The 144,179-nt window shown below is 37.2% G+C and overlaps 2 protein-coding genes across 2 annotated transcripts in view; both read right to left on the reverse strand.

The window, feature by feature from the left end:
• Positions 1-2,508: 2,508 nt before the first annotated feature.
• On the reverse strand, positions 2,509-79,268 carry LOC128641826 (uromodulin-like). Its single transcript, XM_053694373.1, has 16 exons — positions 79,249-79,268; positions 70,730-70,885; positions 62,478-62,716; positions 61,003-61,125; positions 46,911-47,088; positions 46,184-46,321; positions 44,647-44,661; positions 41,921-42,712; positions 39,686-39,790; positions 27,635-27,843; positions 26,647-26,804; positions 20,365-20,610; positions 13,882-14,044; positions 8,227-8,305; positions 7,056-7,079; positions 2,509-2,728 (listed from the first exon to the last, which is right to left on the reverse strand). Exons 2-16 carry the CDS (start codon positions 70,842-70,844, stop codon positions 2,658-2,660), a joined length of 2,655 nt encoding a protein of 884 aa, XP_053550348.1. The 5' UTR covers positions 70,845-70,885; positions 79,249-79,268; the 3' UTR covers positions 2,509-2,657.
• Positions 79,269-101,711: 22,443 nt separating this feature from the next.
• PDILT (protein disulfide isomerase like, testis expressed) overlaps positions 101,712-144,179 on the reverse strand; it is a 52,667-nt gene continuing 10,199 nt past the window's right edge. Inside the window, exons 2-11 of the mRNA XM_053695297.1 lie at positions 143,348-143,551; positions 137,858-137,991; positions 123,784-123,918; positions 119,890-120,000; positions 118,624-118,749; positions 113,152-113,349; positions 112,872-112,992; positions 111,840-112,021; positions 109,038-109,127; positions 101,712-101,874 (exon numbers count right to left, since the gene is read on the reverse strand). Coding sequence (XP_053551272.1) covers positions 101,806-101,874; positions 109,038-109,127; positions 111,840-112,021; positions 112,872-112,992; positions 113,152-113,349; positions 118,624-118,749; positions 119,890-120,000; positions 123,784-123,918; positions 137,858-137,991; positions 143,348-143,551 — 1,370 coding nt within the window. The 3' untranslated portion in view covers positions 101,712-101,805. The remainder of the gene's footprint in view (positions 101,875-109,037; positions 109,128-111,839; positions 112,022-112,871; positions 112,993-113,151; positions 113,350-118,623; positions 118,750-119,889; positions 120,001-123,783; positions 123,919-137,857; positions 137,992-143,347; positions 143,552-144,179) is intronic.

The raw sequence follows: 144,179 nt of genomic DNA on the forward strand, positions 1-144,179 counted from the left end.
CACTTATGAGTTACGCATGCTGCAGGGTGAGCAGGGGGAAACATGTTTTGAGCCTATGGGCATCACATGAATAGCGCTGATGAACAGCACAATGCATGTTCATCCCTGAACACCCTGCAGCATGTGTAACTCATAAGTGTCCAGCAAAATATGGCCGAAGTGACAACCCTAGTTTCAGCTAACTGCTCTTCCTTATCACCATATTTCTCCTGTCTAAAAAATTGTGCTTTTAATGACAAGCTAGATGCTACTGCAGAAATTGCTCTTTTGTGCTTATCACTGCTTATGTGAATTTTAACATGACCACATCCACCATCGTAGCGGGATGCAATAACTAGATGCAAATGCACCTCATATCAGAGTCTTTGTAATGAAAGGAAATTCCTTTCGTAGAATTTCATTAAAGGTATACTCGCTTCTTTGGTGCCATTTTTATATAAAAATTTGAAACAACTGTATTTTTATACTATTTTTTAATACTATTTTTATATTATTAAACAATATGGTAGGAACTGCTTACAAGTATTTTCTAATAATTAAAATAGAAATATAAAATGACTCTGTATATTTTTATTAAATGCTAAGGCAGGAAGGCACACAAATCCTTTTAAAAACAGACAAATATGAAATGAATCTTTATGGATTTATATATACTGTATATATATATTAATTAGTATTAACCCTTATGATATGGAGCCATGAATATTTTACCAAAGGCACTTTGAAGTAAATTATGAAACCTTAAAGTGATGGTAAATTTCAGACTATAAGCATGTTGCAATGAAAAATATATTTGTTTGAAAGTAAAACATATTTTCTTTTAAAGTTTATATATATTTTATAATTAAAGATTGGTATTGTTTGTTGCTCCACTCCCTTAATTTCCTCTTTTGGCTGGGCTGTGATGTATAAAGCAGTCACATTCACTCTCTGTATAGGCTTTCTAAGGGCTCTAAAGGGGCTGGACTTCAAGATTGTCATATGACACACAAGCTGATTGGATGTTCACTAGAATTGTCATTAAAAAAAAAAAAGAGTTAATCCAAGTGGGCCAGCATAACATTGCAATAGAAGCATTACTTTATGCACTAATTTAACCCTTTAACAGATGGATTAAAAGCAGAAAAGGTACACATATACTTTTTGAATGGCAAAGATTAAATATATGGCATTTGATTAGTTAAAGGGACAGTAAACACCAGAATTTTTGTTGTTTAAAAAGATAGATAATCCCTTTATTACCCATTCCCCAGTTTTGCATAACCAACACAGTTATATTAATATACTTTTTACCTCTGTGATTACCTTGTATCTAAGCCTCTGCAAACTGCCCCCTTATTTCAGTTCTTTTGACAGACTTGCATTTTTAGCCAATCAGTGCTGACTCCTATGAGCTTCACGTGCCTGAGCTCAATGTTATCTATATGAAACACACGAACTAACGCCCTCTAGTGGTGAAAAAATGTCAAAATGCTTTCAGATTTGAGGTGGCCTTCAAGGTCTAAGAAATTAGCATATGAACCTCCTAGATTTAGCTATCAACTAAGAATACCAAGAGAACAAAGCAAAATTGGTAATACAAGTAAATTGGAAAGTTGGTTAAAATTACATGCCCTATTTAAATCATGAAAGGTTTTTTTTTACTTGACTGTCCCTTTAAAGTTTACCATCACTTTAAGTTGTTAACCCCTAGGGTAATAACCCAGAGATACCAAATGGACTTTATAAAAAAATGATGAAGGTTTAAGTTGTTAACTCCTAATGAGCCAGAAATATTTTTAGCACTTCAGTCTACTACCCTGATTTCCTTGCTGATAAATCAGGGTCAAGTTTGAGACACCAGAGCAAAATTTGAGTGTCCTCACTTGTCTCATGAAAATTACGGAAAGAAGCTCAAAATCTGGGACTATCCCAGAAAATTTGGGATGCTGGGTAACCTTAATTACACTTATTTTAAATTTACTGTGAGCAGTTAAACACAATGTAAAAAAGAAAATATTTTTTTAACTATTTATTTTCCAGATTTTAACACCAACATCAAAAAAGAACATTCAAATCAAGAGAGTAATGAAAATCTATGTACTTATGTATTAGCAAGTTAAGGCTTTTCTTTGAGAAAGTGAGGTTTAAAGTTGAGTTTAACAGGACACAAAAGTCAAAATTACATTTTCAGGGTTTAAAGAGAACATAGAATTTACAAAAAAAAAGTTTCCATTTTTTTTTCTATTGTCAAATGTACTTTATTCTATGCATTCTTAATGAAACGTAGCTCATTCCTGTGGGAGCATACTGAGGTAGGTTTAAGAGCGTGCATGTTGGTATAAAGATTGTTACAAACACTGCTGTCATATAGTGCTTGTTATGTGCACACTCCTGAGTCTTCCCCAGGATGTTTAAATTTGACCTTTGACTTTTATGTTCCGCTTAACTGATCTGAGAAACAAATGATCTTTCAATAAATATTAAGAAAAATAAAAACTCAAACTGTATTAATCATATTTTTATAATTATAAAACTGTATTAATTCATGTAACAGTTGTTTTAGTTCAAAATAGATTATATGTTCAGCACACAGAATTAGGGCTAGAAAATGCAGAAATAAAATACATCATTTCATTGTCATTATCATAACAAACCCCTTTAATGCCCTTTGAGTCTCAGATATTAAACAGAATTGTGGTTAAAAACAAAAGCGGAAATGCAAAGAGGGTCCAAGGGTAATGTGTGCCTGAAAAAAAAAACCAAATCATTAATGGCAGGGGATCAGGTAGTATATGAATGAATAAAAAAGTAAGTATAAGCATATAATTACTGCCTACTGATATTTCCACGTGCTTAAAGGGACATGAAACTCATGATTTACATAGACCATGTGATTTTAAACAACTTTTCAGTTTACTTCTATTCTTAGATTTGCTTTATTCTCTTGCTCTGCTTTGTTGAAGGAACAACTATGCATTACTGGGAGCTAGCCAAACACATCAGGTGAGCCAATGAAAAGGGGCATATATATGCAGCCACCAATCAGCAGCTAGATACCAGTGGTGCATTGCTGCTTCAGAGCCTACCTAGCTATGCTTTCACTAAGGATACCAAGAGAATGAAGAAAAGGGAATTGAAGTAAACATTTTAAAACGTTGTATAAAATCACATGTTCTGTCTGAATCATGGAAAAGAAATATAGGTTTCATGTCTCTTTCAAGGGACAGTAAACTCTTTGAGAGTTTCATATAAAGTGTTTAATTTTGTGTATTGAAGCAATGTTGCAGTATATGTTTATTATTTATTTTGCCCACTTTTCCTGAAATTTAAAGGGACATGAAACCCGAAATATTTCTTTCATCATCCAATAGAGAATACAATTTAAAAAAAAGTTTCCAATTTACTTCTATTATCAAATTTGCATTAGTCTCATGTTATTCTTTGTTAAAGAGATATATAGATAGGTAACGTGTACATGCCTGGAGCACTACATGACAGTAAATAGTGCTGCCATCTAGTGCTCTTGCTAATGTATAACATTATTATAAAACTGCTGCCATCTAGTGTTCTAGCTAATGTATAACATTATTATAAAACTGCTGCCATCTAGTGTTCTAGCTAATGTATAACATTATTATAAAACTGCTGCCATCTAGTGCTCTTGCTAATGTATAACATTATTATAAAACTGCTGCCATCTAGTGCTCTTGCTAATGTATAACATTGTTATAAAACTGCTGCCATCTAGTGCTCTTGCTAATGTATAACATTGTTATAAAACTGCTGCCATCTAGTGCTCTTGCTAATGTATAACATTGTTATAAAACTGCTGCCATCTAGTGCTCCTGCTAATGTATAACATTGTTATAAAACTGCTGCCATCTAGTGCTCTTGCTAATGTATAACATTTATGCAAAACTGCTGTCATATAGTGATGCAGACACGTGCACACTCCTGAATTTACCCTCCTGCTTTTCAACAAAGGATAACAAGAAAATAAAGAACATTTGATAATAGAAGTACATTGGAAAGTTGTTTAAAATTCTGAATCATGAAAGAAAATTTTTGAGTTTTATGTCCCTTTAAGTCTGAAAAAGTTCCAATTTTGAGAACTGTAAGTGCACATAGCAGGACTCACAAGCATAACCCTGCCACATACAGTATTGTGCAACAGAAGAAAAATCTAAATCAAATCAATATTTTGTGTGACCACCCTTTGCCTTTAAAACAGCATCAATTTTTTTAGGTACACTTGCAGAGATTGTGTAGGCATATGGTCAGATCCATGATTAAACAATTATACCAAACAGGTGCTAAAGATCATCAATTTAATATGTAGGTTAAAACACAATAATTAACTGAAACAAATACAGCTGTGTAGGAGGAATAACACTGGGGCCCTGATATTCAAAGGTTCTCCAGCTTGGAGAGAAACTGCAGTTGAGACTTCACAGGGGCTGAACTTACTAAGGGCCAGATTATAAGTGGAGCGCAAAATATCGCTTTTGCTACAACAATATTGGCGCTCCACTTTGTAATACCAGCTCACGCAAATGTGCGCTGGTATTACAAGTGATGTGCAATGTGACTGCAACCTTGTGTTTGCATTGCACAGAAGATATCTGACCTTTGTTTAATTTTCAGAACGCTAATTGCTACCACGAGCTTGCGGTAGGAATAACCAGCCACTTGTAATGGCTGATTATTTATTACACTTGCAATCTATAATAAAAGAGCACACGCTCATTTCTATATATGAAGGAGAGATAATCCCAGTGCAATACAGCACTGCATGATGAGAGTTTTGTTACACTTACACTTTGTGCTTTGTATTTTATATTACTATATATTTCAGATTGGGTCCTTTCAATATTATAGCATTTAAGTTGGAGGAGAAACAGCCAAACTGTGCTAACAAGCTGAGGTTGCTGAAAACAGTTCAACGTCATTTACCATGGCAAGACTGAGCACAACAACAAGACACAATGGGGTAGATTTATTAATAGGCGAGCTGTAGCGAATCATGTCTGCTCGACCTCATTAAATACCGACAGCATATGCTGGCTGTCTGCATTTATCATTGCACATGCATTCCTGGTGAAATGCTTGTGCAATGTCGCCTGCTCACTGGCGTCTAGCAGGGTCCGTCAATCATCCCGATCGGATCAGGATGATTTCAGTCCGCCACCTAAAAGGTGGCAGAGAAGATAAGGAGCAGCGGTCTTACGATTGCTGCTTCTTAACTTACGTTTTAGGCGAACCTGAAATGATGGCGCCCATTGTAGTTATGCTGCATCAGCTTGGTCTCTCCCAGGCGGAGACTTTAAGGCAGACAGGGGTTTTCGGATGTGCTTTCCAAGCTCTTCTGAAGAAGCACAAAGATATGGGTAATGCTGCATGAGTTCTCACATTCTGGGCATGTTTCTTTTTAAAGGGGTAGCCTGGAATTGCACATGATCTGAAATTTCACATTCTGGGCAGATTATTACTTAAAGGGACATAAAACCCCAAAATATTATGTCATTAGTTAGATAGAACATACAATTTTATACAACTCACATTTTATAACAATGTTCTTGTTATCCTTTGTTGAAAAGCAGGAAGGTAAATTTGGGAGTGTCACGTGTCTGCAGTACTATATGGCATCAGTTTTGCAATAATGTTATACATTATCAAGAGCACTAGATGGCAGCAGTTTTATAACAATGTTATACATTAGCAAGAGCACTAGATGGCAGCAGTTTTATAACAATGTTATACATTAGCAAGAGCGCTAGATGGCAGCAGTTTTATAACAATGTTATACATTAGCAAGAGCTCTAGATGGCAGCAGTTTTATAACAATGTTATACATTAGCAAGAGCACTAGATGGCAGCAGTTTAATAACAATGTTATACATTAGCAAGAGCACTAGATGGCAGCAGTTTTATAACAATGTTATACATGAGCAAGAGCACTAGATGGCAGCAGTTTTGTAAGAATGTTATACATTAGCAAGAGCACTAGATGGCAGCAGTTTTATAACAATGTTATACATTAGCAAGAGCACTAGATGGCAGCAGTTTTATAACAATGTTATACATTAGCAAGAGCGCTAGATGGCAGCAGTTTTATAACAATGTTATGCATTAGCAAGAGCGCTAGATGGCAGCAGTTTTATAACAATGTTATGCATTAGCAAGAGCGCTAGATGGCAGTACTATTTCCTGTCATGTAGTTCTTTCGAAATGTGCACCCTACCTATCAAGATATCTCCTCAACAAAGAACAACAAGTACATTGGAAACTTTTTAAAAATTGTATTCTCTATTTGAATCATAAAAGAATAAAATGTGGGTTTCATGTCCCTTTAAAGAGGTTGCTGGGCAGTTCTAGATTGTCTGAAATCTGTGGGTGATGTGTAAGTGGTTTTAGGGGGTGTATTGGTCTAGGGCAGGGGTAAAGCCTAGCTGCCCCACAATTTTCATTACATAATGAACTGCCACTGTCTTTACCAGAATTGTTATTGTTTTAAAAGATAGATAATCCCTTTATTACCCATTCCCCAGTTTTACATAACCAACACTGTTATATTAATACACTTTTTACCTCTGTGGTTACCTTGTATCAAAGCCTCTACAAACTGCCCCTCTATTTCAGTTCTTTTAACAGATTTGCATTTTAGCCAATCAGTGCTGACTCCTAGGTAACACCACATACATGAGCACGGTGTTATCTATATGACACACATGAACCAACACCCTCTAGTGGTGAAAAACTGTCAAAATGCATTCAGGTAAGAGGCCGTCTTCAAGGTCTAAGAAATTAGCATATGAACCTCCTAGGTTTAGCTTTCAACTAAGAATACCAAGAGAACAAAGCAAAATTGGTGCTAAAAGAAAATTGGAACATTGTTTAAAAATACATTCCCTATCTGAATCATGAAAGTTTATTTTGGACTAGACTGTCCCTTTAAGACTGTATTATCTGAATCATGAAAAACATACCTAAGTTACATAATTATTGCCTCTTTTCTTTACAAAATGTGTTTTCAACAAGCCTTCTAATAAAAATTTTTTGAAGAAGTTACTTACCAGAAGCACTGGATAAACTGACATCTGTGAAATAAAAAAAAAGAATTAAAAAATTATTGAAAAACCTAGAAAACTAGCTGTAAGTGGTCTGAATTGTATATTTTTTTACCTTTTTGAAATATAAAGGGACAAAAAAATTAACCCATTTTAAAAATGCACAGATATAGATCTTCTAGGAAAGACATTTATTTTTGTATATACTCAAATTAACCCCTTAATGACCAGCAGTACATAATGGTCATTAAGGAGTTAAAAGACATATGTACAGACAAAAAAAAAGTTTTCTTTTGTTTTGACCATTATTTGCTGATGGAGTCTTTCAGAATTTGTTGGTTAACAAAAATCCAGCTGCCACAGGGCAGAATTTTTTTTAAGGCCCCCCAACAATTGTTGTTCAAGACCCCCCAGTCCTTAACTTTTCTCTAACCCCCCCCCCCCCTGGCCTGGTCTGCAGTGTAGCGGCCTTGCAACATGCGCTGTGTGCACAGGTTGCTCTGTGGCCTCCCTCTGCTCCCTGTCACCAGTCCCCAGCAGGTAATGCAGCAGCAGTCTACCGGCTGTGTATTTCAGAGTCTGCAGGGACAAGGTTTCCACCACTGACCTGTCATTTCCAATATGGAATATCTTCAGGAAAGCAGAGATACCACTAGGTATATTGATCCATAGCTTGCTGGCACTGCAGTGTCCAATTGGTTGTGTAATGGGTCTTTTCATATGCAGGGGAGGGGAATGTCTGCCATTACTGCTTTTCCCAGCCACTTTCAGTGGGTGTCTCAGCCTAACATCATTAACAGTGCAAAACTTAGAGCTTCTAAGTAAGTTTTTAATAGGTTTTATATTGAATTTTTAGATCATTATCTGTGCATAATATTCTTTATAGTAGTGTCTATTACATGCAGTTATATGAAAATTGGGGTATACTGTCCCTTTAATGTACATATTGAAGGTTTAACCCCTTAATGAACAGCAACATACCTTGTACGTCGCTGGTCTCTCTTTATGGGTGCAATTTTCAATAGCACAGTCTCACCTTCAGGGGGGAGGGAGGGTCTAATAATGCTATTATAGCCAGACAATCCCTTAATGGCCAGCGACATACAGGGTACGTTGCGGTCTTTGAGGGGTTCATATGTTTTTGTTAGTGATCTTATTTTCTACACTTTGAACCTACCTCCCCGAACTACTGGTCCCACATTCAAAACAAAGCTTTGTTCATTAGAATCACTGGCTGCCCGGCTTCCAGAGCAGGTCTGCAAAGAGAAATCATTAACAATTAATATTTGTATTTACTTGTTGTGTCATTAATTCAGTCCAAGTTTAACTGCCAATCAGCTCTTTAGTATTCTTTTAGCTACTACATAAAGCTACAACTCTCAGCTTAGCAAACAGAGAAGACCAACTCTAACCACTAAGAAACTGCATATCCCAGCAAGCACTTGTGCATTTCACTTAAACTCAATATATAGCATTTCCTCCTCTGTTTCAGGCCCAGTCTGTAATAATGTATCTCAAGGTTCCAATGGCACAGGGAAGTCATTTAACACAGCCTGCATCAATTTCACCTTGTAGAGGACAGACTATACCTCCCAATGTGTGTAGCTGGGTATCAAGGACTCAAGGAATCGAGGAGGTTGATGGAGGCCTATCTCAATTTTGTGGGTGGAGCTGTGCTGGGAGGGTTGGGATCATGGGTGGTTAGTGGGTGAGGTTGTGGTGTGTGTCTAGCTAATCAGTGGGTGTGTCTCTGCAGTATGTGGGCGTGTGTGTTCCATGGGTGAGACTAAGTAAAATGACACAATAAGGGGCGTATGACTATCTAAGAGGGACAGCAAGACAGAGCTCAGAATCAGTGACTTTCCCTCTCAAAAAGGCACAGTTGTCAGGTCTCGGCCAGACTGATGCAAAATGAAAAGCATTCCATATAGGACCATCAGAAAGTTTATGGCCCAGATTACAAGTGGAGTGCTATTGATAGCGCAAGGTGTGTTAACAATATTACTGCCCATGCTCAGAATAGTGCAAATCTGGTATGAAAAGTCAACGATAAAAAAGATTTACCTGAGAATGTTTAGCGCTGCCAACATCTTGCCTAGATGTGCACAATAATTCTATGTCTCTTTCTCTCTCAACATATATATACATTCATATACATATAACTATAGATATAGATAGATATCTATAGATGTCAATTGTATATATATATATATATATATATATCAATGACAATAAGGCTAATATTTTTGTGCTCCACTAGTAATCTAGGTCTATATGTATAAGGTCCTTTTAATTCAATAATTCTGAGAGGTGACGTAAGTTTCTGTTCTCCTTTTCGTAAAAGGACAGTAAAGTCAAAATTAAACTTTTATGATTGAAGTAGAGCTTGCAATTTAAATCACTTCGTAATTTAATTGTATTATCTAATTTGCTTAGTTCTGCTAGGTAGGATAAGTAGCAGCAAGGCATTACTGGGAGCTAGCTACTGATTGGTGACTGGACATATATGCATCTTGTCACTGGCTCACCTGTGTTCAACTATCTCGCAGTAGTGCATTGCTGCTCCCTTCAACCAAGGATCTTAAGAGAACGAAGCGAATTGGATCATATAAGTAAATTGGAAAGTTGTTTAAAATGACATGCTCTATCTGAATAAAGAAAGCAACGTTTTCACCTTACTGTCCCTTTAAATGTGGTGACTATGTTTATAGAAGTATATTAGAAAGTTGTTTAAAATTGTATGTTCTATCTGAATCATGAAAGTAGCTATTGAATATTTCCTTTCATACTCAGTGAGTGTTCTTGAAGCAAATAAAGCCGTCCTTTCTCTATTATCTTCATGAAGCTGGCTGAGCACAGCTACCAGTCCGTACTAAGGGGACGATTTATCATGGCCCAAATGGGGCCAAACACCCCAAGAGTTAAAGGGACAGTCAACACCAGAATTTTTGTTGTTTAAAAATATAGATAATCCCTTAATTACCCATTCCCCAGTTTTGCATAACCAACACAGTTATAATTATACACTTTTACCTCTGTTATTACTATATATCTAAACCTCAGCAGAGCTGTCTCCATGGTAAATTCACGTGCATGAGCTCAATGTTATCTATATGAAACACGTGAACTAATGCCCTCTAGTGGAAAAAAACTATTGAAATGCATTTAGATTAGAGGCGGCCTTCAAGGTCTAAGAAATTAGCATATGAACCTCCTAGGTTTAGCTTTCAACTAAGAATACCAAGAGAACAAAGCAAAATTGGTGATAAAAGTAAATTGGAAAGTTGTTTAAAATTGCATGCCCTATGTGAATCATGACAGGTTTTTTTTGGACTTTACTGTCCCTTTAAGAAGCAGCGGTCTTAAGACCACTGCTCCTTAATTTGTCCGCTGCCTCTGAGGTTGCGGACATCAATCCGCCTGATCGCATATGATCGGGTTGATTGACACCGCCTGCTAGCGGCTGATTGGCCGTGAATCTGCAGGGGGCGGCATTGCACAAGCAGTTCACCAGAACTGCTTGTGCAATTATAAATGCAGACAACGTATGCTGTCTGCATTTATCGATGACGGGCGGACATGATCGCTGCAGCAGATCATGTACGCCAGAAAAATGATAAATCGGCCCCTAAGAACCATCAGCTGTCATGATTGAGGGTAATGTAGGATTAAAGGGAAAGTAAAGTCAAAATTAAATTTCATGATTCAGATAGGCCATGCAATTTTAAACAACTTTTAGTTTACTTCTATTATGAAATTTTCTTTGTTCACTTTGCATCCTTTGTTAAAGAGTAAAGCTAGATAGGCTGATAGGAGCTTTAGAGCATGCACTTGTCTTTAGCATTCTATGGCTGCAGTGCTTGCAACTATGTATTATATTGCTATAAACATTGTCACAGACACTGCTGCCATATGCCTTAAGAGACGTGCACAATCCTGAGTTTAGCTAGAATTACTCTTCAACAAAGGATAGCAAGAGAGCAACAAAATTGATAATAGATGTAAATTGGAAAGTTGATTAAAATCTCATGCTTCATCCAATCCATTTAAGTTTAATTTTTACTTTACTGTCCCTTTAAATTTCTGGCAAGTTTTTGATGCAGTTTTAAACAGATTGCAAATTAATCTCAAGGTTTCAGGATTGCTTCTAAACACAATAATATCATCCAAATAGCCCTGAACATCTTGCTGGTTCTTAAGAATTAAAGACATCATCTTTTGGAAAGCACTAGGAGCTGTAGCTGAGTCTTAGGGAGTCTGCTTAAAATGAAATAATCCATCATGTGTAATAAATAATGAGATCTCTGCTATCCTCATGCGGGTGATATACACTCTGTAAATCAAGGGTAGACAACATTTTTGTTCAAATACTGTGAATATAATGTGAAGGAGGGGGGGCTGTCAATCACAATAGCTTTCCTTGGTTCTCCACATAAAGGCAAACATCTGTCTTCTGTACTATAGGAGAAACTCATTCAGTTGAGGTAAGTTGGTCAATTACACCTTTATGTACTAGTTTTTAAGGTCTAATACAGTCTCCCTGACTGTGAATGAAAGTGCTGGAACTTCTGTAGAATAGGTGTTGCATTTTGCTGCAGTTGAAAGCGATATGAACCCCCACATTTTTCTTTAGTGATTCAGACAGAACATACCATTTTAAAAAGGTTTCCAATTTACTTCTATTAAAACATTTTCCTTATTCCCATGATATTCTGTGTTGAAGAGATACCTAAGTAGGCATCTGAGCACTATATGGCAGGAAATAGCGCTGCCATCTAGTGCTCTTGAGAATGGATAAGATTCTTGAAAAACTGCTGCTATATAGTGCTCCATTAATGGGGCGGCTCCTAAGTATATGTCCCCGCTTTTCAACAAAAGATAACAGAAGGACAAAGAAAAATTGTATAATCTATTTGAATCATGAATGAAAGTTGTTGGGTTTCATATCCCTTTAATCGTGCAAACAAACCATCTTGCACAACCAAGTTATTCTTCAGAATTATCCTCTGTCACTACTTAGACAGGTGTTGGTAATATAGTACTATATGCAGAGGCCTATTTTTACCTAGGCAAACAAGGTACTTGCCTAGGGCGGCAGATTTGGGGGAGGGGCAGCATTTTTTTATTCTCACTACACATACACCATAAACACACACTCACTCACTACACACGTACACACACACACACATACTTGAACATTTACTTTCAAACTGGCATGAAAAAAGCCACTTTAAACCCTGACCAAAAAATATTATTGCCAAAAAAGGCCTAAAACCTGGGGGTAGGGGGCAACAGAAATTTGAGTGCAGCACAAAACCTAAATGCACCACTGAGTATATGGCTAAGAAGTTATAACGTCTATCAGTTACCTTAAGATTAAATGCAGCAAGCAAATAAATCCCTGCCAAGGATAGGTTTGCTGTTGCTGTAGCTGGACACACACAGATACACAGGGGCTATATGAGTTAAATTAAAACCATACTCAAAAAGGCCTACAGTGCAAAGAAGAAAATGCTCTATTTTGTTGGATCTTTTTATTTTTAAACAAATTCTTATGTGTTTACCCCTGTTTTGTTTTTTATTTTGTATTGTTTTTGCTTTTTTTGTTTGTTTCAACACAGGACCACTGATTTCAGAAAAACAAAGAACTGAAATAGAGTTTTAAATGTCGTCTTGTAGATGTAAGAAACTAAAAATGACTTTAAAGGGATACTAAACCCAATGTTTTTCTTTCATGATTCAGAGCATACTATTTTAAGCAACTTTCTAATTTTCTCCTATTATCAATTTGTCTTTGTTCTCTTGCGATCTTTATTTGAAAAAACAGGAATTTAAGCTAAGGAGCTGGCCTATTTTTGGTTCAGCACCTGGGTTGCGCTTGCTGATTGGTGGCTAAATGTAGCATATATTCCTGCTTTTCAAATAAGATACCAAGCAAACAAAGAAAATGTGATAATAGGAGTAAATTAGAAATTTGCTTAAAGGGACACTAAACCCAAATTTTTTCTTTCGTGATTCAGATAGAGCATGCAAATTTAAGCAACGTTCTAATTTACTGCTATTATCAATTTTTCTTCGTTCACTTGCTATCTCTATTTGAAAAAGAAGGCATCTAAGCTTCTTTTTTGGTTTAGACCTCTGGACAGCACTTTTTATTGGTGGATTCATTTATCCACCAATCAGCAAGAACAACCCAGGTTATTCACTAAAAATGGGCCGGTATCTAAACTTACATTCTTGCATTTCAAATAAAGATACCAAGAGAATGAAGAAAATTTGATAATAGGAGTAATATAGATAGTTGCTTAAAATTTCATGCTCTATCTGAATCACAAAAGAAAAAATTTGGGTTCAGTGTCCCTTTAAAATTGGTACTCTATCTGAATCATAAAAGAAAATATCTGGGTTTAGTATCCCTTTAATGCTCCCTTTTTCTTAAAGGGACATTCAGATGGTGCATGTGATTTTAAACAACTTTCCAATTAAATTCTATTTTCAAATTTGCTTTATTCTCCTAGTATCCTTTGTTGGGGCAGATATGCACTACTGGGCGCTAGCTGAACACATCTAATTATTCAATAAAAAAGGAGCATTTGTATGTAGCCACCAACCAGCAGCTAGCTCCCAGTAATGCATTGCTGCTCCTGAGTCCATCTATGTAAGATTTCAGCTAAGGATATCAAGAGAATGAAGCAAACTAGGTAATTGATGAGTGAATTAGAAAGTGTTTTAAAATCACATAATCTGTCTGAATCATGAAATAAAAATGTGGGCTGCATATCCCTTTAATTAATTGCCATTTGTAAGCCCACGCATGTTAGCTTCTACTCACCGGAGTGCAGGCAGAGGCGCTGGGATCACAAAGCTTTATCTCACAATGCAGGAAGATGAGATTATAATCTCCTATAAATTTAAATATCTGCACAGAAAATCGCCCTTTATCTGAGACTCCATTTTCCATTACTTTGATAGTTTTGTCTTGTCTGTTTGGGCAACTGTGAAATACATAAATACATAAATATAAAATCATTCTAAGTAAATATTCAATATAATGCTAACATTATTTTCTATTTTATTATGTATAACACAGATAGGACCACATTACAAGTGGAACGTTATAAATTGCTACCGCTCATGCACTAACTCCGCTAGAAGTAAGCTTTTTGCACGTGTCGGGAAGCACTCGTATTAGAAGCTGAAAGTAAACAGTTTTCGCTTGCACACTAACCCAATGCGTGCAAAAGGCCGAACTTAAAATATCAAGCGCGCAATAGCATATTCCCCCATAAAAGTCAACAGAGCAAAAGAGTGGGAAAAAAACCTAACATGTGAGGTCCATTCTATTGGCTGATCCAATGAGCCAATTGAATTGAACTTCAATCTGATTGGCTGATTCCATCAGCCAATCAGATTTTTCCTACCTTAATTCCAATTGGCTGATAGAATCCTATCAGCCAATCGGAATTCAAGGGACGCCATTTTGGATGACGTCCCTTAAAGGAACCTTCATTCGTCGGGTAGTCGTCGTGCTGGAAGGATGCTCCGCGCCGGAGGTCTTGAAGATGGAGCCGCTCCTCGTCTGATGGATGAAGATAGAAGATGCTGCTTGGATGAAGATGTCTGCCGGTCTGGATGTCCTCTTCTGCCCCATCGGATGAAGACTTTGGCTCGGCTGAGTGATGACGACTCCAGGTAGGGAGATCTTCAGGGGGTTAGTGTTAGGTTTATTTAAGGGGGGATTGGGTGGGTTAGAGTAGGGGTATGTGGGTGGTGGGTTTTAATGTCGGGGGGGTTGTATTTTTATTTACAGGTAAAAGAGCTGATTACTTTGGGGCAATGCCCCACAAAAGGCCCTTTTAAGGGCTGGTAATAGAGCTGATTGCTGTTTGTAATTTAGATTAGGGTAGGGACATTTTTTTATTTTGGGGGGCTTTGTTATTTTATTAGGGGGCTTAGATTAGGTGTAATTAGCTTAAAATTCTTGTAATCTTTTTTTATTTTTTGTAATTTAGTGTTTGTTTTTGTAATTTATTTTAGTGTATTTAATTGTATTTTAGTTTAGATAATTGTAGTTTATTTAATTTATTGATAGTGTAGGTGTTTTTGTAACTTAGGTTATTATTTATTTTACAGGTAATTTTGTAGTTATTTTAACTAGGTAGCTATTAATTAGTTATTAACTATTTAATAGCTATTGTACCTAGTTAAAATAAATACAAAGTTGCCTGTAAAATAAATATAAACCCTAAAATAGCTACAATGTAATTATTATTTATATTGTAGCTATCTTATGGTTTATTTTATAGGTAAGTATTTAGTTTTAAATAGGAATAATTTATTTAATGATAGTAAATTTATTTAGTTTAATTTAAATTATATTTATGTTAGGGGGTGTTAGGGTTAGGGTTAGACTTAGGTTTAGGGGTTAATACATTTATTATAGTAGCGGCGACGTTGGGGGCGGGAGATTAGGGGTTAATAATTGTAGGTAGGTGGCGGCGATGTTAGGGAGGGCAGATTAGGGGTTAATAAAATGTATTATAGTGTTTGCGAGGCGGGAGGGCGGCGGTTTAGGGGTTAATACATTTATTATAGAGGCGGCGATGTCCGGTCGGCAGATTAGGTTTAATAAGTGTTGGTAGGTGGCGGCGATGTTGGGGGGGGGCAGATTAGGGGTTAATAAATATAATATAGGTGTCAGCGATGTTAGGGACAGCAGATTAGGGGTTCATAGGGATAATGTAGGTGGCGGCGGTGTCCGGTCGGAAGATTAGGGGTTAAATAAATTTATTTTAGTGTTTGCGATGTGGGGGGCCTCGTTTTAGGGGTTCATAGGTAGTTTATGGGTTTTAGTGTACTTTATAGCACAGTAGTTAAGAGCTTTATGTTCCGACGTTAGCCCATAAAACTCTTAACTACTGACTTTTTTTTGCGGCTGGAGTCTTGGAGGTAGAGGCTCTACCGCTCACTTTCTCCAAGACTCGTAATACCGGCGTTAGGCAAATCCCATAGGAAAGATAGGATACGCAATTGACGTAAGGGGATTTGCGGTAGCCTCGAGTCGTGGAAGAAAAGTGAGCGGTGAGCCTCTACCTGTCAGACTTGTAATACCAGCGGGCGTTAAAAAGCAGCGTTGGGACCTCTCAACGCTGCTTTTTAAGGCTAACGCAAAACTCGTAATCTGGCAGTTTATTTTTTAATAAAATATACTAGACTGTATTTTGGAGCATTTGGGGCACATTTATAAAATGAACCAGAGATCGGATCTCTGGTTAATGTTATATGCACTAATTGCTACTGTGAGCTTGCGGTAGCAATAACCAGCCAATTGTAATGGTTGATTAATTATTGCACGCCCGCAGGCAAATTTTCCTGTTTGCAGGCGCACAATAATTTAGCGCTCTACTTGTCATCTAGCCCTGTGTGTAGTAATAGTAAGTGAAGATTGAGCTGTAAGAGTTCCCTGCTGTCACTCATAGTATGACTTCATAGAATTTAGGAGCTAAATTTCAACCAATTTAATATTGACTTTAATGTTAAAGAATCTTAAAATGTTATGAATTGATATTACTGGTTAAGTGGGAAAAATCATTCAATCTTTAGCAGTCATCATTAAACTGACATTAAACACTTTGAGATGGTAATATAAAATGATAAATTGTACATAATAAAACAACTCTGCAATATACTTTCATTATTTATTTTGTCCTCTTTGCCTGTAATTCCATTCTGAAATTGTGAGCTTTTCAGTTCCTGTTAGAAATGGAAGTGCAGAACACTGTTAAATCCAGCACAACCATTGGCTGCACACTCTAGTGACCTATGTATAACTGTCCCTAATTGGCCACAGCAGAGAAGGTAACACAAGTTACAACATGGCCGCTCCCAGTATTTTATAGACACTAACGCCTAGATTTGGAGTTTTGCGGCCAAGGGGGTGCGTTAGCTACGCGGGCTTTTTTCTGGCCGCACCTTTTAAATACCACTGGTATTTAGAGTTAACAGAATGGCAGGGTTTTCAGTGCGTTAGGCTCCAAAAAGGGAGCGTAGAGCATAATTTAACGCCACTGCAACTCTCGATACCAGCGGTGCTTACAGACGCGGCCAGCCTCAAAAACGTGCTCGTGCACGATTCCCCCATAGGAAACAATGGGGCTGTTTGAGCTGAAAAAAAACCTAACACCTGCAAAAAAGCCGCGTTCAGCTCCTAACGCAGCCCCATTGTTTCCTATGGGGAAACACTTCCTATGTCTGCACCTAACACCCTAACATGTACCCCGAGTCTAAACACCCCTAACCTTACACTTATTAACCCCTAATCTGCCGCCCCCACTATCGCTGACCCCTGCATTTTATTTTTAACCCCTAATCTGCCGCTCCGTACACCGCCGCAACCTACATTATACCTATGTACCCCTAATCTGCTGCCCCTAACACCGCCGACCCCTATATTATATTTATTAACCCCTAATCTGCCGCCCCCAACGTCGCCTCCACCTAACTACACTTATTAACCCCTAATCTGCCGACCGGACCGCACCGCTACTATAATAAAGTTATTAACCCCTAATCCGCCTCACTCCCGCCTCACTAACCCTATAATAAATAGTATTAACCCCTAATCTGCCCTCCCTAACATCGCCAACACCTAACTTCAAGTATTAACCCCTAATCTGCCGATCGGAGCTCACCGCTACTCTAATACATTTTTTAACCCCTAAAGCTAATTCTAACCCTAACCCTAACACCCCCCTAAGTTAAATATAATTTTATTCTAACGAAATAAATTAACTCTTATTAAATAACTTATTCCTATTTAAAGCTAATTACTTACCTGTAAAATAAACCCTAATATAGCTACAATATAAATTATAATTACATTGTAGCTATTTTAGGATTAATATTTATTTTACAGGCAACTTTGTAATTATTTTAACCAGGTACAATAGCTATTAAATAGTTAAGAACTATTTAATAGTTACCTAGTTAAAATAATAACAAATTTACCTGTAAAATAAATCCTAACCTAAGTTGCAATTAAACCTAACACTACACTATCAATAAATTAATTAAATACAATACCTACAATTATCTACAATTAAACCTAACACTACACTATCAATAAATAAATTAAATACAATTCCTACAAATAAATAAAAATAAAAATAAAGCTGAATTTTTAGGGGCATGCCCCGCAAAGGGCCCTTTTAAGGGCTGGTAAGGTAAAAGAGCTTTGAACTTTTGTAATTTAGAATAGGGTAGGGGATTTTTTTATTTTGGGGGTCTTTGTTATTTTATTAGGGGGCTTAGAGTAGGTGTAATTAGTTTAAAATTGTTGTAATATTTTTCTAATGTTTGTAAATATTTTTTTTTTTTTGTAACTTAGTTCTTTTTTATTTTTTTGTACTTTAGTTAGTTTATTTCATTGTATTTATTTGTAGGAATTGTATTTAATTTATTTATTGATAGTGTAGTGTTAGGTTTAATTGTAGGTAATTGTAGGTAGTTTATTTAATTATTTTATTGATAGGGTAGTGTTAGGTTTAATTGTAGGTAATTGTAGGTATTGTATTTAATTAATTTATTGATAGTGTAGTGTTAGGTTTAATTGTAGGTAATTGTAGGTATTGTATTTAATTTATTTATTGATAGTGTAGTGTTAGGTTTAATTGTAGATAATTGTAGGTATTGTATTTAATTTATTTATTGATAGTATAGTGTTAGGTTTAATTGTAACTTAGGTTAGGATTTATTTTACAGGTAATGTTGTTATTATTTTAACTAGGTAACTATTAAATAGTTATTAACTATTTAATAGCTATTGTACCTGGTTAAAATAATTACAAAGTTGCCTGTAAAATAAATATTAATCCTAAAATAGCTACAATGTAATTATAATTTATATTGTAGCTATATTAGGGTTTATTTTACAGGTAAGTATTTAGCCTTAAATAGGAATAATTTATATAATAAGAGTTAATTTATTTCGTTAGATTTAAATTATATTTAACTTAGGGGGGGTGTTAGTGTTAGGGTTAGACTTAGCTTTAGGGGTTAAAAAATGTATTAGAATAGCGGTGAGCTCCGGTCGGCAGATTAGGGGTTAATGTTTGAAGTTAGGTGTCGGCGATGTTAGGGAGGGCAGATTAGGGGTTAATACTATTTATTATAGGGTTATTGAGGCGGGAGTGAGGCGGATTAGGGGTTAATAACTTTATTATAGTAGCGTTGCGGTCCGCTCGGCAGATTAGGGGTTAATAAGTGTAGGTAGGTGGCGGCGACGTTGTGGGGGGCAGATTAGGGGTTAATAAATATAATATAGGGGTCGGCGGTGTTAGGGGCAGCAGATTAGGGGTTCATAGGGATAACGTAGGTGGCGGCGTTTTGCGGTCGGCAGATTAGGGGTTAATTATTGTAGGTAGCTGGTGGCGACGTTGTGGGGGGCAGATTAGAGGTTAATAAATATAATATAGGGGTCGGCGGTGTTAGGGGCAGCAGATTAGGGGTACATAAGGATAACGTAGGTGGCGGTCGGCAGATTAGGGGTTAAAAAAAATTATTAGAGTGGCGGCGATGTGGGGGGACCTCGGTTTAGGGGTACATAGGTAGTTTATGGGTGTTAGTGTACTTTAGAGCACAGTAGTTAAGAGCTTTATAAACCGGCGTTAGCCCAAAAAGCTCTTAACTACTGACTTTTTTCTGCGGCTGGAGTTTGGTCGTTAGATTTCTAACGCTCAATCCAGACACGACTCTAAATACCGGAGTTAGAAAGATCCCATTGAAAAGATAGGATACGCAATTGACGTAAGGGGATCTGCGGTATGGAAAAGTCGCGGCTGGAAAGTGAGCGTTAGACCCTTTAATCACTGACTCCAAATACCTGAGGGCGGTAAAAAACAGCGTTAGTAGCCTCTAACGCTGGTTTTCACAGCTACCGCCAAACTCCAAATCTAGGCGTAAAACTTTACACTTATTTTGTCACTATTTAAATAACTAATGAAACTTTAAAAAATACATCTACATGTTAGTCATGGACTAATCTTTTCTTTGAATGCATCATTCTATCTAGCATGTATTTAGTGTTTAATGTCCCTTTAATATTAAATTACTAATTTATTGGTTGCATATCATTTGTCTCAATTAGGGCCACTAAAAAGGCATTAGAACCCACTTAAAAAGTTTTGGAGACACCTGATTTTTATATATTTTTTCTGTATATTTAACTATAATTTCCTTACATAAATCAGCTAGTTCTATGATTGGAAAAGCCGCTATAAGTTGGGATGAGTTAGAAAAGACAAAGACAAAAATTTACCTGTTTTTGATAATATAATATTTGATAGAATCATTAGCGTTTTGTGTAGGTGTAGCGTAACAGTTTTTCATCACTACAGTATACTCTGAAGAATCCACTCCATCAACAATGACCCCAATGTAGAGTGTAGATTTAGATGATAACACAACCTCTGACCCCTCGTAAGGTGAAAGGTAACTGCTGTCTTGGTAAAGGGCAATGTGGGCTGTGAATTGTCCAGTGCCGTCAACGCTGATATTTGTGGAGCTACAACAGTAATGAAAGATAAATATGTGAAGGTCAGTCAACTAGCTTGAATTCAATGATCAGATTCTAATATTTGTCAATCTACATTATGTTAAGACATGAAAGGGACATTTTTAAGGGACACTGTATTCAGAAATGTTCCATCATCCAAGTAAAATATAAGCATTTAAATACATTGACACTTTTAATATCTGAATAAAAGCTGTTTTAAATTAAAACAAACAAAACAGTATCAGCTGTGAGCTTTCTTCTAATGTTCGTTGGCTTATAGGTACATCCTAATAATGCTCAATGAGATCAAGGGGCCGATTTATTGTGATGCGGGCGGACATGATCCGCTAAATGCTGACAGCATACGCTGTTGGCCTTTAACATTGCACTGGCATTTCTAGTGAAAACGTGTGCAATGCCTCCCCCTGCAACTTCGCGGCCAATCGGCTGCTAGCAGGGGGTGTCAATCATCCCGATCGTATCCTATCGGGATGATTGCTGTCTGCCGTCTCAGAGGTGGCCATCGAGTTAAGGAGCAGCAGTCTTAAGACTGCTGCTTCTTAACTTATGTTTCAGGAGAACCTGAAACTACGGGGGTAGATTACAGCATCCACTGCTTGTTAAATTTACCCCTTAGTAGGAAGTGCACTCCAGCCAATCAACATTAGTAGGAACTGCATACCAGCCAATGAGCATTAGTAGGAATAGAATATCAGCCAATGAGTATTAGTAGGAAGTGAATACCAGCCAATGAGCATTAAAAAGAAGTGCATATCAGCCAATAAAAATTAGTAGCAAGTGCATTGGGTTGAAGTACGTATTACAATGAGTGCATATCAGCCAATGAACATTAGTAGGGAGTGCCAACCATACAATGAGCATTAGTAGAAAGGTCATGTGATTGTGTCAATCCTAGGATTACCCGGGTAAAACGGACATTACCCAAGTGGCTGTGGGTAAAGCCTGATGTACATTAATTTATCTATCTACGCTATTTCTTTTGCCTCCGCCTGTGGGGGGGGGGTCAAGAAGGGCGCCCGCCGATCCTCTGGCATTCCCCCAAGTGAACCTTGGGGAATGAGGTTTAAAAAGGGGTCTTCGCCCCCTTAGACCCCCCAGGTGGAGGCAAAAAAAGATAGTGAAGATGGGGGAATTACAGTGCATGCTATATATGTTTTATGCGGTGACTCCGCACTCTGACGGGATTTAAGATCATACATCAGGCTTTGCCCACACCCGCTTGGGTAATGTCGGTTTTACCCAGGTAATCTTAGGATTACTCAATATCTGACTTTACCCATAACATATGTATATGCAAAGACATGAATGCTGAGTTTGGAGAAACAGCCACCAACTGAGATGAGTTGTAGTAGTTCCACCAAGTGAACTAACTTATTATGACAAGATAATAAATAATTACTATTATCCAACATAATGGTACATAGTCTGTTAACCTCAAAGAAAGATTAAAATGGTCAACTTCTAGTCCTGGGTGTCTTTATTAAATATTCCAGCTAACAGAAATATTGGTAGATTTACAGATATTTTCAGACAGTGTTTTTGTAGCTGATTGTATTTAGTTAAAAAAATAGTTATTTACTGAAAGTTTTTAGCTGATAAAGAGCTGATAACAGCTTTGCAGTGCAAAATTATAATTAATTTATGCTTTAACAATCTTTTAAATGGCAACAAATTGGGACTGCACATTTTAAACCCACATTAGCTCATAAGAAGCTGTATAAAAAAAAAAGAACAAAAAGCTGCTCTTAATAGAATAGTCAAATCTGGGGAAAAATGCACACAAAAATGGTGTTCCTAAAAAAACGCTATTGGCTGCTCCATAAATGGGTTTCTCGATGGATCTTCAATAGAAATATTTCAAAAGAAAATGAAATACACACAAAGGGCACCCCATACCCTGCAAAGGTATAAGATAGAAAAAGATAGAAAAAGGACACTAAGAGGACACTAAGGACACTAAGAGCCGCAGGGGACGCATCTCTAGGTGCCATAAACTCACGTTCTGGTCTCCAGATTAGATGTTGGTCTTTATAATATCGCTACAGGGACTCAACCCATAAAATAGCAGCAACGTTGGATAATATAAACTAAAATGAACAGTAAAAATGTATTTTTAATAAATTATTTAAGTTTAAAATATTCAGCTTTGCCTTTGGATTACACGCTCCCTGTGATACTATTACAAAGACCTGCCAGCAACTTCTCATGAGTTTCTGAGCCGTTGATTTCAGTCAATAGAGGGACTGCGAGACTCCAATCTGTTTTTAGGTCATGCATCTCCATAGTGAGTTCATTATATATATATATGAGAGAGAGAGAGAGAGAGAGAGAGAGAGAGAGAGAGAGAGAGAGAGAAGCACAGATTGGGCAGAAAGAGGCTGCACCCTGGGTGGGAACCATCCCATAGGTTGGGCTAATAAGCACCATCCGTTTCCAGTATGAGCTCCTCTCTTTCTGTTTTTAGTCTCTCTAAGTGTAATGGGGCAAACAGACGTGGACTTCCTGCTCACTGTGCCTAGGGGGATATAGTTGCACCTCCACTGACAAGGTCCATATAGGCTGAAATGTATGTCTGGAGTTAGCCGTACTAATCCTTTGTTCAGATGAGAATTGCCTTGTATTTCGGGGCAGGACTGCCCTTTTGGATGGGGTCAGACTGATATGCTACCATTCCGTAGGGTGGGCTATTAAGCATCATCTGATCCCAGTTGTGTGAGAGTGCCGAGCCAATATTAATTTTTGCATATGCATATATTTATATATGTGTGTGTATGTTTATATATATATATATATATATATACTGTATATATATATATATATAAATAAGGGAGGCTCCATTGTAGTTCAAAATTATTCTAACTATAGAGAGGAAGCCTATAGACAGCTGACTGATACTCGCATCTATTGTAAACTTAGAGGGAATCCAATGAATACATTTAAGAAGGAATTAGATCTTATACTGAAATGTGGGCTGGAATCCGGTATGATTGATGAAAATGAATTTGAATATATGACTACTACATTTCCGGTTATTCCGGTACTATATCTGTTGCCCAAAGTACACAAGACTCTGGTAAAACCGCCTGGCAGACCTATTGTGTCTGCCCGGGATTCTTTGTGTTCTAATGTGGCCATTTTTATAGATCACTACCTGCAGCCAGTTGTAAAAGAATCATATTCCTTTATACTTGATTCCCCCTCACTCATTCGTAGGTTACTTGCTTGGAATGACCTTGGTCCAGATGATCTACTTGTCACAATGGATGTTGATAGCCTGTACACCGTCATCACACATGATGGTGGTGTACAGGCAGTCAGATCCATGTTAAGTGAATCATTGGCGTATGCGGGACCACCCATTGAGTTCCTACTGGAACTACTGAAGTTTTGTTTGGAAAAAAACTTTTTCAAATTTGAAAAGGAGTTCTTTTTACAAGTGTCAGGAACTGCAATGGGTTCAAATATGGCTCCCGCATACGCCAATCTATATATGTCCTGGTATGAGACTATGGTTATGCGAATTCGTGCATATGATAACATTAAATTGTATGTCAGATATATTGACGATGTGTTTATGGTATGGCGAGGGTCGGAGGAATCTTTAGAACAGTGGGTTGATAGCCTGAATCAGATTGAGTCGACTATTCGGTTTAAGGTTGCCCATAACAGAGTGAGCATACCATTTTTAGATCTAAATATATCTGTCTATACTGATGAGGATTGCTATAAATTTTCTACCGCTCTATATTCAAAACCGACGGATAGAAATTCATTATTGCTATCCACAAGTTTTCACCCTGAGCATCAGAAAAAGAGTGTTGTCTCCTCTCAACTCAGGCGAGTGGCCCGCAATAACACGTTAAGAGAGACGAGAAGAGCACAGGAGGATGAAATGATTATGAAATTGGAACAGCGAGGCTACACAAAGAAATTGATAACACAGGTACATACCAACTTGGCACAAGATGATCAGATGACCCTGTTACAACCACGTGGTCTGATTGACAAGGTGGAAAACAAAGGTGATATCATTAATTTTTTAACCACTTTCAACCCCATATCCAAGACACTGTCTGAGTCTGTCAAGAAAAATTGGGACATTATTAGCACTGATAAAACACTACCATTCTTGCATACAACTGCCCCACGGATGGCTTATAAAAGAGCACCCAATCTGAAGGATCTCTTGGTCCATAATGATCCTGTAAAGTGCTACGAAAAAAGCACATGGCTGGACACCAAGAGGAAAGTTGGTTGCTACAGATGTGGGGACTGCACGACGTGCAATAGTATGCTAACAGGGATGTTTTTTCACCACCCACATACTGGGAGAAAGTACAAGATCTTGCACAGATTATCATGTATGAGTACCTACGTGGTTTACATACTAATGTGTCCATGTTCGCTAGTATGCGTGGGTAAGACCTCTACTACATTTCGCGAGAGGATGGCTAATCATCGCCATGCGATTAGACAGGCGATAGAAAAGAAATCAGCTGACCAACCAGTGGCCCGACATTTTCTCCAGGCAGGACATACAGTGGCTAGTTTGAGAACTATGCTCATTGACCATGTGCCCCCCCTACGGAGGGGAGGTGATAGAAATACGAAATTACTACAGGTTGAGACCTCCTGGATCTACCACCTGGATACGGTGGCTCCTAAGGGACTAAATATGCAATTGGACTTTAATGTCTTTCTCTGAATGAGATGTCCATGATTAATCGGTCTAGGTCATCAATATCTAAAAAGATGGACTTGTCCATACTACATATATTTACAAAGTCTCTGAATGAACTGTGTTCAGTGTATTGCTGTGGCCTTAATAATGTTTCCTACTATACTCCATTAGACATGAAAGACTGATACGAGTTACTGATGATTGTAACTTGATACATTTACTTAGAAAATTTGACACTAATGGATATTATTGTTCTAGCCATTAATGGGTTATCGAGTAATATATCTGATAGTATAATGTTGTTTGAATATTATTGCAGCTTTGATGATACAGGTACAAGATCTGATTGAGACCTCAAGTAGTGTGATGTTTTAACATTTTTCTAATATGCTTATGGTATTTTGGTTTTTTTTCACTATGGTGATTATAATAGTAGTACTTGTATTAGTTAGTCCGATGTTATCGGAACTTCCGCCACCCAGACATGCGCAGTTGCTAGAGTTGTTATGCGCAATAGAAGCGCAAACGTCATTACGTGTGTTGATTATGCAAATTAGCCATGTGGCTAGTGAGAGGCTGGACGCATGCACGTGGGGGCGGCTTCCGATACACCGGAAGTGACAGAGACACATTACGGGTACTTATAGGTGAGTGGTTTTGGGTTAGATTAGGGACCTTCTTTTGGGATAAATATGCTTTGATTGCCCATTGACAAAGATACCAACTGGTATCGAAACGTTTGGGGGATTTTCTGATTGATGCTGGATATTTAATAAAGGAACTTTGCCAAGACCAGAGAGTGAAGCGTCTTCTCTTCCTTTTGGGGTTGATCGATATCACTATATATATATATATATACTGTATATATATATATATATATATATATATATATATATATATATATATTTGTAGAAATAAGCACTCACTGGTCTTCTGTCATCTATGACAAAAAGGATTTATTAAGTGTGACGTTTTGGGACTAGATGCTGTCCCTTCCTCTGACAGCATCTAGTCCCGTAACGTCACACTTAATAAAGCCTTTTTGTCACGGATGACAGAAGACCAGTGAGTGCTTATTTCTACAAATCTACATTTAATTAACATGTCAGCACCCTGACGGATGTTGTTTGATGGTGGGAGTGCATACACATTATCAGTCTCTTGTATATATATATATATATATATATATATATATATATATATATATATAATATACTGTGTGTGTGTGTATATATATATATATATATATATGTATATATGTCTATAAATGTATATGTGTGTGTATAATTGTAGTTTAATTATTATATTGTTATATAATAGGCACATATAAAAATATACTGCACCTCATAATGGGTCGCACAGCTGTTTCTAGACTGACCATCATATTGAGCGGGTAGGCACAAGATAGTGTTATGCTCAGTTGCTCCTCTCTAATCACGGTGTCTTCATAATCCAGTGAAAAGTCGAGTGTATTTACGTATATGGCATGGGTTGCATTTTTCTGTAATGTAAATATCAAAAATTTAAAAAAAAAACTATTACAAGATAAAATCAAGAAAGCTATAATCACTTTTTCAACCAATTATTTATTTAAAACAATGGCCTATATTTAACAGTTACATGGGATCCCAACAATAAAGACTATCTGTAATATTTTTGGACCCTATGCTACTATTTAATAAAGGTCATTTTTTTAAAATATTTTTTTTATATGATAAATGGATTTAGCAAACCAATTTTCAATATTTTCAAAGAGAATGTGGTTTGTTGTTGTTTCATACAGTTAAATGGATATGTCCCCATTTCATGAAGAAATGTTAAAGGGACAGTTAAGTCAAAATTAAACTTTCATGATTCAGAATCAGATAGGTGAAGTTAGATTTCCCACTGTGTAGCTCTTATTTGAGCAATTAAACTGGGTCATTAAATCACAAAATAGGTCATTCTTTATGTATTGCTGCCCCCTACTAGATCAGGCCACAAGCTGAACGTAGCCAGCAATTATTGAGGTTGTATGACTGCCGCTACCAATTAGATCACCTGCTATATCCTGCCAGGACCATCAGTTTTCTGCAGCTCCCAAGTGTGACTTTATCTATGGGTTTAACTCCTTTTCATGGTTAAACACACAGAGTTTCAAGGTAAGTAGTGCAAAAATGAAATGTTTTAACACTTTTTGGAAAATAACTACAATATCTCTTTAAGCCTATAGGGACCATAAACCAGTTATAGTAATTACTTAAATAGCACCTAATAGTTGGAAGACTAAATACATATAAAATATAACATGATTCAGTATTAATCATAATATCCTAGAAAAGTTACACTTACACGTAATCGAACTCCACATATTCCATCTTGAAGTGGTGACAAGACTGAAAACTCATTTGTAATGTTATCATTCTGGAATCCAAAGCATTCGCTGCCCCTGAACCGTATATTCCTAATATCAAGTTTTAGGCTTTTCAGTTGACATTTATGAAATTTAGCTCTCATACTGTGCGCTTCACAAACCAGCTCGGGGCGTAAGTCTTCAACGCCTTGGGACACAAAAGGTGTATTTAGTATTATTAGGTTTTCTATTCAGACATAAATGTGCAAAAAAAGGACACTGAACTATTTTCTGTATCATAATAAGCAATGTCCTACAGGACTTAATGTAATAAAGATCTGAACAACCGTATTCCGATATTGATACCGTTTGAAAGCTTTCACCTGCTGTAACTACAACAGCTTTCCCTTTCCTATAAATGTTCTAGTTTTCTAAATAGAAACCAGGGACCCACCCCCAGAACACCTGCAATTCCGCCTAGTCAGTAAGGTTCCCGCCCACACAAAACACCCTTGACTCCGCCCACAACTCTTTCGTTCTCAAACTAGGTCCTAGTCCCAGAAGGAATCCCGCTAATGCTGGCAGTTATTCTATTACAACATAGGAATCTTGGTAAATTATAACTTTCTAATTTACCCCTATTATTAATTTTTCTTCGTTCTCTTGTTATCTTTATTTGAAAATGCAAGAATGTAAGGTTAGAAGCCGGCCCATATTTGGTTCAGCACCTAGATAGATCTTGCTGATTGGTTTGCTACATTTAGCCATCAATCAGCAAGTGCTACCCACGTCTGAACTAAAAATGGGCCGGCTTTTTAGCTTATATTCCTACTTTTTTAAATAAAGATACTAAGAGAACAAAGAAAAAATGATAATAGGAGTAAATTAGAAAGTTGCTTAAAATGGCATGCTCTATCTGAATCAAGAAAGAAAAAATTTGGGTTTAGTGTCACTTTAAAGTCTCTAAGCAGTTTACATGATTTCTTTTTTCTCACTTAGCGCTTCCTAAATATCTGTAGCGTCTTACTATTATTGTCTTATCGAAATCAATAGGATCTTCAGAACGATAATTTGCACCTTGTTTACACTGCACAAATGATCATTTTACCACTGCCAAACTATGGCCAAAACGTATGTCTCACAAAAGGAGACGGTAAGGCATAAAGATGGGCAAAATAAAATAAAAAAAGTTAGAAAAAATATTATAAACATTGTGGTGCTTGAATGGATCCCTTTGTACAGTGTCTAAGGAAAATAATAATTTACATGTGTAACATTAACCATCCTGAGAAATGTTAAAACATCTTAATATCTCTATATGTGCATTATGGGTGTACTAGGCAAGTGTGCCCAAAGATTGAGAAAACACTGTTTTCTGATTTGGTTTGATTTGATGAGATTTTCATCTGAAGTTAAGAACAGTGCGGGGAATTATAAGTAGTAAGTTGCGCACTGAATATTGTGAAACCACTAAATTATGACTAATACAATATCACCAAAATGTTCCAAACAGAACAAGATTTGTCTTTGCTGAATATTATTCCAATTACTGTAACAAGATGTCAACACAATGTTCTAGTTCTATCTATTGTTATTAAATATTATTATACATGGTGTAAAAAATATAGATATATTTGTATGGGTTATTTAGAATAGTCTGCGGTATGTAAAATACATTTTTATAATTTTTATTAATATTTTTAAAAATGTATATTTAATATTTCAATAAAGCACAATGAATTTAGCAATTCTTCATGTGTGATAACCCGACCGCGTTAGACTTAAAGGGATACTGAACCCAATTTTTTTCTTTCATGATTCAGATAGAGCATGCAATTTTAAGCTACTTTCTATTTTACTCCTATTATTAATTTTTCTTCGTTCTCTTGCTATCTTTATTTAAAAAGCAGGAATGTAATGTATAGGAGCCGGCCTATTTATGGTTGAGAAACTGGGTTATGCTTGCTTATTGGTGGGTAATTGTAAGCCTCCAATAAGCAAGCACTAGCCATGGTGCTGAACCTAAAATGGACTGGCTGCTAAGATTTACATTCCTGCTTTTAAAATAAAGTTAGCAAAAGAATAAAGAAAAATTGATAATAGGAGTAAATTAGAAAGTTGATTAAAATTGCATGCTCTATCTGAATCATGAAAGAAAAAATTGGGGTTCAGTGTCCCTTTAAAACACAAATCGTGTTATGCATATTTTAAATTCCTACGTTCTTCACATAGAATTTTTTTTACTTTTTTATATGAAATATATATATATTATATATATATTTATATATGTGATCTTTTTATTGTTAAATAGATATCTATACCTAAATATCTATAGGAATAGCAATTTATTTGCTATAGATAGATACAGGCATACCTCAGAGATATTGTGGGTTCGGTTCCAGACTACTGCAATAAATTGAGTTCCACTAATGTTGTTTCCCAGTGCATATAAAAGCTATATTTAAACTATACTGTAGTCTGTTAAGTGTGCAATACCATTATGTCTGAACAAAATAATGTACATACCTTAATTAAAAACCATCATCTGAGCTTTGAGTGAGTCATAATCTATTTGCTGGTGGTGTGTATATATAGGTGTGTACATATGTGTACTTGTGTATTTATGTCTTTATATCTGTATTTAAGTTGGAAAAATGGCTCCAATAGACTTGCTAGACACAGGGTTTCCATAAACCTTTAATTTATAAAAAAAAAAAGAGCAATATCTACAAAGCCCAATAAAGCGAAGCACAATAAAACTATATATGCCTATAGAAATATGTATTTACAATACAAATTACATTATCCTGTAAGTAAAGAATATTGAAATATTAAATATACAGTAAACACAAAAATACTTAAATACATCTGTGCACACATCTATACATAAATATAAATATATATGCATACATACACATATTTAGACATATCTATGTATGCAGCACCATACATAGACAGTTAGCGCACCACTCGTATTCTAGCCCTCAATCAGGAGACAGTCATGTTAATTAAAGGACCACTAAACCCAAAATCTTTCTTTCATGATTCAGATAGAGAATAGAAATTTAAACAACATTACAATTTACTTCTATTATTTATTTTGCTTCATTTTTTAGATATCCTTAGTTGAAGAAAAAGCAATGCACATGGTGAGCCAATCACACGAGGCTTCTATGTGCAGCAACCAATCAGCAGCTACTGAGCATATCTAGATATGCTTTTCAGCAAAGAATATCAAGAGAATAAAACAAATTAGATAATAGAAGTAAATTAGAAAGATGTTTAAAATTGCATTCTCTTTCTAAATCATGAAAGAAAAAATGTGGGTCTCATGTCCCTTTAATATGTGAATGAAGAAAGACACAACAGATTGAGTATGAAAAAAACAGTGAGTCCTGCTGCCAAAAACTAAATGTAGCAACATTATTTATTTATATGCTCAGATTATTAGATGCTCAGATAGCAACATTATTTATATCATTCAGTGCAAATGTGGTCTACAATATACAGGTGAGACCTCCAGACCCCTACGTACGCGTATTAGAGAACATATGTGGTCCATAGAAAATTTTACATTAAAAAGAAACAAAGACTTACCGATTGCTAAACATTTTGGTATGTGTAATAATGGGAATCTAAGTCAATTCTCTTATCTTGGAATAGAAAAAGTCAAAAAGAAATGGAGAGGAGGAAATATAAATAATGATCTTTTAAAAAGAGAAAGTAAATGGATTTTTGATCTAAAAACGTTACATCCACTAGGTCTAAATGTCGATTTTGACATTGGCTGTTTCCTAAAAGATTGACCTCCTATTCTATATAATCAGCTAATATACATAGTTTCTATTTTTTAATTTTAAATTATCAATGTATCTTTCTAATGTTATCTGCTGTTCTTCCTCAAGATACACTTTTCTGATTGTCACCAATATATGCATTTTTTATATTTTTTTAAATATATTTTTTACAAATATCTTTTTCTATATATTTTTTACATTCCCTAAATTCATTTTTTATATACATTTTAATTTGACTATCTGAATAAATTATATTTGAATTTTTATAAGTAGTTTTTTTACATTTTCTATATATGGTCATAATAACCTCCATGCGGAATGGATACAACTAAAGTTGTGCTTCATAAATAGAGGCATATATGCACACATGTAATTTGTTCTCTGACATAATATCAATTGTTCTTTGACACAATATATGTTGAAGTATCGAGTGAACTGTGATACATAAAACAGTATGGCTGACAAACTATTTTGGAATACATACGCCCACTGATGCAATTGAGCCAATAGCCTGATTTTATCGGCTATATATGACACACTTATCTATCTGTTGGGAGCTTGAAAAAGACCCGGTTTACGGGTTGAAACGCGTTGCTCTTTTGTGCTCTATTTTTGTCTCTCTCCGGCCTCCGTAGGTGCATCTTTTCCAGCTACCTGTGCAAAGGTGTTTGCATATTCTGCTGGATTGACTTTTGCTGCCCGCTGCGGTTTGGAGTCTTACGCCACGAAAAGGAACTTGCAGGATTCAACCACCGACCTCCGGTCTCCCATTGAAGACATAAATCTTTCTTCAAAGTCTGGGCCATTTGGAAAAATCATCGCATCGAATCTCATACTGGGAAAAACTAAACCTCTCACGTTGTTCTATTATCACATTTTGTGTATCACATTATTGTTTAAATGTATGCTACACTTCAACATTGCGCCTGATCAGCGCCTTTATATGTATAAATATTCTAATATTTTCATTTCACTTATGTAATTAAACATATATTTTATACACTTTTGTTGTTCACACATCTTTGTTGATTCAGTCCGCACTGGGTGTCGTTATTTGCAAGCATATATATACTGCACTATATGGTTTAAAAATCACGTTTTTATTGCCTATTTTAAGCTGTTTTAGCGCCTGTGTTTTTTGAATTTTGTGGTCTCTTTCCAGAGTCCATATATATTCTGTCATGAGCGCTTCCGTTCATCGCCGTGTCGCCGCGGCTCCCGGAACTCCTCTGTGTCTCTGACGTCATGTTGCTTAGCAACATGACGCTTTCTCTCACACCCCTCTGATGACGGTTACGCTCCTGCCCTTTAAATCTCGGCGGGAGATCTGAATCTGGGCCCGTTTGTTTGTTTCCCTGGATTGTGAGTACCATATCAGTTTTATTCTTCTGTGTACCGACTTCTGCCTGCCTGACCAAGCCTCTTGCCTAATCCCTACTTGCTGATATTTGGACATTGACTTCTGCCTGCCTGACCTTGCCTGTAGCTATTACCCTTTTGCTGACACTTGGATGCCGACTTCTGCTTGCCTGACCCTGTCTTTTGCCTATACCTTTTGCTGATATTTGGATGCCGACTTCTGCCTGCCTGACCTTGCTTTGGCCTTTACCTTTAAACCTATTCTTTGTTAAACAAGACCTGCTTAAAGGGACATTTTACTTTTACAAGCTGCAAAAGAGAACTTTGCCTTTCTGTTTGTTATACACCTGCTTAAAAGGGACATTTACTTTTACAAGCTGCAAAAGAGAACTTTGCCTTTCTGTTTGTTATACACCTGCTTAAAAGGGACATTTACTTTTACAAGCTGCAAAAGAGAACTTTGCCTTTCTGTTTGTTATAAACCTGCTTAAAGGGACATTATACTTTTACAAGCTGCAAAAGAGAACTTTTCCTTTGTTTTACAAGCCTGCTAAAGAGGACCTTTTTCAGAAGCTTCAAAGTAAGAGCATTTCCTTTTTGTTCTTTGTACTACTTAAAGGGACGTTTTATCCTTTGTGGCTTTCCTGCATTCTGGAACAATATTCATTTTTGTTATCTTCTAATCTGCTTCCTGAGTGGGTCACGTCCTGGATATTTCTCAGTGTGCTAGCGTGTGCTTTCAATTCACGCTAGCAGTTGGGTTAGATCCCGGATTGATTCCAGAGCGGCTGACATTACAAACGGGCCATAAAAATGGACCCCACTGAATTATCTATGGCCGTGGCTCACCAGGGACAGCTCTTGGGTTCTCATGCCACTCACTTGCAGTCTCTGGACACTAAACTTGATCAAATTACTGCTCTATTACAAAATTTGGTTGCTACCGCACCTCCCAATCCTAATCCCAATCCAAATCCGATTGAGGCATTACCTCCTCCGATTCCTAACAATCAGTCTCAGGTACAACTAAGTCCCAGGATTCCTCTTCCGGATAAATATGATGGGAATCCTGAAGAATGTAGAGGCTTTTTGAATCAATGCCGTCTTCATTTCCGAAATAGCCCTACTCTCTTTGCTACTGCCTCTTCTAGAATCACGTTTCTTATTTCCTTAATGAAAGGAAAAGCCTTGGCTTGGGTGTCACCTTTGCTAGAAAAGAATGATCCTATACTGTTGGATGTTGATACATTTCTATCTACATTCTCAAACGTATTCGATAAACCTGGAAGGTCATCCGCTGCTGAAGCAACTCTCCTGGATTTACGTCAAGGAAATCAACCAGTCTCTCAATATGCAATTGAGTTCCGCACCCTTGCCTCTGAAACCACTTGGAATCAGGGAGCACTCAGAGCCGCTTTCCGTAAAGGACTTTCTGAGCGTCTCAAGGATGAATTGGTGTATCGTGAACTTCCAGAGTCCTTAGAAGCCTTAATAAATCTCTGTATCTGTCTCGACGCCAGGTTTCGTGAACGCCAACAAGAAAAGGATAGAACACAGAGGACTGCCACTCGAACTCCTTTTCGTTTAGCTCCTCGTTTTTCTAGTCCAGTCACTCCAGCCTCTCCTACTACTGATCAGGCTGAACCCATGGAAGTAGGAAGTATAAAATTAACTGAGACTGAACGCTTAAGAAGACGGACTCTTGGCTTATGTCTGTACTGTGGCCTTAAAGGACATTTATTAAGGGATTGTCCTACTAGGCCAGTAAAAGCCAGGGCTTAACTCTAGTCCAGGGAACTGAGTTAAGCCAAAATAGTGGTCATTCCCTATACAAGAAACTCTTTGTTCCAGTAACTCTTCTAATTGGACAAAAGAAGATCTATACCCAAGCCCTAATTGATTCTGGTGCTGGAGGTGTGTTCATTGACTCTACATTTGTTTCTACTCATTCTATACCCTTACTAAAGAAGGAGTATTCCATTTCAGTCTCTACGGTCAGTGGAGATCCTTTGGGTTCTGGATACATTCAGTTTTCTACTCAACCCTTAATCCTCACCGTAGGAATACTTCATTCTGAGACAATTTGTTTCGATGTCATTCCCACTCCGCAATTTCCCATTATCTTGGGATTACCCTGGCTCCAGATTCACAATCCCATTTTTTCTTGGACTTTCGGTGAACTCACTTCCTGGGGATCTACATGCCAGACTAAATGTCTTCAAGAGATTACTAAGTTACCACTCACTATTGCTCTCACAGTTGAAACTCCGGAATCCTTACCTATGCATTACCATGACTTTGTGGATGTCTTCTCCAAAAAAGAAGCGGAACGTCTTCCTCCTCATCGCCCTTTTGATTGTCCCATTGACCTCCTTCCTGGGGCTGCCTATCCTCGAGGCAAAACATATCCACTTTCTAAACCAGAAAACATGGCTCTGGAAGAATATATAAAAGACAATCTGGCTAGAGGATTTATTCGACCCTCCTCTTCCCCTGTAGGGGCTGGTTTCTTTTTTGTGGGAAAAAAGGATGGCGGATTAAGACCCTGTATTGATTATCGTGGATTGAATCAGATTACCATCAAGAACAGTTATCCTCTGCCCCTTATTCCTGAACTTTTTACTTATCTTCAGGGAGCCACCATTTTCACCAAACTCGACCTACGTGGTGCATACAACTTGATCCGTATACGCAAAGGAGATGAGTGGAAGACTGCCTTTAACACTCGATTTGGGCATTATGAATATTTGGTCATGCCCTTTGGGCTATGCAATGCTCCGGCGGTTTTCCAGCATTTTGTAAATGAGATCTTTCGTGATTTTTTGAATATTTTTGTTATCATATACCTGGACGACATCTTAATTTTTTCTCAGAACCACCAAGATCATGTGCACCACGTCAAGAAAGTACTTCAACGTCTAAGAGAATTCCATCTGTTTGCTAAACTGGAGAAATGTTCTTTCCATCAAAAATCCATACCCTTTCTGGGTTATGTAATATCGGCATCTGGATTCGAAATGGACCCTACTAAACTTTCTGCCATTTTGGATTGGCCTAGACCTGATTCTTTGAAGGCTTTACAACGTTTCCTAGGCTTCGCCAATTATTACAGAAAGTTCATCAAGAATTTTGCTACTATTACTTCTCCTCTTACTTCTCTCACAAGAAAAGGACAAAACTGTAAAGTATGGCCGTCTGAGGCTATAGAAGCTTTTGAATCTCTCAAAGAAGCTTTTTCCTCAGCTCCTATCCTTCGTCATCCAAATCCTGAGTTTCAATTTATTCTGGAGGTGGATGCTTCCTCTGTTGCTGCTGGAGCGGTTCTGTCTCAACGAATACCAGAGACTGGAAGGATTCATCCTGTTGCTTTTTTCTCTAAAAAATTCACTCCTTCCGAATTTAACTATGACGTAGGGAATAAAGAGTTGCTTGCCATCAAGATGGCATTGGATGAATGGAGACATTGGCTGGAAGGTACTTCTTTGCCATTTACTATACTTACTGATCATAAGAACCTTCTGTATCTCCAAACAGCCAAACGACTAAATTCCAGGCAAGCACGCTGGTCCTTATTCTTCTCTCGGTTTCACTATAATTTGTCTTACATACCTGGTTCAAAAAATATTAAAGCAGACGCACTTTCCAGACAATTTCAAGATACCCCAGTTCCTGAGTCTGGTACCATTCTCCAACCTCATGAAGTCATTGCCCAGTTAACAACTTCTTGGTTACAAGAATTACAGTCCGCTCAAGAGCGTCTTCCTTTGTCCTGTAAACCTCCCAATGGTTTACTCTTTGTTCCTGAACGCCTTCGTTCCAAGATTTTATTTTGGGCTCATGATAGTCCCCTTTCTGGACATCCTGGCATCAGTATTACCACTCGAAACCTCAAACAACATGTCTGGTGGCCTACACTCTCTCAAGATGTGAAGGATTACGTCTCAGTATGCACACAATGTGCCATGAACAAAACTCCACGCCAACTTCCTTCAGGATTACTCCAACCATTGCCTATACCTCACCAGCCTTGGACTCATGTATCCATGGACTTTATTACCGATCTTCCCTTGTCCACTGGGAACAATACTATCTGGGTGGTGGTCGACAGGTTCACTAAGACGGCTCATTTTGTACCCTTGCCAGGATTACCATCTGCCAAAAGACTCTCTGAACTTTTTATTCTACATATTGTAAGAATCCATGGATTTCCTCTTGATATTGTTTCAGATAGAGGGGTACAATTCGTTTCTCGATTTTGGAGGTCACTTTGTAAACATTTTGGTACTACTATATCTCTCTCTACTTCTCACCACCCACAATCGAATGGTCAGACTGAAAGAGTAAACCAGTGTCTTGAAACATATCTTAGACATTATGTGGATCATTATCATTCTAACTGGACTTCTTACCTTCCTTTGGCTGAATTGGCCCATAATGCCCGGTACAATTCCTCCCTTCAGACTTCTCCTTTTCATGCAGCTTACGGATATCAGCCTAGGACGTTCCCTTTGCATACTTCCTCCACAGAGAATCCTGCTTCTGATCTTACAGCCCGAAGATTAACTCGACATTGGCAGAAGATACATCGTATTCTTTCTGTAACTTCTAGACGTTACAAGTTCTTTTCGGATCTTCGACGGAAAAAGGCTCCCAAATATCGCCCTGGTGATAAAGTTTGGATTTCCTCTCGATTTCTTCGCCTGAAACAACCTTCTAACAAATTGGGACCACGATATGTGGGTCCTTTCCGAATACTGGGTCAGGTATGTTCCACTGCTTATCGGGTAGCTTTACCCAAGTCTCTCAAAGTCCATCCGGTGTTCCATGTTTCTCTTTTAAAACCTGTGATGATTAACAGATATTCTAAGCCTTTTTCTAAACCTCCACCGTTATTGGTGCATGGACATCCTGAGTTTGAGATCAGCCATATTCTAGATTCCAAATTGCGGGGCAAGAAATTGTATTATCTCATTCATTGGAAGGGTTATCCAGTCACGGAACGTTCTTGGGAACCTGCTCATCAAGTAAATGCTCCAATATTGGTCAAGACCTTCCACAAGACTCATCCTGATAGACCTGGTCCTGTCCCCCGGAGGGGCCCTTTAGGAGGGGGTGCTGTCATGAGCGCTTCCGTTCATCGCCGTGTCGCCGCGGCTCCCGGAACTCCTCTGTGTCTCTGACGTCATGTTGCTTAGCAACATGACGCTTTCTCTCACACCCCTCTGATGACGGTTACGCTCCTGCCCTTTAAATCTCGGCGGGAGATCTGAATCTGGGCCCGTTTGTTTGTTTCCCTGGATTGTGAGTACCATATCAGTTTTATTCTTCTGTGTACCGACTTCTGCCTGCCTGACCAAGCCTCTTGCCTAATCCCTACTTGCTGATATTTGGACATTGACTTCTGCCTGCCTGACCTTGCCTGTAGCTATTACCCTTTTGCTGACACTTGGATGCCGACTTCTGCTTGCCTGACCCTGTCTTTTGCCTATACCTTTTGCTGATATTTGGATGCCGACTTCTGCCTGCCTGACCTTGCTTTGGCCTTTACCTTTAAACCTATTCTTTGTTAAACAAGACCTGCTTAAAGGGACATTTTACTTTTACAAGCTGCAAAAGAGAACTTTGCCTTTCTGTTTGTTATACACCTGCTTAAAAGGGACATTTACTTTTACAAGCTGCAAAAGAGAACTTTGCCTTTCTGTTTGTTATACACCTGCTTAAAAGGGACATTTACTTTTACAAGCTGCAAAAGAGAACTTTGCCTTTCTGTTTGTTATAAACCTGCTTAAAGGGACATTATACTTTTACAAGCTGCAAAAGAGAACTTTTCCTTTGTTTTACAAGCCTGCTAAAGAGGACCTTTTTCAGAAGCTTCAAAGTAAGAGCATTTCCTTTTTGTTCTTTGTACTACTTAAAGGGACGTTTTATCCTTTGTGGCTTTCCTGCATTCTGGAACAATATTCATTTTTGTTATCTTCTAATCTGCTTCCTGAGTGGGTCACGTCCTGGATATTTCTCAGTGTGCTAGCGTGTGCTTTCAATTCACGCTAGCAGTTGGGTTAGATCCCGGATTGATTCCAGAGCGGCTGACATATTCTTTCCAAATCACTTTAGCAATTGAGGTTGGGAGTTTCCTCTTTATCATCACAGGTTTAATAGTTTCCTTTTTTTGCGCAGTTAACCCTTTCGTTTTTTGTTTTTTTTTGTCAAAAACTAAAACAAACATGTAAAAAGTGTTTTGTGATGGATTGAAATATCACTGTCAAATTCTCTCAATGCAAAGCATTGGTGAAAATAACACGGTAGAAAGGCATTGAAAAATCACACAATAATCATGGTTTCTAATGTTCTTAATTAGGAAGGGCTTAAATTTAAAAAATAAGTAAATTATTTCATAGGGACAAAAGACTTAAAATTTTCTGGCATTCATTTGGAAGACCAGTATCTGAACATGTTGATTTTTATATATACAGTATATATTTTTTGCATGGAAAAAGGTGATGTAAAAGCTGTTTAAATGTAATGAAATTAATAAAGCTTTAGCGCTTGTGTACTTCCTAATGCTCACTGCTGGGAGGTACTTCCTGTTACTCTTCATTAGTCGATGGATACTTCTTGTGAATGCTCAATCACAACTAGTAGGATGTAGCCATCATCCAATGAGCATTAGTAGGAAGTGCACTGATACTGGTATATGAGCTTAAACATACATTTTAAAATTTTATTTCATATTTTTGAGGAATAAATGGCTATATTTATTTAAATCCTGTTCATTAATATGGATGACAGAAAATGTTTGAGTAAAGTGAATAGAAACGCATCTGTATATGTACTGGAATAAAATGAAGATAAATACATTGTAAGAATATCTACATAGAAATCTATTTCACGTACCAGAGATTTTGTATTTGTCTTTGCAGTGACACCCATATTCACCATCAATCACTTTCCATTCTTCATCCGCTGCACAGGTGAGTGAGTCATTGGCTGAGGCTGGATCTAATCGGATTATAGTAGAGTCAGTAAAAAAAGTACAAAGCAGCCTTCACCCCTAAGAAACTACATAAAATAGAATAGTATTATATAAAAGTCCTGTAAAATGTAGATTAAAATGTTATAGTGATTCTAGACCAGGGGTGGCGAACCTATTGCATGAGTATCACAACATTTACAAAGGGGTAAAGGTACACAGAAATGATTACTCCAAATGACATTTCAGAAAAAATAAAATGGCAGCCATGACTCATCAAGCTGGTATAATGAATAGAATAGCACTCTAGTACTCAAAAAGTTGCACATTGTCTAGGAGATTTTCTTTAATAAAATTCAGCATACACACTGGTTAATACAATGCAATGAAATGACCTCAATCCTTTGGACCACTCCCATCTATGCTGATTGGATACCTGTTTTATTGTTGTGTCTATACAATGTGTATAATATGCATTTGTTTTTAGCTTGAGAAAGGGGCAGGTGCCCCGAAACGTTGCTCGTCCTAATAAAGGTATAGTTCCTTAACCGTGTGCCACCTTTGGTTCTTTTTGTATGCTGCACACTTCTTGCTACTCCATGCCACACAAGTAGCACTATTTACCATGTGTAGCTTCATGGAGAAATCCCTTAGACAACAAACTTATTTATTTTAATGTAAACAGTTCAGGCAGTATGGCCTCCAATTGACTTTATTGCCTCAAGCAGTGAAAACTAACATCTATATAGATAGATAGATAGATAGATAGATAGATAGATAGATAGATAGATAGATAGACAGATGATAGATAGATAGATAGATAGATAGATAGATAGATAGATGGAAAATATCACTATAGATTACTAGTCAGGGGTAAAAAGCTACTAGCCCAGAGGGAAAACATTACTAGTCCACTCAATGTTAAAGATAGGAAAAAATCTCATTTTTTACTCGGCCGCTACAATTTCCTACACGTCCTTGACTAGTGGAGATATTACAGTCCAATGTCCCTTTAACATTTATAAATTGACAAGGAAAATGCCCTAAGATTTTATTGGTAGACAAATACAAGGTTCCAAAAACCAGAAAAGAAAATGCAGGTCTATTATGAAATTAAGAATTGAAGTTTAAGGGAAAATATCTATTAATACCCCACTAATGATCAATTACTATCAGAATATATGGTACATAAGGTTGTACCCTATATACAGATTAACTAACAAATTATGTGGGGGTGCTCCTGTCCTTACTGTAAATATGTAGAAGGGAAAAGAAAGAAAGTGGACATGCAGAGGAGCACTCAGAGAAAGGAGGAACATTAATAATTATACATTTTATAATAGGAAGAGGGAAACCCTAACAGGAAAATAAATAAAACATAACTTGTAATAATCAAGTATTACAGTGTATGTGAAGTGCATTAATACTTAGATTAAAATCTGAGTGGATATGAGTTAGCAACCACGTAGAGCAGCAAAATTATGTTAGAGGTACAGTAATAATAGAGTAGTTGGAAAAATCATAGACCAACTATAGCTTGCCACCTAAGAACCAAAACAAACCAACGGTTAGCTAGAAATAGAGGCGTACCTCTCAACAATTAATGACTAAATAAGGGTGTAGGTTCAGAAGTAGACGGCATAAAAATTACCGCTTATGCTTGCTACTTCTGAACCTACACCCTTATTTAGTCATTAATTGTTGAGAGGTACGCCTCTATTTCTAGCTAACCGTTGGTTTGTTTTGGTTCTTAGGTGGCAAGCTATAGTTGGTCTATGATTTTTCCAACTACTCTATTATTACTGTACCTCTAACATAATTTTGTTGCTCTACGTGGTTGCTAACTCATATCCACTCAGATTTTAATCTAAGTATTAATGCACTTCACATACACTGTTATACTTGATTATTACAAGTTATGTTTAATCTATTTTCCTGTTAGGGTTTTCCTCTTCCTATTATAAAATTTATAATTATTAATTTTCCTCCTTTCTCCGAGTGCTCCTCTGCATGTCCACTTTCTTTCTTTTCCCTTCTACCTATTATGAAATTAAGCTTTCTCATTTTAAAGTTGTGATAAATTTTAAAATATAATCATTACGATGCAACCTAAAAATATTTTTTTTCACAGCCCTTTAAATGTTTTGAAGTAGATTTACCTGTACAATATGATAAACTGCATGTTGGTGTCCCGCTTAACTTGTAGACATGGTATCCTTCAGGGCAGGCTTTAATCTGAACAGTTGTTGACCATAAACAACAGGAGTCACTCCAGTGGGCACAAGCAGTACGGTTGACAATGCCATCAGTAAGTAATGGATGTGAGCCACTTAACCACATTGGTGCAGCTGTATCACAGCTAAATGTAGGTACACAGTATTCAGGCATACGTACTCCTCCACTGCCAATGAAGCGATACCATCCATTTATATAATGGTCACAATTCCAGAGAGATACGTAGATATTGGCTGAACTTCTCCAGGGATCATTAAGTATAGTGTAGTTGGAACATGGATCAGAACAATGGAACGACCCATTAGATTTAATACAGTCAACTCCAAATCCACATACATCTTTTGAACATTCATCAACCTCACAGTAAATCCCATCACCAAAGTAGCCACTGGGACAATAACATAAGTAAGAACCTTCATAATTTTGACATGAAGCTAAAGGGTGACAGTTATTGAGCTCAGAAGTAGAACATTCATCAATATCAACACAAGTATTTCCTGATATTTGTGAGTATCCAGATCGGCACAAGCATTCATATGAACCAAATGTATTTATACAGTCAAAAGAGCAGTTGTTTGACCAGGCGTAGGTACATTCATCAATATCTGTGCAGGTGAAGCCATCTCCTATAAATCCATCTTTGCAGGAACATTCCAAAAAGCCCATTTCTTCTTTGCACGTTGCATTAGGATCGCATTCTGAGCAATTTGCTGTAGCTGGACAAACACAGATACCAAAATAGTAAAAGCTCAGTGGGTTGTAAGTGTTAAATTTAAAACCATATTCAAAAGGACCTACCACTGCAATAAATAAAATGCTCTATTTTGTTGGACCTTTCTTTTTTTAAACACATTCTGACGTGTTTACTCCTGCTTGATTCATACAGTCAAAGTCATGCACCCGCATGCAGCTCCAAACAATAAAACTGTTCAGCCAATCAAGAGTAAGCATATGTATATTGGTTTTAGTCAATAGCTGCACCATTGGTTGAAGCAGCAAAGGGTTTTCATGGGAGTTCAACTTTGACTCTGTGGTAAAATAACTTTCCAAAGTGAAAAAACGCAGTAAAAGGAAATACATTTAAATAATAAAGCAATTTATATTAACACTGATATGTCCCTTTAAAGAGACATTAAACACCCTGAGATTTTTAATCCAGTAGTTAATTTGAAACTGTATCTAACTGACCTAAGTAGAGGAGATGAGATAAGGCAACAGCTTTTTGAGCATAAGGGAACCTAAATTACAATTCATTACTTTCTGAAAACTGAATCTTTATACTTATTTATTTAATACTTTAACAGCTAATAAATTTGTAAAAATACATATGCATATTTTTCTCAGGCTAATCATAGCTTTCAATGCACCATTCCATCTAGAATTTATTTAGGGCCAGATCACAAGTGCTCTATCTAGTAAAACAGACTTTAATTACTACATTTTTGCAAGGTCACTGTAGATCTTGGAACTCAATCTTTAAACTCTAGATTCCTTTCAAGTAAGTGATGTTTTTCCGTAATGGATGCCCAGACTTTTCTTAAAAGGATTTTAATTTAAAAAAAATCCATTATGCAAAGGAAGTTTAATTACATTTTTTGTTTCAAAACAAAGTTGTTCAATGTTAAATTGATATTGAACCTAACAGAAAATTTCACATTTGTGTACAATTTATACTACAGCATCCATTTCTGACTGGTTAAGGAGACTCCCATAAATCTACTGGTAGACATGTTTCCAACAAGCATAAAAAAAATAAAGATGCTACATTGTTTTATTTTAATAAAGGCACACTATTCCTAATTTTAGGGGCAAGTGGGGCACATTTATAAAATTCACCAGAGATCTGATCTTTGGTTAATTTTATGAGCGCTAATTGCTACGGCGAGCTCGCGCTAGCAATAACCAGCCACTTGTAATGGCTGGTTATTTATTGCACGCCTATAAACAGGTGAATTTGCCCATTTGCAGGCGCTGGATAAATTAGCGCTCTACTTGTAATCTAGCCAAATATGTTTTAAAATGTTTCCTTTTTAGTTAAAATAAAATTGTGGCCATAATTTACACTAGCTTTTGCTTTGGTTTTATTACCATGTAGTTATATATTAAAAACACATATTTAATTTAACTTTACTAATTACTAACTTTTTACAGCACACATTTAAATACTGTATATAATTGCATACTGAAACTATTTTTCATTTAATTTTTCAATTTCTTGATAGGGCCGCAACATTATTATTTTATTGACCCGTACATTAAAGGACTTTAAAGTACAATATAATTACATAATCAAGAAATTCATAATAAAATTGCAATGCAATAGACAGCAGATATTTTTTACTAAGCATTTCAATATGTCCTACTATTTCCACACTGTATGATATGTCAGTGATTTGCCAGTCACAGAGTATACACTGTGAACCCTTGCACAAAAAAGATTGTGTGCAATTAGATGATGGAAGTACAATGGTAAATCAATCTGAAATCATAAAAATACAGCTTTTACTTTACTGTCCCTTTAATGTTTTCATTTTGTATACTAGAAAAAATAATTAATAAAGATTGAGAATTCTAAAGCAGTTACTTTATTTGATCATTATTTATTATTTGTATTTTTTAGACTGCTTCTTTAGTTAGATGAGATACTTACAAGATATGTTGATTGCTAAAAAAAAATAAGAGAGAGAGAAAAATAAAATTACAATCAAAATATTACAAATATCATAAACAGCCTAGAAGGTAAAATAATGTATAGTTAATGAAACATGGACTGTGTGTGCCAAGTAATATGTATTAAATTCAAACCTCTGATTATTTCACACAAAATACTGTATCAGACAGAAATCTGTACAAATTAGTTCCTCTCTTTTCATTTTTATTTGAGTTTTAGAGGAAGATTTTTTATTTAACATTAATTGTTCTAAATTTATTAGCAATTAACCATATGTGTTAAAATAGTTTCAGTTTTAACATTTTAACTATGTCATATAATAATAATAATAATAATAATAATAATAATAATAATGAAACTCTATTAAATATTATTGTGAAAATAGAAATGTATTAATGTAAGGTTTCATTAGGAATTAAAAATGCTTCTGCTTTCTTGTAATCTTTATATATTCATCATCTATAATAATTAGATTTTAGAAGATATAGTCATTCTTTTTTATAAATAGCCATAAGAATATTTAACTGTTTCAAAAATGTTTTTACTGGTTTTATCCTGTGAAAGAGGATTGTCCAGATGACTTTTTCTAAACACATTAGCTGGAAACAAATTACTGAAGTGCAAACTTATTTGACCTAATTTGGCTTTTTTCTTAAAAAAAATACACTGTTTTAAAGTTTAAAGGGACAGTACACTGTAAAATTGTTTTTCCATAAATGTATTTTAAATGACTTGTTATACCAACTGCAGAGTATACAATATTTGAGAAATTGCATTTTCGGGTTTATTTGTGTATCTGAAGTAGCTGGTTTTGTGCTTTGAAACCACAGCCTATTACAATGGGTTGAGCTTCAGGTAATATCAGATCTCATTATGTTATCACTTTCATATACACAAACTTGCTTCCTTATCTTATAATTGTCTGGAACACCAAAACTTAATACATAGAGAGAACAATGGAAAATTATAATTTTATTACTTAACTATCATGCCCCCCACTGAGGGTGTAATCTCTTCTGCTGGCTGTGTTTACTTAGGCTTGTCAATAGCCTATACGCCAGTATCAAAACTTTTAGTATAGGTTGGGAAACCACAAGCTAAATCAGCTATTTCAAATGCTGAAATAGGAGTAAAGGAGACACTTGCAGCCAATTTAATACACTCTAGCAGGTAAAAAGGATCATTGGGAATAATTTAAAGTGGAGAAAGTTTTTGGGTGAACTGTCCCTTTAAGCTAAACAGCCTGTTTGACAGATCTCCTAAAATAGTCTTTCAAATTTAAATCTGATTAGTTATTTTTGGATTTGAGGTTTTTGTTTTTAATTATCTTTACATGGTGCAAAGTCAATGCTATTAATTAAAAATAAATGAAATAATATGGACTTATATGAGGCATATTATTTTTAACTGATAAAGTATAAACAATGCACATAACAGACATTGTTTGCTGTGTTAGTATCTCTTACACCATAAAATATAAAATTGTGCCACTTTTATCATTTCTTTTAGCACATACCTGTAAATCCTTCTACTCGAACAGAATGTGGACCTCCAGCATAAATATACATTGTCCAAATTCCTTTGATAGGATTTTTTAAAAGATACATAGAACCCCAAATTTCAGATACAATTTTCTTTAATTCCAGATCGATATCTGCAACAAAAACAAATCAACATAAATTGCTTCAAACAACTAATGAATTGACCAATAATATTTGAGTATTTACAATGTGACCTTTTTAGGGTTAATACATTTCTCCTATCATTTCTTTCTTTTGTTAAAATAATACATCTTTAGGAGTTTGCACCCATTCTTTGACTGAAAATGTTATTTTTAAAAAATGTATTCTAAATATAGTAAATAGTCTCCATTCATTAATATTATTTTAATTCCTTATAGTAAAAGAGGTGGATTAAACAAGCCATACATTAATAAAACAGTATCAGTAAATCAACTTCAGCATTATTCAAGTGTCTATTTGTTGATCAAATTTAAACAAATAAAAAAGGAATCACATATACAAATACAGGTATAACTGTACTAATATAAATTGTTTGAGTGTGATTTTACTGCCCAGCTACTTTCTAAACAAGCGGCCATGTAAGATGGACTAACAGGAGAAACACCATATCTTTTTAAAAAGTCAACTAGTACTAGCGCCCAAAGTAGATGCCTAAATAACTGCCCTCTCCTTATATGTATAGAATATTCTTTTAATATAAAGAAACAAAAAGTTACTTACTGTGAGGACCAACAATCTTCAGGGAATAAATCACACCATCCGTGGTCACTAATAATGATGTGAAGTTATCTGCTACAGGGAAGCTATCGGAATGATTACCAACTGTATATTCCCCTGAAAAGAGTCGTGTTGAGGTATTAGCAGGTCTTGAAAGAGTGAAGTCCAAGTAATGAAACACCTAAAACAAATTAAATAATGATGCTAAGTATATCATAGTGTTGATTTTAACAGTGTACAAAAATACTATCATCCATCTTTATAACAACCCCCCCCCCCGATTCCCAATGCAAATATCACTCCAGCTAACATTTTGTACCTTAAACCAGAATAAAGTAATGTGATATATGTTTTTAAAACCCAAGTCTCTATTTTCCAAGCTCCCGGAAACACAGAAGTGCTGGGTAGTTACACAGGGCTTAAAGAGTTGGATGTGGGGAAAATATCTCAGCTCCCTTAAGGCTTACAAACCCCCACAAGCAAGATATGCTTTTTCAATTTATGTGTATTGGGGGCATAAGTGAAAGCAAAATAACACAAAAAAAATAAAAAAATGTATACATAGATACTCTCATAACATCATACCGACCTGTCAAAATGGCTTAGAGACCTCTTAAGAACCCTTGTTTTAAAGCCCAAAAGTCATTTTTTTTAAATAAAGTTCCCATTTAAGTTTTAATAGCAAAATGATCACTGTGCACACATTTAAGTAAAGGCTCATGGAAGCCCCGATGTGCATATCAAAGTTATATAACTATACCCAAATGCCCTAATTTATATCAGGATAGCCCCTTGTTCTTAGATTTGCATAATCAACAAATGCAAGATAACAAGACAATGCAATAGCACTTAGTCTGAACTTCAAATGAGTAGCAGATTTTTTTATAACAAATTTCAAAGTTATGTATATTTCCAGTCCCCTTGTACCATGTGATAGTAATCAGCCAATCACAAATGCATATACGTATAGTCTGTGAATTCTTGCACATGCTCAGTAGGACCTGGTGACTAAAAAATTGTAAATATAAAAGACTGTGCACATTTTTTTAATGGAAGTAAATTGAAAAGTTGTTTAAAATTAAATGCTGTATCTGAATCATGAAAATTTAATTTAACCTGAATGTCCCTTTAACTATATCTTTTAACTGGTTATTATAATTTTAATGAAAATATACATTTTTAACACATTTTATTGTAGAGTTCTCACATATCAGGATATATACATAAAATAATGGTATAGTTTGAATCGTTTGAGTCGTTGAAAAAATATATGTAATCATTGTTGGTTTCTTACAGAAAAATGACCTATGGTGAGGCTTGAATGTGAGCAGCATCTAAAAACTCCAAACCAGCTCAGAACAAGGGTGGAAATGTCTCAGCACTTAAAGAGTTAAATGTTCCTTGTGGGGATTTTCTCATATAACTTCCTAATTAACAACCAGTGTCTTGGTAAAAACCAATAAAAAAATATATCCAATAAATGTAGCTCAATGAGGGGCACAGTTAATATATCCGTGTAATAAATTAACCGTCTAAATATTCTTGAAGCTTCATTTGATACTTTTCAAGGGGTTGCTCTTCTTCTTCACTTAAACCTTCACTTAAACTTGATTGACTATCTCACGGTGATCTCTCAGCCTGCGTCTAATAGCACAAAAGAGGGCTGCCACTTTTCTGAGTACCTGGTGATTGTATTGGGACAATAAACTTTCATTTCTTGTTTTCATACGCACAATGAAGAGCTTGTTCTGTTTGTTTAGGTAACTTTGTAATTAGCTGAAAATATCATCTGAAGTTCAATCAGAAGCTTAAAAAGTAACAAGTCAAGGTCCATCAAAACTCTTAAAATAAAAAATATGTTTTTCCCTCACTGTCTCAGTCGGTGCTGAGCATCCATAGGAAGAAGAGGTTGAAAATAGTGTCATAGACTTCAATCAAGATAAAAGATATAACAATTTTTTTTTTATTTATTGTAAAAAATTCACTCTATGTGTTTCAAACAAGATTTCTCACCCTAATGAGGCCCCACTGCAGCTTAAAGGGATACTAAACCCCCCAAAAATTATTTCATTTAATTTAGTTAAAAAGCAGGAATGTAAAGCTTAGGAGACAGCCCATTTTTGGTTAAGAGCCTGGGTTACACTTATTTATTGGTGGCTAAATATAGCCACCAATAAGCAAGCGCTATTCAGGGTGCTGAACTTAATATGGGCTGGCTCCTAAGCTTTAAATTCCTGATTTTTAAATAAAGATAGCAAGAGAATGAAGAAAAAATTGATGGGAGTAAATTAGAACGTTGCTTAAAATTGCTGCTCTATCTGAATCATGAAAGAAAAAAAAAATGGGTTTAGTGTCCCTTTAAAGAGTATTTGTCATTATAGCCGACTGTCTTGAATTGTTTCTATATACAGAAACGTTCTCATTTGTGGAAGGCCCAGGTGAGTTTAGACTGTTGGTATTTTACACAGAGGAAGCCAATTGATATTTGATTTTGGTTTATGTTTCTAATGTATCAGCCAAAGTGTAAGGATTCCAGTCCTGCTTTTACCTTTTGCTTCAACTCACCTTCCTCACCTGTACTTAAGGCATCACCACGCCCCAAACAAGTGCTTAGTTTTTGAGTATTGTTTGCTAAAACCAGTGCTCTGTTTCTTATAAGCTACATTCATATCAAGAGAAGATTTACTTTTATTACTTCAACTTTTGGATTACAAATACCAGCTGCAGTTTGGTCTCATTAAGGACTGATAACAACTAGTCTCATTTCATCCTGAAGTTTACTATTCCAAGAAATATTAATATAATTTCAACTCTACGGGCGCGATCCGATATCGATCGCAGTTTGCGGCGCAAGCGAGGGAACCGGCGCCGCCCGCAGTTTCAGCTCGCAACTCGAGCCATCCCATATAGGTCGCCGTCAGATGCTAACGTGCCGTAAGTCTCACAAACCAGCGATGTCCAGAAATCTGCGTAAGTACAAATTTCTGGCGTCGCCAGTGACTTGCGCCACGTTAGAATTTGCCGGCGCCTACAAAACCTGACTAAAGTCTAAAACACCCGCACTGTCTAACACGCCTCCCTAACATAGCCCGCACTGTCTAACCCTCTATCCGCTATCCCCCCTCACTATCCTAACAATAAAAAAGCTATTAACCCCTAAACCGCCGCTCCCGTACCCCGCCGCCAGCTATATTATATCTCTAACCCCCTAAAGTGAGCCCTTAACACCGCCGCCACCTATATTAAAATTATTAACCCCTAATCTAAGCCCCTTAGACCGCCGCCATCTCTATTAAAATGATTAACCCCTAATTTAATCTACCTACCCCGCCGCCAGCTATATTATCTATATTAACCCTAAGTATATTATAGTTAATATAGGTATTACATTATATATATTAACTATATTAACCCTAATTATATTAGGGTTAATATAGTTAATATAGTTACTATAGTATTTATATTAACTATATTAACTCTATCTAACCCTAACACCCCTAACTAAATTCTTATTAAATTAATCTAATTCATTTATAAACTAAAATGTTCCTATTTAAATCTAAATACTTACCTATAAAATAAACCCTAAGATAGCTACAATATAATTAATAATTACATTGTAGCTATGTTAGGGTTAATATTTATTTTACAGGTAAATTGTTAATTATTTTAACTAGGTATAATAGATATTAAATAGTTATTAACTATTTAATATCTACCTAGTTAAAATAATTACCCAATTACCTGTAAAATAAATCCTAACCTAAGTTACAAATACACCTACACTATCAATAAATTAAATAAACTACAAACATCTATCTAAAAATACAATTAAATTAACTAAACTAAATTACAAAAAAAAACAAACACTAAATTACAAAAAATAAAAAAAAGATTACAAGATATTTAAGCTAATTACACCTATTCTAAGCCCCCTAATAAAATAATAAACCCCCAAAATAAAAAAAATTCCCTGTCCTATTCTAAATTCAACAAATTTCAAAGCTCTTTACCTTACCAGCCCTTAAAAGGGCCTTTTGTGGGGCATGCCCCAAAGAATTCAGCTCTTTTGCATACAAGAAATACAATACCCCCCCCCCCATTACAACCCACCACCCACATACCCCTATTCTAAACCCACCCAAACCCCCCTTAAAAAAGCCTAACACTACCCCCCTGAAGATCTCCCTACCTTGTCTTCACCACACCGGGCCGAACTCCTGATCCGATCTGGGCGATGTCTTCCTCCAAGCGGCAAAGAAGAATTCTTCCTCCGGCGACGTCTTCCTCCAAGCGGCAGCAAAGTCTTCATTCTTCCGGCGGCATCTTCAATCTTCTTTCTTCGCTCTGCCGCCGTGGAGCATCCATCCCGGCCGACTGCTGAACTTGGAATGATGTACCTTTAAATGACGTCATCCAAGATGGCGTCCGCCGAATTCCGATTGGCTGATAGGATTCTATCAGCCAATCGGAATTAAGTTAAAAAAATCTGATTGGCTGATTGAATCAGCCAATCAGATTCAAGTTCAATCCGATTGGCTGATCCAATCAGCCAATCAGATTGAGCTTGCATTCTATTGGCTGTTCCGATCAGCCAATAGAATGCGAGCTCAATCTGATTGGCTGATTGGATCAGCCAATCGGATTGAACTTGAATCTGATTGGCTGATTCAATCAGCCAATCAGATTTTTTTAACTTAATTCCGATTGGCTGATAGAATCCTATCAGCCAATCGGAATTCGGCGGACGCCATCTTGGATGACGTCATTTAAAGGTACATCATTCCAAGTTCAGCAGTCGGCCGGGATGGATGCTCCGCGGCGGCGGAGCGAAGAAAGAAGATTGAAGATGCCGCCGGAAGAATGAAGACTTTGCTGCCGCTTGGAGGAAGACGTCGCCGGAGGAAGAATTCTTCTTTGCCGCTTGGAGGAAGACATCGCCCGGATCGGATCAGGAGTTCGGCCCGGTGTGGTGAAGACAAGGTAGGGAGATCTTCAGGGGGGTAGTGTTAGGCTTTTTTAAGGGGGGTTTGGGTGGGTTTAGAATAGGGGTATGTGGGTGGTGGGTTGTAATGGGGGGGGGGGGTATTGTATTTCTTGTATGCAAAAGAGCTGAATTCTTTGGGGCATGCCCCACAAAAGGCCCTTTTAAGGGCTGGTAAGGTAAAGAGCTTTGAAATTTGTTGAATTTAGAATAGGGCAGGGAATTTTTTTTATTTTGGGGGTTTATTATTTTATTAGGGGGCTTAGAATAGGTGTAATTAGCTTAAATATCTTGTAATCTTTTTTTTATTTTTTGTAATTTAGTGTTTGTTTTTTTTTGTAATTTAGTTTAGTTAATTTAATTGTATTTTTAGATAGATGTTAGTAGTTTATTTAATTTATTGATAGTGTAGGTGTATTTGTAACTTAGGTTAGGATTTATTTTACAGGTAATTGGGTAATTATTTTAACTAGGTAGATATTAAATAGTTAATAACTATTTAATATCTATTATACCTAGTTAAAATAATTAACAATTTACCTGTAAAATAAATATTAACCCTAACATAGCTACAATGTAATTATTAATTATATTGTAGCTATCTTAGGGTTTATTTTATAGGTAAGTATTTAGATTTAAATAGGAACATTTTAGTTTATAAATGAATTAGATTAATTTAATATAAATTTAGTTAGGGTTAGATAGAGTTAATATAGTTAATATAAATACTATAGTAACTATATTAACTATATTAACCCTAATATAATTAGGGTTAATATAGTTAATATATATAATGTAATACCTATATTAACTATAATATACTTAGGGTTAATATAGATAATATAGCTGGCGGCGGGGTAGGTAGATTAAATTAGGGGTTAATCATTTTAATAGAGATGGCGGCGGTGTAAGGGGCTTACATTAGGGGTTAATCATTTTTATATAGGTGGCGGCGGTGTAAGGGGTCAGATTAGGGGATAGATAAGGTAGATGGCGGCGGTTTTAGAGGCTCACAGTAGGGGGTTAGTTTATGTAGATGGCGGCGGGGTCCGGGAGCGGCGGTTTAGGGGGTAATAACTTTATTAGGGATTTCGGGGGGGGGGGGGGGGATCGCGGTTGACAGGTAGATAGACATTGCGCATGCGTTAGGTGTTAGGTTTATTTTAGCAGATCGCGGTTGACAGGGAGATAGACATTGCGCATGCGTTAGGTGTTAGGTTTATTTTCTAGCTAGTTTAGGGAGTTACGGGGCTCCAATAGTCAGCGTAAGGCTTCTTACGGCTGCTTTTTGTGGCGAGGTGAAAATGGAGTAAGTTTTCTCCATTTTCGCCACGTAAGTCCTTACGCTGCATATTGGATACCAAACTGCGCGGGTTTGGTATACCTGCCTATGGCCCAAAAAACTGCGGGCGACAGCAGAAATATACGCGCGTAACTTCTAGGTTACGCCGTATATGTGATACCAAATCCGCGCAAATATTGGTGTCGCCGGCTTTTGCGGGCGACGCTTTATATCGGATCGACCCCTACATCTCTACAGGAATTGCTACTTAATTACCAACAGAAGGATTCTACTTACTACCGCTACGGTATTTGTATCACTTCTACTTTACTTTGGAAGCCTAAACTAACGGCTAGTTTCAAATGTCATGTTTTCTCTTGAACATTTCTAAACTGACTTTGTCTCTGAAATACTACTAACATTTGCAAAGTATGTTTCATGATAATGTTATAACCATTCTTTGATTCATTCCCATACCGGACAGTAACGGACTTTCTGTGACGTCACACAGCTTCACATATCTCAGCGTGTCAGACAGCTCCTCGCAACTCAGCGTGTCTCACAGCTCTCAATACACTCACTGGTCTGTGTTCAGATATCCATGCTGCAAACATTATTCAGTGTGCTGTGTCTTGCAGCAGGTCACGCCCCTGTCAGCACCTGCAGTTTGTGAGTTTCATATCTCCCACGCTTCAGTGCTTATTGCAAAGAACTCTACCTCTCTTATATGGGCTTGAACTATACTAAATGACAAAAGTTGTTATTAATACTAATACTTAATTTCAGTCTCTTATTTACTTATATGGTATAACAATAATATTTAACCATACAAAGTCTTACTGCATTTCCTTATAAAAATCACTCTGAGTAAATACAGTCTATGCTGATATAATAGCCTGTACTCCAGTTGTGAAACAAATATAATTTATTTAAACTCTGCAGTTGTGATTCAAATAAGCAAGGAACCTGATATAACAACTAAGCCATATATAATGGATCCAGCAGAGCTTCATCAAATTGTTTATAATTTAACACAAAGAGTTGATCAACTTAGTCAAGCCTTTAGAGAGTTACAATTAGAAAATGAAACTTTAAGAAAAGTCATTAAAGACACTGTCTCTACCAAACAGAGCCTCCCTGACAATCTGTCAGAACCATTTATTGCACCTCCAGATTTTTTCAATGGAGATAGGAATTTATACCGTCAATTTAAAAATGCTTGTCTGCTTAATTTCACCCTTAAACCTAGAACATACCCAAATGATAGGGTTAAGTCCTTACAATGATAAGTTATTTAAGAGGTGAACCTCGCATTTGGGCAGACACTCTCTTTGAGACAAATAATCCAGTTCTCTCATCTTTTTCATCTTTTCTGGATATCATGGATGAATTATACTATGATTCTAACCTACAGTATACTGCTGAGAAAAAGATGAGGAACCTAAAACAAGGTATCAAACCTGTTGAAAGTTACATAACAGAATTCAAGCAATATTCTATTGACTCTCAATGGAACGCCATTGCCCTAAAAAACCAGTTCAGGCTTGGACTCTCTGACGCAGTAAAAGATGAATTAGCCCGAACTGAGTTGCCTGAAACATTGGAAGGCCTTATGAAACTCAGCAGGCAAATTGATAGGAGATTACGTGAAAGAAGATTTGTACGTCAATACCCTGAAATTGTTTACAAGAAGGATAAGGTTCTAAACCATCCCACTTCTAACAGTTCTCATACTGGTTCAACTGGTGCTGAAGCAATGGATATAAGTTTTATTAGAGGACCTCTAACTCCTGAAGAATGCATCAGAAGGAAGACTAGAGGCCTCTGCATGTATTGTGCATCCTCATCTCATACTTTAAAGGACTGCCCCTCTTTGCCACAGAACAAGAAGAGTAAGTACCATACCAATCTTTCTATCCAGTTAAAGCATAACAACCCTCTTCATTGTTCTTTACTTCTCTCTCTACAGTGGGCAAATAAGCAAGTGACCATTCCAGCCATCTTGGATACAGGAGCACAAGGAAACTACATTGACAGTTCTCTGGTTTCAAAAAATAAAATACCATTGATCAAAAAGTTGTCTCCTATTTTCCTTCGTGTGGTTGATGGGTCTGAGATATCATCAGGGCCCATTACACATCACACCATCCTGCTCTCTGTCACCACATTAAAAACACATCATGAACATCTCACCTTTGATGTAATCACTTCTCCATTATTCCCTATAGTACTTGGGCTAGCTTGGTTACAGCTACACAAACCAGATATTAATTGGAAATCTTTAAATGTTCAATTAAATTCTGAATTTTGCCAACAGACTTGTCATAGAACCTTTTTTCACAGTTTATCCTCCGCATCAGAGACTCTGATACCAGAAATATACAAGCAGTTCTCTGAAGTCTTCAGTAAGAAGGAAGCAGACACCCTTCCCCCACACAGAATCTATGACTGCCCTATCGAATTGAAACCTGGAACCACACCACCCATCGGACATTTATACCCACTCTGCCAACCAGAATTGGATCATCTAAAGACTTACCTAGATGAAAATCTAAAGAAAGGGTTTATCCGTCCTTCGGTTTCTCCTGCTGGTACAGGAATGTTTTTTGTGCGGAACAAAGACCAATCTCTTCAGCCTATCATTGATTTCAGACAATTGAACAAAATCACCATAAAAAAACGATACCCCCTCCCCCTCATTCCTGAACTCATAGAAAGACTCAGGCATGCTCAGATTTTTAATAAATTAGATTTAAGAGGGGCGTACAATTTAGTGCGTATCCGAGAGGGGGATGAGTGGCTTACCGCTTTTAGAACTAGGTATGGGTTGTTTGAATATCTAGTTATGCCCTTTGGCTTAACCAACGCACCCGCAACTTTCCAGTTCTTTATTAATGACATTTTCCATGATCTTCTTGACACATGTGTTATAGTCTACCTAGATGACATTCTAATCTACTCCACAAATCTAGAAGAACATATCAAACATGTTAGTTGGGTTTTAGCAAGACTCCAAGTCCATCGGCTCTACGCCAAATTGGAAAAATGTATTTTTCACACCAACAAAATAGAGTTCCTGGGCTACTCCATCAGCCCGAATGGGATACAAATGCAAGATAACAAAGTGGAAGCAGTAAAATCCTGGCCCACACCTTCAACAAGGAAAGAACTACAAAAATGTCTTGGCTTCAGTAACTATTACAGAAAGTTCATTCGCAATTTCTCAAAAATAGCGAAACCTCTGACTAAATTAACTAGTGCTAACTGCACTTTCTAGTGGACCAAAGAACAGGATGATGCTTTCAGCTTTCTGAAGAATTCTTTTTCATCTGCTCCCATTCTGAAATATCCTGATCCAAACCTTCAATATATCCTAGAGGTGGACTCTTCAGATTATGCTCTTGGCGCTGTCCTCTCCCAAAGACAGTCTCCTAAAGAACCTCTATACCCAGTTGGGTTCTATTAAAAAATTATGACTTCAGCAGAGATCAACTATTCCATTGGGGACAAGGAACTTTTAGCCATTAAAAGAGCCTTTGAATTCTGGAGACATCTTCTTGAAGGTACCTCACTACCTATAGTGATTTACACTGATCATCGGAATTTGGAATATCTACAAAATAACAAAACTTTATCTGGACGTCAAGTGAGATGGAGTCTCTACTTTAGTCGTTTCCATTTTCAAATCATGTATAGGCCGGGATCAAAAAATGGGAAGGCAGATGCACTCTCTCGACGAGATTCAAGACCTGTACAAGAAGACTCTCCTACTAGCATTCTTCCCTCTACTCATTTCCTTGCTATCCTATCTCAACAGGATAAGGAATACCAATCTGATCTATCATCAGAAGACCAAACCCTATTAGATAGTCTAAGCCTCCAGAATGGTTTTTACTTTCATGGTTCTAGACTATATATTCCAGAACGTTTCAGACAGAAAATAATCAAAGAACATCATGACCCTCCACTAATTGGTCATCCAGGTATCAAACATACTTATGAGCTTATCACCAGAAGTTATTGGTGGCCATCGATGAAAACCAGTATAAAGGAATATATACAACATTGTACAACTTGTACAGTATCGAAACCAGAAAGGAGACCTCCCTACGGCTATTTGATTCCTCTGGAAGTACCAGAATCTCCTTGGTCTCATTTGGGAATGGATTTTATAGTTGATTTACCACCTAGTTCAGGACAAACTACCATTTTAGTTGTTACAGATCATTTTACTAAAATGGCACATTTTATTCCTTATCACAAGTTACCCACTTCCATTGAAACAGCATACTTATTTCTAAACCACATTGTACGATACCACGGGTTACCCTCCATTTTAGCTACTGATAGAGGAACCCAGTTCACTTCACGCTTCTGGAAAGCACTCACTAAAGCACTCCAAATTGATAAAAGGTTAAGCACAGCCTTCCATCCTCAGACTAATGGCCAAACTGAGAGACTCAATCAGTGGCTTGAGCAATATCAACGTTGCTATTGCTCATATCATCAAAATAAATGGACTTCTTTCCTCTCTATGGCTGAATTTGCCTATAATAATACCATTAACAGCACTACAAATTACTCTCCCTTTTTTGCCAACTATGGATTTAACCCAAGATTCACTATCCAAACGACCTCTACACATGATTCACCATCTGTTGATGTGTTGACACAAAACATAGCTGAAAATTTCCTACACTTACGTGATAACATCAAACATGCTCAGGCTTCTCAGAAAAATTTTTATGATCTACGACGTAGAGCTTCTCCGAAATATTCCATTGGGGACTATGTTTGGTTATCTTCCAAAAATATTAAAATGCACTTACCAAGTAAAAAATTGGCTGGGTTGTTCCTTGACCCATTCAAAATTCTACACATCATCAATGAAAATGCCGTCCGGCTTGACCTACCTGATTCTTTAAATATAAGTTTATAAAGAGCAGCGCCCGGTATTATTCCCCAAAGCTCCCTCACAAGTAATTTTCCCTATAATTACCGTTAAATAATACACAATAACAAAAAATCAATAGTAGTTTGGGAGCGCTAGAAGCTAAATGAGAAAATTCTGGAAACTGATATATATTTTATCAAAAATATATTTATTAAAATAATATAAAACATGTATATAACATTTAGAATAGATTGTGGGACGTCTCCCTTTGTAGTTTAAGAACAAGTAAAATTTACTGCATCAAAAAAACACTTTTGTATATTTCTCTAAAAGATTCCACCTAGGTTTTTCTTTTTCACCTTGAATCAATTATCTTTTAATTTCCACCTTAATTCTGATGCTAAGTAGTCATAAGAAATTTCTCAGATATTATATTGTTTCCTACTTTTGTATTGTTACTTTGTATCAGATGGAAACAATTTACATTTCATAGTCCAATACCTGATTCTTTACCCATCCACCCAACTTTCCATGTATCATTATTGAAACCCTACTTAGGAGATAAGCCTGATGCACCTCTTTTACCCCCTTCTCCTATACAATTGGGCACTGATGTCTATGAAGTTTATGATCTCTTGGACTCAAGACATTATAATGGAGAGTTACAGTATCTGGTCCGATGGAAGGGCTTCGCCCCAGAGGATGACACTTGGGAACCTCATGCACACATTAATGCTCCGAAGCTTATTGCTCGTTTCCATAGACGCTATCCAAGTAGACCTAAATTCCAACCCGTGGTCGGCTTGCTTGAGGGGGGGGATCTGTAAGGATTCCAGTCCTGCTTTTACCTTTTGCTTCAACTCACCTTCCTCACCTGTACTTAAGGCATCACCACGCCCCAAACAAGTGCTTAGTTGTTGAGTATTGTTTGCTAAAACCAGTGCTCTGTTTCTTATAAGCTACATTCATATCAAGAGAAGATTTACTTTTACTACTTCAACTTTTGGATTACAAATACCAGCTGCAGTTTGGTCTCATTAAGGACTGATAACAACTAGTCTCATTTCATCCTGAAGTTTACTATTCCAAGAAATATTAATATAATTTCAACTCTACATCTCTACAGGAATTGCTACTTAATTACCAACAGAAGGATTCTACTTACTACCGCTACGGTATTTGTATCACTTCTACTTTACTTTGGAAGCTTAAACTAACGGCTAGTTTCAAATGTCATGTTTTCTCTTGAACATTTCTAAACTGACTTTGTCTCTGAAATACTACTAACATTTGCAAAGTATGTTTCATGATAATGTTATAACCATTCTTTGATTCATTCCCATACCGGACAGTAACGGACTTTCTGTGACGTCACACAGCTTCACATATCTCAGCGTGTCAGACAGCTCCTCGCAACTCAGCGTGTCTCACAGCTCTCAATACACTCACTGGTCTGTGTTCAGATATCCACGCTGCAAACATTATTCAGTGTGCTGTGTCTCGCAGCAGGTCACGCCCCTGTCAGCACCTGCAGTTTGTGTGTCTCATATCTCCCACGCTTCAGTGCTTATTACAAAGAACTCTACCTCTCTTATATGGGCTTGAACTATACTAAATGACAAAAGTTGTTATTAATACTAATACTTATTTTCAGTCTCTTATTACTTATATGGTATAACAATAATATATAACCATATAAAGTCTTACTGCCCTTCGTTATAAAAATCACTCTGAGTAAATACAGTCTATGCTGATATAATAGCCTGTACTCCAGTTGTGAAACAAATATAATTTATTTAAACTCTGCAGTTAGGAACCTGATACAAAGAAAGGTTTACTTACAATTGCTATTCAAATAATCTTATGAATTTGATTAATTTGTCTCTTCTGCATATTACTGAAGAGGTGGTCTTTTTTTTATTAGGAAAGGTTTTGTCATGCCCACATGGGGTTTTAAACTCTGGTTGTATCCCATTGACTTACCACTGAGCCACCAGCGGACTTCTAGTTGTGGATGCATTCCTTTTTGTTTTCTGCTTTCTCTCTCAGGCTCTCTGGCTCCACCTCATGTCAGCTGTTGGTAATGTGCAATTACCAACAGACTATTTAAACCTGCCTGGGTAATCAGTCTTTGCCCTGACATTGAGTCTATGCTGTTGTTTGTGAAAGAAGAACCCTTTTGCCTTGAAGCCTGAGTTTAACTTACCTGCTGGATTTTCTTCCTTGCCTGTTTTCTAACCTCTGCCTGCCTGAACTGCCAAGGTCTGTGTTAACCTCTTGCTTGCCTGAACTGCCAAGGTCTGTGTTAACCTCTTGCTTGCCTAAACTGCCAAGGTCTGTGTTAACCTCTTGCTTGCCTAAACTGCCAAGGTCTGTGTTAACCTCTTGCTTGCCTGAATTGCCAAGGTCTGTGTTAACCTCTTGCTTGCCTGAACTGCCAGGACCTGTGTTAACCTCTTGCTTGCCTGAACTGCCAGGACCTGTGTTAACCTCTTGCTTGCCTGAACTGCCAGGACCTGTGTTAACCTCTTGCTTGCCTGAACTGCCAGGACCTGTGTTAACCTCTTGCTTGCCTGAACTGCCAAGACCTGTGTTAACCTCTTGCTTGCCTGAACTGCCAAGTTCCCGTGCTGTGATACCAGCTCCTGTATTCCTAATCTGTCATTATGCCTAAAAGTAAGAAGGCTACATTAGCCCCAGTGAATAAACTAGAGCCTGTAACTGAATATGCCTCTGCGAATGAGCTTCACTCCCCAGACCCAACACCAAGTGTGACAGGTTTATTTTAATCATTTGGTTAGTTAAATGAATAATACTTTTTTTGAAATTTAAAACATGAATCTTCTTACACAATCAGTAGGGTTTCCCAAACCTCACATTTGTATTAAATGTTGGACATTTCCATTACATGAGCAAGAAAGAGGATGATACTTACTTTACCCAAATCAAAAAGATCCACTTGAAAAACATGTCCAAAACTCTGTAAAGCAATATCCCTGTAAACCAGGAACTGCGGATCACTCAATCCCATACACAGTCCAGTAATCAAAAAGAACACCTGAAAAGATGCAAAGCACAACATAAATATCGGTGAAGAATTTAGAGGAAGTTCTCAACTGAATTACAGAAGATCTACTGGACAAAATGGACTGCATCAGTTGTGTCCCTTATTGACATAACTGATGCAGATAGAGGATGTGATTTTTAAACATCATTCTAATTTACTTCTATTATCTAGTTTGCTTTGTTCTCTTGATATACTTTGTTTAATAGCATACCTAGGTAGGCTCAGGAACAGCAATGCACTAATGGGATCTAGCCATTGATTAGTGGCTGCACATATATGCCTCTTTTAACTGGCTCCCCCATTTTATTCCGCTAGCTCATAGTAGTACAATGCTACTATTTGAACAAAGGATACATAGAGAATGACACATATTTGATAATATAAGTAAATTGAGGAGTTGTTTAAAAGTGTATGCTCTATCCGAATCATGAAATAAAATATTTGGGATTCATGCCCCTTTCAGAATAAATGCAAATGAAGGTTATATTCCACTAATAAATATGTATACTACAATGGATTAAGATCTTGGGTATCTCTATGATAGTATCAATGTAATATTAAAATACTCATGTAGCAATGATACCCTTATTTTCAGCAATGTTGAACTATTTCAGTAAAATCACAGGGGTTTGACATTGGATCAGGTGAGTTCTTTAAAGTTGGATGAAACTGACAACTTAAAATCAGCTATTGTTAGATATTTACTAAGGGCATGCCAGGTGAAAATAACTAATTACAACCAACTCAGACTGCCCAACTCAATTCAAGTAAGTTTCTCTAGAAAAACAGTAAACTTGTTTGTACAGAAAAAGTAATGTTGACTGGTATCATCACTCATTTTGAATCAACCTTATTTGGCTTTGGCAGACAGATAGATAGATGAGTTTTAAAGAGGAACCTTTGGAGATCCACCTTGCAGTGGTGAAAGTTATCCAGAAGACAAGTTGTTTTAGCCATAAACTCTAAGCCTACACCGCTTTTATTTAAAGCAATTCTAGAGCAGTATTACCTCAAGCTATGTGTCAATACCACTAAAATAGCCAACATGATATGAAATGCTGCATGTTAATAAGAACTATCAGATCACAAGACTGATAGGATTTAGTTACTACTTTGATGCTTTGCCAAGTTGAAAGATTAACCGGTTTATGATTTGATTGATAATCCTGCTGTATTTATAACAGTATTTCTTTACATTTTTTGTTAGCAAATATAAAGGATTAACAGCTATTTTTGTGCTTTTCTTTGCATATTGCATCAAAAGTCTCCTTGTATAGAAACACATTGCTGAATTTGTAAAAACCAATGTCCATAAAAGAAAGACTATTTGAAGTGTCTCTTACCTGAGACTTTGTGGTATTGATGAGTGATCTTATGTTATTTAACAAGGCAATGTCATTATAATCTTTTGCAGACGCATCTGTAAGAACTAGAATGAAAGAGTTGGAGGGCGAATTATTCAATGCCAGCTCAAGACCTTCCAGTGCCAACTCTGGACAATCTCCACCTCCTGAAGCTACCAGACTATTGAAGAAATGGCCAAACTCTGTTTTTGAGTTTGTTACTTTCACAGGTCCAACAGCTACAAAACAAAAATTAAAAAAATATTGTCAATAGACTGTATCAAAACAAAGAAAGTTTTCTGTAATTTGTATATATATGAATATATACATAAATATGTATGTATTTAACACCTACTCTTAATTTCAAATAAGCATTAGATTTTTTTCTGACAAATGTATTTTTTTCTTCCATTTTCTGCAACCCTGTATCATGTGATGTACATCAGCCAATCAGACTAGTACACGTATTCCTTGTGAGCTTGTGCACATGCTCAGTGGGATATTGTTCCCCAGAAAGTGTGCATATAAAAGACTGTACAAAATTTGATGAGTTAATTTCCAAGTAAATTAGAAAGTGTCCTAAAACTGCATGCTCTTTCTGAATCATAAAAGTTAATTTTGACTTGAGTGTCCCTTTAAACCGCGATCGAGCGTGCTTTTGAAATTAACAATGTCATTGCAAGGGAGCAATATTTGCACTTTCCAACCGTAAACTCATTCTCAGTAGCACGCACGGAAATAACAAAACTGAGCTGAGATTATGGGTTTGGGGAAGCACAAATATGTGCTCAACTTGAAATTTAGCCCTTTTAGTCAACTTGTAATCTAGCCCTTCTAGTCAACGTGTAATCTAGCCCTTGTCTTCACCAAAACAACACCACAAGCTCTCTGAACATACATGGTGTTCGAATTCTGATGATTTAGTCACGCTTAGCATATGCGCCTATACCACTGAAACAGTAATACATTTTACCAGAAGCATCTTTACTAATAGACGTATATTGCAAAAATGTTTCTGTTCAAAACTGAAATGCCCCGATGTATATATCAGTTTTTTTTTTGTTTTTTTTTAATATTCATCTTTATTTATTTTGTAAAAATATAACAATAAAAGACAATAAAAGATATAGAAAAGAAACCATTTTTACATTTCACCATTCAATATAACATACAGGTAGCAACAAGTGACATGATACGTAGGGAAAAGCATCCCCCCCAAATGTCCCGTTTGTTTCCTTATTCCTTCACATATGTGCTATGGGTACTGAGAGTTCTAATTGAAAAGGAAAAGATTGAACAGACTAATCATGCCCTCAGGATGTTTTAATTATTGGGCATCCGGGAGTGGGACTCCCCCCACAAACTGCTCATAGTTGAAATTGCAATTGGCTACCCGCCCGCAATGGGCCTTACTTACACGAGGTAGAAATGGTAAGAAAAGAAAGAAAGATAGATTAGATTAAGTCACCAACTGTACCCACCACTGACTGTTTTAATTACAAGTTAGGTATTTGTGCAGAGGGCAAGAGAGAATTTAATGTGTACATATCCCTTTATCTAAATCAAAAGTTATGTACCTGCATATATATTAGATTCCCAGAGGAAGACCATGTCTTGGAATAGTGAAAGTTGGCCTAATTTAAGGTAGTAAAACCTCTCGAGCAGGAGATTTTTATTGACTAAATCTTTCCATTCTGAAATCGAGGGTATGCGAGTGGATTTCCACAATTTTGGGATCAGCTGATTGGCTGAGTTGAGCAGAATCTGAAACAAATGTTTTCTTATTTTGCAGGAAATGGGGGGGGGATGGCTCAGCATTATTATATCTGGGGATGGTGAGATATCTGTATTCAAGGTTTTATTAATGTTCTTAAAGACCCCGGACCAAAATGTTTTAATATTTCTACATTCCCACCATATGTGTGAGATGTGTCCTTCATGTCCGCAGCCCCTCCAGCACATCCCTGAGGATTTCTTGAAGATATATTTAATTCTAGCTGGGGTTAGGTACCACCTCATCATTATTTTAATGTTGGTCTCTTTTGCTTGCGCCGAGTGGCCTGAGTGAGTTAAGTTCGCAAATCTGCGAGCCCAAACTTTCAAGGATGTGTTAGTATTATGCTCTTTATCCCATCTTTTGGTGTATGTAGGAGGGTGAGGGAATGTATTTGATAGTACGATTTTATAAAGTTTGGAGATCGTCCTTTTTGTGGGGTCTCTGGTTATGCATAATTGCTCAAAGGGTGTAAGAGGGCGAGTCAGATCTTTTTTGTATTTATGGGAGATTATGTAATGCCTCATCTGATGTATGCGAAACCAGGAAGATAGAAAAGGATGTTCCAATAAACTAAGTTGGTTTTTATCTTTTATTTTACTAGAATTTTCTAGCAATGAATGTATTGGAAGCGATTGCGGAAGATCAGGGACATGTAGGTATTCTGGTAACATTCCTGGGTTAAATTCTGGATTATTTAATAAGGTGGTAAGTGGTGAATATCTGGAGGAGATTTTATTAGGAGGATTGCTAATTAGTCTCCAGTCTGACCAGGTTTCGTTAGTGATTGAAGAAGAAGAGATTGTGTACTTATTAAAGCATGCAGGGTTCCAGCATATATCTTGTAATTTGTGTGGGGATGCTAGAGCATTTTCAATGTGAATCCATCGCCTAGAGTTTGGGCCATCAAATCTACACCAATCCGAAATTCTCTGTAGAGAGATCGCTAGTTTATAGGAAAGGAGATGGGGAACTCCCAGTCCTCCTTCCAGGGGGGATTTAAAGAGAGTGTTTTTATTAATTCGCGGTGGCCTACGTCTCCAAATGTAGTCGTTAATAATTTTTTGCATAGTAGCGAGGTCTTTCTGTATACCCGAGATCGGGACCGTCTGCAAGATGTAGAGAGCTTTGGGGAGAAGGGTCATTTTTACCGCCTGGATCCTACCTAGCCAGGATATATTTTTGGGGAGCCATTTGGACGTGAGAGTCTGGAATTCTGTTACTAATTTTCCGTAATTGTGTTTTCTTAAATCTGTTTTATCTGGGGATATATGTATGCCTAGGTATTTTAGATATTTTTTCTGTTGTTTCAGGGGACATGTCCTAGTTAATATATCTAAAGAGTAAGGGGAAAGGTTAATGGGTAGATATTCCGATTTGGACAGGTTTACCATAAAATTGGATATGGTGCCGAATTGCGTGAGTTCTGAAATAGCCACTTGTGTGGACGTAAGGGGTTCTGTTAATGTCAGGAGTAAGTCATCTGCGAAGATGGCGAGTTTGTGAGTCTGGTTATCTATGGTTATCCCATTAATTTGGTTGTTGAGTCTAATTTTAATAGCTAGTGGCTCTAGGGACATAATGAAGAGAAGCGGGGATAATGGGCAACCTTGCCTAGACCCGTTCCGAATCTCAAATGGATCAGAGAGTGTACCATTGATTTTTATACATGCTGTAGGGTTGGTATATAGGGCTAAGATTTTGTGGATAAAGGAGTTTGGTATATGAAAATGTTGTAAGGTTGCCTGCAAGTATGTCCAATCTAAACGGTCAAAAGCCTTTTCGGCATCTGTGGACAGAAAGATGGATGGGATTTTGTTTTGTGTTATATATTCGAGTAAATTGAGTACCTTGACCGTATTGTCCTTGGCTTCCCTGTGTGGCACAAAGCCGACCTGGTCCTGGTGGATGATTTTTGGGAGAATTTGATTGAGTCGTGTGGCTAGGATCTTAGCATAAATTTTTAGGTCGACATTAAGCAACGAAATCGGTCTGAAGTTTGCTGGGGTATTTGGGGGTTTACCGGGCTTGGCTAAGACAGATATATTTGCCTGTAGCATGTTGTCTGGGAATTGTAGTATTTCTGGGATGGAATTAAAAAGGGACGTTAAATGTGGTATTAGGAGCTTTGCAAAGGTTTTATAGTATAGGCCCGTGAAGCCGTCGGGTCCTGGGGCTTTGTTTTGCTTTAGTTGTTTTATTGCATCTTGTATCTCAGATGCTTGGATAGGTGAATCTAGATGTTCGCGTTGTTCTGAGGTTAAATGTGGTATTGGAATTTGGTCTAAATATTGATTACATAGTTGGAAATGGGCTTGGGGGTCTCTCGCGGGAAAGAGATTGTAAAGTTTATGGTAAAATTCTTTAAATTCTTTTGCTATGTTTTTGGTATCTTCTATGTGCTTATCCTGAGTGGATTTAATGGAGTGAATATATGTTTTCTGCTGTTGGTTCTTTAGCGCCCTGGCCAAAATTTTCCCCGGTTTATTACCCTCCCTGTAAAAATTTTGTTGAATACGAAGTTGCTGTTTTTGGGCTTTAGTTTGGAGGATGGCGTTTAGTTTCTCTCTAGCTGTTTTAATGCGTTCAAGGATAGCGTTGTCTGTGGGGTTGATTTTATGTGCATAGTCTAAATCAGCTAACTCTGTGGTGATAGTTTCTACCTCTTCCCTACTTTTCCTATTGATTTGTGCTCTGGCTTTGATGAATTCCCCTCTCATGGTGCACTTGTGTGCTTCCCAAACAGTAGCTGTGTTAACATCCGATGTGTTATTTAAAGAGAAATATGATTTTATATGTTTTGTAAATTGCTTTATCAGACTTGGGTTTAGGAGCATAGAGTCATCTAGTCTCCATTGGAAAGACCGGAATGGAGCTGAGGGCCAATTAATAACACAGGTAGCTAATGAGTGGTCTGACCATGCTGTATGTTTTATGCCTGAGTGTTTGGTGTGAGAGAGGATTAGATGGTCTACAAAAATGTAGTCCAGTCTGGAGTAACTGCGGTTAGGATGCGAGAAAAAGGTATAATCTCTTTTTTGAGGGTTAAAGAATCTCCAGGTGTCGTGTAAGCCCAGTAATTTCAAATTTCCCCATATATTGATAAGGTTTGGAGTTTTGACTCTATTGTTTGGGTTTGAACAGTCCATCGATGGGTCTAGTGGAAAATTAATGTCTCCTGCTAGTATTAGGGAGCCTGTAACTTCTCCAACTAATAGATCTGTTATCGTAGCTATAAATTTATCCTGGTGTGAGTTGGGGGCATAGATATTCATTAGAGTTACTGGTTTACCATAAAGGAGGCCCTTTAAACACAAGTACCTTCCCTCTTTGTCTGAAATTAATTGTGTTTTGGTAAAGGGGATGGATCTATGAATTAGAATACTAACTCCGTTAATTTTTTTATTTGGGTGGGTACTATGATAATGTACTGGATAATTAGAGGAAAAATATTTAGGGTAGTTTTTAGCCTTAAAATGGGTTTCCTGGAGGAATAGGATGTGACCCCCTTGTTTATGGAAGTCCAACATAGCCATTCTCCTTTTATTGGGACAGTTTAAGCCCTTAGCATTTTGTGTAAAAAGAATAAGTTCCTGCTGTTTATGACTATTCATGTGTGGGAAGTGTATAGAAGCTCAATTTGGTTGGTGATTTGGGATATATTTTGCGTTTGATGTGTAGGCACAGTTGGTGTACAGAGAAGAAGAAGAGAAGAGAGAGGAGAAAGAGGGAAAAAAAAAGAGAGAAAAAAGAGGAAGAAAAAACATATTGACAACTTACAATACTAAACAAATACTCAATGAGTAACATTTTCTCTACAAGGAGATAATCTCCCGACCGTGAGAGAGCAACAAAACTCTATTAGACATCATTCCTTGGCAAAGATTGATTTTTTTTTTTTTTTTTTTTTTTTTTTTCCCTTGCAAGGACAATTAGCAACAAACTAAGAACTCTCAACATTCAACCATTGACATGCCTAGTCTTGGAATAGTGTTGTGGATAAACTCAACATTCTCTAGCAAGTCGAGTAATACAGGAAGGCATGCAAAACAACTGTATAATATCAAATAACATTAGATAACATTAGACATCATTAGATAACCTTAGGTGAAAATAAATACCACATGAAGGGCCTTCGAGGCAGAAGGAAAGCCCTAGGTCCAGTGAGGAGTCTGAAGAAAAAGGCAGCACCAGTTAAAGGGTGCCCTTTAAAGATGAGGAAGTTCATGACCAAAAAGGTCAATTGGGGATTCATGAAATGAGTTCCATTATCAATCTTTTTCCATCATTACAGGAGATGTAGGCATGGCGGACTTCCGTGCTTTCTTTTGGATCGCCTGTTGCCAAATCCCTCTTTGAGGAAGTGGTGTTGGGGATTTCCTCCGCTTAGATTGATCTTCTTGATGAGCAGCTAAATCCTCTGTTGGAGGGGGAGGAACATCCAAGTCCTTGCATATGAGCGCAATGTCTTTAACTGATGTGCAGGTTAGCCGCCTGCCTTTCCATATAATAGCCAGGTGAAACGGAAATCCCCAGCGGTATGGGATATTCTTATCCCTCAACAGTTCTGTGAGTGGTTTAAGTTCCTTTCTTTTGAGGAGAGTACGTTGGGAAAGATCTGCATACATTTGTAACTCTGAGTTCTCATATCTTATGGGTTGCATCTCTCTGGCTAGTTTCATGAGGTTTTCTTTCACTTGAAAGTTGGTTATGCGGACGATAACGTCTCTTGGTGGTTGGCCCACTTGCGGTTTAGGGCGCAGGGCCCTGTGTGCTCTATCTATGTCCACTTTTATTGGTATTTCTTCTTTCTTTAGGAAGCCAAAAAAATCCTGTAAGTACTGTTCCAGGTCTGATGGTGAAATAGCTTCTGGGATCCCTCGAAGTCGGATATTATGGCGTCTGCTTCTATTTTCAGCGTCATCTAATTTATCCTCTAACTCCATGATAGTAGCACCTTGATGCTGTATGGTGTTGTTTAAATCAGTTAACGCTTCTGAGTGTAAATCTTGTGTATTTTCGAGAGTTTCAACCCTGTATCCAATCTCTGAAATATCTTTTTTGAGGTCTGATATTTCGTCCTTGATGCACTGTTTAACCTGAGTTATTAATGTAGAGAAATCTTTTTTAGAAGGGATAGAGTTAAACAGTGCTTTAGGAATTGTGATAGATTCAGATGTCTGATCACTGTCTGAGTCTGAGGAGCTGTGATATGATGCTTGATCTGGTGGGTTTGCATCTGTGGGGCTAGGAGCCTTAGCTTCCAAGGTCTTGAAGAAGTTGTTGACAGTGTGAGCTGGTGTCTTCAGCTGTTTAATGTTTTTACTTGGTTTGCTGCCTTTTTTTGGAGACATTATTAGGTGTGAATATACTGCCCACAGTTGGTCAGATAGTGTGGTAAACGTAGTTCATACAGATTGATTTACTCCCAAAGAAGTGTGTGTAAGAAATAGAACCTCAGTCCAAACAGACAGCCCCCCAGGGTTAGCTAGGGTCTTGTATATTTATCGACTTTTCTTTAAGCTCTAGAAAAGGTGTTGGAAGGCAAAAAGTTCATTGTGCTCTTTATCCTTGCTGTTAGTTATTACATTAAAGTTAGAAGTTAAATGGAGATATCATCCTCAAGCAAGTAAAGCCATAAACATAATTTTTGAGTTCAGTTTACACTGTATTATTAATGGTGCTTTGTATCTCTGTAGGTGAGGTTTAAGCTATCCAAAGGTATTGCTATCAAGCGGTGTATATAACCATAAGGTTGACTTATACATTTATTTCTGCACAATATATGTTTCCTGTGTCACAGATCTCACCCTTTAGATGGTTTCAGGCCTTGTCGGTGCGTCTGTTCAGGTGCGCTTAAGCGATGCGCGCACTTCACTGCAACACAGGCTGTGGCCTGCACCGGGAGGTTTATGTTCGCTCCGGATCCGTAGTGATAGATGTTCGTCTGGTGACGAACAGGTTGAGGGGTAAGTCCGGTTGTGAGGTGAAGTCGGGTAAGCACTTCAGGCTGATGCGGTTCTTCTCTGTGTATCTCACAGCTTCTCCATGTTACCGCTGTGATGGCGCAGCTCTATATGTCTTGGTGTGCAGCAAACTAATGAAGAGGTCTCAAAAGACCCACGGGTGATCCGTTATCTTGTTCCATAGGTCACTATCTCACATATTAGCTTGCGGGTAGCCAAAGTAAACTGAATGGCACTAGCCTTTAACGCTCTCTCACGGATAGGGCTCAGGAGCTCAGATGAAAGCAGCCATCTCCTAGGCTGGCTAGCTCCGCCCCCCGTATATATCAGTTTTTGCCTTTTTCCCTTTAAAATTTCCTATAAAAATAAACTCCCTGAAGCAAATTGACTTTATTTTTTAGTAAATCCACCTATAAATTACCTATTTTTTAAAGAATGAGTTTAGAATTAAGTTTACTTTCTACATTGAACTAAAAGTAAAAATTTGCAAAATTAGCAAGAAGAATCCATACTTGGGTCATTAAACTCGACCATAGTATATTGCCTCACACCACATGGGAACCGTGCAGTTACTCGATCAAGAAGCCAACTGTTTACAAGCTTCAGCTGAAGAAAATCATCATACATGGAACCAGTTGTATCCACCAGATACGTCAAAGATGAAGACTCTACAGGGGAAAAAAGAGTATAATAAGTTAGGTAATCTCTCATGATCAGATAAAAATTGTACAGGTATTTCAGTGTTTTTAGCATGTTCAGAGTAATATATTACAGGTGAGCTAATTTCTGTGAAATACACAAATGAGGTAAAATAGGCTCTATGATCAAAGGGGTCCTATGATCAAATATTTTTTAACTTGGAGAGTAATTATAGTATAAACTAAATGGGCTAAACTTAATGAATTATCTAAAAATATTGGGTGGATCCTGGAAATTTCAGAGAGATAAGGGCTGCCTCCCATAAAAAGTAATGAAGCTTTCTGGAATACAGAACCTCGCAGGAGAGAGTTAAGTTAACACAGGAGCACTTGGTACTGATATTAAGTCTCAGTTTGCAGTAAATACAAATTAAACTGAAAGTTTTTACTACAGTTTAACCTGCATTGGCCTCTAGTTTAGTACACATCACTTTTCTGATAGTTAGATAAATGTATTTTGAGCAAACTTTGCCTGCATACAGCTGGCGAGATAAATTAAACCTGCTTGGAGAATATTACGAGAAATATGAGAGATTCAGACACACCCTGAGAACTTCCCTGTCCCTCCCACTTTCTGAAGCTGTCAGGCTTATTTCACGTAGAACAAATACAAAGTGCAAAGTAATTAGTAAATATTACACAGAAATATAGAAAGTATGATCTTAATTTGTTAAAGTTTACAGAAACTTTCAAAGCATAATCAGAAATCATAAAATCGCCTACCCCTTCCCCATTATTGCTGATTATTACCAACGCTTAATTTTTAAGGGGGCCTCATCCATAACTGTCTGAGTCAGCAAAAACTGGGTCAAACAGTATCATTAAACAATTTTATTGTAAATGGTAAACTTAAGCCACAAAAGGAGTTACTGAATCTTGAGGACGGGATATATTCGAATTGGCTGAAATATATGCAATTACATGATTTTTTGGAAGTATATCAAGAAAAGGGAAAGTTTGTAAGACAACTAACAACCTTTGAAAAAGCCTGTCAGGCAGGAACTCCCATGAAGGGTAATATCTCATTTAGTTATACACTTTTAACTACATCAGAGGACATTAAAAATTTTATATATATATATATATATATATATATATATATATATATATATATATATATATATACAAAAATGGGGAAAGGAGACGGGGGAGCAATTAGAAGATACAGATTGGCTACAGATATTTTCTAAGACAGCCAGTTCATCAACCTCCTCTAATATCCAAGGGTTAAATTATAAAATTCTTACTAGATGGTACCTTACCCCGGCCAGACTACACAGCATTTACCCAAACGTTTCCTACCAGTGTTGGAGAGGATGCGGGCTAGTAGGTAGCATGAAACATATATTATATGGTCATCATTTATAAGGTTTTGTGAATGTAATATTTAAAAAAGTGAATGTATTTTTTGTTTTTATCTTTTGTAAATTGAAAAATTAAATTAAAAAAATTCATAAAATCGCAATCCTAAATACACTACTTTATACAGAATATAAATGCATTTAAAAGCAAAATAGACAGTGCAAAGCTTAAATGTTTTAAAACTTAAAGTATAAAATCAGAAGTGTAAAGTAATATGAAATACAAAGAACAAAGTGTAACAAAGCGCTTGTGTCATGCAGTGCTATTTTGCACTGGGCTTGTCTCTCCTTCACCTTTATAAATGCAGGGAACCTCCCTTAGAGTAATATACTCATTTATATACTTTGAAAAGCAGTGTTTATCGCTGATGCATGCTATGCACTTATTAATAAAATGTTTTTGTGTCCATTAAACATGGTATCCACCATTTATTTCCTTGTATAGACCCTTCGTTTTGATGAGAAGCAGTATAATCTGTTTTTAATCTGTTAAATTGTCAAAATGCTAATAAGGTGATATGTGCAATCAGCATGTTTATTTACAAAAAAATAGAAATATGTGTATACTTCTCTCTTAGGGATTAGAGCAGGAACTTTACGGGGGCAGTGGATACGTGTGTTTGTTGTGTTATTGTTTGTGCTACTTTAAAGGGACAGGAAACCCCCAAAATATATTTCATGATTTAGATAGAACATACAATTTTTAACAACTTCCAATTTACTTTTATTATCAAATTTGTTTCATTCTCTTGATATCCTTTGCTGAAGGAACAGCATTGCCTTACTGGCAGCTATCTGAACACATCTAGTCAGCCAATCACAAAAGACAAATCTGTGCAGGCACCAATCAGCAGCTAGCTCCCACTAGTGTAGTATATGTGTATATTCTTTTTCAACAAGGAATACCAAGAGAACAAAATAGAAGTGAGTTTAAAAGTATCTTAAAAAGAAATGATCTATCTGAATCTTGCAAGTTTAATTTTGACGTTCCTATTCCTTTAATTAGTGTAAAAGTGCTATATTTATATAACTGATTAAGCAGATATTAGCTGGTAATATGCCGTCTGGGGCTTTATCAGCTACTCATAGTTGCAGAATTTAAAAAAGTCAAAAATGGCTTTAAAAAAATGTAGATATTTATCAACAATTTTGAATGTGATCTAATGAAAAGGGACTTCCTCGTGTTAAGCATGGCAATGTCATAATTTAAAACTGTTGCATCTATTTGGATTTTTGTAGATAAATAATTTGATAATCATTAGATACATTTTTCTAAATGATTATAATTGACCCGTTGTGTTTAACCCTGCAAAAAACACATAGGTAAAGTTGCTTTTGGAAGCATTGCCTCTCCCAAGCAGAACATGGCCAGTTAATGGCGGATCTTGCACTTACTGCTCTTGATTGGGTCACAGGTCGTGTTCTGCTAAGCAGCTGCAATGCTTGTGGTGCTTTTACAGAACTTTACCTATGTGTTTTAACTCTTAAAAGGGATTATCTTTTAATATGCTTTAAATTACTAATTTTTGCATTAGAATTTCTCTTTAAAGAGACAGTATACACCAATTGTCATATAACTGCATGTAATAGACACTACTATCAGGCAGTGGCGTAGCGTGGGGGGGGCCACAGGGGCGGTTGCCCCGGGCGCAAAATTATAGGGGGCGCAAAAGCCTCCACCAGACAGTAGACTGTTGTGACAGTCCCAGACTCCAGCGGCGATTTTAACAACCCTGCTGTTCTGTCTTGAGTCACTCTCAGTCTCAATCAATGCAAGTGTGAACTTCCATTGTTTGTCACTTTGTCAGTGTCGTCTGAGTCGCCACGGTCTGTGAGTCTCAGTCTGTGCCGCCGGCGCCTCCTGTAAGTGTGTGTAAATGTAATCTACTGTTTATCCGACTCTACAGTTTACACCACTAGCACGGCGCAGGCGGGTCCTAACTCCTCCCACTCCCAGCGCGCAGGTCAGGAGGGACTGAGGGAGCAATAAGTGGGGGAAGAGCCTGAGCCTGAGGACTGTCTCTAGCGCGTCGTGCCTGGTGCCTGCCCTGCCCGTGACTGTATATTGAAGCCTGGACCGGTAATTAATTTGGGGAGGAGAGGAAAGGGATGTCGGTTGTGGCAGCGGCTTAGCCTTAGTGGCTATATATTTCTTGACTACAAATTGTCAGGACTCAGAGGACTGAGAGGAATGTTAACTGTTGGGAGGCTGGGGTGTAAAGGTGAGCTCAGTGTTCTCTTGGGCCTGGGTAGGAATAATCTGTCTGTAATCCTGTGCTGCTGAGCTCTGCTCCTGCTCCTCTCATCAGTCTGGATGCAGTTTGGCTGCAGTTACGTCTCAGGCTGGCCGCTGTGAGTTTCCATAAAAGTCCTGCTCTCAGGTCATCTACCGCATGCTACCCCCTGCATGAGAAACCACTTCATTCCTGGGCTCTAGATTGTGTGTGAGAAGGGGGTGGTACACTTGTGCATTTGCATTAGAGAGGAAATACAGATACATGGCTTACAGCAATGTCTATCTGCAGCAATATATCAATAAGTTAGAAATACTCAGCAGTGAAAGATAAAGGAGCCAATGACTTAACAAAAGGTAACATTTTCTGAACTTTTGGGATTTTTTCAAAACAGACAGCATCTTGCTTCAAATAGGATGTACATAATGCCAGCAAAGTTAGTTGTACATCATCAAATGTCATTTACAACTGTATTTTATACCAAGGTAGCAATAAAAGGGGTATGGAACCATTAATGTTTTTTGCATATAAAATATTTTTGCAAATAATTGCAGTTTAAAAAAAAAAAAAGTTAGGTTAAAGGGACATAACAGTGCTATATCATTTCATTACACTATTTCATGTTTCTGTGTTTAAGCCCTACAAAGGGGTTAAACACATGGTTAACTATGAGCTCAACCCCTGTATGAACAATAATAGTTATATGGAATGTGCACAAAAAATATCCTTTACCATCTATAAAGTTTTACTTTTGTATGAAATATCTTAGCACTGTATCTTTACTACTCTTCTTTGATATTGACCTTTAAATTTCCTGCAGATTAGTTGGAACCCTCAGGAAAAAAAAAAAGTTTAATGAATATTGGAAATTGTAACAAGTTTAATTTGTTTTATATGTAATTAAAACAAAAACCTGTCTCCTAAGTTGTTGAGCTGGCTCCTAGATTCAAAGCAAATTTGCCAATCCCTACTGTACTGGTGCTAATGTGTTAGGGGGGCGCAATTCTTACCTTGCCCTGGGCGCTGGCAACCCACGCTACGCCACTGCTATCAGGGCTCAAACTTTCAATCCCTAACCTACTAGCCAACTCAAAATGTTACTCGCCACTTTTGATTGCACCCACTACCTACCCATACCACACTCACTAACCCACCCCACTCTTTGCATATGTTTAGCCAATGTGAAACACCTTATTGTGAAGTATTTTTTTAATATTGTTAATGTTTTATACAATAAATTAAATAATGCTACATACAGAAAAAAATAAAATAAGTGCATAGCAATTAGCTACATCAACTAGGGTTCTGGGGAAGCCATCAGCTGGACAAAAAAATGTTGTTGAACTGAGAGAGAGCAGAGAGAGTTGACATTAATGTGAGGTCATAGCAGACCTGGAAAAATTGTTTTATAATTACCATCTCTCATCTGTCTTTCGCTATTCCCTCCTCTTTTCAATCTCTCTTTTTACCCCTCCCTCAGGCCATAGCTTTTCTTTTCTCTCTCTCTTTTCTCTCATATCTCTTAACTCTTTCTTAACCCTCACTTTTTCTCTCCAATCTCTCTCTGCCCCTGTTTACCCTTTCAGAAGTAGCAGTCTAAGCACTAATGGGGTCCCTATAGCCCTAAAGGAATATCATATCCTTGCCCTTTCATGGATATATATAATATCCCTTTAGATAATATTTGTAGCAGGTAGCCCAACATTCACTCACTCATTTTCACTCGCCACTGTTACATTTTCAATCGCCATTGGCTAGTGGGCTAGTGGAAGTTTTGAGCCCTGCTACTATAAAGAAGACTATGCACAGATACTGATGTAAAAATTCAGTATAAAAAACTTTTAAAAACTTTGTTAGAAGTTTCTAGTTTAGCACTGTTGATGAGGTTAGGCTGGGTCATCCATTGAAAGTGGCTGAGAAAGCAGGAAGAGCAGACACCCACACACACACACACCCATCCCCTGTGTATGAAAATACTCTTTAGGCAAACAAAAGCAACAGGAATCTGTAGACTTGGGTCTATATCTGATACCTTGGGGCTTGGTTAGGAGTCTGAAAATCAGCACAATGTTATTAAAAAATAAGCAAAACTATACATTGTTACAAAAACACTCCTAAATGGGCTACATAAATGGATCATCTACAAAACATTTATACAAAGAAAAATCTAGTGTATAGTGTCCCTTTAAGTCCTTAGGACATATTAAAGAAATATGGGCCATAGCATCTGAATATGAATAAATCGTGCATTCCGGATAGACGCTCTATCGTCTTACATCTGTTATTTTGGCTGCTGTTTATGGTGTTCCAGCAATCTGGATAGACAATGTATCGGATGGTTCCTGAGACCGGAGGTCCAGTGACCTTGCCCACTGTAGAGGCCAGCCTGCTCCTACTAGCACAAGGGAGTGCTATTTATTTTGTGACTACATTTATCTTCGTATGTAATTCTTTCTGCCTATATAGATTACATGATGCTGCGGCTTCTAATTGTTTTATGGGAACATTTCTACTGAATTTAAAGATTGTGCAATTGAGCAAAAAGATAAAACAAAATATATCCTTATACAAAATCTACTACAAATACATCATCTGTAAATTAAAAAAACAATATAACTGATATTCAAATGAATTTTCTGCTACAGCACCTTATGGAATATTTATGAATATGAAAACCACATAATACTTTTCAAAGCTAACAGATTTATGTTATAGGAAAAGTCTCTTAATAGGTACAAGTTCTTTTTAATTCTAGAAAATAAATGTAATTGGTCTTAGACATTAAAGGGAGATAAAACCTATTTTTTTTTTTTTTACATGATTCAGATAGAGCATACAATTTTAAACAACCTTCCAATTTACTTCTATTACCACATTCTCTTTGTTTTCTTGTTATCCTTTGTTGAAAAGCAGAAATGTACATTTAGGAGTGTGCACGTTTCGGCAGTACTATATAACATCAGTTTTACAGTAATGTTATTGGTTAGCAAGAGCATTAAATGGCAGCACTTTTTCCTGTTATATACTGCTACACACATGTGCACACTACCTATGTAGATATCTCTTCAACGAAGAATAACAAGAGATTAAGCAAATTTGAAAATAGAAGTAAATTGTAAACCTTTTTTAAATTGTATTTTCTAGATGAATCATGAGAGAACAAATTTGGGTTTCATGTCCCCTTAAAGAGACACAACTATAGGAAATGTAGTTAATTATAGCAGTATATTTTGTGATACATTTCCTACAGTGTATGTGCTTAAAGGTACAGTAAACACATTTGTAATTACAAGACATTTCTGTTGTGCTGCTACAGCATAAAATATCAGCCAAGTCTAAGCATTTTTAAAACAAATTAACTTCCTTTTTACTGCAATTCTTTTTCAGTAGCCAAACTCCACTAACCATTTGCCTTATTTAGAAGAGCCAATCTGGGCTTTAATACACAGACAAAAAGGCAACTCACTGTCATAAACTTAGTATAAAGTGCCTTGATTACCAGATAAAACCATTTTAGGGACAGATATGAAGCATAGTTATCCTTGATAAGTCAGCAGGTATATTTCAAGTTCTGAGAATTAGAAATTCCTATATTTTCAGAGCTAAATTACATGACAAGGAGTCAAAATAAAAAATTACAAATAGTTTTTATTACACATAACTAAATATTTTATATAAAAAAATCTCAAGTTGTTTACTGTCACTTTAACTCCTCTTAAAATATTAAATAGTTATTTAAACTTGTTCACTGAAAAGTTCCCATGCTGCCCTTCAGAAAGCATACGTGAGGATCAGTCAATTAATGGCTAAAAATGGACTACCTGCAGCCTTTCACTGGCTGGGTTGCACATTTTCTGAGGGCACTATAGTTGAGAGCTGGATGCAGGGTTTGCCTATGCATTTAACCATTTAGCAGGGGTTAAGCACATAGGCAGTGGAGAATTTATGACAATAAATGGTTCTAATGAAATAGATCCCTTTACTTTACTTTTACATTATTATTATTATTAATAATAATAAAAATAATATTGATAAAAATATTAATGTACTTCTAATAACAACATTAGAAGTTGCTGGGTCACAGACATTAAAGGGACAGTTTATCCAAAATGTCTCTCCCTTTTAATTTGTTCCAAATGATTTATTTTACCTGCTGGCGTGTATTGCATTGTTTACAAGTAGCTCCTTTACCCTTTTTCGGCATTTGAAATAGCTGATTTAGCTTGGGGTATCCCCACCTATACTAAAAGTTTTTGGACTTACGTCCAGGCTATTTACAGGCAATGTAAACAAAGCCTGCAGAATAAATTACACTGCCAATGGGATGTGTTGTAGAGATAACTAATGAAATTATCATTTTAAAGTATTGTGGTTTGTTTTACAAACAGACACAAGATAAGGAAGCAAGTGTGTGTACACAAAGTGATAACATAATGAGATGTGATATTACCTGCAAGCTCATCCCATAGCACAAAACCAGCTATTTCAAATACACAAATAAACCTGAAAATGCAATTTCTCATACTTTTTTATACTCTGCAGCTGGTACAACAAGTCATTGGAATTACATTAAGGGAAAAACAATTTTACTGTGTACTGTCCCTCTAAAGGCATACAATAATTTAACTTTTACTCTTTGATTATCATGTATCCTTATTCTAAAAAGCATTTTTCATTCTTCGATTTGGCAATCAATATTTTGAAAGAAAGAAAAAAATAGTAATATAAATATTCCTACCTGTTTGTCCAACACATAGCTTTGACTTTCCCACTGTGCTGTAAGCAGATCCTGTAAAAATAATAATTGTCATAAATACTGTATTTTATAATACAGCAGCGTCATCGTTGTTATCAGCACTATATGATGGCTTTAAATTGACTATATTAACTAGTAGACTCAACATAGCGATATATATATATGTAAATAATATATGTAAATATAATAGAAAGGTTAAAAAAATAGCAAATATATATCACTTAAAGAGACAGTATTTTGACACGTAGAAGCCAGATTACAGGTGGCGCAAACACTGCTGAAAGTAGACTTTTAATGTGGGCGGGTTAACGCTTGTGTTACAAGTTGTTTTCACGCAAGCAAATCTACTGCGCCCTAACTTCAGTACTTCGGATATCGCAACCGTGTTAACTCCCCATAGATTTTAATGAAGCAATCTTTAAAAAAATAGAAACTAACACTTATTGTTTGAGCGCTAACCCAACACAGCATTAGACCAACAGCGTTATACCCGAAGTGAGCTATGAATAGTTTACATTCCAATATTCTTCACATAGAAGAAAATATGCTTTCTATTTTTAAATATATATATATATAATTATCTTGTAAATTATATAGCTATGCCTAATTATATAACTATATAAAAGCAGTATATATAGGTATAGAAACATTCTGATATTTATAGGGATATATATTTAAAAATACTAAGAAAATTTTCTACTATGTAAAGAACAATGGAATGTAAAATATTTTTTTGAAATACACAGTAAAAAAAATAACATTGATTAAAAGTGATCTTTCAAGTTTTAAGGTATTTGAGTGGAAAGGGCTCAAAGTATATATATGTATATGTGTGTGTGTGTGATACAATCATTTCTAGCACAATATTTTCATGTACGTGTACTTCTTTAATAAATCTACTAACATTCTCTTATTTTTACACAAATAAATATGTTAAAACACTTACCTAAATTAGGTTTTGTTGTCAAATATGCCACACAGGCAGGGAGCAATAAAACCAAAAGTAGCAAATGCATTTTCTTTGTTATTTACCTTTTAATAAAAAAATTTACTCTATAGTATTATTTTTCATACTGCAAATTACCAGCCGTATCAATTGCTCACTGAGACCATAAAGTTTCTATGCGCTGAAACTTCATAGAGTCTGTTTACCCTCCTTTTATAAAGGATTCAAAAGAGGGGGGGGGAGTTCTGCAGACATCTTTATCAATCATCTGGTTGAATAGAGACATATTTTTAGCCGGTGTTTGACTTCTTGTTTGGTCCTTCAGTGTGATTTAAGGAGATAAGAAACTTAAAGGGACAGTCTACTTGAACATGTTTATTGTTTAAAAAGATAGATAATCCCTTTATTATTCCCAAGTTTTGCATAACTAACAGGGTTATATTAATATACTTTTTACCTCTGAAATTACCTTGTATTTAAGAATCTGCAGACTGCCCCTTATTTCAGTTCTTTTGACAGACTTTCATTTTAACCAATCAGTGCTGACTCGTAAATAACTCGACAGTAGTGAGCACAATGTTTATCTATATGACACACATGAACTAGCACTGTCTAACTGTGAACAACTGTCAAAATGAACTGAAATAAGAGGCAGCCTTCAAGGGTTAAGAAATCAGTTTGAGCCTACCTAGGTTTAGCTTTCTACAAAGAATACCAAGAGAACAAAGCACATGTGATAATAAAAGTAAATTGGAATGTTGTTTAAAATTGCATGACCTATCTGAATTATGAAAGTTAAATTTTTACTAGACTGTCCCTTTAACCCCTCTATAATATGTGTTGAATGTGCATAGGGTAGTAAAGTTGATTGCTTTTGCTAAACTTTTTAAGCTGAAAACTTAAAGGAACAGTAAACTCAAAATGAAACATAAATGGATTTGATAAAGCATACTATTCTGGACAACATTCCAACTTACTTAAATTATCAATTTGCTTAGTTCTTTTGGTATCCATTGTTAATCAGTAATCCTAGGTGATCTCAGGAGCGTGCAGGTGTCATTCATCTGGCAGCAGTGTTTGCAACAATGTTTGTAGTAATGTTATACATAGTTACAAACACTATAGTCATACAATGCTACAGATACTCAGATACATTATATCTGTATATATCTATACTTGTATATATTCATATAGATATATAGGTATAGATATATATTTTACAAAAACACTATCAGATATATAGAGAATTATATATTTAAAAATAAAAATAAAATTTCTTCTATGTGAAGAACACTGTAATATAAAATAATAGCAACTCCCTTCGAGTTTAGCGATGTAGGTCTAAAGTGGCATCGGTTATCGTGAGGTTTGAGGGTTTTTAAAGCTTGTTTCATTGAAATCTATGAGGGGAAAAAGTTAACACGGTCACAATATCTGAAGTCCTGAAGTTTACGCACGCAAATTATTTACTTCCAACTTTAATACAAGTGCTAACCCACCTGTGTTAAAAGTTTACTTTCAGCTGTGTTTGCACACAAGCAGAAACAAAGTTAGCGCGCCACTTGTAACCTGGCCCATTGTGTTTAAAACATAACCTTGTATGTGATATGAAACCCAAAATGTTTCTTTCATGATTCAAATAGAGCATGCAATTTTAAACAACTTTCAAATTTACTTTTAATCTTTCTTTGTTTTCTTTGTATCTTTGTTTGAAAAGCAGGGACATAAGCTTATGAGTCAGCCCATTTCTTCAGCACTATATGGCAGCAGCTTTGTAAGACTGTAATCCATTAGCAAAACCATTAGATAGCAGCACTATTTCCTGAAATTTAGTGCTCCAGGTATCTCTTCAACACAGAATTTCATGGGAAGAAAAGCTAATTTGATATTAGGAGTAAATTGGAAACTTTTTTTAAATTGTTCACTTTTTTTGGGGGGGAGGGGGTTATATGCCTTTAATGAACACAAAGATACCATTTTTAAAATGGGTCAATTAAAACAATTTGCTTCATCATTTTACTATCTATTAATTTGGATATACTTATATTATATATATATATATCAGAATGAAAAAACGTCACTCTCTGGACTTAAAATAAAAGATTACCTTTATTAGTATAAGTTTAAAAGCGGCATTTATGCCACTTTTTAACTTGTACTAATAAAGGTAATCTTTTTTTTTTTAAGTCCAGCGAGTGCAGTTTTTTCATTCTGGCATACTACTTTTCTTAGATGCGCACTCTGGCAGTTACTGACAAACGAAGGACTGTGCTTATCCTTTATGGACACTGATTTATAATGATTTATATATATATATATATATATATATATATATATACAATCTACACCCAGTTTTACTCCTTTATATACAATCTACACCCAGTTTTACTCCTTTATATACAATCTACACCCAGTTTTACTCCTTTAAAATATTATGGTGAGAGGTCATTCAATTATAGGTTAAGACTATAGAAAGTAGCTGATATCCTGATATAATCAGTAATAAAATGTAACCTGAGCAAATGTACATAAAATACTAATAAATGAGCTGTCACTGTTCTCATTTACAGTATGTAAGTCAACAAACTATATATAACTCATACAGTTACATCTAGTTGCAACAGGTTGGAAAAGCAAATATTTTAAGACCTAACATTGTAAAACATAGTGATATATAATGTAACTATCTACAAAACATCAGACAAAAGCCGTAGAGAGGTTGCTTCCTAGGAGACTTTCAGTATCCAAACAGACCATCCGTTAAATAGCTATAAAATACTAAACTGTTTTCATTTGATTTTTTAAAAATAGTTATGTTGTATACACAGTGATCTAAAGCAGTTTAATCATTATATTCTTCATAAGTAATATTTCTTTGCTGTTAAATGGATACAACCATTGTTATTTTGCAAGTTATTTTTTAAAGTTAATTAAAATAATTTAATAATTTTATTCACTGGAGTTAGATCATCTTTTTTTTCTTTCTTTTTTTAACAAATCTAATTTTATTTATTTTTTCTTTGTGGAATTTGCATTTTAAAAATTAAAAAATTAAAACAGTTTTACTTTTGAAAAATTTGGAAAAATAAAAATTGCTTGCAAATTTTCCATTAAAGGGACATTACAGTAAAAAAAATATATTCCCTAATTTGTTAGAGCATTTAATTTATGAATAGGAACCCTTTAATATTATTTGTTTCACCCTCGCAAAGAGGTTAAACATATGGTAGAAGTACAGATCAGGACCCACAGAGCACTGCAGGTCCCGAGCTTCCCTAACACTGATTCAATTAGCCGTGCTGGTATTCATCCCAGCCACGCTTATATTCATCCCAGCCGCACTTGTATTCATCCTAGCCGCGCTTGTATTGATCCCAGCCGTGCTTGTATTGATCCCAGCTGCGCTTGTATTGATCCCAGCCACACTTGTATTGATCCCAGCCGCGCTTGTATTGATCCCAGCCACGCTTGTATTGATCCCAATCGCACTTGTATTGATCCTAGCCGCACTTGTATTGATCCCAGCCGGACTTGTATTGATCCCAGCCGCGCTTGTATTGATCCCAGCCGCGCTTGTATTCATCCTAGCCACGCTTGTATTTTTCCCAGTCGCGCTTGTATTGATCCCAGTCGCACTTGTATTGATCCCAGCCGTGCTTGTATTCATCCCAGCCGTGCTTGTATTCATCCCAGCTGCCCTTGTATTCGTCTCAGCCGCACTTGTATTCATCCCAACCGCGCTTGTATTCATCCCAGCCACGCTTGTATTCATCCAAGCCGCGCTTGTATTCATCCTAGCCGCGCTTGTATTTATCCCAGTCGCACTTGTATTAATCCCAGCCGTGCTTGTATTCATCCTAGCCGCGCTTGTATTTATCCCAGTCGCACTTGTATTCATCCCAGCCGTGCTTGTATTCATCCTAGCCGCGCTTGTATTCATCCCAGCCGCACTTGTATTCATCCCAGCCGTGCTTGTATTCATCCTAGCCGTGCTTGTATTCATCCCAGCTGCGCTTGTATTTATCCCAGCTGCACTTGTATTTATCCCAGCCACGCTTGTATTGATCCCAGTCGCGCTTGTATTGATCCCAGCAGCACTTGTATTCATCCCAGCCGCACTTGTATTCATCCCAGCCGCGCTTGTATTCATCCTAGCCATGCTTGTATTTATCCCAGCCACTCTTGTATTGACCCCAGTCGCGCTTGTATTGATCCCAGCCACACTTGTATTCATCCCAGCCGCACTTGTATTCATCCTAGCCGCGCTTGTATTCATCCTAGCCATGCTTGTATTTATCCCAGCCACTCTTGTATTGATCGCAGTCGCACTTGTATTGATCCCAGCCGCACTTGTATTCATCCCAGCCGCGCTTGTATTCATCCTAGCCATGCTTGTATTTATCCCAGCCACTCTTGTATTGATCCCAGTCGCGCTTGTATTGATCCCAGCCGTGCTTGTATTGATCCCAGCCGCACTTGTATTGATCCCAGCCGCACTTGAATTCATCCCAGCCGCGCTTGTATTCATCCTAGCCGTGCTTGTAATCATCCCAGCCGCGCTTGTATTCATCCTAGCCGCACTTGTATTCATCCTAGCCACACTTGTATTTTCCCCAGTCGCGCTTGTATTGATCCCAGTCGCGCTTGTATTCATCCTAGCCACGCTTGTATTCATCCCAGCCACGCTTGTATTTATCCCAGCCACGCTTGTATTGATCCCAGTCGCGCTTGTATTGATCCCAGCGACGATTGTATTCATCCTAGCCGCGCTTGTATTCATCCCAGTCGTGCCTGTATTGATTCCAGCCAGTCTTGTATTGATCCAAGCCCTGCTTGTATTGATCTCAGCCGTACTTGTATTCATCCCAGCCCCCGCTTGTATTGATCAAAGCCAATCTTGTATTGGTCCCAGCCGCGCTTGTATTGTTTCCAGCCGCGCTTGTATTCATCCCAGCCACGCTTGTATTCATCCCAGCCGCGCTTGTATTCATCCCAGCTACGCTTGTATTCATCCCAGCCGCGCTTGTATTCATCCCAGCCGCGCTTGTATTCATCCCAGCCGCGCTTGTATTCATCCTAGCCGCGCTTGTATTCATCCCAGCCGCACTTGTATTCATCCCAGCCATGCTTGTATTCATCCTAGCCGCGCTTGTATTCATCCCAGCCACGCTTGTATTTATCCCAGCTGCACTTGTATTTATCCCAGCCACGCTTGTATTGATCCGAGTCGCCCTTGTATTGATCCCAGCCGCACTTGTATTGATCCCAGCCGCACTTGTATTCATCCCAGCCGCGCTTGTATTCATCCTAGCCACGCTTGTATTTATCCCAGCCACGCTTGTATTGATCCCAGTCGCGCTTGTATTGATCCCAGCCGTGCTTGTATTGATCCCAGCCGCACTTGTATTGATCCCAGTCGCACTTGTATTCATCCCAGCCACGCTTGTATTCATCCTAGCCGTGCTTGTAATCATCCCAGCCGTGCTTGTATTCACCCTAGCCGCGCTTGTATTCATCCTAGCCACGCTTGTATTTTTCCCAGTCACGCTTGTATTCATCCCAGTCACGCTTGTATTCATCCCAGCCGCGCTTGTATTCATCCCAGCCACGCTTGTATTTATCCCAGCCACGCTTGTATTGATCCCAGTCGTGCTTGTATTGATCCCAGCCACGCTTGTATTCATCCTAGCCGCGCTTGTATTCATCCCAGCCGTGCCTGTATTGATTCCAGCCAGTCTTGTATTGATCCAAGCCCTGCTTGTATTGATCTCAGCCGTGCTTGTATTCATCCCAGCCCCCGCTTGTATTGATCCCAGCCAATCTTGTATTGGTCCCAGCCGCGCTTGTATTGTTTCCAGCCGCGCTTGTATTCATCCCAGCCACGCTTGTATTCATCCCAGCCGCGCTTGTATTCATCCCAGCCGCGCTTGTATTCATCCCAGCCATGCTTGTATTCATCCCAGCCGCGCTTGTATTCATCCTAGCCGCGCTTGTATTCATCCCAGACACGCTTGTATTTATCCCAGCTGCACTTGTATTTATCCCAGCCACGCTTGTATTGATCCGAGTCGCGCTTGTATTGATCCCAGCCGCACTTGTATTCATCCCAGCCGCGCTTGTATTCATCCTAGCCACGCTTGTATTTATCCCAGCCACGCTTGTATTGATCCCAGTCGCGCTTGTATTGATCCCAGCCGTGCTTGTATTGATCCCAGCCGCACTTGTATTGATCCCAGTCGCACTTGTATTCATCCCAGCCACGCTTGTATTCATCCTAGCCGTGCTTGTAATCATCCCAGCCGTGCTTGTATTCACCCTAGCCGCGCTTGTATTCATCCTAGCCACGCTTGTATTTTTCCCAGTCACGCTTGTATTCATCCCAGTCACGCTTGTATTCATCCCAGCCGCACTTGTATTCATCCCAGCCACGCTTGTATTTATCCCAGCCATGCTTGTATTGATCCCAGTCGTGCTTGTATTGATCCCAGCCACGCTTGTATTCATCCTAGCCGCGCTTGTATTCATCCCAGCCGTGCCTGTATTGATTCCAGCCAGTCTTGTATTGATCCAAGCCCTGCTTGTATTGATCTCAGTCGTGCTTGTATTCATCCCAGCCCCCGCTTGTATTGATCCCAGCCAATCTTGTATTGGTCCCAGCCGCGCTTGTATTGTTTCCAGCCGCGCTTGTATTCATCCCAGCCACGCTTGTATTCATCCCAGCCGCGCTTGTATTCATCCCAGCCGCGCTTGTATTCATCCCAGCCATGCTTGTATTCATCCCAGCCGCGCTTGTATTCATCCCAGCTGTGCTTGTATTCATCCCAGCCGCACTTGTATTCATCCCAGCCATGCTTGTATTCATCCCAGCCACGCTTGTATTCATCCCAGCCACGCTTGTATTCATCCCAGCCACGCTTGTATTCATCCCAGCCGTGCTTGTATTCATCCCAGCCACGCTTGTATTCATCCCAGCCGAGCTTGTATTCATCCCAGCCGCGCTTGTATTCATCCCAGCAACGCTTGTATTCATACCAGCCGCGCTTGTATTCATCCCAGCCGCGCTTGTATTCATCCCAGCCGCGCTTGTATTCATCCCAGCCACGCTTGTATTCATCCCAGCCGCGCTTGTATTCATCCCAGCCGCGCTTGTATTCATCCCAGCCGCGCTTGTATTCATCCCAGCCGCGCTTGTATTCATCCCAGCCGCTCTTGTATTCATCCCAGCCGCGCTTGTATTCATCCCAGCCACGCTTGTATTCATTCCAGCCGTGCTTGTATTCATCCCAGCCCCGCTTGTTTTCATCCCAGCCGCACTTGTATTCATCCCAGCTATGCTTGTATTCATCCCAGCCACACTTGTATTCATCCCAGCCGCGCTTGCCAGCTGCGCTATTGTTCCCTGTTATCTGGCTATTGAAACAATTGTTATTACAGTAGCACGGCTAATAGGGAATATTAGCGCAGCTGGCTAGTGTGGTTGGGATCAATAGCGCAGCAGGCGAGTGTGGTTCGTATCAATAGCGCAGCAGGCGATTGTGGTTGGGATCAATAGTGCTGCTGGCAAGTGTGTCTGAGAACCATTAGTGATGCGGAAAAGCTGCTGAATCCCAGGTGTTTCATGAAAAAACAGATAATCATTTTTATTTTCTTGGACAGTTTTACTTTTCTAATTTGATTAACAGGTTACCCTATTCATTAGATTTAACATTTTAATTTATGGAAATAAAATTTATAGTTTTCTTGCTTTATTTTGTTTAAAGGAAATGTAAATATTTCAGATATGCCAAGCAATAGGTTTTGTTGGCTAACTTGTGGCTCAAACTAGCGGGTGTCCAGTTTTCATGGTAACAGAAACTGCAACAGCTACTAAACTATCCCTGGCCCTTAACTTCGGAAAGGCAAGCAGCTATTTAACAAACTCTATGCTGGATTGTGTATCTTTACTTAAAGGGACAGTCTACACCTTAGTCATCTTAAAGTGATAGGGGTAGATTTATCAAATGTCGGGCGCACATGATCCACTGGCTGTTGCGGATCATTTCCACCCGACATCGATAAATGCAGATAGCATACAGTGTTTATTTTTTCTTTGAGGAATTTGTATTTTAAAAATTAAAAAATGAAAACAGTTTTACTTTTGAAAAATTTGGAAAAATAAAAATTGCTTGCAAATTTTCCATTAAAGGGACATTACAGTAAAACAAAAATATATTCTCTAATTTGTTAGAGCATTTAATTTATGAATAGGAACCCTTTAATATTATTTGTTTCACCCTCGCAAAGAGGTTAAACACATGGTAGAAGTACAGATCAGGACCCACAGAGCACTGCAGGTCCCGAGCTTAAACTAACACTGATTCAATTAGCCGCGCTTGTATTCATCCCAGCCACGCTTGTATTCATCCCAGCCACGCTTGTATTCATCCCAGCCGCACTTGTATTCATCCTAGCCGCGCTTGTATTGATCCCAGCCGTGCTTGTATTGATCCCAGCTGCGCTTGTATTGATCCCAGCCGCGCTTGTATTGATCCCAGCCGCACTTGTATTGATCCCAGCCGCGCTTGTATTGATCCCAGCCGCGCTTGTATTGATCCCAGCTTGTATTGATCCCAATCGAAATGTAAATATTTCAGATATACCAAGCAATAGGTTTTGTTGGCTAACTTGTGGCTCAAACTAGCAGGTGTCCAGTTTTCATGGTAACAGAAACTGCAACAGCTACTAAACTATCCCTGGCCCTTAACTTTGGAAAGGCAAGCAGCTATTTAACAAACGCTATGCTGGATTGTGTATCTTTACTTAAAGGGACAGTCTACACCTTAGTCATCTTAAAGTGATAGGGGTAGATTTATCAAATGTCGGGCGCACATGATCCACTGGCTGTTGCCACCCGACATTGATAAATGCAGATAGCATACGGTGTTTATTTTTACGTTTATTACGGTGTCTGCATTTATCATTGCACAAGCATTTCTGGTGAAATGCTTGTGCAATGCTGCCACCTGCACATTTGAGGCCAATCCGCCGCAAGCAGGGGGTGTCAATCATCCCAATCGTATCTGATCGGATGATTGCAGTCCGCAACCGCTGCTTATTAACTTAAGTTTTAGGCGGACCTGAAACTTTGGGAGTAGATTGCAGCATTTGTTGCTTGATAAATCTACCCCTTAGGAGCATCATTCTGTTTTCAAACATGCAAGATTTAGAGCTAGTCTCGAAACATCGCATGATTTTTTGTACCAAGTTGATTGAATAAAGACAAACGGCTAGATTTAGAGTTTGGCGTTAGCCGTCAAAACCAGCGTTAGAGGCTCCTAACGCTGGTTTTGGGCTACCGCTGGTATTTAGAGTTGTGTAGGTAAGGGTCTAACGCTCACTTTCCAGCCGCGACTTTTCAATACCGCAGATCCCCCTACGCCATTTGCGTATCCTATCTTTTCAATGGGATCTTTCTAACGCCGGTATTTAGAGTCTTGGCTGAAGTGAGCGTTAGAAATCTAACGACAAAACTCCAGCCGCAGAAAAAAGTCAGTAGTTAAGAGCTTTCTGGGCTAACGCCGGTTCATAAAGCTCTTAACTACTGTGCTCTAAAGTACACTAACACCCATAAACTACCTATGTACCCCTAAACCGAGGCCCCCCCACATCGCCGCCACTCTAATAAAAAAAATGAACCCCTAATCTGCCGACCGCACACTGCCGCCACCTACGTTATACTTATGTACCCCTAATCTGCTGCCCCTAACACCGCCGACCCCTATATTATATTTATTAACCCCTAATCTGCCCCCCACAACGTCGCCTCCACCTACCTACAATTATTAACCCCTAATCTGCCGACCGGACCTCACCGCTACTATAATAAAGTTATTAACTCCTAATCCGCCTCACTCCCGCCTCAATAACCCTATAATAAATAGTATTAACCCCTAATCTGCCCTCCCTAACATCGCCGACACTTAACTTCAAGTATTAACCCCTAATATGCCGACCGGACCTCGCCGCTACTCTAATAAATTTATTAACCCCTAAAGCTAAGTCTAACCCAAACCCTAACACCCCCCTAAGTTAAATATAATTTAAATCTAACTAAATAAATTAACTCTTATTAAATAAATTATTCCTATTTAAAGCTAAATACTTACCTGTAAAGTAAACCCTAATATAGCTATAATATAAATAATAATTATATTGTAACTATTTTAGGATTAATATTTATTTTACAGGTAACTTTGTATTTATTTTAACCAGGTACAATAGCTATTAAATAGTTATTTACTATTTAATAGCTACCTAGTTAATATAATTACAAAATTACCTGTAAAATAAATCCTAACCTAAGTTACAATTAAACCTAACACTACACTATCAATAAATTAATTAAATAAAATACCTACAATTATCTACAATTAAACCTAACACTACACTATCAATAAATTAATTAAATACAATACCTACAAATAAATACAATTAAATAAACTAACACAAGAAAACATTAAAACCCACCACCCACATACCCCTAATCTAACCCAAACCCCCATTAAAAAAACCTAACACTACCCCCCTGAAGATCATCCTACCTTGAGTCGTCTTCACTCAGCCGAGCCACCGATGGAACTGAAGAGGAGATCCGAAGCGGCAGAAGTGATCCTCCAAGGGGCGCTGAAGAAATCTTCCATCCGATGAAGTGATCCTCCAAGCTGCGCTGAAGAAGTCTTCCATCCGGGCGATGTCATCTTCCAAGCGGGGTCTTCAATCTTCTTTCTTCAGGATCCATCTTGCAGACCTCCGACGCGGAACATCCTGCTGGCCCGATGGACTACCGACGAATGAAGGCTCCTTTAAGGGACGTCATCCAAGATGGCGTCCCTCGAATTCTGATTGGCTGATAGGATTCTATCAGCCAATCGGAATTAAGGTAGGAAAATTCTGATTGGCTGATGGAATCAGCCAATCAGATTCAAGTTCAATCCGATTGGCTGATCCAATCAGCCAATCAGATTGAGCTTGCATTCTATTGGCTGTTCCGATTGGATCAGCCAATCGGATTGAACTTGAATCTGATTGGCTGATTCCATCAGCCAATCAGAATTTTCCTACCTTAATTCCGATTGGCTGATAGAATCCTATCAGCCAATTGGAATTCGAGGGACGCCATCTTGGATGACGTCCCTTAAAGGAGCCTTCATTCGTCGGTAGTCCATCGGGCCAGCAGGATGTTCCGCGTCGGAGGTCTGCAAGATGGATCCTGAAGAAAGAAGATTGAAGACCCCGCTTGGAAGATGACATCACCCGGATGGAAGACTTCTTCAGCGCCGCTTGGAGGATCACTTCATCGGATGGAAGATTTCTTCAGCGCCCCTTGGAGGATCACTTCTGCCGCTTCGTATCTCCTCTTCAGTTCCATCGGTGGCTTGGCTGAGAGAAGACGACTCAAGGTAGGATGATCTTCAGGGGGGTAGTGTTAGGTTTTTTTAATGGGGGTTTGGGTTAGATTAGGGGTATGTGGGTGGTGGGTTTTAGTGTTGGGGGGGTTGTATTTTTCTTTTACAGGCAAAAGAGCAGTTTTCTTTGGGGTATGCCCCACAAAAGGCCCTTTTAAGGGCTGGTAAGGTAAAAGAGCTTTGAACTTTTTTCATTTAGAATAGGGTAGGGCATTTTTTTATTTTGGGGGCTTTGTTATTTTATTAGGGGGCTTAGAGTAGGTGTAATTAGTTTAAAATTGTTGTAATATTTTTCTAATGTTTGTAAATATTTTTTTATTTTTTGTAACTTAGTTCTTTTTTATTTTTTATACTTTAGTTAGTTTATTTAATTGTATTTATTTGTAGGTATTGTATTTAATTAATTTATTGATAGTGTAGTGTTAGGTTTAATTGTAGATAATTGTAGGTATTTTATTTAATTAATTTATTGATAGTGTAGTGTTAGGTTTAATTGTAACTTAGGTTAGGATTTATTTTACAGGTAATTTTGTAATTATTTTAACTAGGTAGCTATTAAATGCGAGCTCAATCTGATTGGCTGATTGGATCAGCCAATCGGATTGAACTTGAATCTGATTGGCTGATTCCATCAGCCAATCAGAATTTTCCTACCTTAATTCCGATTGGCTGATAGAATCCTATCAGCCAATCAGAATTCGAGGGACGCCATCTTGGATGACGTCCCTTAAAGGAGCCTTCATTCGTCGGTAGTCTGTCGGGCCAGCAGGATGTTCGGCGTCAGAGGTCTGCAAGATGGATCCTGAAGAAAGAAGATTGAAGACCCCGCTTGGAAGATGACATCGCCCGGATGGAAGACTTCTTCAGCGCCGCTTGGAGGATCACTTCATCGGATGGAAGATTTCTTCAGCGCCCCTTGGAGGATCACTTCTGCCACTTCGGATCTCCTCTTCAGTTCCATCGGTGGCTCGGCTGAGTGAAGACGACTCAAGGTAGGATGATCTTCAGGGGTTAGTGTTAGGTTTTTTTAAGGGGGGTTTGGGTTAGATTAGGGGTATGTGGGTGGTGGGTTTTAATGTTGGGGGGGTTGTATTTTTCTTTTACAGGCAAAAGAGCAGTTTTCTTTGGGGTATGCCCCACAAAAGGCCCTTTTAAGGGCTGGTAAGGTAAAAGAGCTTTGAACTTTTTTAATTTAGAATAGGGTAAGGCATTTTTTTATTTTGGGGGGCTTTGTTATTTTATTAGGGGGCTTAGAGTAGGTGTAATTAGTTTAAAATTGTTGTAATATTTTTCTAATGTTTGTAAATATTTTTTTATTTTTTGTAACTTAGTTCTTTTTTATTTTTTATACTTTAGTTAGTTTATTTAATTGTATTTATTTGTAGGTATTGTATTTAATTAATTTATTGATAGTGTAGTGTTAGGTTTAATTGTAGATAATTGTAGGTATTTTATTTAATTAATTTATTGATAGTGTAGTGTTAGGTTTAATTGTAACTTAGGTTAGTATTTATTTTACAGGTAATTTTGTAATTATTTTAACTAGGTAACTATTACATAGTTATTAACTATTTAATAGCTATTGTACCTGGTTAAAATAAATACAAAGTTGCCTGTAAAATAAAAATAAATCCTAAAATAGCTACAATATAATTATTATTTATATTGTAGCTATATTAGGGTTTATTTTACAGGTAAGTATTTAGCTTTAAATAGGAATAATTTATTTAATAAAAGTTAATTTATTTCGTTAGATTTAAATTATATTTAATTTAGGGGGGTGTTAGGGTTAAGGTTAGACTTAGCTTTAGGGGTTAATAAATGTATTAGAGTAGCGGTGAGGTCCGGTCGGCAGATTAGGGGTTAATACTTGAAGTTAGGTGTCGGCGATGTTAGGGAGGGCAGATTAGTGGTTAATACTATTTATTATAGGGTTATTGAGGCGGGAGTGAGGCGGATTAGGGGTTAATAATTGTAGGTAGGTGGAGGCGACGTTGTGGGGGGCAGATTAGGGGTTAATAAATATAATATAGGGGTCGGCGGTGTTAGGGGCAGCAGAATAGGGGTACATATGTTTAATGTAGGTTGCGGCGGTGTACGGAGCGGCAGATTAGGGGTTAATAATAATATGCAGGTGTCAGCAATAGCGGGGGCGGCAGATTAGGGGTTAATAAGTGTAAGGTTAGGGGTGTTTAGACTCGGGGTACATGTTAGGGTGTTAGGTGCAGACTTAGGAAGTGTTTCCCCATAGGAAACAATGGTGCTGCGTTAGGAGCAGAACGCTGCTTTTTTGCAGGTGTTTGGGTTTTTTTCAGCTCAAAATGTCCCATTGTTTTCTATGGGGGAATCGTGCACGAGCACGTTTTTGAAGCTGGCCGCGTCCGTAAGCACCGCTGGTATTGAGAGTTGCAGTGGCGGTAAATTATGCTTTACGCTCCCTTTTTGGAGCCTAATGCACTGAAAACGAAGCCATTCTGTGAACTCTAAATACCAGCGGTATTTAAAAGGTGCGGGGGAAAAAAAGCATGCGTTAGCTACGCGGGTCGTTACCGACAAAACTCTAAATCTAGGCGTAAATTTCTTCAATACTGTGCTGTGGACTTTGAATTGCACTTCACGAGGGTATTGGCAGATGCCCTGTCTACATCTGCACTTTGAGCTTCCAAGGTATAAGCTGCTGTTGCAAGTTTGACTGTGGCTCCTTTTCTATATCATGCAGCAGGAACGGTAAAAAAGTTATTTTTTCTGGCCACTTTGAAACGGCTGTCAAGCTCCACCCACTGATGACATCACATTCTGGGCTACATCTAGGCCTTGACAGGCTGTTGAATCCAACTAGTAAGCCTTTTGTGATTGGATGTTATATGCAGCCCAGACTGTGATGTCATCAGTGGGTGGAGCTAGCAACCATTTTAAAGTGGCCAGAAACAATATTCATTTTAAAATACTTTTTTACCGTTCCTGCTGCATGATATAGAAATGGGCACAGAGGCCTATTTGCAGCTTAATCTAAGGTAAGACATTAAGATGACTAAGGTGTAAACTGTTCCTTTAAGATGGCCAATAAGGAGTTAATATCAGGCTTGGTTTTATATAATCTACATTTTACAAATTGTCCAATGTACATAGCTAAAGTAGGAAATCGTTAACCCTATGTATACTACAGTGTATATGTGAAAAACACAAGAACACCCTGATATTTCTTAACATTTGGGGGTATATTTATTAATATGCGAGCGGACATGATACAATGTAGCGTATCATGTCTTGGTGCAATGCCGCCCCCTACAGATTTGCGGACAATCGGCCGCTAGCAAGGGGTGTCAATCAACCCGATCATATTCGATCGGGTTGATTTCTGTCCGCCGCCTCAGAGCAGGCAGGCAAGTTATGGAGCAGCGGTCTTTAGACCACTGCTTTATAACTGCTGTTTCCGCCGAGCTTGAAGGCTCGTGTGGAAACAGGGGCCTCAAGCTCCGTACGGAGCTTGATAAATCGGCCCCTTGGAGTATGCTGCATGCACAATTTTCTTAAATCTGGCATAAGTAAAACTCAATGACAAATTTTACAAAAATTAGATCACGACTCACTAATGTCCGGGCATTCCGGCTGTAGACTGATCTTAAAGGGCAGGTAATGTAATTTTTATGTATACAGGGCCGGATTGGCCTACCAGGATACTAGGAGATTTCCCGGTGGGCTGCAGCAGCTGGGACTGGAAAATTACAATTTAAAGGGGTGATTAATGGATTCAATTGGGTTTTAGGGTGCATATATAATATCAATCTGGCATTTTTATTTAATGCAAAGTAATATAATTTAATTCTGAAAAAAATATTAGGAAAGGAGTATCCCAGTAATCCCCCTTGAGAGAAATGGGGCCTGTGCATTCTACCGACTCAATAGAAAATAGGGCTGGTCTTCATATTTTTCCAGGGCTGCTTTTTATTCCCAGTCCAGCCCTGTATGTATATGTAGTAATACTACAAATTAAGCACTGCATTTACAAACTCAGTATACAAAATAAGGAATTTACAGATTTCTTACACTTATTTAAGAACTTAGGTCAATATTGTCTGTGTTTTCCAAGATCAAAATCCTAATGTGCTTCTGCCTTTAAAAAGTAAAGTCAAACCTAGAAGTTCATGTATCTTATAAAGCATACATTATTAAATACATTTACCAATTTACTTTGGTTATCTAATTTACTTTGTTTTCTTGGTATCTGTTTTTGAAAAACATACCTAGGTTGGCAGCAATACACTACTGAGAGCTACCTGCTGATTGGTGGCTGCACAAATCAAATATGCCTCTTTCCATTGGTTCACTCGAAATGTTTTGCTACCTTCCAGTAGTGCATTGCTGCTCCTTGAACAAAAGATACCAAGGAAATGAAGCAAATTTGATAATAGAAATAAATTGGAAATTTGTTTAAAGTCATATGATCTGACTGATTAATGATAAAAAAAAATCATCATCTGCCTCTTTAAAATCTACAAATTTATTAATCTAAAAACTGAGGGTTTCTTTCCATTTAGCCGTACTTAGGTTTACGCTGTCGCAAACTGATAAATATGCTACTGAAAGCAATTCTGCATATCGACTGCTTCCGATGGCGCATTATACCACAATATTGCATCCATTAGAAAGTATGAGAGCCGTTAAAGGGATACTAAACCCAATTTTTTTTCTTTCATGATTCAGATAGAGCATGCAATTTTAAGCAACCTTCTAATTTATTCCGATTATCAATTTTTCTTCCTTCGTTCTCTTGCTATCTTTATTTGAAAAAGAAGGCATCTAAGCTAAGGAGCCAGTCAATTTTTGGTTCAGACCCTGGACAGCACTTAAGCACTTATTTATTGGTGCTGTCCAATCAGCAAGGACAACCCAGGTTGTGAACAAAAAATGGGCCGGTTTCTAAACTTACACTCTTGCTTTTCAAATAAAGATAGCAAGAGAATGAAGAAAAATTGATAAAAGGAGTAAATTAGAAAGTTGCTTAAAATTGCATGCTGTATCTAAATCATGAAAGAAAAAATTTGGGTTCAGTGTCCCTTTAACCCCTTAAGGACCAAGGACGTACGCCACACGTCCTCAAAAAAAATACACTTAATGACCGAGGACGTGTGGCGTACGTCCTTGGTCTGGAAAGCAGCTGGAAGCGATCCTGCTCGCTTCCAGCTGCTTTCCGGTTATTGCAGTGATGCCTCGATATGGAGGCATCCTGCAATAACCCCCCTTGGCCATCCGATGCAGAGAGAGCCACTCTGTGGCCCTCTCTGCACCGGACATCGATGGCCGGTATCGTTGGTGGGTGGGAGCTTACGTGGGAGGCGGGTGGGCGGCCATCGGTGTTCTGTGTGAAGTGGAGGGGGGCGGGATCGGGGGCGGGATCTACGGGGGCGCGCACGGGAGCGCGCGCGTGCACGGGGGTGGCGGGCGGGCGCGCGCACGGGGCGGGAGCGGGTGGGAACCGCTACACTACAGAAAAAAAAAAAAGTTAAAAGCTAAAATAAAGAAATAAATGTAATCATTAAAAATGTAATCTAAGGGAACTGGAAGTGGTTGGGGGTTGGTCTTGGTGGGGGGGGAAAGCTACACTACAGAAAAGGGCATTTAAAAAAAAAATGGCACATTTTTTTACAAAACTGGGTACTGGCAGACAGCTGCCAGTACCCAAGATGGTGCCCATTAAGGCAGAGGGGAAGGGTTAGAGCTGTTTGGTGGGGGATCAGTGAGGTTGGGGTCTAAGGGGGGATCCTACATATAAGCATATGTAAATATGCTTTTTTTTATTTTTAAAAAAGGGCCAAATACCTTATATTTTAGTACTGGCAGAGTTTCTGCCAGTACTTAAGATGGCGGGGACAACTGTGGGGTGGGGGAGGGAAGAGAGCTGTTTGGGAGGGATCAGGGGGTCTGATTTTTCAGGTGGGAGGCTGAGCTCTACACTAAAGCTAAAATTAACCCTGCAAGCTCCCTACAAGCTACATAATTAACCCCTTCACTGCTAGCCATAATACACGTGTGATGCGCACCGGCATTTAGAGGCCTTCTAATTACCAAAAAGCAATGCCAAAGCCATATATGTCTACTATTTCTGAACAAAGGGGATCCCAGAGAAGCATTTACAACCATTTGTGCCATAATTGCACAAGCTGTTTGTAAATAATTTCAGTGAGAAACCTAAAATTGAGAAAAAATTAACGTTTTTTTTAATTTGATCGCATTTGGCGGTGAAATGGTGGCATGAAATATACCAAAATTGGCCTAGATCAATACTTGGGGTTGTCTACTACACTACACTAAAGCTAAAACTACCCCAAAAAGCTCCCTACATGCTTCCTAATTAACCCCTTCACTGCTGGGCATAATACACGTCTGGTGCGCAGTGGCATTTAGCGGCCTTCTAATTACCAAAAAGCAACGCCAAAGTCATATATGTCTGCTATTTATGAACAAAGGGGATCTCAGAGAAGAATTTACAACCATTTATGCCATAATTGCACAAGCTGTTTGTAAATAATTTAAGTTAGAAACCAAAAGTTTGTGAAAAAAATTGTGAAAAGTGAACGATTTTTTGTATTTGATTGCATTTGGCGGTGAAATGGTGTCATGAAATATACCAAAATGGGCCTAGATCAATACTTTGGGTTGTCTACTAAAAAAAAATATATACATGTCAATGGCTATTCAGAGATTCCTGAAAGATATCAGTGTTCTAATGTAACTGTCGCTAATTTTGAAAAGAAATGGTTTGGAAATAGCAAAGTGCTACTTGTATTTATGGTCCTATAACTTGCAAAAAAAGCAAAGAACATGTAAACATTGGGTATTTCTAAACTCAGGACAAAATTTAGAAACTATTTAGCATGGGTGTTTTTTGGTGGTTGTAGATGTGTAACAGATTTTGGGGGTCAAAGTTAGAAAAAGTGTGTTTTTTTCCATTTTTTCCTCATATTTTATATTTTTTTTATAGCAAATTATAAGATATGATGAAAATAATGGTATCTTTAGAAAGTCCATTTAATGGCGAGAAAAACGGTATATAATATGTGTGGGTACAGTAAACGAGTAAGAGGAAAATTACAGCTAAACACAAACACCTCAAAAATGTAAAAATAGCCTTGGTCCCAAACGGACAGAAAATGGAAAAGTGCTGTGGTCATTAAGGGGTTAAGCACTATTTTTCACCAGGTTTCAAATGAAAAGCAAACCGTTAATACATTGTCGGAGGCTGTCGATAAATTGAAAAAAATTACACCCAGCTCAACTAGGTGTAAAAGGGGAAAAATAAGCTTTTTGAGGCCTTTTTTACATTGAGATATTAAAGTTTTTAAACAATACAAGTCTTTCACTTTATAAATATATTGTGTTATGTAATATTTATTGCTGGCCCAAGCATAGGACTAATTGGAGTTATGTTCCTATTTAAATATCAATATGTATTTACATATAAAAATATAATCAAGAAAATATCTCCATAATTCCATCTAGGCCTATGCCTAGGGCAGCAATACATATTACATATATCAATATATTTACGAATTTTAAAAAAGCAGCAAAAATGTTTTTTCATTAGATACAATTTTTTATTCAATTTCATTTTCTAATAAATTCCGTGTATCTTTGTTTTTGTTTCTCTATAGAGGTGATCACAGATACGGAGCGCAGATGTTAAATGTAAATGTATAGTGTCAAGTCGGTTACCATAGCAACAAACTTGTTACATCATAATTTCCGAGAAATCCGACGTCAGAGTGAAGCGTTAACGGAACTTTAATTTTCATCTACACAAAAAGAGCAACTGTGCACAATGCGCTAAATATTTCAACCCTGATACTAAAATGGAGCTGTAAACTACGTTTAGCTGTTGGCAGCTTCGGTAGATTACGGCTACATTTTTAACGACTCACTGGAAACGAGCCATGAGTGCACAGAATTAAAGACAAACAAAATGGCAATTACATCACAGGTTGGAAGGACTGTTTGATAACTGATCTCTTTTAATAGTGTGTAGTGCTGCTAATAAGTGACATGTGTGCAGTTAACTTGTTGTGCTCAAAACCCATAGAGATATATGTGTGCATGTCTCTTTAAGGGATATGAACAGGGGCATTATGGGTATACTGGTCATATGTGTTTGTTGGGTTATTGATTTCAGTCATTTTTAATAGTGAAAAAGTGCGTATTACTAATGTTTTCCCTTTAATTGATTTAGCAGGAAGCATTTGTATTGGTGATGTGGCTACCTAAAATCATTCTATATGTAGGGGGTAATTTAAAGGGACAGTCTACACTAGAATTTGTATTGTTTAAAAAGATAGATAATCCCTTTATTACCTATTCCCTAGTTTTGTATAATCAACACAGTTATATAAATACACTTTTTACCTCTGTGATTACCTTGTATCTAAGACTCTGCAAACTGCCCCCTTATTTCAGTTCTTTTGCCAGACATCTATTTTAGCCAATTAGAGCTGGCTCACTGGAACTCCACATGCGTGAGCACAGTGTTATCTATATGACACACGTGAACTAACACCCTCTAGTGGTGGAAAACTGTCAAAATGCCCTGAGACAAGAGGCGGCCTTCAATGGCTTAGAAATTAGCATATGAACCTCCTAGGTTTAGCTTTCAACTAAGAATACCAAGGGAACAAAGCAAAATTGGTGATAAAAATAAATTGGAAAATTGATTAAAATTACATTCTCTATCTGAATCATGAAAGTTTATTTTGGACTAGACTGTCCCTTTAAATGTTATTTTCCCATAGCACACATGTCACTGGTTTGACAATACCAGACAATGTGCAGAAATCATTAGCAACAGACAACAACTGATTAGTTGTGATTAACCCTTTAAAGGGACAGTCTACACCTGAATTCTTATTGTTTAAAAAGATAGATAATCCCTTTATTACCCATTCCCCAGTTTTGCATAACCGACACTGTTATATTAATATAATTTTTACATCTGTGATTACCTTGTATTTAAGCCTCTGCAGACTGCCCCCTTATTTCAGTTCTTTTGACAGACTTGCATTTTAACCAATCAGTGCTGACTCATAGATAACTCCACGGGAGTGACCACAATGTTATCTATAGGGTATATATACACTAACTGTGAAAAACTGTCATAATGCACTGAGATAAGAGGCTGCTTAGAAATCAGTTTATGATCCTACCTAGGTTTAGCTTTCAACAAAGAATACCAAGAGAACAAACAATATTTGATGATAAAAGTAAATTGAGAAATAGTTTAAAAGTGCTCTATCTGAATCATGAAGTTTAATTTTGACTAGGCTGTCCCTTATAATATGTATGTAGATATTTTGTAGTGAAGTGCTTAATTTCAGTATCTATGTTGCCTACATCAAAATTGGCTTTCATGTCCCTTTAAGTAAAAGACATATAAATAAAAAATTAATATTTTCTAATGTCTTAGTTTATTTCATTATTGCACTGCTGTTTGCATATAACTATGTGTTTAACCCACCCAAAAGGGTAAACCAGCAGCATGGCCAGGGGAGGTACTAGCCCCCCCTCCCCCAGCATAATGGCTGCCTGAAATGCGTCACCCAACTGTTATTATCCAGTTTTACCATCATCACTCTCATAAGTCCCCCGTGGGCCTCTGGGAGGTGCCCGTCTGTATATCATTTCTGAAGATACCACTGGGTTAAACACATAGTTATAAGGGACAGAAACATCAACATTATACTTTCATTATTCAAGGAGAACATACAATTTTAAACAACCTTTCAATAGTCTCTTCAAATGCATTATTCATTCTCTTGGTATCCTTTGTTGAAGAGTAAGCCTAGGTAGACACAGACACAGCAATGCACTACTGGGCCCTATCTACTAGTGGTTGTACCCAAATGAAAGAACAATTTGGGGTTTATGTCCCTTTAATTTCATAATACAAAGACATTGAAAGGGATGTGAGCTGTACATATAAGCTTTGTGTAATGCTGTAAATGGTATTGTCAGACTCTTCTTTATTTGATTTATTTGATAAACTCGGCAACAAATACACAACAACAAAAAAACATAACAAAACAATACTTTATTTATTAAATATTTGTTATTGCATTTTTTTGTAAATGATGTAGAAATGGGTACAGTTGTATTATGATCATCTTAGAGTTCTTCTTTTAAATAATTCTCATCCTTATCTTCATCTTGTTGGTTTTGTAACTCAGCAGATGCCTTAGAAACAGAGTGAGATAAAATAGATAAGTAATCAGATAAATCACTGCAGTGAATAAAAGGATGCAGTAGCATTGCGTAATCAACACATGCATACTAAAAAGACAATGCAATTGTTCTTAGGGCTCCATTTATTAAGCAGTGGTTGTTAAAGAGATAGTAAATGCATGAGTTAAACTTTCATGATTCAGATAGAGCAGCAGCAATTTTAAACAACTTTCCAATTTACTTCCATTAACAAAATGTGCTCAGTCGTTTTATATTTACACTTTTTGAGTCACCAGCTCCTACTGAGCATGTGCAAGAATTTACAGAATATACGTAAATGCATTTGTGATTGGCTGATGGCTGTCACATGGTACAGGGGGAGTGGAAATATACATAACTTTGAAATTTGTTATAAAAAAATCTACTACTCATTTGAAGTTCAGATTAAGGGGTAGATTTATTAAAGGTCGAGCGGACATGATTCGCTGTAGAGAATCATGTCCGCTCGACCTCGCTAAATGGCGACAGCATACACTGTCAGCATTTATCATTGCACCAGCATTTGTGGCCGCTAGCAGGTGGTGTCAATCATCCCGATCGTATCTGATCGGGATGATTGCAGGCGGACTACCTCAGAGTTACAACTGCTGCTTCTTAAATACTGTTTCCGGCGAGCCAGAAGGCTTGCCTTGCGCAGAATAAGCAGCGTCCGCTGCTTGATAAATGTACCCCTTGGATTGTCTTTTTATCATGCATTTATTGATTATGCAAGTCCACTGTATTTAATGGTCCTTTAACCCCTTCACCCAAAAGGACGTACTTTGGCTATCGTACCATACCACGTATATATACGTCTTAGATTCAGGAAGCTCCAGCACTCTCGGCTGTTAAGTTACAGCCGAGATCTGGAGCTCCTGAAGCTTCAGGCATCTGCCGCATATGGAGCCGGAGCGCAATCTATGCTCCGCCTCCATATGAGGGCAGATGCCTGATCGTTACAGACGGTGACACTGTGTGTGTCACCGTCTGTAACGATCTTCTGTTGGTGCTGGTGGGAGGTGTGGGCAGGAGGCGGGTGGTGGGTGGGCAGCCCAACAGGGGAGGTCGGGAGGGAGAGGGAGGGAGTGTAAGGTCCCTACGCTACAGGACCCTAACTAAAGATCGCAGGTGGGGGGAGACTATACTACAGAAAATAGCAGTTTGTAGGTACTGGCAGTCTTGCACATAGCTGCCAGCACCTAAGATGGTGGGTAATACTTAGAGGGGGGGTTTAGAGAGCTGTTTGGGGGGATCAGGGAGGGTGGGGGGGTAAGGGGGAATCCTACACTGCAGAAAATATAAAAATATATATATTTTTTTTTTAAAAAAACCTTATATACATACTGGCAGACTGTCTGCCAGTATTTAAGATGGGGGTTACCAGTGGGGGGTGGGGAGGGAAGAGAGCTGCTTGGGAGGGATCAGGTAGGGATCAGGGGGTGGGAAGTGTCAGGTGGGAGGCTAATATCTACACTAAAGCTAAAATTAACCTTTTAAGGTACCTAATTAACCCCTTCACTGCCGGGAATAATAGAAGTGTGGTGCGCAGCTGCAATTAGCAGCCTTCTAATTAACAAAGAGCAATGGCAAAGCCATATATGTCTGCTATTTCTGAACTAAGGGGATCCCAGTGAAACTTTTACAAACATCTGTGCCATGATTGCACAAGCAAGTTTGTGAAAAAAGTACCATTTTTTTTATTTTATTGCATTTGGCAGTGAAATGGTGGCATGAAATATACCAAAAGAGGCCTAGATCAATACCTTGGGTTGTCTACGTAAAAAATATATATAGATTTGATAGGTAAATAAAAAAACAATGCTCTATTTCTGTTTAAATGAGTGATAACAAAAAATGCTAAAAATACTCTGGTATTTTGGGCAAGTTTTTGTCTGAAAGTCCGGTAGTGAAAGGGTTAAGAAGCAACAGTTGTATAACTACTGCTCTTTAACCTGTCTGCCACCTAAAAGGTGGTGGATTGAAATCCTCCCGATACGATCAGGGTGATTTGTCGCCAGTGGGCAGGGGGAGGAATTGCACAGACATTTCTAGTGACAGCACATGCTCAATCTCTACTATAGCAAATCATGTCCGCTCGACAGTTGTTAAATGGAGAACTAAAGATAGTTTAATTTCCCTTCCCCTTGCATCATGTGACAGCCATCAGCCAATCATAAAATGCATAAATGTAAACACCGTGAACACTGCACATGCTCAGTGGTAGCTGGTGCCAAAGAAAGTCTGCATATAAATAGATTGTGCATAATTTGATTATGGAAGTGAATTGGAAAGTAGTTTACAACTGTGTTCACTATTTGAATAAAGAAAGTTTAACTTTGACTTTAGTGTTCCTTTAAAGGGAAATGAAACCCAATTTTTTTCATGATTCAGACAGAGGGCCCCATTTATGTCCGCCGCACATCGCTACGCTGTCGGCATTTATCATTGCACAAGCATTTCACAAGAAATGCTTGTGCAATGCCGCCCCCTGCAGATTCACGGCCAATCGGACGGTAGCAGGGGGTGTCAATTAACCCGATCGTATCCGAGTGCTGTCCGCCGCCTCAGAGGTGGCGGACGAGTTAAGAAGCAGTGGTCTTAAGAGAATGAAGAAAATTTGATAATAGCAGTATATAAGAAAGTTGCTTTTCAACAGAGGATAATAAGAAAATGAAGAAAATTTGTAAATAACAGTAAATTGGAAAGTTGTTTAAAATTGTATGCTCTATCTGAGTCATGAATTATTATTTTTTTACAATTGAGTATTTTTAAAGGACCATTAAATACAGTAATCAGCAAATGCATAATAAAAATACTATCCAACAACACTTAGGGTAAGATTTATCATAAGGCGAATGCCCCGATTGGTTGCACACTCACTCATTTGAGCCTGCAACTGATATTTCTGAGGCAGCGGTTTAAACAAACAATTTGGAGTTGGCAAATGAAAATCACTCTCGGATTCATTCGACTGGGGTAAATGACAAGCCCTACTCTCACACAATTAGTTGCGTGGCGGTATTTACCAATCGGCCAACCGGCCCCAATGCTTCTAATCAGGAATTAAGAAGAAGCAGTCTTAAGACCGCTGCTCTGAGGCTGTGGACATCAACATCAATACGCCTGATCATGTGCGATCGGGTTTATTGACACCCCCTGCTAGCGGCCAATTGGCCGCGAATCTGCAGGGGGCGGCATTGCACAAGCAGTTCACCAGAACTGCTTGTGCAATGATAAATGCTGATAGCAATGTCTGGCGGAAAATGTCTGATGTGATTGTGCACATTTTGATAATGGTAGTAAATTGGAAGGTTTTATATAAAAAATTTGCATTCTCTATCTGAATAATAAAAGTTTGGGTTTTTTTACTTCAGTGTCCCTTTAAATAAGTAGACACTGTTTCTTGTCTGAGTTCCCTCTTTTGTTTTGATCACTTTAAAGAAATTTCTGAAAAGAAGTGAGGTAATACATTAAGCTTATTGAAGATTTGTTTATTTTCAGGGTAGTGACATAAGAGTAAATATGCACAAAGCAGAATTCTTTTCATGTATTTAAGTGCAGAGTTTCCTTAACATAATAAATCTATTTTTATAGGTATCCTAGGGAAACTTTGGGCTAATCATATTGATAGTATTTGCTCTTGGTCAAAATTTTTGGTACACGGCACGGCACATTCTTTTAGAAATACAAAAAGAATTACTCACCCACTTCCTCAGCCCTTAATGGGACAGTCAACACCTTGAGAGATTTTTATATAAAATGTTTAGTTATGTGTAATAAAACAACTTTGCATTATATTTTCATTATTTATTTTGCCTCATTTTCATGTAATTTAGCTCTGAAAATGTATCCGTTTCAATTTCTCAGAATGCCCTGATGAATTCTCAAGGCTAACTTGGCTACACATCTGGCCCTAATTGGTTTTATTAGATAACAACTGCAAATATGGAAATGTTTTAAGAATGGCCTTTTAATATGGCTAGGTGGTTCCCGATTTCACTTACGGAAACCAGGGTATTTATACGGAAAGCCCAATATGCTGTAATGTTTTAAACACTCAGTGCTGATATCAAGCCTGCCCTTTTTTGCAGAGAGGATAACCTGCCCAGGACCTCAAACTTCGGGGCCCTGCAATGTCAAGAGCAAGGTTATGAGAAGGTGCAATGTATATCCTCTATTTAATTTATAAAGAAATCTTTATAGTATCAAGAGGTGTTATATGTAGTGTTATTCTTTATATACAGAGGGCAGGGCATACAGGGGGAAAGGAGTAAGAACACAGAGTAAAGGGGCGTTACAAATTTGTCGTGCACAGAGTTCTGCAAATACTATTGGTGGTCGTCGCTGATATTGTACATTTAAAGGACCCAGTGATCGAAAGTGCTGCAAGGTGGCGAAATATTTAAAAGGGATCCAATGCGATGTCGAGAATGCCGGAGAAATATTAAAAAGTGCCGACATTACTCTTTATAGGCAGCATCATAGAGGGGCATTTAACTATACATCTCAATAGGTGCTGATGCTGGCGAAATATATACCAAGCAGCATTGGCACCCACATTTGTGATGCAAAGTAAATAATCCCTTTTAAAGATATAGCACACATCACAACCTAATAACTATACCTATGTACCCCTAAACTGCTATAACCTACCTCCACAAACTAACCCTGCACTAACTTACCCCATAACCACCAATAGACCACTACAATAAACTTCCTAACCTATTAACCCTTAAACCCCTAATAGCCCACCACAATAAACTTCCTAACCTATTAACCCCTAAACAGACAATAGCCCACCACAAAAAAAACCTACACTACTTAACCCCTATACTGCCAATACCCACTTACCTATTAACCTCTATACCACCACAACCCCCAACACAATAAGTCCATTTACCTTTTAACCCCTATACCGCCACAACCCCCCAATGCAAACTACCCCTACACTACCTAACACGCCCACCCACCCACCTCTAAGCTAAAAAAAAAAAACCTAGGTTACAAAAAATAAACACTAAATTGACAAAAATAAAACAAAACCTAACATTACAGAAAACCAAAAACAACACTACCAAAAAATAAAAAAAACACCATTATGTCTATACTAAAACTAAGGCCCCTTAAAAAAACTCACCCCAAAACCCTAAACTAACCCTAACAGTTACTATAAGATCAGCCCTTAGAAGGGCATTTTGTAGGGCATTGCCATAAAGTGTCACAGCTCTTTTTTCCAATAAATAATACATCCCCATTCTACAATAAAAGTAACCAGCCCCCCCCCCCCCTCTGCAAAAAATGCCTAATCTAAAAAAAAAGTAAACTAAAAAATAAATCACTATCTTAAAAAAAGTTTGCCCTGAAAAGGGCATTTGGTAAAAAAACCTTAAAGGAAAAACACCCAAATCTTAAAAATAAAAAAGTCCACCCCAAAAAAAATCCTAAAGCTAAACCCCAAGGTTTGTACTCATTAACATGACTCCGGCAGTGCTCCTCCGGGGCGGTCTTCTTCATCTTCATGGTGGTGGTCCTTTCTTACCATTTTTTGTTTTCCATCTTCTTCTTTCTTCTTCCATCTTCCCTCCAATTCTTCTTTTCTTCTTACAGAGGTCCTCTTCATGAGGTCACTGCCGCCAGAGGCGTAGCTAGAAACCACAGGGCCCAGGTGCAAGAATCTAAGAAGGGCCCCCACCCATCCCACCCCCCAAAAAAAGTGAATTTGATACATATCTTTTTTCTTTTTTTTTTTACATTTAACACAGAAAAAAAAATGTTAATCAGATTACATGTCTACAAAAGGAGGTACCCTATGCCCACAGTCTGTGAGATGGTCTGACCCCTCATTACTGTATATAGTGACACTGTTTAACCCACCAGTACTGTATATAGTGAGTCAGTGACACAGTCTGTAATCTGCCGGTGAGATGGCTGGCCTGACCCTACCCACCCCAGTACTTTATAAAGTGACCACAGTAGTCTGTGACATGGTCCAGCCCCCCTGTACTGTATATAGTGGTACAGTATAGTGACACTGTTTACCCCCCGCCCCCCCGTTGCTGTAGTAACAAGGTCTGTAATTTGCTGGTTCCACAAACATATACACACATACATAAACACCAATGGGTAAAACAGAAACACAGAAACACTAACCCCTGTAGTCAGAGACACTAGTGAAGCATCATGTCACACTCACATGATATCAGTGCAGGCAGAGGCAGGTCAACGTTTTTTATTGTAAAAAAAATAAAAAATAAATTTTAAGCTGGGCCCCCACCCTTGGGGGCCCAGTCGCAATTGCGACCTCTGCACCCCCTGTAGTTTCGCCCCTGACTGCCGCACATAAAGCTTCAATGCAAGGTTCCTCCTTATATAGGGGTACCCTTGCATTTGAATTCTTATTCAAATCAACCAATAGAATGAAAGCTTTTACTTTTGGTTGATTGGACTAGGATTTCAAAAATCAGCCAATAATGCCTTTTGGGTGATAGACAATTCCTGCTAATGCTCATTGGGTGACAGGCACTTCCTGCTAATGCTCATTGGCTGACTGGTACATCCTGTTAATGTTCATTAGCTGCTGGGTAATATATTCTAATTGATGCTCATTGGCTGTTTTTCTTTTTTCCCCTGAGGTCTATTTCCAGGATTTACCCAGCACCCAAAAGAATCTGGAAGAAAGCTCAACCTGTGGGATTGAAGTACTTTATCCTTTAACTTTTATTTTATTTTACACAATTGATTTGGCATTTTCACTATTTATTTGTTTATAATTTTATATCTGAGTGAACAATATATACAGTATATACTGTATGTATATATATATATATATATATATATATATATATATATATATATATATATATATATATATAGAGAGAGAGAGAGAGAGAGAGAGAGAGAGAGAGAGAGAGAGAGAGAGAGAGAGAGAGAGAGAGAGAGAGAGAGAGAGAGAGAGAGAGAATAAGGAAGATGTGTCTTGGCCATTAATTCTGATTTATTCTCTTTATCCCCTTTTGCCATATTAAACTACAATAAGTTATAAAGACTTGGTAGAATGTTGTACTTTCATTGAATATTTATTTGTATTTATCTATGCGGAAACTCATTCCTGAGTAGCAAAAAATGCATATATTTACCATTTCATCTTCTTTGTGTGAACGTTTCATTTCCTTTTCTAAATATTCTGTGAAAGCCTCAATTGTCCTTGTACCTGTATAGCGGATTGTCTTCAAAGAAAAAGAAAGTTATTGTACAGTATGTTGCATTAATGACAGATATAGCATAAATACTTTAAAAACATACATCATTATGCATTAGGTTATCCTGAGAATTAATTAATTAATTAATTAATTAGTTAATCTTACAGCTAACAAGAGAATGTGTGCAGATTCAGTGGGATTTCTGCTTTTTACCTACTGTCATAATCATGCAGCTGTGTTTCTAAGCAAACAATTTTAAACAAGTACAATAACTATTATAGTTTTTTACTGTTGGATTTTGTAAATAAAAGCAATTTAAAAGTAAAATAACTCTAGCTGGGCAAGAACAAAACTTTTGTCGCTGCTCAACAATGTTTTGCTGGTAAATGAGAAAGCCTTAAAAACTTGGGCTTTCATGGGAAGGGAGCCATAGAAGTTAACTCTTCCATGTATTGTACATACATAGTCAAAGTTATCGGTCTATATGTTGCTGTGGCCTGTAGAACAATGAGCACTTGTAGACATATGGACAGACAGATTAACTCCGTGACCTCTGCACTCCAAGAGAACAACTGAGGATGAGTGAGTAAAAGCCGTAATCTTTATTCAATCTTCAATTTTAAAAAGATCAAAAGGATTTTCCGTCAATGTATAAAAACAATAATAACAGTAACAGCATCATGAGAGAGCATCATCATACGTGTTTTGGGCTAATCCTAGCTCTTAATCACTGGCTTGATCATATGGACAGACAGATAGATATAGATATGGAAATAGATATATAGAAATGCTGAGACAAAGAGAAGTAGAAGAACTGATCACTCCACACTGCAGTGGTGTCACCAGCTGGGGAAACAAGCCCCCCTTCCAGCAAAATGGCTGCCCCTCCATGTACTCCCCTAACTGTGATTGCCCTCAGATTTTCCCACCACCATTCCAGACAGTTCCCAGCTTCACCCCTAACACAAAACAAAGGTAATCCTCTGGGAAGTGCCCCCCTATATCTCCTTTCTGGAGACATCACTGCCACACTGAATCTTCCCATCAGCAACAAACTGATTATCCAAAACCATGACATAACCCTTCTATACAACATACAGTTGTTGTTTAAATTATGTCTAAAGAGAAGTATATTTTTATAATATACTGTTTCTAATAAAAATCCAGTGTGGTTCTTGTCTTATTACACACACAGAGAAGTGCACTTACAGGAACGAACAACCAGCAAAATAAAATTGTTAGCCTGTTCTAAGGCGATTTACCACCTGGGTGCAGCTTCTTTTAGCCTAGTAATGCTTTTCACAGAGTAGAACTTTCCTGTAGTATATCAGTCTTATCCCGCCTATTACGGTCAGTCCAGCGCAGAAATACCAGGCAATTCCTCTCTGAACAAGGAACACAGCAACCCCAGATGATTGTTTCAGTCTTCATTGGGCCTTGCCAGTGAGGTGTAGCCATATTCCTCTAAGTAAGGAGTCCTCATCTGATTGCCCCTTTCTTCCCATAGGGAGACTAAATACATACAGAGAGAAGCACACTAACAGGAACGAACAACCTGCCCAATACTATTGTTAGCCTGTTCTATGGTGATTTACCACCTGGGTGCAGCTTCTCTTTAGCCCAGTAAGGCTTTTCACAGAGTAGAACTTTCCTGTAGAATATCAGTCTGATCCCGCCTATTACAGACATTCCAGCACCAAAATACCAGGCAATTCCTCTCTGAACATGGAGCACCTCACTTACGAGGCTCACACTAGGTCAAAATGTATGTCTGGAATTTTGCTGATTCTCTTGTTCAGAGAGGGATTGCCTGGTATTTTGGGACTGTACTGTTTAGTCAGGAACAGACTGATATACTACAGGAACGTTATCTGTGAAAGACACATGTTGAGCAAAAAGAGGCTGCTTCTTGGGTGATAACTAGCCGTAGAACAAGCTATTATGCTATTGTTCATTCCCAGGTTTAGCGCTTCTCTCTTTTTATTTACGCAAATTATGACCCTGATTTATGGTTCTAGTCTTATATTTACATATTTAAAGAGACAATGTACAACTATTTTCTACAGGTATCATTTTCCTATCAGTATAAAGTGATATCATTGTTAAAGGGACAGTAAACACTTTTAATATAAAATGATTAATTTAAATTTATATGGGTAGTAAAAAATAAACTTTGCAATATACTTTAATTAGTTATTTTGCTTGTTTTTCCTGTAATTGAATTCTACAAATTTAAAGTTTTCGATTCTGACAACTGGAGGAAATGTATGGCAGGACTTGCATTCCTAACCCTGTTACATACCTGTCCCTAATTGGCTTTAGCATAGATTATGAGATAAAGAAATGCAAATCAATGGTTATTTTACTAAAATAATGACTGTGGATAGCCTTGTCTCCTTCAGTAACAGGTCCACATTGGTTCCTCCAAATTAGCCATCTAGTGGGTGAAGTTTGGTTACTGAAAAACATTTGCAGCAAAAAAATGTCTTACTACAGTCAAAACATTTTCAAACTCCCCCACCATGTTCATTTATTGCAAGATGGCAGAAAAATCTTGTAATCACAAAGTGCTTACTGTACAGTTAACCCTTTTATTCTGTGATGTTCTAAATAGGTTTGCAAATTGTCACGTGTTTCATTTTGGATTTTTTCTGATGTAATGTCCATAAAACTTTTCTTTTGCAAAAATACATATATTATCTCTGACACCGCTAATGCTGCCAGTCTTATGTTTCATACCTTAGTGTCTGATCCAACTGGAAAGAACCGAAAATACGGATAGCGATCTAACACAATGAGTTTAATATCATTGGCTGTGCAGTCGATTTTGGCAATGGTTACATTATCATGATTTTGAAATCTTCTTCCTAACTCTTCCCAAACTGGCAATAGGCTTTTGCATTCTTGGGACCAAGGTGCATCTGCAAACCAAATAAAATATGTTAAAAAAATACCTAGGTTTAGCAAAAAAGAAGAGTGGGTGGGCACAACTGTGACAGCCTGCCCATTCACAATCCTGATTGGTTAAAATAATAAACCATTCAGGATTGTCTACAATATTTATAAATAGAGGAGAAACGTTGAAGATATTTCACACAGGGCATGAGACAAAAGAAGGTGGACTTGCTATGGTGGTGAAGTCTTCAGGAAAGGAAAGAAAAAGATGATTTTATTTCATCTAAGGTTTGTTTGTTTTTTAAGTATACTTTTTTTATTTATTTTATATTTATATTTGTGGCCTTAGTTCAGAGGGTTTTAACATGGTAGAGGTCATTTTTTATAAGAGATGAGGTGGCAGAGGGTCATGGTTGATTATCGAGTACACGTTGTCCAATTTTTCTTTTCTTTCTCTTTCACATTTTCAAAGTTTTCCTCTGTGTATATGTTAGCATAGATTGTTTTAAAGAGGGATTTTTTTTTATTTGTTTGCTTATTAAGGTTTCAAAGATGTTTTGAGATGCCATATCCTATACTGTGAAACTCATTCTTATCAGGTCCATGTACTAATCAGTGGAAGCTACTTGCGATACAGGCTCAATCATGCAAGCCTGCTTACCACAAGTTACAACCACCGCTATTTGACCTCTCCGCAACCTCTGAGCTTGCTTGTTCTGGGTAATTAACAGTCCCTAATCTCATGAGATTACTCAAGCTATAGCAGGTAATGTTGCTGCACAAGGAAATACTAGGTCAATGTCTGTGAGTGAACAGACTAGAATTTAGACAACTATTTGTTACATGACTAAAAAAAACTTTATTTATGATACTTACAAAACATGACAAATGTGTTGCTGCTCTTATTAAAAGCAACTTGATTAAAGTTCTTTCCCACCAGAACTTTCACTGGATTTTTGTCCCAGTCACTTGGAATTTCTTCACTGTCCGTTTTTGGCTGTGTTAAAAATAACATTTTACTGAATTTGCGTTCAAGTATAACTGTGATAATTTAACTTAATTTTAAAACGTTTAAAATCTTATTTGTACGACAGACATTTTTGAGTGTAATTTTCAGAATAAACTGTACATGCCAAGTGTGCATCTAATAAATTACCTTGGCTTTCCCGTCCAAATAACTTTGACAGAAACGCCTCAAATTTTCAAAGTTGACTTCGTCAGCTGGCATCCTGTACTGCACATCACTGGTCAGGTTCAAAATACGAACCCCTGGTGTATCAACTTCTGTGATGCGGAAATATTCAAATATACGGCCGTTCCGGGTTTCATCAGTATCAACAAAGACAAAAACAAACTGAAAAATAATAAATGTTTGTTAATGTGTTTTAAATGAGTTGTCATCTTCTTTGTTTAACCCTTTGCGTGATAAGCCATTTCCCACCTGGGTGCTAAGTTGGATTTAAGCTTTTTTTTTTTTTTACTATTTTTAAATATATTTTTTTTTACTATTTTTTTTTTTTCCAGATCCTCAAGACTTATACCGTTGGAAAGGTTAGGCGATTACCTTTCCCACAGTGGGTCTTGGGGGTCTGTAGCTGCTTAGATTCCTGAGATACAGGCTTCTAAGCAGCATGCCCCCTTTCCCTTTATTGTGCATTGTAAATTTTAAATAAAGTTGCACAGTGACGTCATCACATCATTGTGCGTGAAGTCACCGGGCAAAACGGCAAGCCCAGTGATGTCTGTCACTATACAGGCCCGATCACCGGGGTGGGAGTCGATGGGAGCCCCAAGATTGCCCTGACGGTGGGTGAGTGCTAGCGATGGCTCTAAGCCGTCGTCTGCACCTGACTGGGAAAATTTGTGATGGCTCAGAGCCGTCAGCACTCAAGGGGTTAAAATTAGTGACTAATATTGAGAGCAGACTGTGCGGATGAATAAATAGTTACAAACACTAATGCCATAGAATGTTACAGACACTCTACAGCAGCAGATTTTGCAACTATTTATAACATTGCTATAAACATTGTTGCAAACACTGCTGCCAGATGGCTAAGGGCGCATCCACAGGTAAGATTACTATTTAACAAAGGATACCAAGGGAACTCATCAAAATTTATGATACAAGTACATTGGAAAGTGGTTTAAAATTTTATGCACTGCCTGAAATGTGAGTGTTATCACTGACTTTACTGTCCCTTTTATGCACCACAGTGTGTTTAATTTGCCCTATAATTCTTCAAAAATTACTTCTTATTTATTAAAATGTGTGTTCAAATGTTTAAAATTTGAAAATTTTTGCAATTGTTTTCTTAGACATGAGTCCATTAGAAGGGCCTCCTTTTGAATTAATAAAACATTCCTTGCATCACGCGACAGCTATCAGCCAATAACAAAATGTATAAACATACATACACTGTGAATTCTTGCACATGCTCAGTAGGAGCTGCTGCCTCAGAAAGTGTGCACTTAAAAAGATTTTGCACATTTTGACAATGGAAGGGAATTGGAAAGTTATTTAAAATTGTGTGCTCTATCTGAATAATTAAAGTTTTTTTTTTACAATAGTGTTTCTTTAAGGGAACACTAAAGTCAAAATAAAAATGTTCTGATTCAGATAAAATTTTAAATGAATTTCCACTATTCTTTTATTATAAAAATATACCTCTTATTTAGTTCCTTTCTATGACAGTATCCTGAGGTAGACTCAGGAGTGTGCACATGTATTGGCATGCTATACATGGAATGTTCAACACACATGCAAACTCGTAGGTCTATCTCAGTATGCTGTCTTTGAAAAGAGCTACATTTCAACAAAGGATACCATAAGAAAGAGCTAATGAGTGTTTTTATTTTTAATTGAATGCCCTCTTAACTAGAATTTTATTTTATATTATATCAAATCTAAATCATAAAACTTTAATTTTGGCTTTCATGTCTCTTAAAAAATACACACAATTATTTTAAAATAACAGACATTTCAAGGTGTTTTTTTCACAGACCTTCAAATAAGCAAAATATACATCACAAACACTAAAGTAAAATTTAACAGCTACTTAATCCAGTAATGCTGATGGCTGCTTAAAGGGACAGTAACTAAAACTTAAACTTTCATTATTCAGATAGGACTTGCAATTTAAAATAACTTTCCAATCTACTTTTATCAACAAATTTGCTTTGGTCTCTTGTTATTATTTGTTGAATGCTAAACCTAGCTAGGCTTAAATGCTAATTTATAAGCCCTTGAAGGCCCCTGCATTTTGACAGTTTTTACAGCTAGACACTGCTAGTTTGTGTGTGCCATATAGATAACATTGTGCTCATACCCGTGAAGTTACTTATGAGAGGGCACTGATTGGCTAAAATACAAGTTTGTCAAAATAACTAAGAAAAGGGGCAGTCTGCAGAGACTTAAATACAAGGTAATCACAAAGGTGAAATGTTTATTAATATAATTGTGTTGGTTATGCAAAACTGGGAAATGGGTTATAAAGGGATTATTTATCTTTTTAAACAATAAAAATTCTGAAGTAGACTGTCCCTTTAATAGGTCAGAATGCAACTTTTACCACATATATATATATATACAGGTGGCCCTCGGTTTACAACGGTTCAATTTGCACCGTTTCAGAATAACAACCTTTTTTTCAGTCATGTGACTGCTATTGAAAACATTGAGAAGCAGTGCATTGATTAAAATAGCCAGTAGGTGGAGCTGTCCGCTTGTGCTGCAGCAAAGATATGCAAGCCAAACAAGCTGAAATTAATCTGTTTAACCAGACCTGAGCTATCGAGCAGCTTGCAAAGGAACAAGATCTTCCTGTCTATAAATCAGTCCAGATTGGAATGCATAGAAAGAACTGTTTGCAGAAAAATGCAAGTAAAGTCTGTGTTGTGTGATTATTTTATTAGGTTTATAATGCTGTTTAGCAAATGTTTTTGTTCATTTAACTTAGTTTAATTATATATTCTGTGTTGTGTGATTATTTAATTAGGTTTATAATGCTGTTTAGCAAATGTTTTTGTTCATTTAACTTAGTTTAATTATATATTCTGTGTTGTGTGATTATTTTATTAGGTTTATAATGCTGTTTAGCATTTAAAGTCTTCATTTCAAAGCTTTAAAAATAATGTATTAGGTGTTACTTATGACAATTTTGAGAGGGGCCTGGAACCTAACTCCCTCACTTCCCACTGACTTACATTATAAACTGGGTTTGCTTTCAATTTACAACGGTTTCGATTTACAACCATTCCTTCTGGAACCTAACCCCGGCGTAAACTGAGGGCTACCTGTATATATATATAAATATATACAGTATATATATTGCATTTATTAACACGAGTAACTTAAAGGGATATTAAACAGTAAGAAATTATAATAAAAAATGTTTAATTATGTGTAGTTAAAAAAACTTTTAGGGGGCGTGTCCGAGCAGCGACTGTGGACGGTCGCATCTTCTTAGTGCTCCTGCTAAATATCCAGCAATCTGCCGGTGTAGGATAACTAGCACAGTAAACTTGCACATAAATTGACCAGTACTACTGGAACAACGGATAGAACAATAAAATCTAAGTCATTTGCTGTATTTCTGATGCCGGAACACAAAATCGGGCAATAAAGGCCTGGAGCAGCAAGACAGGCAGCCCCCTCGGTTTGCCGAGGTTACCTGTCAGGACTGGACACATCAGAACATGAACTTCTCACACTCTCACAGTTTTACAAAGTAAACAGGCTCTTTTTGACACAGAAAACCTAAGGCTACCAAGAAATCTATCACTGCACAACAAACATGGCTGCCGAGAAAGAATTTAGTTATCGGTTTCGTTTAGACGATATCATGGAAAAGTTAGAACATCACTTTATGGACCTAATACAGAGGGCCTCATGGGACTTTCTAACAAATCTACAAATGTCACAGCTCAACACAGGGAGCAAATCAGAAGACGTAGAGGCGACATCTATGGAGGACGTAGCCGCGGTTCCCTCTCTGCAGAGCAAAAAAGAACAATACTGGTACAGCAACACCTTCACAGGTCTCATCTCGTGTGAAGTCACCTCGGCTGAACATCAGACCACCAATGATTGATATGCATCAAAATACCAACTCGACTCTCAATGTTCATTTACTATCTAAACACAGGCAAGTCGACAGAACACGCAATAGCTTTAAATCATCCCATGAAGCTCAGTACTTCAACCCTTGTTGCCTCGATGCTAGAAAGGCTTGATCTGGAGGAATTGCTCATCCAGGAGATCAGAGAGGACTCCCGGTTTAATATGTCTACGGATATCACACCATATGTAACATTTGAGGTTTTGCAATCACAGCTGGACAAACCTCTTTACCCAGATAAACGGAACTCTGATAAACAGTATAAAATGTATCATTATTGGGACACCTTAAAGCCAGCCTGAGGAAAACTTGGTATCTACATATATTTTCCAACACTGTTGGCTTAAAAATGTTTTAGCTTAGTTGTTTTTCTCTTATTCTCTCTTCTTATAAAGAGCCTGTGTGTTTAAACTATGCGAGTGTAATTTTATATATCAGCACTTTCATACTTTCCTAAGTTTTGTACCACTTGGCTTCATGCACTTCCGTAGTAACATCCTATAAAGTACAAATATGCTCTAGAATCGCATACATACTAATAGCATAAAAGAGGCACGGTAACCGCATTAATGCCCTTTTATAATTCTGCATGTTTCCTGTGGGGTTTAGTGGGTGGCACCTAGGGTGACATCATTTTACATTCGAAAAAGGGATTTATACTAAGCACGTTGCCTCAGCTCTTGAGAGAAATGTGATAGTAATGCTGGTGCCCCTTTCGCAGTCTACGGCCGGGGCTGTGGCTGGGAAACCAAATATTAACCATATAAATGTAATAACAAGAGCTAAGCCCTAAAAGAAAGTTTTATATAGTGTGTTATATATTTTGTACATCAGGATACGTACCATATATTCCTGACCAGAGTATGATGTATAACAACTTGCTAGGAGTGTATGAATATAGTCATTTAGGACATTTAACAGATCATATGGACAAGGAAATAACTCTGTTTTTATTTTACATAGTTACACAATTTCTTTATATGATCATAAATAATAGCTATTTGCTTCTGTGAGTGGTGTGTTGGCATAGTAACCAGTTCTGACTTATGCATCTTTATCAATTTTCTAGAAACGAGTAGTTTCATATTATTTTCCATACACATGATGCTGTTTGTTCCTATGTAAACTTTTACTTATGTTTTATGTCTAATATTAACCCCCTTGATCTTATTTATGCACCAGAACAGGTCCAAGGGAGGCCTCTATCACTGTTTTAGGGGACTGAAAAGGAGGCCTATCAATACTACTGTACACCTATAGTCAGATATGACATGATTACTTGCTGTATTGAATTTACTATATAACCTGTATGCATCCTTTTTCCTCAATAAAAAAAACAAAACAAAACAAAAATATATATTCTGTCATGAAACAAAAAAACCTTTTAAAGAGGCAATAGATTCCATAGTGCTAAACAAAGTAAAATACATTTAGACTAAAGCAGGGATATAATTTAAACCTGGTTGCCAACGGAAGAACAGAATATCAATGGTTGTCATAATACTACATACCTTTCCCCGAAACTCCATTGCTGCTGACTCATAATTTTCATATATTGTACTGAATGATTCTGAGCTTTTGGAGGCAAAAAGTAAAATGTGACTTTCAATGGGGACATCAAAAATGGTTACTGATGTCTAGTAAAGAAAAGAGAGAAAAATATTGTCAATTTACTGTGCATGGCAACCTCTAGAATCTGAAGTCACTTGTTTTTTAAATTTTATTCTCTCAGACAAGTTTTAGTATAGAGATCTAAAGTTTACTACAGTTGTAGACCACTGATTAGACAAGGCACCAGTTCAAACTCATGTTCTCACAAAGAAAAACAGAATATTTGTACATTAATATTTACTTGTTTGCTATTGCTATTTATCTTTTCTTTCAGTTGAACCAAACTCTTATTTTATTAACATTTTGCCTTGTCAAACAATATACATTTTAACTAATATCTTTCTAATCCAACCAGTCAACTAAGATGGGTGCAGTCAGCTATAGCAGACTGAAAAGCTTCCTGGAAATTCACTTTTATATATATATATATATATATATATATATATATATATATATATATATATATATATATATATATATATATATATATATATATATATATAACATACCCCCTTTAAAGGTGCCTGGTCATTAAAAAACAACCAATAGGTGTTGAGAAGCTGTATGCTTTCTCTTTAAACTTCTAGATAAGAATGTACCATGAGATTACAACTTTATGGTTAGACCTTTTTTGCTATAAAAGCATCTTTATTATGTTACTCTCTGGGTAGTGACCAGTGAATGTCTTTATAATTACAAATGATGCTTCGCTTGATAATTATTCTGCCAATCAAATATTTCTGTAAAATATCTAATCTCATATATGAATATGTGAATGTAACAATTGAATGCTACATCTGAATATTGATTCCAATAGACTTATACTAAAGTTTGTGAGAATCAATATTCAAATGTTAATATTTGCATATCTAAATCTTACATTCCATATTCAATTTATGAAATGTTTTACAAATATTTAGCCTTCATTTAAAACGAAGAAATGCAGCTAACATTACTTTATTTAAAAAAATATATGAAAATATTTGCTAATGTTAAAACATTTACTGATCCCTTGTTTTGGACTCTCTGTAAATGTAGTAACGTCTCTGTTGGTATGGATTTAGTTAATCTCCTAGACCAGAATTATTTTCATAGTCAAGGTTAAAAGTAATTAAAAGTATTGTAGTTGTATGCATACTGTTTAATTGCATAATAAATGGTCTTACCTCCAGATTATACTCGGTCACCAAATCCATTATATATGTCCTTATTAGCCTTATAAGGTCCAATGTGCTTTGTATTTCTTCTTCTGATATTAGATAATGGATAGGTTTGTCCTTTAGATGCATTTGATGAGAGTTATTCATATGTGAACACAATGTAAAAGCATATCATTACACAGTAAATTATGCAGATATTGTATATTAAGTAAATGTCTGATTATGATACAATAGAAGGCACATGGTTTACAGAAAGATTGCATCGTGTGTATTATAAATTAATATTTAATGAATTTAAACATCGTAAACGTAAACCCTTCAAAAAAGGATGACAAGAGAAGGAAGAAAATTAAATAATAGAAGTAAATTTGAAAGTAGTTTAAAAGGGATAGTAAAGTCCAAATTAAAATGTCATGATTCAGATAGGGCATGTTATTTTAAACAACTTTCTAATTTACTTTTATCATCAAAATTTCTTTGTTCTCTTGGTATTCTTAGTTGAAAGCTAAACCTAGTTAGGAACATATGCTCATTTCTAAGCCCTTGCATCTAAATGCATTTGACAGTTTTTCACAGCAAGAGAGCGTTAGTTCATGTGTTTCAAACAGATAACACTGTGCTCACGCAAGTGAAGTTATTTATAAGATAAGTAAGTCTTTCAAAAGATCTGAGATAAGGAGGCAGTCAGCAGAAGCTTAGATACAAGGTAATTACAGAGGTAAGAAGTTTATTAATATAACAGTGTTGGTTATGCAAAACTGGGGAATGGGTAATAAAGGGATTATCTATCTTTTTAAACAATAACATTTTTAGTGTTTACTATCCCTTTAAATTGTAGGCTCTGTCTAAATCATGAATGTCTAATTATGACTTTACTGTCCCTTTAAATAATTTAGCAAAATAACTGAATATTAACAGTTACAAAATTACTTAGTGGTAAATACCTCAGAAGTACATCCTACACATTAAACAGTATAACATGATCGTATATTAGTATAATTTTAGCTTTTATTTGACTTAAAGGGTTTTATATCAAGTCCTACACATATTCACAATGAAATATTAAAAATTAACAATCAATGAAATAAAAATAAAAGTTAAAATAATAACATAGGGGTCAATTTCAATCCTTCTGATTTTTATTTTTGATATCAGAAAAAGTGAACGGACGTTTTTTTCATTAACAAAATGATCACAATATTTCTATGACAAAAACAGCTTAGCTTGATAACTGCCACAAGGTTTGATTCTAATTTTTAACAACTGCACCTTAAAGGGACACTAACCCCCAATTTTTTTCTTTCATGATTCAGATAGAGCATGCAATTTTAAGCAACTTTCTAATTTGCTCCTATTATCAAATTACCTTCATTCTTTTGCTATTTTTATATGAAAAAGCAGGAATCTAAGCTAAGGAGCCAACCCATTTTTGGTTCAGAACAATGGATAGCGCTTGCTGATTGCTGGGTACATTTAGCCACCAATCAGCAAGCGCAGCCCAGGTTCTGAACCAAAAATGGGCCGTCTTCTTAGCTTAGTTTTCTGCTTTTTCAAATAAAGATAGCAAGAGAACAAAGAGAAATTGATAATAGCAGTAAGTTAGAAAGTTGCATGCTCTATCTGAATCATAAAAGAAAAAATTTGGGTTTACTTTCCTTTTAACTGATGGCTATAGATCAACAAACACAGAAACCGATACACCAAAGAAAAAACCTGCATAATTCTAAAATGGCAGATTCACAGTATGTTTTACCTTAAATCATATCCTTATCACCTCCACAGCCAATCAGAAACATTGACAACATTACTAACATCTGGATTAACAAGTCAGAGGGGGGTGCACCACTATCAAATATATGATACAGCGACAACGTTTCAGACCTTACATCTGGTCCTTAGTCATGACTAAGGACCGGATGAATATCTGAAACGTTGTTGCTGTACTTTGGATCATGGAACAATAAAGGTCTTTCTTAATGCATTTGTTCAGGCTGGAATAACAGTCTTTTAAGTTTATGTTGATGCAAGGGGCCAGCTGACCCTGTTCTCCTGTGCCTGATTCCTGGTTGGTTGCTGTTCCCTACCTACCTTATACATCTCCACAAACAACAGTGACAGAAAATGGAATAAATACAAACTCACAGATGCAGTAGAACTAAGTTGAGCTGTTTTAGTAGCCAAACTCACTGAACTCCGGACTCAGGAGATAGCCAATGGACGAGCTGGAAGTGACTCCAATTATTGGATACAACTTATAACATTTGTTAAAAGTGAATAATCCCACAAAGGCTAATTACAAAAAAACACCTGTACAACACAACGCGTTTCTCGGCTCACAGCTGTTTAATAGGGCATGTATGTGTAATTAACATCAAGTACACACATTTGCTCAATGATTATATTGACACTGAATAATTTAAATGTATTTTATATTTCATTATTTGCAACCATTTATTGAGAAAGTAGCATTTTCTGGTTTGGCGAGATATACATCTGAAATCAAGAAGAACACCACTGGTTTCTATTAGATAGAAGTGGCCGCAAATGATCTCATCATATGAAACAGGATTTTATCCGTTCTCACACTGTAAACCTGGAATTCTCTCCATTGCAATAATGTAACCACAAAAATGTTATGCTTTCAAATGTGATTGCGCTTTTGTGACCGGATTTTCTAAAGGAAACGCCCTTTGTGACCAGGATTTTAAGCAGGATTGCGCCTTTGTGATCGAAATTTCAATAATATAGCCACAAAAAAATAAAAATTATACGCGTTTTGTCTTTGTGGTCACAAAGGTGCAATGCTGTTTGAAATCCCAGACATTAAAGGGACGGTAAACTTAAAAAATAATGTTATATCATTCTGCACATAGTGCAGAATTATATAGCATTATCTTAGCAGCTTTCAAAATCAAAAGCTTGGAGAGTTTTTTGCTATCAAAGTTGCACTTACCTGGTCTCTTCTCCAGGCTCTTTTTATCAGGTCTTGATTTTCAAAATCACTGTGATTGGATCGCGCCATTGAACTGAATGTGGTCTGGTAACGAGAGCGAGCTACATTCAGTTTAATGGCGCGATCGGGCGAGCTGTGATTAGAAAGCGCGCTCACGAACCGCTTTTGAAAATCAAGACCTGATGAGAAGAGAGGAGACCAGGTAAGTGCAAGTTTGAAAGCGAAAATCTCTCCAAGCTTTTGATTTTGAAACTATGGGCAGAATTATATAAAATTCTTTTTTTTAATCTGATTCTACTGAAAATGACAATTACAACAAAGAAAGTGTGAATTAGAAACAAATATTTAGCGAACGTGATTGCTACACGCCATTTGAAGATTTCCTCACTTTTCCTGAAGATCCCTTTAGCTGTACAGGATATCACTTATAAAATATATATGTAAATTTGTGTCCTGCCAACTCCAGATATACTATACAATAGCAATGAATATATATTTAGTGAATTTAGCTAATATAAGTAAATACTGTTTCCTGCACATGAGCAACATAATATAATCATTTTAGATTGTTTTGGAATACTTGTAAATATGTCTAAAAGGCCAGTTTGTGACTTTATCAAGTGCCTTTAGGTGTCAAATTCCATGTGCAATACAGTCTTTAAAACCTGTTCAAAGGTATTGAGAAAATAGGTTTTAATTGCTGAGAACTTTTTAGCTCCATTTTAAAAATAGGACTTTTTTGTTGAGCCGAAAACATGCTCACGGCTTAAAGGAACAACTGAAAAAACTGCTATTGTGATTGCGTTTAAATGAAAGTGTCTCTTTCTGTCCGAAAACCCTCAGGAAACAAATGGGACGATATACTGGAATTGACCCCTATATATATATATATATAACATTGCCTTTCTGCATTGATATTGTTCATACCCATAAAATAGAATCCTTACCTTTTTGTATACGACAATTACATTTTTGGTAAACCCCACATGGGAGAAAACATCCTCAGTGCTGACTGTCCCAAATGGTAAATCTGGGACGTCCCTCGCAGCTTCATAGAAATGTTTTTGTATATTACTCTGTGTCTATAAATGTAAAGAAATAGGTTAACAACTTAAGTTATTCTTAAAGGGACACTAAAGTCAAATTTTTACTTTGATGATTCAGATACAGAATGCAATTTTAAAAAGAAAAAACTTTCCAATTTACTTCTCCATACCGCACAAAAGCCAAGGGCTGACATCAATGGGAAGAAAGTGTTAGAAAAAAACTAACACCTGCAATCGCGGAATGGAACGCAACCCCATTGATGTCTATAGGGAAAAGAAAATTACGTTAAAACCTAACACCCTAACATTAACCCCCTAGTCTAAATACCCCTAATCTGCCGCTCCCCGACATTGCTGATGCTAAATAAAGTTATTAACCCCTAATCCGCCGCTCCCCGACACTAATTAAACCTTTTAACCCCTAAACCACCTGCCCCCCACATCGCTACTAATAAATACACCTATTAACCCCTAATCCGCCGCCCACCCACATTGCTGCTACTATAATAAACCTATTAACCCCTAAACCGCCAGCCCCCCATATCGCAACTAATAAACTAAACCTATTAACCCCTAAACCGCCAGCCCCCCACATCGTAACTAATAAACTTAACCTATTAACCCCTAAACCATCGTCCCCCCACATCGCAAAACACTAAATTAAACTATTAACCTCTAAACCTAACACCCCCATAACTTTAAATTGAAAGTTACAATATAACTATCTTAAAATAAATAAAAACTTACCGCTAAAATAAATAAAAAATAAGATTAAACTATAAATTAACCTATCATAACTATTATAATAAAATTAAATAAACTACCAATTAAAAATCCTAAATTACATGATTAAAAGAACCTAAAACTATGAAAAAATAAAAAACCTAAATAAAAAATTTAAATAAACCTAACACTACGAAAAAATTAAAAAATCTAACATTCAAAAAAAAAAAACTAAAATTAAGAAAAATAAAAAAACACTAAGATTACAAAAAATAAAAAACAAAATTATCCAAAATAATAAAAATTACACCTAATCTAATAGCCCTATAAAACAAAAAAAAGCACCCCCTATCCTAACAATAAACTACCAATAGCCCTTAAAAGGGCCTTTGTAGGGCATTGCCCTAAGTTAAACAGCTCTTTTACATTAAAAAAATTACAAAGTCCCCCCTAAAAGTAAAACCCCCTACCCAACTAACCCCCGCAAAATAAAAAACCTAAGTCTAAAAAAATCCTAAGATACCCATTGCCCCTAAAGGGGCATTTGTATGGGCATTGCCCTTAAAAGGGCATTCAACTCTTTTACTGCCCTTAAAATGGCATTCAGCTCTTTTACTGCCCTTCAAACCCCTAATCTAAAAAAAAATCCACCTAAACAAATTTTAAAAAATCTAACACTAACCCCAGGAAATCTACTCACAGTTCCTGAAGTCCGGGCATCCATCTTCATCCAGGCGGCGAGAAGTCTTCATCCATCGCGGGGGCATCTTCTATCTTCATCCCGGTGGCACAGAGCTGTGGAGGCGAGTAGCTGTGGATGCTCTGATGTTGGGGGCTTGGAGTTTAGGGGTTAATACTTTATAATAGTGTTGGTGATGTGGGGGGCCGGCGGTTTAGGGGTCAATAGGTTTATTTTAGTAGTTATGTGGGGCCGGCCGTTAAGGGGTTAATAGGTTTATTTTAGTGTCAGCAATGTGGGTGGCCGGCAGATTAGGGGTTAATAGGTGTAATATAGTATTTGCGATGAGGGAGTGTGGCAGTTTAGGGGTTAATAGGTAGTTTATGGGTGTTAGTGTACTTTGTAACATTTTAGTTATGAGTTTTGTGAAACATTTTTGTTTCGCAAAATTCATAACTACTGGTCTCAAATCGCAGTATGGATCGTGTCAGTATAGGCTGTAACGCAAGCATTTTAGCCTCACCGCACAACCTGTAATATGCCGCTATGGAAAATCTTCCACTCAAATGTCATTTTTTGAGTGCGGAATGGAGAGTTGCGTTAAGACTAAATGCTTGCGATATAGCTGTACCGCCACAACTTGTAATATGCGTTACCTGCCATTCCACGCGCAAAGGCCCATTTATAGGTATAGCCGTACCGCACCATAACGCAAAACTTGTAATTTAGCAGATACAATGCTAAAGACGCATACACACTCCTGAGCTCCTATGTAGATTTATTCTTTAACAAATGATACCAAGTGAATGAAGCAAATTTGATAATAGAAATAAATTAGGTTTTTATTGCACACTCATGAATCATGAATGTTTATTTTTACTTTAGTGTCCCTTAACCCCTTAACGACTGAGGACGTGCAGGGTACGTCCTCAGAAAAAAGGCAGTTAATGCCTGAGAACGTACCCTGCACGTCCTCAGTGTGGAAAGCAGCTGGAAGCGATCCTGCTCGCTTCCAGCTGCTTTCCGGTTATTGCAGTGATGCCTCGATATGGAGGCATCCTGCAATAACCTTTTTAAGTAATCCGGTGCAGAGAGAGCCACTCTGTGGCCCTCTCTGCACCGGAGATCGGTGGCTACCTGCGTTGGTGGGTGGGAGCCGGACCGGGAGGCGGGTGGCGGCCATCGATGGCCCTGTGGAAGTGAAGGGGGGCGGGATCGTGGGCGGGGGTGGCTGGGGGCGCGCACGGGCGCGCGCGCGTGCACGGGAGGGTGGGGGCGGGCGCGTGCACGGGGAGGGAGCGGGTGGGAACCGCTACACTGCAGAAAATGTGCAAATAAAAAAGATTAAAAAAATCGAAAAATAAAATAATCATCAAAGTGGTGGGGGTTTGTCTGGGTGGGGGGGGGTGTCTGGGTGGGGGGGGGGGGAAGCTACACTACAGAAAAAAAAAAAACAAAGAGAAAAAAAAACACTTTTTATTGTAAACTGGGTACTGGCAGACAGCTGCCAGTACCCAAGATGGCCCCCAATAAGGCAGAGGGGAGGGTTAGAGAGCGGTTTTGGGGGGGATCAGGGAGGTTGGGGGCTAAGGGGGGGATCCTACACAGTAGCATATGTAAATATGCTAAAAAAAAATTTAATTTTTTTTTTAAAACCCTTTTATTTTAGTACTGGCAGACTTTCTGCCAGTACTTAAGATGGCGGGGACAATTGTGGGGTGGGGGAGGGAAGGGAGCTGTTTGGGAGGGATCAGGGGGTGGGATGTGTCAGATGGGAGGCTGATCTCTACACTAAAGCTAAAATTAACCCTGCAAGCTCACTACAAACTCCCTAATTAACCCTTTCACTGCTAGCCATAATACACGTGTGAGGCGCAACAGGATTTAGTGGCCTTCTAATTACCAGAAAGCAACGCCAAAGTCATATATGTCTGCTATTTCTGAACAAAGGGGATCCCAGACAAGCATTTACAACCATTTGTGCCATAATTGCACAAGCTGTTTGTAAATGATTTCAGTGAGAAGCCTAAAATTGTGAAAAATTTTACGTTTTTTTTAATTTGATCGCATTTGGCGGTGAAATGGTGGCATGAAATATACCAAAATGTGCCTAGATCAATACTTGGGGTTGTCTACTACACTACACTAAAGCTAAAATTAACCCTACAAGTTCCCTAAAAGCTCCCTAATTAACCCCTTAACTGCTGGGCATGATACACTTGTGGTGCGCAGTGGCATTTAGCGGCCTTCTAATTACCAAAAAGCAACGCCAAAGCCATATATGTGTGCTATTTATGAACAAAGGGGATCCCAGAGAAGAATTTACAACCATTTATGCCATAATTGCACAAGTTGTTTGTAAATAATTTCAGTGAGAAACCTAAAGTTTGTGAAAAAATTTGTGAAAAAGTGAACAATTTTTTGTATTTGATCGCATTTGGCGGTGAAATGGTGGCATGAAATATACCAAAATTGGCCTAGATCAATACTTTGGGATGTCTACTAAAAAAAAATATATAAATGTCAAGGGATATTCAGATATTCCTGAAAGATATCAGTGTTCTAAATGTGACTAGCGCTAATTTTGGAAAAACATGGTTTGGAAATAGCAAAGTGCTACTTGTATTTATGGCCCTATAACTTGCAAAAAAAGCAAAGAACATGTAAACATTGGGTATTTCTAAACTCAGGACAAAATTTAGAAACTATTTAGCATGGGTGTTTTTTGGTGGTTTTAGATATGTAACAGATTTTGGGGGTCAAAGTTAGAAAAAGTGTGTTTTTTTCCATTTTTCCTCATATTTTATCATTTTTTTTATAGTAAATTATAAGATATGATGAAAATAATGGTATCTTTAGAAAGTCCATTTAATGGCGAGAAAAACGGTATATAATATGTGTGGGTACAGTAAATGAGTAAGAAGAAAATTACAGCTAAACACAAACACCGCAAAAATGTAAAAATAGCCTTGGTCCCAAACGGACAGAAAATGGAAAAGTGCTCTGGTCACTAAGGGGTTAAAGTGACATTAAACTCCATTTTTTTTCTTTTATGATTCAGATAGAGAATACTATTTAAAAAAAGTTTCCAATTTACTTCTGTTTTCAAATTTGTTTCATTCTCATGATATTCTTTGTTGAAGAGATAGGTCGCGTGCACATGTCTGCAGCACTACATGACAGGAAACAGTGCTGCCATCTAGTGCTCTTGCTAATGTATCACATTGTTATAAAACTGCTGCCATCTAGTGCTCTTGCTAATGTATAACATTGTTATAAATCTGCTGCCATCTAGTGCTCTTGCTAATGTATAACATTGTTATAAATCTGCTGCCATCTAGTGCTCTTGCTAATGTATCACATTGTTATAAAACTGCTGCCATCTAGTGCTCTTGCTAATGTATAACATTGTTATAAAACTGCTGCCATCTAGTGCTCCTGCTAATGTATAACATTGTTATAAAACTGCTGCCATCTAGTGCTCTTGCTAATGTATAACATTGTTATAAAACTGCTGCCATCTAGTGTTCTTGCTAATGTATAACATTGTTATAAAACTGCTGCCATCTAGTGCTCTTGCTAATGTATAACATTGTTATAAAACTGCTGACATATAGTGTTCTTGCTAATGTATAACATTATTATAAAACTGCTGCCATCTAGTGCTCTTGCTAATGTATAACATTGTTATAAAACTGCTGCCATCTAGTGCTCTTGCTAATGTATAACATTGTTATAAAACTGCTGCCATCTAGTGCTCTTGCTAATGTATAATATTATTATAAAACTGCTGCCATCTAGTGCTCTTGCTAATGTATAACATTGTTACAAAACTGCTGCCATACAGTACTGCAGACACGTGCACACTCCTTACCTGGCATCCCTGCTTTTCAATAAAGAGTTACATTTTAGGAAAAGTAACCAAAATGAATTATGAAAACATATTACCAAGATTTTTTTTTTCAGTTTCAATGTCCCATTAAAGGGACATCCAACACCTTGAAATTACAAGTAAATTAAAGAGACAAGAAATCCAACAGTTTTCTTTCATAATTCAGATAGAGAAGAACATTTTAAAAAGCTTTCCATTTTACTTCTATTATCTAATTTGCTTTGTTCGCTTTTTATCCTTTGTTGAAAAGCATACCTAGATATACTAGGGCTGGGAACTAGCTGCTGATTGGTGGCTGCATAAATATACATCTTATCATTTCCAATGCTTTCCAATGTGTTCATTTAGCTCTCTTCAATAAAGGATACCAAGAAAACAAAGACAATTTGATTATAGAAGTAAATTGGAAAGTTGTTTAACCTCTTAAAGACATATGACGGAATTTTTCCGTCATAAAACAATTGAGCAAACTGAAAGCTGTGTCCTTAAAGGGTTAAAGTTGTATGCTCTATCTGAATCATAAAAGAAACAAATTTGGGTTTTATATCCCTTTAAAATGAGCATTACGTTTTTACTTCCTTAACAGCTAGATTTAGAGTTTTGTCGGTAACGACCCGCGTAGCTAACGCTGGCTTTTTTCTGGCCGCACCATAAAAATAACTCTGGTATTGAGAGTCCACAGAATGGCTGCGTTAGGCTCCAAAAAAGGAGCGTACAGCATATTTAACGCAACTGCAACTCTCGATACCAGAGTTGCTTACGGACGCGGCCAGCCTCAAAAACGTGCTTGTGCACGATTCCCCCATAGAAAACAATGGGGCTGTTTGAGCTGAAAAAAAACCTAACACCTGCAAAAAACCCGCGTTCAGCTCCTAACGCAGCCCCATTGTTTGCTATGGGGAAACACTTCCTAAGTCTGCACCTAACACTCTAACACGTACCCCGAGTCTAAACACCCCTAACCTTACACTTATTAACCCCTATTCTGCCGCCCCCGCTATCGCTGACCCCTGCATATTATTTTTAACCCCTAATCTGCCGCTCCGTAAACCGCCGCTACTTACATTATCCCTATGTACCCCAAATCTGCTGCCCCTAACACCACCGACCCCTATATTATATTTATTAACCCCTAATCTGCCCCCCACAACGTCGCCGCTACCTACCTACACTTATTAACCCCTAATCTGACGAGCGGACCGCACCGCTATTATAATAAAGTTATTAACCCCTAATCCGCCTCACTAACCCTATAATAAATAGTATTAACCCCTAATCTGCCCTCCCTAACATCGCCGACACCTAACTTCAAACATTAACCCCTAATCTGCCGACCGGAGCTCACCGCTATTCTAATACATTTTTAAACCCCTAAAGCTAATTCTAACCCTAACCCTAACACCCCCCTAAGTTAAATATAATATAAATCTAACAAAATAAATTAACTCTTATTAAATAACTTATTCCTATTTAAAGCTAAATACTTACCTGTAAAATAAACCCTAATATAGCTACAATATAAATTATAATTACATTGTAGCTATTTTAGGATTAATATTTATTTTACAGGCAACTTTGTAATTATTTTAACCAGGTACAATAGCTATTAAATAGTTAAGAACTATTTAATAGTTACCTAGTTAAAATAATAACAAAATTACCTGTAAAATAAATCCTAACCTAAGTTACAATTAAACCTAACACTACACTATCAATACATTAATTAAATACAATATCTACAAATAACTACAATGAAATAAACTAACTAAAGTACAAAAAATAAAAAAGAACTAAGTTACAAAAAATAAAAAAATATTTACAAACATAAGAAAAATCTTACAACAATTTTAAACTAATTACACCTACTCTAAGCCCCCTAATAAAATAACAAAGCCCCCCAAAATAAAAAAATGCCCTACCCTATTCTAAATTACTAAAGTTCAAAGCTCTTTTACCTTACCAGCCCTGAACAGGGCCCTTTGCGGGGCATGCCCCAAGAAGTTCAGCTCTTTTGCCTGTAAAAAAAAACATACAATACCCCCCCCCAACATTACAACCCACCACCCACATACCCCTAATCTAACCCAAACCCCCCTTAAATAAACCTAACACTAAACCCCTGAAGATCTTCCTACCTTGTCTTCACCATGCCAGGTATGACCGTCCGTTCCAGAAGAGCTCCTCCGATGTCCTGATATAAGCCCAAGCGGGGGGCTGAAGATGTCCATGATCCGGTAGAAGTCTTCATCCAAGCGGGGCAGAAGAGGTCTTCCATCCGATTGAAGTCTTCATCCAGGCGGCATCTTCTATCGTCATCCATCTGGAGCGGAGCGGCAGCATCCTGAAGACCTCCGACGCGGAACATCCATCCTGGCCGACGACTGAACGACGAATGACGGTTCCTTTAAATGACGTCATCCAAGATGGCGTCCCTCGAATTCCGATTGGCTGATAGGATTCTATCAGCCAATCGGAATTAAGGTAGGAATATTCTGATTGGCTGATGGAATCAGCCAATCAGAATCAAGTTCAATCCGATTGGCTGATCCAATCAGCCAATCAGATTGAGCTCGCATTCTATTGGCTGATCGGAACAGCCAATAGAATGCGAGCTCAATCTGATTGGCTGATTGGATCAGCCAATCGGATTGAACTTGATTCTGATTGGCTGATTCCATCAGCCAATCAGAATATTCCTACCTTAATTCCGATTGGCTGATAGAATCCTATCAGCCAATCGGAATTCGAGGGACGCCATCTTGGATGACGTCATTTAAAGGAACCGTTATTCATCGTTCAGTCGTCGGCCAGGATGGATGTTCCGCGTCGGAGGTCTTCAGGATGCTGCCGCTCCGCTCCAGATGGATGACGATAGAAGATGCCGCCTGGATGAAGACTTCAATCGGATGGAAGAACTCTTCTGTCCCGCTTGGATGAAGACTTCTACCGGATCATGGACATCTTCAGCCCCCCGCTTGGGCTTGGATCAGGACATCGGAGGAGCTCTTCTGGAACGGACGGTCATACCTGGCATGGTGAAGACAAGGTAGGAAGATCTTCAGGGGCTTAGTGTTAGGTTTTTTTAAGGGGGGTTTGGGTTAGATTAGGGGTATGTGGGTGGTGGGTTGTAATGTTGGGGGGGGGGTATTGTATGTTTTTTTTTACAGGCAAAAGAGCTGAACTTCTTGGGGCATGCCCCGCAAAGGGCCCTGTTCAGGGCTGGTAAGGTAAAAGAGCTTTGAACTTTAGTAATTTAGAATAGGGTAGGGCATTTTTTTAATTTGGGGGGCTTTGTTATTTTATTAGGGGGCTTAGAGTAGGTGTAATTAGTTTAAAATTGTTGTAAGATTTTTCTTATGTTTGTAAATATTTTTTTTTTTTTGTAACTTAGTTCTTTTTTATTTTTTGTACTTTAGTTAGTTTATTTCATTGTAGTTATTTGTAGATATTGTATTTAATTAATGTATTGATAGTGTAGTGTTAGGTTTAATTGTAGGTAATTGTAGATATTTTATTTAATTAATTTAATGATAGTGTAGTGTTAGGTTTAATTGTAACTTAGGTTAGGATTTATTTTACAGGTAATTTTGTTATTATTTTAACTAGGTAACTATTAAATAGTTCTTAACTATTTAATAGCTATTGTACCTGGTTAAAATAATTACAAAGTTGCCTGTAAAATAAATATTAATCCTAAAATAGCTACAATGTAATTATAATTTATATTGTAGCTATATTAGGGTTTATTTTACAGGTAAGTATTTAGCTTTAAATAGGAATAAGTTATTTAATAAGAGTTAATTTATTTCGTTAGATTTAAATTATATTTAATTTAGGGGGGTGTTAGGGTTAGGGTTAGAATTAGCTTTAGGGGTTTAAAAATTTATTAGAATAGCGGTGAGCTCCGGTCGGCAGATTAGGGGTTAATGTTTGAAGTTAGGTGTCGGCGATGTTAGGGAGGGCAGATTAGGGGTTAATACTATTTATTATAGGGTTAGTGAGGCGGATTAGGGGTTAATAACTTTATTATAATAGCGGTGCGGTCCGCTCGTCAGATTAGGGGTTAATAAGTGTAGGTAGGTAGCGGCGACGTTGTGGGGGGCAGATTAGGGGTTAATAAATATAATATAGGGGTCGGCGGTGTTAGGGGCAGCAGATTAGGGGTACATAAGGATAACTTAAGTAGCGGCGCTTTGCGGTCGGCAAATTAGGGGTTAATAAGTGTAGGCAGGTGGAGGCGACGTTGTGGGGGGGCAGATTAGGGGTTAATAAATATAATACAGGGGTCGGCGGTGTTAGGGGCAGCAGATTAGGGGTACATAAGTATAACATAGGTGGCGGTCGGCAGATTAGGGGTTAAAAAAATTTAATCGAGTGGCGGCGATGTGGGGGGACCTCAGTTTAGGGGTACATAGGTAGTTTATGGGTGTTAGTGTACTTTAGGGCACAGTAGTTAAGAGCTTTATGAACCGGCATTAGCCCAAAAAGCTCTTAACTACTGACTTTTTTCTGCGGCTGGAGTTTTGTCGTTAGATTTCTAACGCTCACTTCAGACACAACTCTAAATACGGGAGTAAGAAAGATCCCATTGAAAAGATAGGATACGCAATTGACATAAGGGGATCTGCGGTATGGAAAAGTCGCGGCTGAAAAGTGAGCGTTAGACCCTTTTTTGAATGACTCCAAATACCGGCGGTAGCCTAAAACCAGCGTTAGGAGCCTCTAACGCTGGTTTTCACGGCTACCGCCAAACTCTAAATCTAGGCCTATGTAAATTAAATAAAAAGTTATTAATACATAAAGGGCCAGATTACAAGTGGCGCGCTAACAGTTATGCACAAGCAATATCAGGTTATTGTGGCTGTTTGCACACATCGGCTGTAGCACTCGTATTACAAGTTAAAACTAAACGTGATGTCTTGAGCGCAATTGAATTTAGCGCATGTCGGGATAGAGCTCTGGTTAACTGTTTCGTGAAACAAAAAAGTGTCAGAAAACACATCAAAAATACATTTAAAAGTACAGTTGCACTCATAATAACACCATCTAATAAAAAAATATTTTAAAAAATTGCACAAAAAAGTTAGAAGCGCTCAAGTGTTAGGAAAAACAAGGCTGCAAAGGGGTTTAGCATAGAGATACATACATATACATGTCTAAATATGTATATATGTGTGTAAATATGTATCTATATGTGTATATAAGTGTGTGTACATATGTATCTATATGTGTATATATGTGTGTGTGTACATATGTATCTATATGTGTATATATATCTATATGTGCACTCATAATAACACCATCTAATAAAAAAATATTTTAAAAAATTGCACAAAAAAGTTAGAAGCGCTCAAGTGTTAGGAAAAACAAGGCTGCAAAGGGGTTTAGCATAGAGATACATACATATACATGTCTAAATATGTATATATGTGTGTAAATATGTATCTATATGTGTATATAAGTGTGTGTACATATGTATCTATATGTGTATATATGTGTGTGTGTACATATGTATCTATATGTGTATATATGTGTGTGTACATATGTATCTATATGTGTATATATGTGTGTGTACATATGTATCTATATGTGTGTGTAAATATGTATCTATATGTGTATATATGTGTATGTACATATGTATCTATATGTGTATATATGTGTGTACATATGTATCTATATGTGTATATATGTGTGTGTACATATGTATCTATATGTGTATATATGTGTGTGTAAATATGTATCTATATGTGTATATATGTGTATGTACATATGTATCTATATGTGTATATATGTGTGTGTACATATGTATCTATATGTGTATATATGTGTGTGTACATATGTATCTATATGTGTATATATGTGTGTGTACATATGTATCTATATGTGTATATATGTGTGTGTACATATGTATCTATATGTGTATATATGTGTGTGTACATATGTATCTATATGTGTATATATGTGTGTGTACATATGTATCTATATGTGTATATATGTGTGTGTACATATGTATCTATATTTGTATATATATGTGTGTAAATATGTATCTATATGTGTATATATGTGTGTGTACATATGTATCTATATGTGTATATATGTGTGTACATATGTATCTATATGTGTATATATGTGTGTGTACATATGTATCTATATGTGTATATATATGTGTGTACATATGTATCTATATGTGTATATATGTGTGTGTACATATGTATCTATATGTGTATATATGTGTGTGTACATATGTATCTATATGTGTATATATGTGTATGTACATATGTATCTATATGTGTATATATGTGTGTGTACATATGTATCTATATGTGTATATATGTGTGTGTACATATGTATCTATATGTGTATATATATGTGTGTACATATGTATCTATATGTGTATATATGTGTGTGTGTACATATGTATCTATATGTGTATATATGTGTGTGTACATATGTATCTATATGTGTATATATGTGTGTGTACATATGTATCTATATGTGTATATATGTGTGTGTACATATGTATCTATATGTGTATATATGAATTTAGAGATACATTTATAGACATATATAAGTGCATTGAAGCCCTTCGCAGTCAAGTTGATGAAAACATGTAAAAGCATATTTATGCAATATTTATATTTAATAAAGTGTTTAACTATGTATGTACTGTAAATATTGTGCATTCCAATGTTCTGCACATAGCAGAATATGTTCTACATATTTATAGATATTCCTATATATATATCTGTATGTATCTGTATATATCTGTATATATCTATACCTATATATAATCAGATTAAGATATATATTGTACCAAAATACCATCAGATATAGGTAGGAATATGTATTATGAATAAATAGAACATATTCCTGTATGTGAAAAACATTGGATTTTTACATATGAATATTTTCATGTCGGGTTGCGCTGTTGAGAATATGCGATCGGGTTTGCACTCAAGTAGGGTGTTAGTCTTTTTTTTTTTTCACTTTTCTTGCTCCATTTACTTATTTAGGGGCATTTAGCGCACATCGGGTTACCGCAGGAGTGAAAAGTTTTTACTTTCATCTTGTAATACAAGCGTTACCAGATGCACTCAAAAAGCTTACTACTAGCGGAGTTAGGGCAAGAGCGATAAATACCGCACCACTCGTTATCTGGCCTATCTGGTTCGTGTACTAAATAAATATATCTTTTGTTAATATGTTTGTAGCTGTAAATGAGTTTCTGCACTATGCTACAGTGTAGTATGTAGCTGGGCCAAAAAGAAATATTTTGAACCATTTTAAAGGAAATTTAGGTTACAGAAATTGCCTTCTGACCTTTCTAGGAAGTATGGAGCAAGCATAGATTTTATAGCAAAAACAATTAAATTATTGTACAGGGGTTGGACAAGATAATCTGAACACCATTATTATAGGGGTTAATATTATTTGTGTAAGCTAGAGTGGAAAATAATTTGCGATTCTCTTTTGTTTATCTTGACTTTGTCTTTATCTGTAGGTTTTATGCCGATGTAGTACAAGTTGTGTTCAACAGTGACTAGTACAAGCAGTTAATGAAATGGGTGACTTGTCAGACTTACAAAGAGGACAAATTGTAGGAGCCTATTTAGCTGTAGAGTCTGTAACCATAACAGTCATATTGTTTGGTGTCTCAAGAGCAACAGTCTCTATGGTTATGATTGTGTATACAAAGCATGACAAGACTTCCTCTGCAAATAAAAATATTGTGGGCAAAAACTGAAATTGAACGATTGGGCCCCATGAATACGAGCAAGGATTGTGTCCAAACACAGATCTACTGCAGTAAAAGAGACAACAGAACTCAGTATCCACCTTGAAGATCCCATTTCCACAAAAATCAGTCCACAGAGAACTTCAGAAAGCCAACACCCATGGAAGAAACTTTAATCACATACACCAATGCTAAAATGCAAAAAATATGGTTCCATGATCATAAATCAAGGACAGCTGAAGACTGGAAACAAGTGATATGGTCCGGTAATAATGTACATTATTTCCAACAGCAGGTTGGGTTTTTGAAAGGAGAACTCCTAAAGGAATCATACAACTTGGACTGTCTGGTTCCAACTGTCAAACATGGGGATGAATCAGTGATGATTTGGGCAGCCATATCTTGGTATTTTTCTGGCCCCATCATTAGCCATTAAATGGTTGATTTACTGCCAGAAAATACTTGGGCATTCAAGGTTATCAGATGTATCCTATGGTCCAAATGTTGTTTTGCAACAATGATGCCATTTTTAAAGATGATAATGTGCCCATACACACAGCTTGAACAGTTCAGTATTGGTTTGAGGAGCACCAAGATGAGCTTTAACATCTGTTCTGTAGAGCTCAATCACCTGACTTGAATATCATTGAACCACTGTGGGCAGCTTTGGAGAGCAGAGTGAGCAGTATATTCTGATGTTCCGATAGATGTATGGTACAACATTCCACTGGAGACTATTCAAAAGTTGTATTAATCTATTCCATAAAGTTTGGAAGATGTATTAAAGGTAAATGAAGTCTAACACCTTATTAATAAATAAATATTGCCTATTTCTATTTCTAGGTGTTCACATTATTTTGTCCAGCCCCTGTATATTGCAATTTTGGAAACTAAATATCTTCTATATCAGTATTTTAATATAGTAATGTTTTAACATCTCTTCTACCTTAAAGAAACCAACTACAGCCACATTATCCGAGTTAATGAAAGAATCAAACTGTTCAGTGGAGTTTATGGAAATAGCACTGGGTCCCATTCTTCTGTTCAGCCACGTGACAAAAGCAGAAGCCTTTCTTACACCTGCAGAGGAAAAAACAGATTTAGTAGCCAAAGGAAGTATAGAACAGTGGTGCACTGCATGAGTAGTCTGAAAAGAACAGGAAACAATACTGTATGATTAAAGGAACGGTCTACTCAAAAATTGGTATTGTTTAAAAAGATAGATAGTCCCTTTATTACCCATTCCCCAGTTTTGCACAACCAACACTGTTATATTAATACACTCTTTACCTCTGTGATTTCCTTGTATCTATGAATTATGAAAACATATTACCAAGATGGGTTATTTTTCAGTTTCAATGTCCCATTAAAGGGACATCCAACACCTTGAAATTACAAGATTTATTTTCTAAGCTATGCAGTAAATTAAAGAGGCAAGAAATCCAACAGTTTTCTTTCATAATTCAGATAGAGAAGAACATTTTACTTCTATTATCTAATTTGCTTTGTTCTATTTTTATCCTTTGTTGAAAAGCATACATAGATCATGATATACTAGGACTGGGAACTAGCTGCTGATTGGTGGCTGCATACATATACATCTTATCATTTCCAATGCTTTCCAATGTGTTCATTTAGCTCGCTTCAATAAAGGATACCAAGAAAACAAAGAAAATTTGATTATAGAAGTAAATTGGAAAGTTGTTTAAAGTTGTATGCTCTATCTGAATCATAAAAGAAACAAATTTGGGTTTTATATCCCTTTAAAATGACTGACCCCTTATCTCAGTTCTTTTGACAGACTTGCATTTTATCCAATCAGTGTTGACTCATAAATAACTCCACATGAGTGAGCACAATGTTATCTTTATGTAATACATTAACTAGTGCTGTCTAGCTGTAAAAAACTGTCAAAATGCAGTGAAATAAGAGGCGGCCTTCACCGGCTTAGAAATTAGCATATGTGTCTACCTAGGTTTAGCTTTCAACAAAGATTACCAAGAGAACAAAGCAAATGTGATAACATTAAGACGCAAAAAATAAGCTATAAAGAGATCAAGACTGTTAAAACAAAAAAATTAAAAGTATAAGCTGCTCAAAGTTGGCAAGATTACAAGTCGCCCGGCAAATCATTTGCAAAAACCCAGCGAGCGTTATGGCTTTTCACATTCGGCATTGCGCAGCTATTACACGTTTCAAAATAACTTACTTATGACGCGTGTTAAGCCGCGTAATCCAAACAGCCAAATCCTATGTGCGTTCACGTATTCCCCATAGAAGTCAATAGAGAAGACAAAAAGAAAGAAAAAAACTAACACCCTAATCTGTTGCTCAAAATACATAGACGCCTATTTATCATAGGTCTTGCGGACCTGATCCGACAGTGCGGATCAGGTTTCGCAAGACCTCACTGAATGCAGAGAGCAATACGCTCTCCGTATTCAGCATTGCACCAGCAGCTCACAAGAGGTGTTAGTGCAACCCCGCCCCCTGCCGCCAGCAGGGGGGTCTCAATCAACCCGATCGTACTCGATCGGGTTGAATTCTGGCGATTCCTGTCCGCCTCATCAGAGCAGGCGGACAGGGTTATGGAGCAGAGGTCTTTGTGACTGCTGCTTCATAACTGCTGTTTCTGGCGAGTCTGAAGACTCGCCAGAAAAACACGGCCCTTCAAGCTCCATTCGGAGCTTGATAAATGGGCCTCATGATGTATTCTTGTAATCTTGCACAGTGTGTTTTCTGCGACCTTTCCAAACCTCTAGGAAAGCGCTGTCTGGCTCCTCCTAGTTTTTTTTCACAACCAATTAGAAACCATATTGCCTACCTCAGAGACTAAAAAGAGTTCACCACTGCTGCTCTGCATTGGTGCCCAGACCACTGGTTTTCAAACCTGTCCTCAGGCCTCTCAAAACCGCCGGCCCCCCACAACGCAAAACACTAAATTAAACTATTAGCCCCTAAACCTAACACCCCCCTAACTTTAAATTAAAATTACAATATAACTATCTTTAAATAAATAAAAGCTTACCTGTGAAATAAAAATAAACCGAACATTAAACTATAAATTAACCTAACCTTACTATTCTAATAAAATAAAAAATACTACCAATTAAAAAATATAAATTACAATTTTAAAAAAAACTAATACTACGAGAAAAATAAAAAAATCTAAAATTACAAAAAATAATAAACACTAAATTACGAAAAATAAAAAACACTAAGCTTACAAAAAATAATAAAGGAAATTATCAAAAATAAAAACAATTACACCTAATCTAATAGCCCTATAAAAATAAAAAAAGCCCCCCCAAATAAAAACTCCCTTATTCTACAATAAACTACTAATAGCCCTTAAAAGGGCCTTTTGTAGGGCATTGCCCTAAGTTAAACAGCTCTTTTACCTGTAAAAAAAAATACAAAGTCCCCCCAAACAGTAAAACCCACCACCCGACCCAACCAACCCCCCAAAATAAAAAAAACTAACTCTAAAAAAAAAACATAAGCTACCCATTGCCACTAAAGGGGCATTTGCTGTTAAAAGGGCATTCAGCTCTTTTTCATTGCCCTTAAAAGGGCATTTAGCTCTTTTTCAAAAGCCAAAACCCTAACCTGAAAAAACACCCCAAAAAATAAAAAAAATACCTAAAACTAACCCCAGAATATCTACTCACGGTTGCTGAAGTCCGGACATCCAGGCGGTGAGAAGTCTTCATCCAGGCGGCGAGAAGTTTTCATCCAGGCTGCGACATCTTCATCCATCGCGGGGGCGTCTTCTATCTTCATATCGCGAAGACATCCAGTGCAAAGCGTTCTCTTCATACGGTCCCCGCCATACACTGAAGCTTTAACAGCCAATAGGATTTTAGCAGCTCTTATCCTATTGGCTGTTTTGAACAGCCAATAGGATTTTAGAAGCTCTCATCCTATTGGCTGATTTGAATTTGAAGAATCAGATCAGCCAATAGGAATGCAAGGTACACCATTTTGAAACTGCTACCTTGCATTGAAGCTTCAGTGTACGGCGGGGACCGTATGAAGAGGGTGCTCCGTGTTGGATGTCTTTGCCGCTCCTCTACGCTGGGATGAAGATAGAAGACGCCCCCGTGATGGATGAAGATGTCGCCACCTGGATGAAGACTTCTCGCCCGCCTGGATGTCCGGACTTTAGCAACTGTAAGTAGATATTCTGGGGTTAGTGTTAAGCATTTTTTTATTTTTTGGGGTGTTTTTTTTCAGATTAGGGTTTGGGCTTTTGAAAAAGAGCTAAATGCCCTATTAAGGGCAATTAAAAAGAGCTGAATGCCCTTTTAAGGGCAATGCCCATACAAATGCCCCTTTAGGAGCAATGGGTATCTTATGTTTTGTTTAGAGTTAGGTTTTTTTATTTTGGGGGGCTGGTTGGGTGGTGGGTTTTACTGTTGGGGAGACTTTGTAATAGAGCTGTTTAACTTAGGGCAATGTCCTACAAAAGGCCCTTTTAAGGACTATTGGTAGTTTATTGTAGGCTAGGGGGTGTTTTTATTTTGGGGGGGCTTTTTTATTTTATAGGGCTATTAGATTAGGTGTAATTGTTTTTATTTTTGATCATTTTGTTTATTATTTTTTGTAAGCTTAGTAGTTTTTATGTTTCGCAATTTAGTGTTTTTTATTTTTGGTAATTTAGTGTTTTTTATTTTTGGTAATTTTAGATTTTTTATTTTTTTTCGTAGTGTTAGGTTATTTTAAATTTGAAATTTAGATTTTTTAATTGGTAGTATTTTTTATTTTATTAGAATAGTAAGGTTAGGTTAATTTATAGTTTAATGTTAGGTTTATTTTTATTTCACAGGTAAGTTTTTATTTATTTAAATATAATTATATTGTACTTTTAATTTAAAGTTAGGGGGTGTTAGGTTTAGGGGTTAATAGTTTAATTTAGTGTTTTGTGATGTGGGGGGGCCGGCGGTTTAGGGGTTAATAGGTTTATTTAGTGGCGGAGATGTGGGAGACGGAGGTTTAGGGGTTAATAACTTTATTATAGTGTCGGCGATGTCTGGGAGCGGCGGAATAGGGGTTAATAGCTTTATTATAGTGTTGGTGATGTCAGGAGGGGCGGAATAGGGGTTAATAGCTTTATTATAATGGTGGTGATGTTGGGGAGCGGCGGAATATCGGTTAATAGCTTTATTATAGTGGCGATAATGTCGGGGAGCGGCGGAATAGGGGTTAATAACTTTTATTAGTGGCAGCGATGTCAGCAGTGGCAGATTAGGAGTTAATAACTTTATTTAGGTGTCGGAGATGTCGGGGGCGGCAGATTAGGGGTGTTTAGACTTGGGGTTTATGTTAGGGTGTTAGGTTTAAACATAACTTTTTTTCACCATAGACATCAATGGGCTTGCATTACGGAGATTTTTCATTCCGCGATCGCAGGTGTTAGTTTTTTTCTAACACTCTCTCCCCATTGATGTCTATGTGGTAAAGTGTGCACGAGCACGTCAAAGCAGCCCTCGGCTTTTGTGCGGTATGGAGCTTAACGCCACCATATCGCACGCACAAGGAGGCTTTCAGTAACTCGTAATGGCAGCGCTATGGAGGGTGAAATAACGCAACTTTTTGGCATTAGTTTCCCACCTTGTTTAGCGCAAAACTTGTAATCTAGGTGTATGTGTTTACACACTGCAGACAGATTAAACACATAGCTAAAGTCAGTTCCAGAGCAACAATATACTACTGGGGCCTAGATTAAAACATCTGGCATGCAATGACAAGAGGCATATCATGTAACCACCAATCACCATCTGGCTTCCAGTAGGTCCTGTGCATACCTAGGTATTCTTTCCAACAAAGGATATCAAGAGAGCCAAGTCAATTTGATGATAGGAGCAAATTGAAAAGTCTCTTTAAATTGAATACTCTGATTAAAGGAAACTAAAACCCAAAAAAATTATTTCATGATTTACACAGAGCATGCAATAACAACTTTCTCGTTTAATTTTTATTTCAGTTTTTCTTCGTTCTGTTGGTATCTTTTGTTGAAAAGCATTGATATATGCTTAGGAGCCGGCCCATTTCTGGAGCACTATATTGCAGCAGTTTTGCAAGAATGTTATTCATTTGCAAGAACTATAGTGGGCAGCACTATTTCCTGTCATGTAGTGCTCCCGATGCCTACCTAGGTATCGGGAGCACTACATTCCCATATCATGGGAATTAAGCACATTTGATAATAGAAGTAAATTAGAAACTGTTTTAAAATGATATGTTCTGTCTGAATCACAAAATATATATATTTGTATCCCTTTAATAAAGGTTTCATTTTGATGACTGCATCTAGTGAAGTCTACAGAAGTCCCAGCCTGGAACTGTCCTGTAAATGCAGAAGAGTTGGGACTTCTGTATCAGAAGTAAAATAAATCGCTTTTATAATCTTTTAAGACCTGAACAATTTACCAACCTTTGCAATCAATGGGGTTTTGCCTATCACTGTCAACAAAGAGCTTCATTGTAGGAAATTCCTTTATGTTAAACTCTTTCCCAAGATCCTTTTCTTGCGTGATGTCCACTTGGCCAAACCTCACTTCAGATTCTTTCTTGAGCTGTTCCGCAGCTGTGGCAAATTCTCCTCCAACTGCTTGTGATGGACCAGATAACGCAATGTCTGTAATATAGTAAGATAATGCAATTAAACCAATGTAAAATATCATCAGAAATGGAGACACCATATCCTGTTACTTAATATTAAGCATTAAAAGGACAGTGTATTTAGACATTGTATTTAAAGATGGTGTAGGAATAGCCTATAAAAAGCTCTGTAACTGGGAGGTAAATTTCTTATTATGCCTCTTGTTTGCATAGTGTGGCTGTAGCCATTACGGCACTATTCATGTAAAATATCATTAGAAATGGTGACACTCTATCCTGGTACTTAAAGGGACAGTCTAATCAAAATTAATTTAATGGTTCAGATAGGGCATGCAATTTTAAAAAACTTTTGAATTTACTTTTATCATCAAATTTTCTTTGTTCCATTGGTATTTTTTGTTTAAAGCTAAACCTAGGTAGGCTCATATGCTAATTTCCCAGCCCTTGAAGGCCGCCTCTAAACTCAGTGCATTATGACAGTTTTTCCCAGCTAGATAGTGCTAGTTCATGTGTGCCATGTTGGATAACATTGTGCTTACTCTCGTGAAGTTATTTACGAGTCCGCATTGATTGGCTAAAATGGAAGTCTGTCAAAAGAACTGAGATAAGGGGGCAGTCTGCAGAGGTTTAGTTACAAGATAATA

This window comes from Bombina bombina, chromosome 11, assembly GCF_027579735.1.
Source record: "Bombina bombina isolate aBomBom1 chromosome 11, aBomBom1.pri, whole genome shotgun sequence".
Taxonomy (NCBI): Eukaryota; Metazoa; Chordata; class Amphibia; order Anura; family Bombinatoridae; genus Bombina; species Bombina bombina.

Coding starts and splice junctions, on each gene's coding strand:
- LOC128641826 (XM_053694373.1), bottom strand. CDS start 70,844: ATGTATGATGATTTTCTTCAGCTGAAGCTTGTAAACAGTTGGCTTCTT. Junction 27,844..39,685: donor AGACAAATACAAAATCTCTG/GTACGTGAAATA, acceptor TTGTGTCCCAAG/GCGTTGAAGACTTACGCCCC. Junction 7,080..8,226: donor GGGACCAGTAGTTCGGGGAG/GTAGGTTCAAAG, acceptor TTTATTTCACAG/ATGTCAGTTTATCCAGTGCT.